The 141445-nt window shown below is 53.0% G+C and overlaps 1 protein-coding gene across 1 annotated transcript; it reads left to right on the top strand.

The window, feature by feature from the left end:
* The first annotated feature begins 37608 nt into the window (after positions 1–37608).
* On the top strand, positions 37609–113446 carry HS3ST6 (heparan sulfate-glucosamine 3-sulfotransferase 6). Its single transcript, XM_019494535.2, has 2 exons — positions 37609–38198; positions 111993–113446. The coding sequence occupies exons 1-2, from the start codon at positions 37750–37752 to the stop codon at positions 112609–112611; spliced, it is 1068 nt and encodes a 355-aa protein (XP_019350080.2). The 5' UTR covers positions 37609–37749; the 3' UTR covers positions 112612–113446.
* Positions 113447–141445: the final 27999 nt, after the last annotated feature.

Below are 141445 nucleotides of genomic sequence, written 5' to 3'. Positions count from 1 at the left end.
GCCTGGCTCAGTTTAAAAGGGGGAGAGCGCAGCCTTCAGGCTCTTTTCCTTTCCATGGTTGCATTATCATGACGGGGGCTCTTTAAAGGGCTGTTGCAGGGTGGAGTGTAGGGGCTAGTGAGAAGGGTCCTACATTATTATTATTATTATAGGGCGCAGGAGGCAAGAGCAGGCCTGGCTGCAGGCATTGAGACTGGGCTCATGCCACTGGGGCTGGAGGTAGCAGCGCTGGTGCAAGTCCAGGCTCCGCAAGCATTTCCCAGGCTGCAGGGGAGTTTGCTTTCGCACCTCCCTGCTCTCTCCGCAGAGGTTTGGCCGAGGCCGGAGCTAGTGCATTCCCTAAGCTGCCGGCAGGAGAAGCAAGGTAGTATGAGCTGGGGAGTCTGCAAGTCGCTGACAGCCAGGGCCATTTCTTAGGGCTGCCAGACCAACTGCATCTGTCCCGTTTCTCATGGGTGCCCGAGCTGCTCCTGAAACCCATTGCTTTCACACCTATTGAGACCTGGGCTGAAGCAACATGAGCAGCTCAGGAGACTGGTTCCTAAGGGTGCCCTAAACCCCCAGCTCGACTAACAGTGGGATGTGATACCAAATTGAGAGGTATGAACCCCTTGGAGGCAAAGGGGGTCAAGGAACACACCTGAGAGCTGTGGGATGATACCAGGAAGGAAGAATAACACCGACCATCAAGATCCAGCCCCTAAGGCAGCGGTTGGGATCCATTTGGGGGTGCTGCGGGGTGATGTTAGCACAGTTGAGGTTACAAACATGATTCACAAGATAAACCCAGGGGCGTCCAACGAGAATGCAAAGCTGTGGTTGTTTTGAGTTCTTTGCAAGAGAGAGCTGCTCCATAATTTTTCTGTAAGTGAAAAAAGTGACACCTAAGATCTCGGGGATCTCTTTTGTAGCTGTGTTGGTCTGAGGAAAAAGAGATGCACAAAGCTCATGGGTCAGAGGCGATATCTTTTATTAGACCAACTAAATAGTAGCAAAAAAACCATCCTTTCTTTGCAAACCTTTCATCAGGCTGAAGAGAATTGAAAGATTGTAAAAGTCCTTTTACTTCCATAACTAAGATCTGGCATTTTCCAAGGGGCAGCTGGAGTCTATTCAGGGATGCTTTGAGTTTAAAAAGGTTGAGACCCGCTGCTCTATGGTCAGGATGGGCAAGAGGGGGGAGCTGCAGCGTTCGGGATGCCTGCAATGAGACCGGACACACCGTTACGGACTATGCTGCACTAGGCTTGCTGGGATCCTGCAGGACCTCCGATCTCTCCACTTGTCCTTGATTTTCTTATTGGGAAAATCTCCCTGGTGCCCTCTCTCTCAAGTCGAGCATCTCAGATCTAGAAGGCAGCGTAAAAGCTCTACCATGCAGATCAGGGCAGGTCCTTTGTATTGTTTTTCCTTCACAATGCCTGTCCCCACCCCTCCCTGGATCCCTTCTAAGTGTCAAGCCCTGCACGGCGTCCTCATTTTACACATTTTATTGTGTGTTTAAAGAAATGAACAATAGACGTCACATAAATGCTAATAAATGTCAGGGTGAAATATCCTCCAATAGGGCGGTAGCTGTCGGGCGCAGCCCCAGTCGGGGCTGTAAAGCATGGAGAATATTGCCCAATAACTCTCTGACACTGCACGCTGGAAATGCACTCGGAAAGCCTTAATAAAGCCATGAGGCTGTGGGAGCTCCACTTCGTCTGAAGAGCTATAATTCCCAAGAAGTTTTGGCAAGAAAACCTGACTATGAAAAGTAACTTCTCCCTGGCGTGCAGAGGGAACGGGTCCCAAACCCTTTGGGCTGCAGTGGGGTTGGGGTTTTTTTTTGGGAGGGGTGGTATTTTTTGACCCGGAATAAAAGTTTGCAATATAGTGGTTTACAGTTGCAAGCATGCAGGGGCCACTGATTCAGGGCAGGTCAGTGGCCAGGAGGTGACTACACTGGCTTGCTGCCTCCTAGACAGAGGGCCGTGGGTGACCGGTGGTCTGTGGACCATTGCTGGTGGTCTGTGATGATCTTACTAGTCTCATAATAGTTCTTCATCATCTCTACAGCTGCTAATCATCTTCAGGGAAGCTAAGGCTCCTGAGACCGAAGAGTGACGTTAGGGAAACAATGGAAGTGGTTGCAGTAGTGGCCACAGGAGGCAGGTCCATCCGGCCATGACTCGGAGCTGGGGTGTTTCGGTCGTGAGCCCACGAGATGGCAACCGGATCGATTCCCATAGCACACTACTTTTAGCCTGCAGGCTCTGCGCCAAACCCTGCCTGCCCCAGATGCCGCGCTGGGTCTCATGCCTGATACAGTCCCAGGAGAGTTGTCTCAGTAGAGAGGCTGACTCAAATTCCTGTCTGCACTCCAGCGTTGTCTACATAGCTGCTTTCACAGTCCTTTCATCTGCTCCCTAAGCACCGCCGGGTGACACTTCATGCAGGGAGAGACCGGTGACCAGACGATGTACACCCTGCTCGCATACCCTGTCATCCTCAGGTCCTATGTCTTGCTTGGAAACTCTTCCCTGGAGGCCATGTCATTACTCGCTTCGCTTCCCCCTATGTAACTTGCTGCCCTGAGTGACCAGGGGCTGCCGCTTTCTCTCCTTCTCAAGCTCCCTTCGCTCTCAGCAGTTGCTGGCTGCGGTACAGCACGGCCAGCCGCATCGTGTCTCTTGTAGCAGCATCCCTCATCCCTGCCAAGGAGGACCTCCCGCAAGGGTCGACTGAGCCCTTTTGCTACATAGCTGTGCGGTGATCGTATTAGAAGGAAAATGTTATTGCCTTGCCTTGGAGGTTTGTGAGATTGTTTGGAGATAAAACGACTAGTTTCTTGTTTTTGGGGCGTGTGTTTGTGTATGGATTTCCTAATAGGGGCAACAACTATTTTGATTATATTAGTGCATATTGCCAGATGTAGATGAATGCATGGGAAACCAGTCAAAAATCTATCATTCACAGACACGCGCCGGAAGGCAAGGCAGAGCCTGCCTCTGGTTACAAACACTCGTGTGAATGAGTCACCCCAAAATATGCAACCTCTGCCTTTCATTTCTCCACCCAAGACTGGGACAGGATAATCAGACCTATCAAGACAGTGGTTTGGATATGTCAGCTGGAGATCAAATTTGCCCTACTGGTAATGTTAGAGCCGAGGCACCACATAAAGTCTTTTTGGTTGGGTTTGCATGTGCTTCTGCTGTCCTTTTGCACCGGAGAGAGTCTCCCTACCTGGAAACAGAGTTGAGGTTTCTCGGTTGTACAATGCAGAGGGTTTAAAGGGATTTCTCATTGTACTTTCCACATCAAAAAAGACCCTGCGAGGCCAAAGCCATGTGCTAGTTGAAGCCCATGCAGCCTCCATCTGCTCTCCAGGCACGGCTAAAACATACCAGCATTGCCCACCCCACGGACGAGAGCCTCCTGTTTGCTCTGTCCGGAGGCAGCTGGGCTGGAAGCGGTCTCCCACTAGGACTGTTTGTGGCTCGCTGGAGCCACGCGACAGTCTGCCTGTACATCTGGCTCCCAAATTGGATCTGAAAGCCTAGTGCAAGGAGAGACATACCGCTTCGGGGCTGGCATCCCGAGTGCCATGCCCCTGCACAAAGACATGACTTTGCTTGCAAGAGGAGCAGGTTCTGTGAACCCCAGCAAATGCTCATTCTCCAGCATCCATTTGCTTGCTTTGGACCCTTGGGCTTGAGAGATCCTCCCAGCACAGTCTGACTTGCATCTTCTTTCCCCAGAGAAGAGACCCACAGGAAATGCAAGCTCCATCCTTTGGGGTGCACATATGTAATGCTCAGCACTGTATGGCTCGGTACGTTCAGGCCTTATATGAGACGTGCTTGAGAATCACATCACAACCTGGGCATTTCCAAACAGCCTTTTTTCGATGCTGTGTTTCTCTCATGCTGGTCTGGGCTGGAGCTGAGCTGCTCCTGGCTCTTGAGGGAGCTCAGAGGGTTTATAACAGCTAATTCTTGATTTCTTATAGCAACATCTTCCCAGCTTTCCAACGGATCCAAACCCCTGAAAAGCCAAATGTCTACAAGCTGCAAAGAAGTCTGTAAAATTAGCAGCTAATTAACAGTAAACAGGGCCTGCAATGGGAAGCGTTGCACGTGGGTGCTAAGCATGAGGGAATCAGTTGGCAAACCCACATCCTGCCATGTTTGCTTTTGGCCAAAAAGCTGCTGTTTGGTACAAGTAAAATCAGGGCAAAACACATCAAAGTAGTCCTTGGGAGAGGTGTGTGGTGGGAGTATTGTGATTAACAGCCGCCATCAAACACGGACACAGCCTCAGGGCGCCCATTCTTCCTCATATACTTGGGGAAACTGAGGCGCAGAGAGGGGAAGGACATTGCCCATAGGGATGGAGCCCAGCCCTGATGAAGCTCGCCTTGTGCTGGAGCTGTGCTGTCCTCCCTGGTCCTTCCCCGTCCACCAGACACCAGGTTTACCCTCCGTTGTGCTCGTGGACATCATGTCGCTACCCGGCACTGATGGGCAACGTGGTTTGTGGGTGTAGGCCAAAGCCACTTGTGAAATGCGCTCACACTGAGTGTGCACGGAGGCAGATCCATGCATCCAAGTGGCACCATCGTCCTGACCAACGTCCGGCAGCTCTAATGCGCCGCGCTGGTGTCTTTACACGGGCTCCATCGGCGCAGCCTCGGCCCCTCGCACCGCCGCCACTTGTGAAGCCGGCCAGACCCAAGCTATTTGTTGGTTAATTTGTTTGGTTCCTCTCTGTCCTAGGGCCTGTCATTGTCCTGTTTTGTGTGGGCTTTTGAGCCAGCAAAGTGAAATTTGGAAGTGGAACAAGGGGATCTGAACCAAGGATGCAAGGCATTTGCCTCAGAATCCAAAGCATTTCGAGTGAAAGCCCCAAATAAATTAAGGGCAGATGGATCACAGAGAAACCCACATTCCTGTCTTTTCTGTTTCTTTTTGCCTTGGGTCTATCCCTGCAATGCAGCCTCTTTGCAGGCTGCTCTTCCTGCCCACTGCAGGCTGTGAAGGCACCATCAGGAGGATCTCTCCCCTCGGGGTAGGGGCCTATTGTGAAGCCTCATGCACCAATAACCAGCATCAGACATCCACGCTGCACAGTCAAACAATTCGGCCCGCCGGTGCCGCTGCGGCTGGCTGCGCCCTCTGCGCTCGGGGAGGTTTGCATCTCTTCTGGCCTGGGAAGTGCACACCTGGGAGCTGCAAAGGGAGATCCCATTGCTCGTGTCCGGGCAGAGCGTACGATAGCGGCTCCCAAGCCAGGGGCTGCAGCACTGTTCGGGGTCCTGGCACTTAAGAGTGAGGTTGTGGGCCCCAGAGACATTCAATTAGCACCAACGGGCTTGGCTTGAAAGTGGGGTCGCTGGGGGTTGCAAGCCAGCCTGAGACCTGGATATAGGGTCATGGCTAAGAGAGCTGGGGATGTCTGGGGTACGGTGTGTTGTCAGCCCATCCACCTCCTCCCCCTCTGGGCTACCCTCACCTGATACCTCTTTACCTCTGGAGACTCCCCCCCTCCCCACCCCGCTCCAGGACCTAATGGCCTTTAAGCTTGTTTCCAGCAGTATCTGCAACAGGCTCCTCGGCCCCTTCTTTGGTCCCCGTGGTTAGAAGGGATGGCGATGGAGTCCGGGATCTGCAGTGCAGCTCGAGCCATTTCCAAGGATGTACAAAGTCCTGCTCCTCTGAGCATTAGCCTCTCGTGGGCTAAGATCAAGTGTAAGGAGCATCTGAAGTCCCAGACTAAAGAGTCTGGGATGGAGGATGCTTGCCTGTAGTATCTGGGGGCATCCGAACCCGAAGGCCTCTGGGCTTGGGCCCGCAAGTAGCATGCCTGCCAATGGATTTGGGAGCATCTGAAGTCCCCGGGTGATAGGTCTGGGATGGAGGATGCTCGCTGGTTGTAGCTTCACACCGGGGCTTTGAAATGATTGAGTTCCTGCCTGCTCAATCGATACGGTTTTTGGAACGATCGAGTTCTGCTCAATCAAGATGATTTGGAACGGATTTGGCTAATTTGACAGTCCCACCTTGTCCTGCTGGCTATTTCCCCCGACACTCCTCTGTCACAGGAGCCACCTTCGTCCAGTGCGGAGACTGCAGCTGTATCAGCCCCGGCTGCGGCTCCTTAAAGAGCTCCCAGCCCCCTGCACCGCTCCCTGACCCGCGTTGCACTCTCTGCCGTGGGGTCCGTCCCGGTGCACAGCGCTGCCGGGAAGCCCGGGCTTCCCTCTGCACTGCCAGGAGCCCTCCCCGCGAGATGGCATTGACAATCTCTGTGTGCATCACAGCAATAATACTTCGCTGTGGAGCAGGACTCAGGAAACCCCGAGTTCCCCACCTGCAGCAGGGCAGGGATTTTCCAACAAAGCCTTAGTGACCTTCATAGTAGCAATCATGCAGCAGGAAACATATGACAGGAATTAAACAGCCCCCTGTCCCTGAATTAATAATGAGAGTAGATGCCTGGAAATGTGGGAGCTAAATTGTAAATTGAAGCAGCCCTGTAAATCTGAATTGCATTAATAATCGGAGGAAGCCTTGCTCACCCAGTCACGGCCCTGACGGCATTTATCTGAGGGTGGTTTGGTGCAGGTGGTGGCGTGGCTCTGTCCTGTAAATAGGAATAACCCAGGTGAGAAGTGGGACCTGGCTGGGAGGGAAAGATCTACAAAGGAAAGGAACACTTTCAACACGTCGTTACAGCTTTTGAACGGACCTAACAATTAGCAAGCTCCTCTGTTGTAATTTATGGCTAGACGATGACCAGTGGACCTTGGGCATTTGACGCTGGGATGTGTGAGCGGGCACTGCTCCCCGACCACACTGGAGCTATGCTAGGGTTGCTATGATTTGCTGTGAAGGCCATTTACACTATGGGACTGCAAACAAAAAGACCGGGATTGGACACACACTTGGAGGAAAAGGGCATCAGCAGCTATTGAGACAGGGACTTTGGGATATAACCTCTGAATCAGAGCTTCCTAGACCTTAATGGCATGTCTACACATGCATTCATGCAATTTAGTTAATGTGCATTCAATCTAGTACAGTACCTCCATTGTGAAGTATTAGGAAAATGCTCCTTAGCTTGTCTTAATGCATGTGCACTAAAGAGCAGGGTTTTTAAGCGATGCTTTAATGTGCATTAAACTAGTCTAATGTGCATTAAACCACACTGGAGGCTGCCAGTGAGAGAGGAACAGTGAAAAAACCCTGGCCAGACCCAGTCCGTTCTCCCATTCGGCATCCAGTGTCTGCCACTATGTAGTACTGGGCGAGATGGACCTATCGTCAGATCCAGTAAAGGGCAATTCTTACGCTCTTGACTGGTAGAGAGACGCCCAGTCCAGCTAGCTTGGGTACCGCGTTGGCGGCGTGGAGCTCAGAGGGCAAGACGTGCCCACGAGGCAGGTTCGCAATTAGGGTCTCGTGACTCTGGATGAGATGATCACTGATCCAGACTCTAACAGGAGCCTGTTCACACTGGCATATCGCTCGGGGTCTCTTCCGCCGGCATGTCTGTCCTCCCACACCTGCGTGCTGACTTCAGCACCTCACATATTTCTGATGCAAGGGCTGTTTGCTCGCCACTGTTTGTTTTGCAGCGAGCTCTTTGTTGCTGGATCTCGCCACGGATAAACACCAGGAATAATTGTTCCTTTGGGTGAAATCAGTCAGCAGAAAGAACGGTTGGGCTGTTAAAAAAGGCAAAATGCAAACAGCCCCCGATCCGATCTCCCTCTGCTTTGTTCAGTGCCAGTTTCAAGCAAACCCTTTCAAGTCACAAATTATTACAGGAAGAAAAAAGCCAAAACAACAATGGGTTTCTCTCCCCCCGCAAAAAAAAAGAGGCATTTCAAGACGAGCCAGGAAATGCTGTTTTTCTCTGAAGGTGCTACGGATAATTGATGTTGTGTAGGGCTAATTGTATTACGGTGTGTTTGAGACATTTCCATATGCTGCATGATGCTAAATGACATCCAGATGAAGTGAACCTTCGCTCCGACGCAGAAAGGGGGAAGGGTGCGGATTAGCAGGGACGAGAGACGTGGATACGTATACGGCGCGCCAGATGCAAACAATAAGGCCAACGGATCTTGATTTCATCTGTCAAGTAATTGGACTGGAAGTCTGTGCATGCTAATGATCCCACATCAAGTGGTTTGGCGTTCAGATGTGACCCGTTTCATTGTGCGGAGAGAGGGGCTCTGAAACCTGCGGTGGTCATGACGAATATCCCCCAGATGTTATCCCACGGGGCAGGAGAGCCCCGCGTGCCTGGTATTAATAACTCTTCAGAGAGCTGAGGTTAGGAATGACCAAGAGGCATTCACATGCACCCTGTTACGGTCTGGTTTCCAGAGGGCCGGTGCCCGGCTTGTACGGTTACAGCTCGCCCCCGACATGTTGACCGGGGAGGGAGAGCTGCACGGCAGTGTGGCCTTCTGCTCCGCGCTGGCGCGGGATCTGGGAGGCCTGCGGGAGTTGTTTCTTGGCGCTTGCAATTGGAAAGAGCTGCTTTGGGGCACGCGGGAGCCCCCCTACTCCTCCCTCCCTGCACTGGCTTCCCCAGATGCAGAATCAGCCCTTTGGAAGTGGAGGGCTGCCAGGAAAGGTCGGCTGGAAGGGGGATGGCCTTGAAGTTCAGGGGTTTCCCCGGGACCTAGGAGACACAGCTCAGCCGCCGAGTTCATGGGTGGCTCTGCTCCACATCTGTAAAATGGGGACAAAAATTCCTGCCTTTTGTTGTCTTGTTTCTTTAGACCAGGAGGGGTGGGAACTCCCTCTGCCTGTCCCTACGGCAAGGAGACCCGGGCCTGGACGGGATCCCCGCGAGCTACCGAAGAGACTGCCCGCAGGCGCTGGGAGAGCAGCTCCTTTTCCTTGCTGGAGGAGAGCAGGACGGCATCGTGCCAGCGACCATCCTGATTGCTTTTTGGATTTGATTTCACGGCTCTGGAATGCCTCTGAGCTGGCTGGAGAGCAAAGTGTCAGATAATCTCCTGTAATCCTGTTTGCTTGTCCCCGAGCCACCAGGCCCGTTATCAGAACTAGGCAGAAGGGGTCCTCCTAATCCCTCGTTTCCACCGAAGCGGGTTGCTAGCCCAGGGAAAGCAAGGCATGGGCTTTGCCCTCGCTGCTTTGCAATGTAGACGGTGAGAGCTGGACTAGCTAGTGAACAGGGTCAAGTTCAGCCCTGCTGTAGGCAGGTGCTGAGGGTGGCCCTGGCTTCCTCCAGAATGGGAGAGGAAAGAGGAATGCATGATCTGAACAGAGGGGAAAACCGTGCTTCCCACGCTGGTGCTTGACTTGAAACAGGGGGACGGACAGGTGGAGATGAGAGGGACTATTGTAGGGAGCAGGTCCCGAGAGAGCACTGCGGCAGCCTGTCCACTGATGCACGCAGGACTGTGCTGCCCGCGGCCGGGCGACCGGAGGGAGGGGCTGCAAGTTTGGCCCTGGCAGCAAAGGAATAAACTGCATGCTCCAGAGATGCAATTAAAAACAAGCAAGATGGCAGATGCCCTCCTGCTGCTCTGCTTTCTGCTCCCTGCCTGATCTCCTGCTCTGCTGCCTGTCCCCTCCCTGATCTGCTGGGAAGCAGCCGGCCATGCAGCCATTCAAGGTGCTCAGAGAAGCCACCTGAGCTCGTATCCACCAAGGTGACCAGGGCAGGTCCCGCCTTGACCAGCTTCTGTTCCCAGTTTAAAAATGATCGCCCCGATGCTCAAATTTCATAGATTTCATAGATGTTAGGGCTGGAAGGGACCCCGGAGGATCATCGAGTCCAGCCCCCTGCCCCAGGGGCAGCAAGTCAGCAGGGATCACAGGATCCCAGCAAGATAAGCATCCAAATGTGTCTTGAAGGCGTTCAATGTAGGTGCTTGAACCACCTCCGGCGGCAGGCTATTCCAAACCTTGGGGGCTCGGACAGTAAAGAAATTCTTTCTTACGTCCAGCCTGAAACGGTCATGGAAGGAGTTTGTGACCATTCGACCTCGTCATCCTTTGGGGCGCTCTGGTGAACAAATGTTCCCCCAGATACTGGTGGTCACCCCTGATAAACTTGTAGGTGGCCACCAGATCACCCCTGAGCCTGCGCGTTTCCAGGCTAAAGAGCCCCAGGGCTCTCAGCCTGTCATCGTAGGGTCTGCTTCCCTGACCTCTGATCATGCGCGTGGCTCTTCTCTGCACTCTCTCAAGCTTCTCCACATCCTTTTTGAATTGTGGAGCCCAAAACTGGACGCAGTACTCCAGCTGCCTCCTCACCAAGGCCGAGTACAGGGGGAGAATGACGTCCCGGGATTTGCTTGAGAAGCATCTCTGGATGCAAGCCAGTGTTTTTCTCACTTTGCTAGCCGCAGCATTGCATTGCCGGCTCATGTTCATCTTGTGGTCAATCCTGACTCCCAAGTCTCCTCCGTAGTGCTAGCCAGCGTAGCACTGCCGAGCCTATAAGCATGCATAAGTGGGTTTTTCCTCCCAAGGTGGAGAACCTTGCATTTTTTGGTGTTGAACACCATCAGGTTCCCATCTGCCCTTTTCCTGAGCCTGTCAAGATCTGCCTGGATCGCCCTCCTGTCCTCGGGTGTGGATGCAAAACCCGTACGTAGAGTCTAGCCCCAGGCCTGGCTCCTTTCCTGGGACCTTAGCATGTCAGACTTGTTACCCTGCCCAGAAAGTGAATCGGCTGATGAGTGAGACCCATGAGAGGAGGCATAAATCATCGATGTCAGTCTCTTGCCAGTACACCAAGGCAGGTTTTCCTCTGCCGAGTGTCTCTGCCTCAGGGGGTGCAGACCCGAGAGGTTTCTCCGGGACATTTTAGCACATCCCTCCGGTGGGTGTGGGTGCAACATTCAGGATTGTTTCTGAGTGCTGCATGTCTCAGCCCACGCTGAGCATGTTTCCTCCGGGAACTCAGCACACAAAGCCCCTTCCCTTTGGGGGCTTCTGGAGCGCGCAGCCCAGAGTCCAGCTCATCAGATGTGCCTGGCGCTGAACTCCTTGCCTTGGCTTTCATGGATTTCCAAAGCATGGCTACCTGGCAGCTCCCTTGGTTGTCCCATGAGGAGCTTTCCTCATTTTGATCCCCTGGCATCTAGGAAAAGGCATGGACTTGGAGAGAAAGGACCCTTTCCCAGCACTCACTGCCTTCCCCACACCCAGCCTGCTCCGTGCTGGATCGGGCCTGCGGGATAATCCCCGAATCGCCGATCTTTCTGTTGCAGATTTAAATGCACGAAGCCAACCCTGCGTGCCTGAAGCCACAATTTTGGGTGTCAACAAAGAAGTAGAAACTAGGAAACTATGAAGTAGTCACAGGGCCTGAGGACTAGTTTTGCCAAACCTCGTTAACAGTCAGGCTTGCAAAGCCAGAGCGTGGGGGTTGTTTGACATTTGGATCCATTTCATCAGAAGCCTCCAAGTTTGGGCAAGGAGACGGATGAGGGGAAAGGTTTGGGTTCTGCCTCCTAGCATTCAGCACTCGAGGATGAGATCCCTAAGGGATGTCCTCTGCTTCGTTGCATCTGGGAAACGGTGCCATTGAAAGGTACAGTTCCCCACATTGTGTCCTGGCTTTGTAATGGGCAAACAGGGTTAGCCTTCACTCTACAAACCTCCGCTCTGTGGCGGGTGGGACCTGACATCCCAGACTTCAGAGAGCTTTGCAGGGAAGTTTTTTTTCCATCTTGGACCCACCTCTGAAACATGGGGGGGGAGCTCTTTCTTCCAGCAAAGCTTGAGAAGAGCAGCATGTTAACCTGGGTTCATGGGAATGGAGCGAGAGCACGTGGTACCTATCTGCAGCTATGTCCAGAATAAGAACCAGATGCCCACCGACACCTTCACCTCTAAGGGGCTCGGGTCTCCAAATAAGCCAGCAGAGCAGGGAGGCGACCATGTGTGATGCATAACTGGGCTGGGGGGTGCCACGACGTACAACACGACTGCTATTGAAGGCAGTGCAGACGAGTGAATGCAGTCCCCGAGCACCTGCAGTGTATCGGTGAGAAAGGATTGCAGCCCGAGGGCGACGGGAACTCGAATGCACCCTGCACCCTCTTTTATCTGGAAGCGCTCCAAGCTTTCCTCTTGATTAGTTCAGTGTGTGCATCACACACGATGAGAGATTAGCAACATCCTTCCCCTGTTTTCTCAGATAGGCGCGATAACATCTCCGTGGGACGAGGGCAAGGGGCTTGTTTCTGCACAGCGCTGAGCGCATGAAGCAATCGTGCCATAACCCAAAGGGAGGAGAAAATGCAAGACCTTGCAAGTCTCTTCCCTCTGTTTTCCCTTCTCATCCTGTAGGAAAATAGGATTGGAAGAGGCTGCTCGAGCCATTGCGAGGGACTGGACTCTGTTGGCGATAATTTGTCCCAATGTGTCCGGACGGGCGTTTGCTCCAGCCCCTCTCACGTGCCACAGTCATGAAGCACCTGGTGGAAAAGGCTTAGGGAGAGACCAGGAGGGACACGGGCACAGCGAGCGTGGGGCTGGGGAAATAAAGTCAGATCAGATGTTCCCCTTGGGAGCAGGTCCCACCCCGTGCCACAGAGGATGAAAAAAAACCCCACTAAGGGAAAAATCCCTTCCTGCCCCCTGAATCTGGTGGTTGTGTGAACAAGATCCAAGGTTTCTCAGCGCTGTTGAGGAGCATTGCAAGCCGGTCTCCGACCGCTACCCACTGCCACTGTCTGCCAGGGAGACGGGAGATCAGACACAGTCAAGGGAGGAAAAAGTTCTTCCTGGATTTGGCGAGTGATTAGCAGAGCCTCGAAGCCTGGGAGCACCAGACAGCTCCAACCTGCATGCTTGTCACCTTTCCTTTTAACCCCAAATAGGAGCACCAAGCACTTGGAGCCACCCATCACACATCCCACTTGAAATCCTAGAAAATTGGGGTTGGCAGGGAGCTCAGGAGGTCACATCTAGTGCAACCCCCTGCTCCAAGCAGGACCAGCCCCAACTGCATCATCCCAGCCACGGCTTTGTCTAGGCAGGTCTTCAACACCTCCAAGGATGGAGACTCCTCCACCTCTCTGGGTAACCCGTTCCAGTGTTTCACCACCCTCCTCATGAGAGAGTTTTTCCTAATATCCAACCTCAACTTCCCTGGCTGCAACTTGAGCCCATTGCTCCTTGTTCTTCCTGCCCATCCTCTCCTACTATCCCTTTTGGAAACACCCTGAGCTCCATCTTTATCTGTCTTGCCTGCCCTTGGGGCAGAGATTGTGTTGCATTATGAGCTTGCACAGTGCCTAATACCCCAGCGAGGGTGCTGAGTTGGCCCCTTGCTTGCACTTGTCAGCCTGGCATCCCACCCTAAGGCTTGGGCTGGGATTCATTTATTCTGGGAGTTGAAGTTTTCCAAACTAGGAAAGGATTTCACATGTTTCTGGGCGGCCCTTGGCTGCAGGTGAAGAGTGTTACAGGTCGCGGATCTCCATTTACAACACAACGAGTTATAGTCGGCTGGCCAGCCATGGCATTAAACCTCCTGGGAGAACTTAACTTTGTCCTTGCAAGGTGACGGGTTTGCCTCTGGGCACGTGGGACGTTCACTCAGGTGTGGATCTAAAGGCAGCACTGGGACCCAAGGACAACACCGTCACCGGCAATGAGGGGCACAGAGCGGCTGGATGTTTTCTTAGTGAAACTAGCCCAGAACTGAGGTGGCCCCAAACAACCCATAAATTCTGTTGGTTTTGAGCTGTTCAGTTCTTCAATCAAAAGTCAAATTGTCTGGGGGAAAGATACCTTGGGTGCATTTACACGTGCAATTAATTCGAAGTAATAAACTCCGGAGCAGTTTGCTCCAGAGTAAACTACTCCCACGTGCAGCTTCTACACGTGTGCCTAGGATAGCAGCAATCTGAGCTGGGGTGGAGCAGTTTACACCAAGCCAGGGGGTGGGGTTCAGTCCCGGGCTCTGGGTGGGGGTGGAAGGCAGCAGAGGGCACAACGGTGATGAAAGTGCAGACTGTGTGGCGAGGCAGGAGTCCGGCCCCTGGCTGGCCAGGCACAATTTATGTCCATATTCAGTGACTACACATGCAGATAATCACATTTAATTACCCCGCCATAAGATAGTACTATCCCTGACAGTATTACTTATGATGGCATTAATCAGTTTACTATGGCCTAATAGCGTTGCATGTGCAGACAGTGATGCTTTACTCTGCAGCTAATTAGTCTACTTTGCAGTTAAGCTCATGTATAGACAGACACAGCCCTTGTGTATTAAGAAATCACCTAGCTAGGAGACCTATTATCCATTGAAAAATGGCTTGACAGAGGGTTTTGGAGCTGCCCTGGTACAAACACGACTTGGGAGAGAGTCCGTGCGGCAAAGAGGACAGACTAGCTCTGCAGGGTGCACGGGAGGTAGGAGGGAAAGCAAAGAGACAAAGCAGTGAAGGGGTTTGCCTAAATGCACATGCAAAACCAGGCGGAGGGTTTACATCTCTTCCCATGCCCGTTCAGACCCTGAGCCCTGAACCACTGGGGCCTGCCGGAGTGAACTCCTACTTCATTTTGTTCTGAATAAATGATATCTTATGGGTCATGAGAACATGCCTCAGTGTAGCTAGCTGCATAAAAGCACCTGTTAAATAACCTAGACATCTAGGCACTTCCACTCGAAACAACACGCGTTCAAACACGAGCATTTGCTGATTAAATAAGAGTGGGAATTATAGCCCAAAATATCTCCTTGCTGCATGCAGCACCACATTTCCCCAAGTCATGCAGAAGGGCCTGATGAAAACCTCGTTTCCTTCCCTCTCTGCCCTAGTCCAGACCGCTGTTGCCATCCAGTTTTATTGATCGCCCGTAGCTCAGGGCACTGCAATCTCGTCAGGCTAATTCTGGCGGACGTGTGACGGGTTCAGCATGGATTTCAACAGCTGTAATTGAAGAGTTCACATGAAGTATTTGACGACTTCTGGGGAATGAGGGCATTATCTAATTACATTCATTACCTGATTCATTTTATGTTCATTAGCTGCTCTTAATGGCATAACTTTTTGCTACCTTGGGCTTCTCTATAGAACGGAGATTGAAACAGATGGGCAGAAAGGGATGGCGGGTAGGACCTACCCCCTCACTGCGGTTTAAAGCACTTTGCCCTGTGGCTTTCCTAATTATCTAAGCCCCTCCCGCATGTCGTCCTCACAATATCTCCCCGAGGCAGCTCAGCCTTATGGTTCCCATTTTATATGCAGAGATCTCCTCAAAGTCTCCTGGGCAGATACAGGAACAGCACTTAGATCAGCCAACTATTCATTTGGGGCATTTGTACATGCCCCCAAATTGGCCTTTAAAGCAGCTCAGTGCCTTCCTCAGAAGAGCAGGCTCATCCTCATGACAGCCTTCCTCTTTGACCGCTCAAATTTCTCATCGCTTGGGCTTTGTGCCTGTTTGCATCGTCCAGGGGCTGCCCAGATGTGTGTTCACCTCTCGGATCTGGCTCGAAGCAGACCCATAAGCAGATCAGAAAGAATTGCCAGACCCAAGCACAGTGGATCGGCTTTGAACCAAGTCCTGGAGATATCCAGGTGCTGCAGCCTCTCCTGGCTTGTCCCATAGACATGGGAAGTGGCAATGATGATCAGAGACCAACCGGTCTAGTTTTACTGCTCATCATTGTAGACTTCTCCTGCAGCATCTCATGTGGACCATGTTGCTCCTTGTTGGCCCTGAGCTATCCACCTTCTGCATCAACATTTGGCACCCACCCCCTTTCATATCCATGGTTGGGCACTAGTCATATAAAACAAAAGAGGGTTAAACCGACGCTCTGCAAAGAGTTAGTTATAAGAAAGGGGGGGATTCCTGGCATTTCTAGTTCCTGGAACGAATGATTTTTGTGTGATGTGTGTGCATGTCCCAGGCTCGGGGTCTGCGGTACATAGTTTTGTTCCCTATTAACTGCATATTTTGTTCCCTTTCAACCAACGAGGGATGGCATGACGCGATGTATGCAATGCATTCCCGCAGCAGGAGCGGGAAAAATAAAAGGCTGATCTTGCTCCTACGGGAGCAACCGGCAAAAATTGCCATTGGCTTCATCACATGCAGGACCCTGCCCTGACTTGCGATGCAATGGTGGTAGCCATCCCTAGTTTGGGAAGCGGTGTGTCTCGGGTCCCTGGAGCAAGAGGATACAATTCTGGAAGGATGCTGTGCGACGAGGGGGAATGAACCCTGGATTTCACCCCGCGGCTTGTATCGCCCCGTGAGGGCCAGCTGGAGCCTTTCTATGACAGCTTCACGTGCATTGAGTCCTTGCCAAGGGAACAAGGGGAACGGCACGTGGATGGACCGAGGCTTTGGTATGGGTGGGCCAAACGGCGCTGCTGCTGTGGTAGTGCATGTCTCATGCTCTCCAGGCAGGGCCAAAAACGATGGTTTCTGGGCGAGGCGGGATGCTGGGTCCTCGGGACACAGGCCAGCTTCTCCTTTACATGGAAGGAAGCTCTTTCTGCCTTCCAGCGTTTGGCTTGGCAGGCTTCGTCAGCGAACTGTGCTTACGATGATCCGATGAATGGAAAGACTGGAGCTGAAATCTGGGTTTTTCAAGGCAAGCGCTGGCAGCTGGGAAAGACACATCCATCAGGGAGCCGCGTCCTGTGGCGCGCGGGGGGCGAGGGAGCCCGCCAGCGCTAATGTTTAATCTTGCGGTGATTTTTTTTCTTTCCTCGACACCACATTTCTGCGCTCGCGAAGGCCAAACCAAGCAATAACTAGCTGACATTTGGGGAGGCTGCCTCCTCGCTGCCAGCCGGGAAGTCTTTGAACTAGCCTCTTTTTTCCTCCGTATTCGCTAAAGACATCTTGAACTCTCTTGATTTCCAAGGGCAGGCTGGGAGCCAGGTTTTGTGTGCTGCGACCCTGCCCCGTTCCCTCCCTTTCCTCCTGCCCAGGGAAAATTTGCCTGGGTTAGCTCCAGACAAAAATGAAGCCTTCTTCTGCAAGGAATTACGAGTAGCTGTTTGGCTGCTTAGCAGGCTGTGAGTGCAGCAAGCCAAGCCCCAGGACTCTTGTTAATTTGCTAAATGGAGGAAACTTATAAAGTTCTCCGCCCGACTCCCGCTGCCCCGACCGGAGCAGGCTGCAAAGGGCAGGACGTCGGCTGGCGTCAATCAGCGCAACGCCCGTTTGCCCCGGTTGTGGGGTTGTCTCCTGTGGGCGATGCAGCAGCAGAGATCCAACTCGACTGGCTGAGAACAGGACTTTGCACCGATTTATTGGTAGACCTCCGAGGCTTTAGGACATGCATATTCACCCTACCGGCCTTGGAGACAAGTGTCCGCTGCATCGTACGCACGGGGCGACTGAGGCAGAGAAAAACCGGTGATTTGCCTGCGTTCACGGAGTAACCTAGTGGCAAGGAGGCTGGCTGAGAAGTGTCGAGATGTTTATAAACCCTCCTCGAAAGCTCTGGGTGTTGGCTGCAGCCAAGGATGGGATCTTGACTGGGTTGCACCAATGCTCCTGCTGGACTTAAAGCTGGAAGTTCCTGGCTAGAGGGTCCTGCCCCTCTGCTCTGGCCCAGACCAATGCCAGATTTGGGGTCAGGAAGGGATTTCCCCCCACCCCCGTCTTGTAGTGGGGAGCACGGCCTCTCCCTGGGATCCCTCGAGCGTAGATTAACAACCTTTTATCGAAGCAGGACGTCGCTGCCGTGGTCTTCCTGTGCTCCCTCTGGGAGGTTCAGGTGTTACAGCTTGTGTTGACGGTAGTTTTACAAAGAATTTAGGTTGTGGGTTTGTTCAGGATGGTTCGAGCAGGCCTGATTCTGCCTCAGGCAGGGGTTGGACTGGATGTGACCTCTGGAGGGCCCTTCCAGCCCCGCGGCTCTGCGGAGAGGCAGCAAGCATCTCTGGGGCGGCCGCCCACCCACCCCATTTCATGGAGATCCAGTCGAGACGCGGACCTTTGAAAGCCAGTTGCTTGGTGGAGGTTTTGTACGATGCATGCAAACTGCTCTGCAAGTCGAGCGTGTTTGCATCGGTCACCGTTTGCACGTGTCCCTGGTCAGAGGCGGTGGAGGCTGTGACTAAATGGCCTTGGGCTCCCAGCACACTTTACCGACCTTTGCTGATGGACCAACGGCACCCGGCGCTGAAATGCTGCTGCCCCTGGGGTGAAAAGCAGGGGGCATTACGAGCTCTGCTCTGCAGCACGGGGCAGGAGGCGAAGGGGAGCAGACTGCAGCCTCTGCAAGGATCCGTGTCCAAATCCAGGAGGAAAAGGGAGTTAGCAATGGCTTTTGAGCGTCGATTTTTGGCAAAGGAAGACTTTGGCTGAGAGGGTGAACAAGAGGCAGTGGGAGCCTTCCCGGGCATGTCTCTATCCTCTTAAGGGCAGTGATGTCTTCTCAGCCTCCGGTCCAGCTCCTGCCTCTCTCTTCATCCGCAGCAATGGGAGATGCTTCCCCATGACACATTTGCCCCTGGGGCATCATCCGGGCTTTAACTACTCCAAGCAGCAGAGGCTCCCCCTTCTCTTAGGAGAGCTGCTCAAACCCAACTAGCAGGTTTTTCTAGCAAGCCCACCCGACCTTCCCCTTCCACAGCTGGATCCTGTTCCTCTTAGTTGTGCCCTTCTTGCCCTGGAGTCTGCTGGTTCGGGACCTCCCAGGCTTGTGTTTGCAGGTGACGGGTGATGCATATTGCTGCGGTGGCCCCGTGGCCTTTGACTCCTGCTTGGCACCCGCAAGCTCACCTCTCTCCTTGCCAGGAGCTCCTCAAGGAGCCTCTTTCTAGCAAAGCTGGTAATGCCAGCGGCAGCTGCCTCTGTGCTGGCTACAGAGGGGAGCTGGCGTCGGGGATTCGGTGTAGGGCTGCTCCAAGCAGCTGGGACTAGAAGCCAGACGGTTCTCTCTTGCTTCCAGTCGTACTTCTTGGGCCGCATCCTCGTTTGGGGCATCATAATCCAACTTCTTGATTGATGTCGGCCAACTGAGCATCTCACCCACTAGCAGCCACGGGCTGCTTTCACGTGTGGGGCCTCATTCAGACACTGGCTGTGCCTGCTCCTCCTCCCCTTCCCACCCATTTTACACCCCTGCCATGAATAGCACGACTGCTGATTTCCATCCTGGTTAGATAGGGCAGAATGCAGCCCCTTTTCTTTTTATTATTATTACTTTCTTCCGTCTCGAAGTTTATTGCCTTTGTCATAATGATTAACCAAAGTGGTAAAATGAGAGTAAAGTTAGTAACCTACACCCTAAAGCCTTCCAGGCTGCACTTGATTTATTTGCAGCCCCTAGCCATGAAGTATTAGTTAAAGTAATGTGCTGTCGTGCCGTGTGTTTCAGAGAGCCATTATTTGCAGGTACACAAATGCCTGAGCAATATATATAGGGTGTGCGTTTCAGTCATCTCCTGAACCTGGACTTCACCGCTGCAACAACACGTTATGGTGATGATGATGATGATTATTCTGCCTGGGTTTCCAGTCCCAGGGGCTTTCCCTTCTCAGCAGGCTGTATCCTCAGTTGTAAGCCAGCCTCTCCTGTAGTCAGAGACTACCGGAGTTCGGTTTACGCCAGCTGAAAACCCGATCTGGTGTCATCACGTCTACTTTGATTCCTCTTGGAGACCCGCGGTCCCGCGAGGCCTCGGTTGCTCATTTTTGATGTTTCTCGGGCAGCTTTTCCTGCGGATTCCTTTAATGTGACATCATGTCTGCAAGCAGACAGACCCCGCGGTGACGGGTGGCAATCCGGGACTCGGAGAGAAAGAAGCAACAAGAGGGACAACAAGACACATCTTGCCCCAAGCATCTGTTTTCTCCCTACTATTTGCAGAGAGCCAGGAGATGGAGCAGACATCACCAGCCGTGGCAGAAATGCTCTTTCATGTCTGCCTCTGTTTGAATCAACGCAGGCCCTTCCTTCAGTCACGTTCCTGCTTTGAAGGCACGATGGCCTTTGGGCGTCAGAGCTCCTTCGCTGGGGGAGCCAGGGCTGACTTTTGTTCCTCATCCCCATCTCTGTTCAGGCCAGACACGATGTGGCATCCAGACACCACCCAACACTCAAGGGTTGGAAATACAGACTTGGATGTCAGGTCTTCTTTATGGATCTGCTTTTAATCTGTATTGGCTCACTCACCACCCCTCCTCTGATGAGTGCTAATGCATTGGCCCTTGGACTCACTAGAGGAAGAGGAATTTAAGGCTTTCTCTACCTTGCTACGAATCCCACTGACCGTTTGAGTCCAGGCCCAATGCAGAGCTTTGGTCTATGGATGGGGAAGCGGACAGAAGTTCGATGTCTGTGGCCGTGCTCCCTCGGGGAGGACAGAAGTATCCAGGGCTCAGCAGAAGACAGCAGCTTGGTTTCATGAAGGACTTGGAGACATCCGACTTTATTGCAGACTGGAGCCAAACCTGAACATGGCAAAGTCTGCAGTACAGGAAGCATCGGGATTTGGGGTTTAGGTTCCAAAAACTCATATCAGTTTGGATGTTTTTTTAAGGCACATGATGTAACACAAGATTAAGAAGGAGCTGATGCAGTAGCACAAGATTGATGCACAAGATTAAGAAGGAGCTGATGATTTCCAAGAAAAGCTGGGAAGCTGGTGGGAGCAGTGTCCAAGCTGGGCTTTAACATCCTTGGCACTTGCTCCTGTACCTCTTTTCTTGCCCAGCATGACGTGCTGAGGGACCTGACCTGATGTCCCAAAGCCTTTCAGTGCCAGCATGGGGTTGCCATTGCTTCTCCAGCCAGCTTGAGCAGTGAATACCCACTGACCACAGTGCTCTGCATCTGAGATCAATAGGGACTGATTAGTTCAGTCCCTGGAGAGGGTGCTCATTCCTCACGTGTGGAGGTGCTCAGCTCTGGGGCCCTGGCTTGAGCTTGTCTCCGGGTGTCCTATAGAATCAAACAATCACAGACAATGAGGGGTTGAAGGGAGCTCAGGAGGTCACAGCTAGTCCAACCCCTGCTCCAAGCAGACTCCATCATCCCAGCCAACGCTTGGTCTACTGGGGCTTAAACACCTCCAAGGATGGAGAGTCCACCACCTCTCTGGGCAGCCTGGTGCAGTGTTTTACTGCTCTCCTAATATCCAACCTAAACCTCCTTTGCTGCAACCTGAGCCCGTTGCTCCTTGTCCTGCCATCTGCCCCCAGTGATACCAGCCCAGCTCCATCCTCTTTGCAGCCCCCCTGCAGGGAGGTGAAGGCTGCTGTTCAATCCCCCCTCGGTCTTCTCTTCTCCTGACTAAATCAGCCCAGTTCCCTCAGCCTCTCCTCACCAGTCCTGTCCCCCAGCCCCCAAACCATTTTCATTGCCCTCTCCAATTTGTCCACATCCTTTCTGCAGTGGGGGCCCACAGCTGGATGCAGGACTCCAGATGTGGCCTCCCCAGTGCTGAATAGAGGGGAACAATCACTGCCCTGGATCTGCCGGCAACGCTCCTGCCCAAGCAGCCCAGGATGCCGGTAGCCCTCTTGGCACCAAGGGCACACTGCTGGCTCCTATTCAACTTCTTGCCCCCTGCCCTCCCAAGTCCTTTTCTGCAGAGCTGCTGCCCAGGGAGTCACCCCCAGCCTGTCCCGGTGCAGGGGTTCTTCCATCTTGAGCGTAGGACTTTGCACTCGCCCTTGTTGAACCTCCCGGGGGTTTCACACCCTGGGAAATGCAAAGAAATGAACTACACGCTCAACAGTCACCCGGAGCTGAACTGATATCCCCCGCTGTGTCCAACTCCAAGCTTCATGCTGATGTTTTAGGCCTGAAAATAAATACGGGATGGGTGAAGCCCTGGCTAGGATGAATATAGATAACCACAGATTAAATATTGATGGGCTGTTATGAGCCTTTATTGGGATGCGTCCAAGCACATTAGAGATACATCTATTTGGCATGTAATTAACTCGAAATGAGATCAGCAATGAACGTGTAATTATGGTCCCACTGAGTTATTATGCTTGCAAAAGGGAAGCAAGACGTTGACGGGATCTCTCTGGCCGGTCAATCAACTACAAATTGGCTCAACCTGCATGTCAGATATGCAGTGGTAACGACCGGTGATTGCGGGAGCTCGAAGCTGATGGAAAGGAAAGGGACGGCGCTCAGGCTTCCCCTACGCCCTCAGTGACCTAGAACCGGGCTCCGTCCCCTCCTCTCTTGGTTTTTGCAAGTGAGATAACACGGTGGCTCAGGCGTGTGCAGGCCTAGTCATCATTGGGTCTTTGCACGCTTCTGTCTGCTCCCACGTGCCACGGCTCATCCAGCCAGGCCCTCGCTCACCCGCCCGCGGGGGCAGCTTTCCAGATGCATCAGCTCCAAGCCCCATCCCAGGCTCCATCTGCCATCAAGCCAGCTCCTGCTCTGTTAGCTTTGTGGCCCAGCCATATTTCACTCAGCAAGACCGTCTGGCTGCGCGTCATCCGACTGGCAGCTGCGGGAAAGAGCCTTTCTCTGCTGGAAACCAGCTTGCATCGGATCGGCGGGCAGCGCAGCTCTGCCCCCCGACTCTTGGTCTTGTCTCCTTAGGGTCTGATGCCTGGGAATAACTCTGTGACCGGCAGCTGGCTAGAAGCGGGGATAGCATGTCACTATTTGGGTAGCATTTCACAACATGGCTGGAAAGGATGGAGTGGAAGAAAACTGTGGGGAGAGGCGTGAGTGAAGTCATAACGGGCTTGCACAGACACACACGCACGTGCATACACATGATGAGGACAGGAACGCTGGCCTGGACGGGCTCTCCTGGTGCAGCCCCCTGCTAGGCAATCAGGACTCATAGTAGAGATGATATCTTTTATTAGACCAACACGATTTTTGCAAAAAAAATTCTTTAATTGCAAGCTTTCGGGCACAAACACCCTTTGTCAGGCATTGGAGAAAAGATTGTAAAAGGTCTCCTGGGTAGAAATGAAAGTTCGTGTTGGTCTAATCAAAGATATCATCTCTACTACGAGTCCTGATTGCCTTTTCCACTAGACCAATACGGCTCCCCGCATTCCTAAACCAATTAAAGTCGGTCTTAAATGAGCCAGGGTTTTTTGTCCCTGCTCCAACCCTTGGCTTCTCTGCAGGTTGGAGCCCTCCACCTCCATCTATTTCTGGCTGGCTTATGCCCACTCATTCTTGTGCCACCATCATCCTTCCTCTGAAAGAGCCCTTCTCCTTCTTAGGGGCTGGAAACCCAGCAGCTCTGCCCGCATGCAGCAGGAGCACGTGCTTTGGAGCTGTTCCTTTGCACAGTCGAGGCCTCTCTAATACAGAGAGTTTGCCTGCGCCGGCAGCACTTAAATAAGAAGCAGAAGCGCAGGGAAGGAAGGCGGTGTGTGCACGCCACGCGGCCTGGAGACAGACACGGCGGGGCTGTTGGGAGCAGACAGCAGTGCTCGCCACGGCTCAGACAGGTCACTGCATAGGGAATGAGAGTCTGCAGGGCCTGGGAGCTATTAGAGGAGGGTTTTGCAGCCCCGGGATGAAGAATTTCTTTGGTTTGAGTCACCTCTCCCTCTTCCACTCCTCTTTGGCCTTCATTTATCAGCTGGTTTCTCTCTAAAACCACCCAGGGAAAGGCAGTGTCTCTGTTCGGGAGCACATCGAAGGCTGAAACCTCTGCACCCTCCATAGTTGCATCCTATCTGCTTTGTGGGCTGCCTGCTCTGAACCTTGCTGTGACTCTGTGAGCTGGTCTTCACAAGCCAAGAGTAACCGAGTACCAGCACGGGGACACGGACAGAGCAGGACCCCAATAAGCCCCTTCTTGAAAGCCTAACAATAGGCCATAAACCAGCTTCTGATCTCAGGCACTCAACACAAATCCAGATTAACTCTGGGTAGATTAACACCAGAGTGAAGGAAAGCAAGCTCCAGCCTGATACCTCCCAGTGAGGGACCACCCGGCCCCCTGGACACCTCTATTTTGACTCAACATGAATTTGGAAGTCTCTTTTCGCTGGCGTTGCTAAAAGTTATTAAACTTTTGCTTCCCCCCACTGGAAATAAAGACACTGGGGCTCTGCGGGGAGTCATTTGCACTGCAGGCAGAGACCCGCATCCCTTGCCGGAGAGTGCTGAAATGAGAAAAGCCTCATTTGAGTGCTTGAGATCAAGGGGGGCAGTCGCCTCCAAGGAGGGCCCCATCGCTGACGGCTGCAAGAACGTGCCTGGGAAGGCTGATGCTGGTGTCTGCGACACCCTTGTAAAAGGGAGCAATTGGAGCTGGCAGCTCAAGCGGCACCCGGCCTGCACAATAGCTGCAAAGGCACAGTGTGTGGAAAGCTGGCGCAAGGAAGCCCGTGTTATCAGGTGACAAGAGATCTCTGCAAGCCCCTCCGGAGAAGCCCATTGCACTGTGGACCTGGCTCCGGGGCCTCCCGGGAGCCGAGACCCAGCGCTGCGTTGACTTGCAGTATCTCATGCAACCACGAGATGTCTCGCTCACCCTAGACAGGTTGCGGTCCCGGGATGCGAGAGACAAAGTTGGAATTCAAGCCATGTGGAAGTTGGCTTGTGCTTGTAGCTGCTGCTTTTTTTTTTTTTAAACATAAAAGCTTCCCATTAAAGACAAATTCCTAGTCCATCTATCTGGACAATGATGCATGGTGGCTTCCAGCATGCTAGCAAGGGTATAAGAGCAAAAATGAATCGAGCCGCATACCCTGCGCTACTTATATCCTGCCGTCAACACGTACAGCAAATTCCACACTTACTTAAATTTCTGAGGTCTTCGCCTTATAAATATTTCAGTTCCTTCTATAACGGGATTGTCGCGAGCTCAGTGGTATCACTATAGTTACAGGCAGTTTTCTATCTCCGAGTCTTATAAAAACCATAGACAGGGAACAAAAAATCTAGTACTGGTGATGCTGGCTTTATTCCAGGTTGGGAAATTACATTCCTCCTGTTTAAGAGTCTCCCTGTAGTTTCCGAAAGATAATGTACAACTTCACTTCCCGTTCTGGAGGGTTGAAATGATTGCCACGTAGGCCAGTGGTGAGTGAAAGAGCCCGTGGAGAACAGCTTTGTGAAGGTCCGATCCCCGGGTGGATTAGATGATCTCTTGGGATCCCTTCCAGCCTTGCTTGTCTATGAAGATTTCTGTACAATTCAAATCCAGCTCTTGTACACCGAGCCCAACCAAACCCTCCGAGCCGATGGCCTTTGGGAATGGCAGAGGGTCAATCTGGGTCTGAAGGTGGCAGCTCAAGCCTCGATCCTGAATAACAATCACAGTCCCAGGCTGAGGATACCAAGCCCCAGAAAGCATTTCCCCTCTGAGCCCACTTAGTCCATATCCCAGACCGTGCTCCCTGGAGCAGGTGGGCAAAGACCCCAGGAACAAGGTGGGCAGCAGCTCGATTCTCACTTACTGGATGGCCACTTTTCTCCATCAGGCTGGAAATTTCCACCCGTCCCAAAAGGGTCCAGGGCAGCCAACATTTCCCTAATGAGAGAGAGAGACCCTTCATCTTCCCTGCTCCGGCCTCATAAAGATGCCCATGCTCATATAGATCAAAGGAAGAAAGTTCCTCCCCATAAACCAGCTCAGAGAAACAGCTCAAGTTTCCTGATGATATATTCTCTTCTCCCTCCCTGCCCATAAAAATGCCTCTTTTGCTCTGACTCCCGCAGGAAGCATCATTCAATCCAGGCTCTTCCACTGAGGACATCCTGGCTGGTCCTGTCCAGGGGGTTGCAAACCCGTTATCACGAGCGTCTCTTCCTTTTACAGGTTTGCAACACCTCTTGGGGGGTTAGGTCCCCAGGTTTGCTCTTGCCCTGAAGGGGCTTGTGTTAGGTTTACTTTGGAAAACTTCTATCAGCTCCCTTATCCCTTGTTTGGGGGAGGCCCAGGAGAGTGAAAACCACAGAGGAGGGAGTCCATCGTAGAGGCCAGCGCCAGCAAACACGGCTGAATGCTGAACGATGAGAAAAGGAGATGCTTCCCACCCCCCCGGCAGTGGGCAAGCCAATGTGGCCATGCCAGGCGCCAGGCCCGGCAGCCTCGCCGTGCAACAGGCTGCAGCAGGAGAAGGGGAGGGGACGATGGCGTGCGAGCAGTTCTGGTCTCTGCTCACTGGGGAGTAGCAAGCTGCTCTCTTTCTTTGCTAAACAGTGCTGTGCTCCTTTCCTGTCCCGCACCGGGCTTAGAAACCTCTCCTTAATTTAATCTAATGAGAGAACAGTGAGCCTGGCTTTTTCCAGCCATTTGTCACCGGGATGCCTCAGTTTATCCAGCAGTGAAATGGCTATAATGCTGCTGGCCTCCCCCACAGAGGGGCTGGGAAGCTTTAGGGGGTCTAACGGCTTCCTCCAGCTAGAGATGCTGGCCTTCAACTACCGAGATACCTGCTGCCGCTTCCACCGAGGGGGCTTCTCTGCCGTGGCGCAGCTCTTGCTCTCCGTCTCCCGGGATGCTCAGAGGCCGCCCTTCTTTTTTCCCAGCAGGCCTGTTCTTAGCCACATGCTCCCAGGTACATGACTCTAACTACCTCCCCCAGGGAAGGAATTGAGTTGAAACTGGGACCCAGCGCCCTCCGAGTGGCAGCTATCACCCCGTGACTCCAGGCCGTGTGCAGCCCTGTGCCCATTAAGAGAAAGGTCCTGGGTGGGAGGAACGGTCCGTCTCCAGCCAGGACTTTTGTCCCCTTGGATTCAGGACAGGCTTTCAAACAAGGGTCAAAGACCTCAAAGTAACAGCAAAGCACGGGGCGGGATGAACGGCGTTTGCCTTTCATCCGTCAAGTGTAGGGAACGCGGGGGCTCCTGATCCGTGTTTCCTCTGCACGCTCCCAGCCCATCCATCATCCGCACAACAAGTTTAACTACTTCGGCTGCAGGGCACGGAGGAAGCTGTGTGTTCCCCGTTCAGGACTGAGCCGAAGCCCGGAGAGATGGAGGCTCCGGCTCTGCAATGCAACCGGCCGGCCGGGACTTCAGATGTTTGCCCCACAGCCACGAAGGGCCAGGTGCTCCTTTGGCTTCGGCTCCTGTAACTCCAGCGAAGCCGGGGCGGGCTGCAGCAGCCAAAGGTCCAGCCCAATTTGTAAGAGATTTGCACCCAGAGCCGGCGTTTCCTGGCTGAATAATTCATTAACAAAGAAACAGGACCCGCTTTTCCTCTTCTGTCCCCTGGCGTCAGTCTGGAGTGACTTTATTGAATTATAAACCAGCGTGAGGCCAGGTGAAGGCCAGCGCTCAGCAGTTTATTTTTCCTGATTCAGAGCCAATCCCCGTGGTTCCCAGGCCCTCCACGAAAGGCGCGGGATAAAATATGTGTAGGGGGGTTTCACACCATGTTCCCTTCAGCTCCACACCCGGGCTGATCACCCGACCTACCTGACAGCCTTTTCCCCACCCCGATAGGATGGGTAAAGGCTTTGCAGAGGAGCACAATAGGGGGGACAGGTCTCTTGGGATGAAATACTGCACTTGGTAAAACGGAGTTATGGACGCCCTCACGAGAAGCCAGCGTCTGTCTGAAACCCTGTAAGTGATGGATGGCCGGATCCTGGGAGCAGGAGGAAATGGCAGTAAATTCACAAGCCGGGTTTTGCGCCAGCTAGCCGGCTCTGCTCTCTGCACGGCTGCGGCAATGCCAGGCAACGTGTGCAGAGCCCTTCCTGGGGTACCCACGGGGTTGGTCCTGTCCAGGGCTTCCCATGCCTGGATGTGCTAATGCACCGTGGTCCTGACCCGCTGTCCCCCAGGCTCTGCCTCTTCTGCAAACGGGACTTGGGGGTCTAGTCCTGGGCCCTGTGCAGATGCAGGATCCGCTGCTCGCCCCCTCCCAGGGAGATGCTTGGAGACTTCCAGTGTGGGAGACCACCTCGTCCCGGGGCACCCTGCCCCCTCATCCCGCTGCTCTGCCAGCCAGGAAGTTTCTCCTGAGATCTGTTATAAATCTCAGCGTAAACCCCGTGCCCTGCACGCTGCAGCAAAGGGAACGATGTTATCAGCCTTCTTTATTGCAGTTGAGTGCAGCTGTCACAGCCCCCCTTCATCTCCTCCTCTCCAAACTAACCGCACCGAGCTCCGCCAGCCTTGCCTCCCCTTGCTCCCAGTTCCTCCCTCACTCGCCTCTCCCAGTTCTCTTCCTCCTCCTCAACATGCGGCGCCCGGACTGGGCACAGCGCTCCAGTGGAGGCCTCCCTGTGCTGAGCAGAGCCCCGGGGCGCTTGGACACGTGACAACATCACAATGTACACGTGACAAAAATGTCCCTGTGTGTGGCTCAATGGCATCACACATTACACGTACCCAAGTTTTGGGGGGTTTTAAATGAGTTTGCATTGTTGCAAACTAAACTATGTCCCAATGTAGTTTAGTTTGCATCGTTGCAATTTGCAGTGGTGCAGCCATTAGTCCGCTCACCCTCCAGCTGTGGGAGAGGTGGGCAGGCTCGGCGGAAAAAAGGATCGGGTCCCTCGTCACTTCTGCCTTCAGCAGGCGCCTGCAGCTGCCAGGACAATGATATATATGCAGTGACAGAAGAATAAAACCCACTGTTTCAATTAAAAATGTACTGTTAGGGGGCACAGCATGCAACCTGAAGAATGAACCCCCCAGCCCATGTACAAGTGCCCATGGTGTGCAAACCCATGCATGGTGCATCATGTGGGGTCCACGACAGGTGGAAGCTGAGGCTTTGTGCATGCTCAACATGGTCAGAAATCCCCGCTGGGCTCAGTGTCTTTGCCCCTGGGTGTAAGAGAAGCAGAGCGTGGGTGGAAACCGGGCTTGTCTGGGGAGACACGGGTAAGGCTGCCCCTTAGCTGTCCCACTGCACTGCTCCCTGCCCGTCCCCTCTCGCCTTGCACTGACACAGCTCTCCCCAAAGGCCCCGGGCTCTCATTCACCACCTTCATCAGCTTCTCTGTGATCCAAATCCTTGCAAACCTTCAGTTTTGTTCCCTGCAATCAGATGCCAGTAGGTCCCTAGCCCAGGCAGGAGCGGGCAAGGCATTCTGGGCCTGCCCAGCCAAAGCCCCTCTGGTTTCTTAAGTGATGGCATGAGCTTGGCAAACAGTGGCACGCGGCCCTGGCTCAGCTGGGCACCATGTGCAAGCTTTCCCCGAGGCCGCTGGGCTCTGCCGAGGTCTGTCTATCCAGAGCTGAGTGCTCCCTGCTGCTCTGGTCCAAGTGACTCGCACACGGCGTGGCCAGGGCACTGCACCCTTGCCCTGCACAACGTCTGCTGGTTGGAGCCCCTGGACCCAACCCAACTAGGTACGCAAGTGGACACATCAGGATTTGAACCCAGGGCTTCCTGCATCCCCTGGGCCCTCCTTTGGGTCCTTTCTGTTTCTGGCAGAGGACATTTTAACCCTTGTCCTGCTGCGGGGGCGATGCAACCCAGAAAGAAAGGACACATTCAAACTGCCCAGCTGGTCCCTCGGAAACGTGGTCGCAGGATCTCATGGCTGTTGATGGGACGCACAGGGATCCGTCAATGGACGGTGGCCGAAACCAGCCGCCGGCTGAGTGACTGTGGCAAGGGACCTGTCAACACCGCCATGAAACTCACTGAGCCCTTCATTCCCCAAACCGCGGTGTTATCAGGGCAGTCGATGAAAATGTGTTAACAGAAGGGCAGGACGTGAAGAGCCCCGGCGATGAGACCGGCCGCGAGGCTTGAGCTCAGGGGCAGAAATGCAGTCAGAGCTTGCAAATGTTTTGGGGCCACGAGCTTTTTCTCAGCACGAAGGGCAGATTCAGCATGGAAACAGCTCCTGAATGTGGTGCAGCTTCGTGGGTTTGCTCACTCAGACAAAAAGATTCAAAAAGAGGCCAATGCCCTTGGGTTTGCTCTATCTTCTGCCGGTATTGCCTCATGAGCCGGTCTTCTGGGTGATCAGTTCCTGCCAAAGCACTATGGGATATACCCGCCAAGATTTGTTGTATGGCCTGGGTTACTTTTTCAACCTTTTCCACCCAAACCTACAGGTCTCGCACAACGGCTGTGACATCAGCTCTTGCAAAGCCTGATGCAGAAACCCCAGGAGTCAGCCGCTCCGGAGCAGGCAGGGTCCTGGGACCTCGGCACCGGTTTTCGGCTAGAAAATCTTTGATGGAAAAGAGCCGATAATTGAATAAGACGCTCTACATCCACTTCATTGATTAGCCGGAGGCCCTGGAGTGTGTCTCTTTTATAGACGCTGTCAATGCTTAGCACATATTTTACTGCTCGCCTAATTGGATTGTTTTAAAAGCTGTTTGCCAATCAGCAGCAGAAAGCCGAGGCCTTTGATGGCGGGGAGCTGGATCCCAGGGGGCAGCGTCCCCTCCTTCTGCTCGGTGTAAAAAGTGGTGACATTTTTAGCAGGGCTGAGGACACCGATTGCTCATGTGCACCACTTCAGCAAAGCCCTCCTTGCCCAGGCCTGCCTTGGGGAGGCCGGATGCTGCACAGGAGATTAGATTGCTAGCCCTTCTCCGCCGGAGACACGGGCCTCAGGGTTGGGTCACAAGTAAAGCAGTTTGAAGCCAGTGTCTTGGTGCCCTAGGTATTCACACTGCACGGATTCAGACTCTATTTGGCAACTGGGTTCAGTGCAGGACCTTGCTTTCAATCTCTCCCACCCCGGGGGTGTGATCCAGGGGCTTCTGGGATGGGGCATGCACGGATGGGTGCAATGCAGGCCGAGGCACTGGTGCTGACCCCCAGAGATGTGCTGCCTGGGGCTGACGCCTGGATGGGTCCAGTGGAAGCCGCTTGTTCCTGGCGTGCGTTTCCAGCAGCTGAGTGTGCTCGGCTGCAGAGCACAGTTCAGATGTAAATGCATCCTTCGCTCTACTCTGCACCATTGCAGTGATATAAAGTCAGCTGGGGTGACAGCGGCAATGGGGCTGTGCCCGGGATTTCCCCTGGACTGGCTTCCTACTGGTCTCACGTTCCCATTGATATTGTGCAGCCAGATGCCCGGTAAATGCACAAGCAGGTGCTCGGCTATATGGGCAGGATCCCTCCCTGCGCAGACACCGCAACAGGAGGCTGCAGATCCCTACCCGGCATTTAAAGAGTGAATGTCTCCATCCTCGTGTTCAGCGTGCAGTTGTTCAAGCGCTCCCCGTGACAGCTGTGCGGCGCTGTCCCCATCCTTATCCCAGAGCGTCGTGAGGTCTCGTCTCCCTGGAACGCACCAAAAAGCTTCTGTGGACGTTTTCGTGCCTCCTACTCTCATTAGTTCACTAGAGGGCACCATCCCCCCCTTTCTCCAGCCAGGGGAGAGCATCAGCATCCTGGAGGGCCCTGCCGCTGCATCTCGGTGCTGGCTGTTACTGCCATGATGTGTCGGGGGGGCTGTGGAGATGGCCAAGCCCTGATGAAAATTTCCCCCTTTGCTGTTACCTGCAAAAAGCATGGGGAGCTTCCAACACGCAGGCAGGACAGGAACCCTGCCCCGGATGGCACGCATGCACACATGGGAAGTTTGGAGATACCCGGCAATTAGTTATAAGCTCTCTTCTTAATCCTGCATGTTAACGATTCCCAGCTCTGGGGACGAGCAGCCCAGCTGTAGTTACCGGGCTGGCTTCAAGCCCTGGCCTAAAGGAGCGACAGTCTTAATGCAATCTTCCATGCAGCCTCTGAAGCCTCTGCCTTCATGCTCGCCCCAGGGAACCGTTTGGCCCAGCAGGTCTCACATTGTCCACTTCCACCCTGATCAAAGCTTGGGGTCTGCAGATGGGAAGAGTTAAGCCAGTGCAAAGCGGTGTTGTGTCCTGCGATCCACATGCTCTGCCTTGCTGGGCTGGTATTTCAGTGCTGCGCCTTCAGCCTCCTCTTCTCCGCACCCCTGCCACTCTGCCCACAACAGCAGCACCTGGAAATCACCTGGACTATTCTCCTGCGATGCCCTGACTTGTGCACCCCCACATGCCTGGTACCGGTTTTGGGTGCTTTGAGGGGTCGGTGCATCTGCTTCAAACCCTGCGGGCTTCTCCATCACGCTGCTGCTCCTCGTCTGCCTGTTGGTTCCCTGCGTTTGTCTGGCGCTCCTGAGCACGTACAATCCTGACTCACATAGAAAATGCCCTCAACCCTTCCCTGAGGCTAGGGGAAGGGGCTGGACTCACAGCACGGTGCAGAAGTGCATCGTGTGGTTAGTTTTGCTCTCTCCAAATTCCCAGGCTATGAATCTTCTCCTTGTAATACCCTCTATCTTGAAGAGGACTCAGAAGACCTAATTATAAAAAGAGATAATTACATTAATAGGTTAATTAACAGAATGATGATTTTAGCTTTAAAAAAAAAAAAAAAAGGCCTTAGCACAACATTGGAAATAACTTTTTTAACCATCAGCCATTTGGAGACAGGCGGAGGGAGGACGTGGTGCGCTGCAATCGCAGGCTGGGATGTTCCAGAGGGGTCGATGTGGAGGCCTCGGTCCAGTATCGAAGGCCGCGATGGAAGGGACCCAGCTCCTCCGAGATGGATGGTTTCATTTGCAAAAGTGCATAATTTAGTACGTTAGTCCAGGGCCCCTTTTTATTACTGTTCTGGTGGTGATGAAATATTCCTGAGATGAAGAGAAATGAGAAAGCAAAGAGATACTGTGGATTCAAGGTCAGGACTTCTCCCTTTGGGTGCACCGAATACATGCTCCAAAGCAACCCTGGGTGGAGGCCAGCTTTATGCTGACATGTACATGGTGACATTTTCCCCAGTCCCTAAGGGCATTAGGAGCCTAAGCCCATTCCCAAGGGGAAAGGGACAGAGCAGAATTTTAAAGGGGTTTTAACAAATCTATTAAAGGAGCTTCAGAAGTGGAAGCTTCTTGTGTGAGGCTGTCTTCTCCACACGGCTCTTTGCTATCGGAGGCTGCGAGAACTGCTCATGCCCTGGGCCACGCTAAGGGAAACGCTCCGGGAGACTGTAGCAAAGCCACTTATGAGCTTCCCAAGTGTCACTGAGCCATGCACCCCTGCCATTTTGCACCTCTCAGCAACAGGGAGGAGGCACCTTGGCTTTTCTTCCAAAACCCCAAACTCCTGCCATGCGCTCGAAGAGAATCTCCACGAGCCCGTAGCTTTATGGAGCCTATGACACACGCAGCCCGGCATTTCTAAGTGCATCCACTTGAGGGCAGTGGACTGGAAAGTGGTCACTTGGGGCACTTGCACACATGACTCCTAGTCACTGTGCTGTCCTTGGCGTCTATGGGGTTGTTCTCACCGGGGAGTCACGAAAAGAAATCTCTGGCTGGCTGCCGTGCATCCGTGCTGGTTGAACTGGCTTGCAAAGCCGTAGAGAAGGGCAGGTGTGGGTGTGCACGCCTGTTGTGAGCCTGCTCTTCCAGTCTCAGCGTGGATGAAGCAGCCTCCCTCAACAGGTGAGGAGTTCCCACGGAGGTATAACCAGCGCTAGCACAAGACACCTTAAACCAGCGACCTTTTCTGCCTTGGCAAGACTTGACAGGCCTCCCACCCCACTGCACAGCTCTAGGGCCTGATCTAGCCTGGTGCTCAGTGCTAGATGCGCCTATAATTACAGGGAAGTGCCGACCCTGCTATAATTAAGGGTGGGGGGGAGGTCCTCCCTGTTTCAAGCTGTTTGTTCTACGTCCCATAAAATCTCCATGCTTGCTTGGATTGCCCTGAACAGAAATAATAATAAAATACACATCTCGTAGTAAAACAGCATTGAATTTTCCATTAGAAACCAGTAAACATTTTTAGTTCTCTCTGCGGCAAAATGGTTCGAGTCTGTATTTTTTTTTTTAAGAGATCCAACTTGTAAATTGCTGCTTTTTAACTTGTTTTGCAAAGCTCTAGGGGGAGAGCATAAACCTTTGATTGTTTTCCCCATGCTGTCGATGTGGATATAATGTATTTATATTTTTACATTAGGAGCCGGTGCAGTGGAATTAGCATCGCCTGTTTTGAGTGTTGATTGTTAATTGCCTGGCATTTGGTGATCATCACAATCATTATTGTTTATTTACAGCACATTTCCCCCTCCCTTTGATTAAAAACTCAGCGGTAAAAATGCAGCCTTTTTTGCAAATCCCATTGCGTGATGTAAGTGATTTAAAACAATAATTAGAGTTCCATAAATCAAGAAGAGGAATCAGATGTGAAAACATATTTAGTTAATCTACTGTAGGCTGTAAAACATTTTTTACCTTCCAGTAGGAGTTGTGTTCGGTTCCTGTTTGATCTCCACTTGAATTTCTGTTTGGGAAAACAAAAAAGCAAGACAGAGAGCGACTCGTCCGTTTGCTCTCTTTTGTCGCAGTGGGGGTCCTGTTGGCGGGGAGCTTGGGAGACTTTTGCAAAATAGGCATGGTGCTTTTTGCTGCAACCTCCCACCTCCTTGGTATTTAGCACAGGTCGTTCGATAACACCCACCCACTTGTGAAGGCGGACACGGCCTTTTCAGGTGATGCACAGGTACGTGTTGTAATCGCACACCTTGGTTGCATCGGGGGGAACGGAAGCAGAGTTTTCAGTGCCCAAAGCACAGACTGCTGCCATTGGGGTGTAAAGCATCTTCCTCCTCTGGGTGCTTTGATTTCAGTGCTGCTCTGTGGATGGCACCTGCTAAGCATTTGGCCTGCACTCACTCCATCAGCAAGCAGAAGGCTCTCGTATTCACTGGGGCCCAGGCATCAACAGACAGAGGATGCTACGCACCAAGTCATTGCACCGAACAGCGTTCTCCGTTGAGCAAGGCAATAGGGGTGCTTAGGCCCCGCAGAAGACACTGCATTCAGCCTCTTTGCAAGAAGGACCTCAAACCCGCTGGGCTCCATGCTGGCTGCAACCTTCATTCAGCACGGTGTGCTGCCAGAAAAATACAGATGGAAACTGGGCCAGATGTTGCCTGTGCACCCTCGCACAGGCCTTCAGGGAGAGCTTGGACTGCCTTCAATGGAGACTCTCCCGCACAGATCAAGAGCAGGGTGTAGGCCCAACGCTCTCACCAGCAGATCACTTCTAGTTTCAAAGAAGCATCTTAGTTTAATAGTAATTAAGTATAATGCAGCGTCTCAGGCATCCGGCGGGCTTGTGTTATTGCTATAATGACAGCGCGGCAGGCTGTAATGCATGGCACGGTTATAGGGGGTTTGGGGTGTTTTGCATTTGCTCTGTGTAGTTCAGGGGCAGGCAATTATTTCGAGCAGAGGGCTGCTTACTGAGTTTTGGCACGCCATTGAGGGCCGCATGACAGGCAGCCAGGGGCAGATAAATATGAATTTTCTAAATTTTTTATGGGCCCCACAGGCTGGATAGAAGGGCCTGGCAGGCCGCATTTTGCCCACCCCTAGTGTCGTTGCATGGGAAGATTTGCTGGGGGTATTGGGGGATTCCTCCTGCATGCCCTCGCAGCCCCATGCTCCTAGAACGAACATCTATTTATGCATTATTAGGTGAGCTCGTTGACAACCATTCCCATGGGAGGGCAGGAGGGGCAAGTCCTGTCTACGGCAGGGCTCTGCCCACAACCTGGGCAGAGCTTTAACATCCCTGTGGAAATTTTCCATGCAAGGTTTCTGCCCCCAGGCGGACGGTTTTGGGGGATACGCCTGGTTCAGGCTGGAGCTCCTCACTAGTGTCAGTGCCTCGTTGCCCAATGAAAGCGTTCAAGTGGGGGCTGGAAATGGCACCCGCCCTGGTTCCCTCTGCCAGTGCCCCTGGACTGGAGCATGGTGCGAGCCCTGTGCGCAGGCAGGTGCAGCTCTGCGGACGTCCCCTCTCCCCCAGCCCGGGCTCTGTCTGCAGGGAGCAGGCCCAGACAAGGTGGGGGGGTCTGGCACCAGGCAGGGAACAGCCCCAGAGAGGGGCTGGGGCAGGCTGGGGTCGACACCGTGCAGGACACACACTGCTGCCCTGCCCATGCTGGGCTAACACGTGTTCAAACCCTGCCCACACTCGGCTAACACGTGCTTGAACCCTGCCCTGTGTTGGGCTAAGATGTATTCAAACCCTGCTGGTGCTGGGCCAACATGTGTTTGAACCCTGCCTGTGCTGGGTGTTCAAACCCTGCCTGCACTGAGCTAACGCCTGTTCAAAACCCACCTGCGCTGGGCCCACATGTGTTCAAACCCTGCCCACGCTGGGCTAACACCTGCTCGAACCCCTCCTACACTGGGCCAACACATGTTCGAACCCTGCCCACACTGGGCTAATGTGTTCGACCCCTGCCCTGTGCTGGGCTAACACTTAGATTTCATAGACATTTGGGCTGAAAAGGACCGCACGAAATCATTGAGCCCAGCCCCCTGCCAGATGCAGGCAGTCTGCTGCGGTCAAATGATCCCAGCAAGATGTGCATCCAAACTTGTTTGAACCCTGCCCTGTGCTGGGCCAACACATGTTTGAACCCTGCCCCCTGCCAACGTGTTCAAACCCTGCCCTGTGCTGGGCTAACACGTTTGAACCCTGCCCTGCGCTGTGCTAACACGTGTCTGAACCCTGCCCTGCGCTGGGCTAACACGTGTCTGAACCCTGCCCTGTGCTGGGCTAACACGTTTGAACCCTGCCCTGTGCTAACACGTGTCTGAACCCTGCCCTGCGCTGGGCTAACACGTTTGAACCCTGCCCTGTGCTAACACGTGTCTGAACCCTGCCCTGCGCTGGGCTAACACGTTTGAACCCTGCCCTGTGCTAACACGTTTGAACCCTGCCCTGTGCTAACATGTGTCTGAACCCTGCCCTGCCCTGTGCTAACACGTTTGAACCCTGCCCTGCGCTGGGCTAACACGTTTGAACCCTGCCCTGTGCTAACACGTGTCTGAACCCTGCCCTGCGCTAACACGTTTGAACCCTGCCCTGTGCTAACACGTGTCTGAACCCTGCCCTGCGCTAACACGTTTGAACCCTGCCCTGTGCTAACACGTGTCTGAACCCTGCCCTGCGCTGGGCTAACACGTTTGAACCCTGCCCTGTGCTAACACGTGTCTGAACCCTGCCCTGCCCTGTGCTAACACGTTTGAACCCTGCCCTGTGCTAACACGTGTCTGAACCCTGCCCTGCGCTGGGCTAACACGTTTGAACCCTGCCCTGTGCTAACACGTGTCTGAACCCTGCCCTGCGCTGGGCTAACACGTTTGAACCCTGCCCTGTGCTAACACGTGTCTGAACCCTGCCCTGCCCTGTGCTAACACGTTTGAACCCTGCCCTGTGCTAACACGTGTCTGAACCCTGCCCTGCCCTGTGCTAACACGTGTCTGAACCCTGCCCTGCCCTGTGCTAACACATTTGAACCCTGCCCTGCGCTGGGCTAACACGTTTGAACCCTGCCCTGCGCTGGGCTAACACGTTTGAACCCTGCCCTGTGCTAACACGTGTCTGAACCCTGCCCTGCGCTGGGCTAACACGTTTGAACCCTGCCCTGTGCTAACACGTTTGAACCCTGCCCTGCCCTGTGCTAACACGTGTCTGAACCCTGCCCTGCGCTGGGCTAACATGTTTGAACCCTGCCCTGCGCTGGGCTAAGGCGTGTGTGAAGCTTGCCCGTGCCGTGCCGACACGTGTGGGCTGCCCGCCTGCCCCGGGTGCGCAAAGCCCGCCCCCAGCGCGCGGGGCCAACACGTGCTGGGGCCGGGCGTCCACACTTGGCCGGGCCGGGCCGGGCCGGGCCGGGGCTCCCCGGCGCGCTCCGCCCCCGCCGCCGCCCCCGCCCCCGCCGGCGGCCGGGCTGGAGGCAGGCAGGCCGGGGCCGGGGCCGGGGCCGGAGCATGTGCGCTCGAGCTGCCCGGCTCCTGGCCGCGCCGGGGCCGGCGCCCCATGGGATGTAGCCGGCCGAGCCCCAGCCCCGGCGCCGGGCTCCGGGCGCACCTGGGCGGGCTGCTGCGGGCGCAGCCCCGCGCCTCGCTGCTGCTCACCATGCTGGCGCTCTGCACCTACTTCTTCTACTGCCTCACCGGGGCGTGCGAGCCGCTGCAGCCCGGGCTGCTGCCCCCGCCGCGCCGCGACCCGCCGCCCGAGCCCCAGCCCCAGCCGCAGCCCCGCGGCCCCGGCGACGGCGACGACGACGAGGACGAGGCGGCCGCCAGCCTCTCGGTGCTCGCCGGCCCCGGCACCAAGCGCTTCCCGCAAGCCATCATCATCGGCGTGAAGAAGGGCGGCACGCGGGCGCTGCTGGAGTTCCTGCGGGTGCACCCCGACGTGCGCGCCCTGGGCGCCGAGCCCCACTTCTTCGACCGCTGCTACGAAAAGGGGCTGCCCTGGTACAGGTGCGTGCGGGCGTCCCGTGGAGGTCCCTGGGCAGAGAGACACGCTTGTACCCCCTCCTTTCTCTCGCGGAGGGCCCTTAGACAGGGGGATACGCGCTGCCACAGGTAGAAGGGGATACAAAGTTATATCTTGCAGAGGTGCTTTATACAAGGGGATATCAATGTAGGCTGGAAGGCAGGCGTTTGTATCCCCTCCTTTATCTCGCGGAGGTCTCTTACACAAGGGGATATGCGCTTGCCACATGCATGCAGAGGTGCCTTATAGAAGGGGATACAAAGTTATATCTTGCAGACGTGCTTTATAGAAGGGGATATCAAGGTGCATAAGGACCTCTGGAAGGCAGGCGTTTGTATCCCCTCCTTTCTCTTACACAGGTCCTTATAGAAGGGGATACAAAGTTATATCCGAGAGAGGTCCTTTGTAAGTTTGTATCTCCTCTTCTAAGAAGATACAAGTTTGTATCCACTTCTCTATCTGGCAGAGGTTCTTGCATAGGTTTGTATCTCCCTGCTATAAGGACCTCTGTAAGATAAGTTTGTATCCCCTTCTATATCTTACAGAAGACCTTAAGTTTGTATCCCCTTCTATAAGGTCTTCTGTAAGATATAGAAGGGGATACAAACTTATCTTACAGAGATCTTTATAGATAGGGGATACAAACTTATTAGGACCTCTGTAAGGGCTAGGTTTGTATCCCCTTCTATCTTACAGAGATCCTTATAAGTTTGTGTCCCTTTCTATAAGGTCCTCTGTAAGATCTAGAACGGGATACAAATTTATATCCTATGGAGGTCCTTAAAGAAGAGGATACAAAGTGCCCGTGTCCTTATAGAAGAGCATCCAGCATCTGTCCCCCGCCTTTCCAAGCCATTCACCTCCTTGGGTCTCTGGAGGCGGCTTGCTCCCAGCACAGCTGGGCTGCCCCGTGTGCACCGGGCACTTCTCTGTGTCATCGCGGGGTTTAAAGCATGCAGCACGTCAGCCCCTCGGGCTGCTTTCCAGAGGTGCCGTGCTCTTCCCCAGCCAAACTACAGCACTGAAGGGGCCGGCTTGCTGTGTGGAAAAGCTGCCGGCTGTAAGACAAGAGACTGTGTGTGTCTTCCTGTGCGTTCAGAATGAGCTCAGGATGTGCCAGGTGCCCTCACAATCTGCAAAGTTTAGTTATCAATCCAATATATCTATATCTATATCCTAGATGGATGGATGGATATAGATATCTACCTATATATAGATATCATTTTGAGATATATATTCTCAACACTGAACTTTTTAAACCGAAGCGCAGGGAAGCTGACCAGGTTCCAGGACCAGCCAGCAGTTAAAAATGACCTTTCTGGCTTGCTAGCAGTTGTGCTGGTTTTCTCTGCAAAAAAAAGATAGAGGAAGATGGTTTATCTGTGCAGAGCCCATCTTTGTGTGGGAAAGCTGATGACTTCTTGTTTCTGGAAGATACATGTTGTTTCAGGGATTTGGAGACAAGGGATCAATAAGTAAATGAGTGTCCTTTAAATAATGAAATGAAATGAAATAGCAGGGACGGATGTGCAAGGGCCTGTGTGACGAGTTTGGTCGGTCGAGTGGGCCCCACCGGGAGGGAAGCCCGGGGTCTGTTGTACTCGGAGGCGCTGATCAACAGCTGCTTGCTGCTGCTCGGAAATATGGAAGTGCCCTGGAGTAACCGAGCCCCCGCCCCGTCCCGAGTCCCCGTGTCCCACCTCTGCGGCCCCTGCTCTGTCCTGAAGACAGGTGCCGCAGTCGGAGGCTGGTGAATCTCACTTGCAACCCTGACATCACCTGGGACTTGTCGTTTGAACCCTTAATGTTTTACCCTTGAGGATCCCGTCATGTCTGTCCACTTCCTTTGGGGTAGTTTAAAAAGAGTGGGGGGACCCAAGCCATTTGCTCTGCAGGACACGACTAACTCCGTCTGCTAGCTGCGTTGCTGCTTTGCAGGGGGTTGAAGATACAGGGTGGAGGAAGGGGAAGGCAAACCCATGCGGGATAAAACTGTAGCGTTTGAATTCCTCGATACGTTCCGGTCGGCCCATTGTGTCAAAGGGCAAACCCGTATTGATTCAAGGGGCTTGTTTGGTTTCAATGGGATTGAACTCTTCAGGCGATAAAACAGTCGGGAGAGCAGCTACCATGCATGTGTTGTCTATTAAACTTTCATATCTTGGCCAGCTGAAAGTGTCAGGGCCATATTTATCCGTGGTCCCCTTCTGCTGAAGTCTGTGGAAGAAGCTACTCTGTTATTTTGGAGAGAGCCAAAAAATGTGCAGATTTATAAAGCGGCGTGCTGTTCTATTTAAACATCTGAAAGTAATAAAAGGAGTAGCTCTGTCCTCCTGTCTGCCCGTCTCCCTAGCTATCATTTTCTCTTAGACAGAACCGAGACTTCTTGTTTTTGAGCTTCCTTGAATTTGGGCTCGCGTTTCTCTGCATTTGGGGGCTGGTTTGATTTAGCAGTTCTCACTGAGGCACAAACCCTTGCAAAATCCATGCTTTTAATGGCACGTGTAACTTCAGTCGTCATTTTAGCCTCAGACTTGCAGCTCTGCAATGCCACATCTGGATTGTAAAGCTGTTGGTTTAGGGCACCTTCAAATACTGTAAGTAGCACCATTATTTTTATGCTGGGAGTAATATTGCCGGGATTTATTAGTTCATTTCCAAGTTCCATATGTACCGGTGAGGCTGTCGAAATGCTAACAAGAAAGAAATTGTCTCAGTTTTTGGTGGTGGTCGTTGAAAACTGGTCGACTGACCTAACCGGCCAGAATAAGATTTCTATGACAATATAAGCATGCAATTAAAACCACAGTTCAGGAGCAGTTAACGTCTACACTGCGCAGCGCAGCTCACAACTTTGCAGTGCCGTAGTGATGGGGGCGGGGGGGATATTAAATGCCGGTCTCAGTGCTGCATTCGTTCTGGATTTGGAGGAGTATCGGCGTTGACGCAGAGCTGGGATATTTTTAACGTGGGGCTGGATTTGCGGATCCCTCTTCCAGAGAGGCTAGCTGGATTGCAGAGAGGAAGGCAGCTTTGCGTGAAGACGTTCCCTTCTTTTTTTAACCAGAGGGAATATTCTCGGTGTTGGCTGCTGCACCTCGAGTGTCGAGCAAAAAAAGAAGCAGAATGCTTTTCCTTAGCTGCTTCTGTTGCTCTTTACCCAGGCTCTTTTGTTCTTACGAAATCCTGGTTCATAAGAAACGGTGTTGTGTTTTAGGCACCACCAGACCAGCAAAGCGTCTCAGGCTGGGGGTGGGGGGGGTGTTTGCAGGGGAAAAAATAAAGTTAGAGGAAAGTTTTAGCTCTCTTATGCCTAACTCAAAGCAGCCCTGACATTTTTTGCATATTTGAACCAGCCAAGAAACCAGAATTACTCCAGCGTTTTAATGCCAAGGTATTGGGCCCTGGGGCACCTGTAGAGTTGTTGCTTGTCTTAAGCAAATTAAAAATAAAATAGTAATTGCTTGAGAAAAACTGTCGCACCGAATTCCTAGTTTGTAGGTGGAGTGCTGGCTGCTGTGGATCTGGAGCATTTGGCTGAGCTGTGCAGTAGCTTTTATCCTATTCCACATTTCAGGATTAGTTTAGGCCATCGATTACAAGCATTTGTTCCAAGCAGAGTCTTTTACTGTGGATTTAAAATCAACTGATCCGCTTTGCCTTTTCTGGAAGGAAGCTCTTTCTTAATGACGAGAGCACCTGCTGCAAAACCTCCCGAGGATGTGACGTGCACTTCTTCAGGTCGCTATAGGTGCAGCTCGTGATATGAAATTAAGCACTTTTCTTTTCTAGATGGTAGCATGCCCAACCTAATGGACAATCCAAGCATGAAGTGAGCTTTTTTCCTGAAGCAAAATAACACTTTTTTTCCACACGTAACATGGGGAAACTAAACCGAAATGGAAATCAAAAGGTATTCTGTCTGTAGCTAGTTTGGCCGTGGAGGTATTAATGCAGTGTCTCTGGGAAGATGGGGGTGAGCTCTTTTAGAAACGCACACGAGGTGGTCTCTGCCTCTAGCGCGGTTGTTTCTCGGCTTTAAGGTAAGAAAGGGGAAAAAGTGTCCCTAGCCCATCAAGTGACGCGATAGCTTTGCAAGTCATCACGGTTAGCATCTCGACAAATATTGCTGCTGTAAAGACAGAGGGCCAGCCCTGGCTTCGTTTTCTGGAAGAATTCAATTGACTTATGGCCCAGATCATCAAAGGGCCGTAAACTCATCCGGCTCGAGTTGCACCAAAGCAAAAGCACTGATTTGCTCCAGTTAAATACCTGGCCCAGTGAAGTCGCTCTGGATTTGCGATGTAAATGAAATGGGAGCGAGAGCCACAGGTTGTACATAAAGGGACTAAAAGGAATAACGTCAGGCTAGGGGAGTTCCCGACGACTCTCGCATGGAAAGTTTCTGGTTCCCACAGGCTGAAGTCGCTGCACGCTGGCTCGATCATTGTGAGGATTTTATGGGGAAAAAGCAACTACTTAAAAAAGACTTTGCATTTGGTGTCTTGATACTGTTGGTAGCAGGGCTGAAATTGTCCTCTGGGATAGTTGCATCCGCCTTTGCCCTCGCCCTAGCAGGCCCGGAGTTGCAGATAGCACCAGGTCCCCACGTCATCGGATGCTGGTGCGCTTCGTGACGTGTACAAGTGCCCCACGGTCCTGATGTCGTTGGGGGGGGAACGACACAGTGAAATTTAGTAAAATCAAGGCACATTCAGTGGGTTTCTCGCGCTGGGTAGCAGAGACGATTTGTAAATCCCAGATACCATCTCCACTGATGCAGCGAGACGTTTCCTCGTGCCCATCTGTTGTAAACCTGCAAAATACAACGGCTCAGTCCAGCCAGTTCAAACTCAGCTGAGTTCCTGGAAGCCTGCTTTCCTTTGCCTCTTGTTTTTTTTTTGGTGATCCTTCCCTTCTGCACCCCCCTCTCCCCTCCCCCCCCGTTATCACAATATCTAACGAAACGAAGTTTTATAGCTGTTGGCTAAGTGCAGCGCTGGGCCCAGACACTAACTGGCTGCATCTTTGTTGTATCTCGCAAGCGCTGAGAGAACACCTGCTCGGCGATTCATCTCTGCACTCTGCGAAATCTCAGGCTGTGGACACTGGCCCATGTCGGACTTCAAAGGAACTTTTTTTAATAATGCAATATTTTCTTGAAGTGCTTTGGCATACATAACAAAGCTATACAGTGATGACGGCAACCGAACAGCTGGCAGGCAATGAACACCAGCGCTTGGTCTGTGTGCCATGCCTGAGTAAGGATGTGTTAGACGTATAGTAGTTGCAACTCCACGTTGCTTTGAGTGTGTTTTATATTCTATCCCGGTTAGCTGGCCTCTTCTGAGACCCAGCGCCCACACATTTGCTGACCAAAAGAGAAGCAAGTTTTTATGGTTGATTTTCAGCACAAGCGCTCGTGTGCTTGTGTGTGCATGCGTGTGCGCCCATGCACTTGGATACCCATTTAGGCACGTGTGTCTGTATGAATGTGCAGCTGCACTTAACAGAACGACCTGTCTGCTTTTATACCTTCTATCTCCCTGCTGTGGTCCCGAGAGAGATCTGAAACTTGGGCTAGACTTTCACATCTGTGAGCCTTGCTGTCCTTAATTCTTTAAGCCTGGTGGGGAAGATGCACAAAAAGACGCTGCAGTTCCAGTGCTGCTCTTTTGGCTTTAGCAGCAAGTGTTATTAACAGTTGAAAAGTCGAGTTAAGTAGATGCCTCAAGGGCTGTTTTGTGTGTGTGTGTGTGTATACAGGCAGAGCAAGACATCCCATAGCATGATCGGTTAAATAAAATCAGACATGTTAGCTTCCTTATGATCAGCCAGATGCATTTTGGCATGACACTCGCGTCCTTTCTCAAGGAAAGCTTTTCATCGAAGCATTTAAGCAATATATAGGTGGGGAGAGAGCAAGAAATCTCCCAGAATAAACATGGACTCAGATGACAAAACATGGAAGGAGCCTGGCTTTAAGACGTGATCTTTATTCATTGCCATCGGCTAATCTGCTTCCCTAATGGACCGACTTCCAAATGCTTGAAGTTTGAGTGCGCTTCTTCAATGAAGTCCAAGAAATTCTGCTCTGGAGCACACGTGGTGTGTGTTCAGTTTTGTCTCCCCCCTCTTTAATTCTTGGTTAAAAAAATAGCATCTATTGACATCGGCTCCAAACCGCCTGTTGCCACTTAAGAGAGGCATATCATGCCAAAAATACAAAATGCAAACAAAAACAGAGCAAAGCCAGCCAGTTTCGACCTCCATTAAGAAATGCAAGGCTTTGCACATCCGACTGCCCGGTACGGAAGCTACGCTGTGTAGTATTTCAACTCTCTCGAGCCTGAAATGCAGCTTTTTAGTGGCTGAAAATAGTAAAGTTCTGCCCCCCACGCCTCCAAAAAACACAACCTTGTTTTGTCCACCCATTTAACTGTGAATCAGTTAAATGCACATATAAAAATACATGTGCATACGTGCTGGTGTACGTCACGCCCATGTTTTGCTGCTTCTTAATATTTAGTGCTGACTGGAGCCTTGTCTGGGTGCAGTACATGCAAATTTTGGCATTCTGCAATCTGCTTTCATGTGGGATTAAAAATAGCTTTTACTGCTCCGATGAAGAAGCGACGTTTGAACGCATTTCAAACGATCGCAGGGCAGATATTATTCAGGGTGACCGAGGCGGATCCGGCTGGAGCTATTTAGGGAATTTTTGTGACCACAATGTGATCGGCACAGGGACAAAGCACATGATTCAGATCTCCCGAGCACCAATTTCACACTTGCCTCCTGCCTCTGACTTGAATGTGCTTGCTCCTGGTTTTATCCCTGATCCCAAACCTGTTGAAGTTAATGACAGTCTTCTCACTGATTTAAATGGGCTTTGGAGAGGACTCTTGCCGGGTGCGACTGTGAGCAAAACAACGCCCAGTTATTTCTTCCCTGCCTTCCACATTGCACATTTGTTACAGCTGCGTGCGAGCGCTCGCTATGACTTCCCTGAAAAAAAAGAAAAGTTGCGAGGTTTAGCGTGCAGCAAGTCATGATCTTTGTAGCCAGCTGAGCACGACTCTTTAAAAGCACATTTGGGTTTTATATCTGTGCAGCGGAGTGGAAGGTGGGGAAGTGGTCTGGGTTTATAGATGATTTAGACCGATCGCCAGCATCGCACGCTCCAAAATCATGTGCCGCACCCTTAGAAAGCGTAACTGGGTTGGGGTTTTGTTTTGTTTTTTAACATCATATCATTGAAATGCTTTGCCTTGGGACTTTTGAGCCCTTTTAAAGTTTAAATTTTCAGGTTGATGTCTGCAACCATGATGGTTAGAACTTTTTTTTTGTAACTAGAAGTTTAGGTTTTTGTGTACACGCGACCTTAGGGGCTGGACACTAAGGAGAACTCCAAATATTCGGGAAGTCTAAGCAAGCAACAAAAGTTGCAATTCTGCTTTTAGTTAGTTATTGAATCCTGTTGAATACTGGTCTTTGCTAAATAAGTGAGACTGCCCCGGTAGTATGGCACGAGAATGGTTGGCCTTTTTTTCCCTCCACGTTTGTAAATGTTTGCATCGTTTCCACAAAACAGCTCTGATTTCTCCGTTCGGCAATGAAACCAGCTTCACTGTTAATAAATGTACTTAGAAGTGACATGTCTGTGGGGCTGATAAATATTTGGTTATTAGAATGGAAAGAAATGTTAATTCTAATGTATTCTTCATGCTTTCTATTATGCACTTACTTTCTAGAAAGTAGCCCATTTCACTTCTGTTTCTAGCCTCTTTCATTTCTGGATTTTCATGAATTATCATAAGGCTTCAGGTTTTGAATTGCAAACGCTTGTCTTATTTATAACCTGTCTTCATTACCATAGAAAGACTCTCAGGAGCATTGGTGTTGAGCTTTGCAAAAGCTTCACACTGTAAAATAATGAATTCTGGCTCATTCATAATTGACCCTTTAAGAAAACGGAGGAGGAAACAAACCTCCTGTCCATACTAACGTCAATCCTAAACTAGGGCTATTGAAGAGCTGTACTGGAAGAAGCGTTGAGGCTGATTGTCCGGCGCTCTGCCTCCCTGCGGCTGTCGTGCCGTTTTAGTGCGAGGTTGGAGTTCGCCAAAGTTTTGGGAATCCCGGCTTGTTTCATTGCAATCAGGATTGATGCTAAGAGGGATTGGCAAAGTGCTCTTTTTGCAGGGATAACTTTTAATTGATACAGGCAGCGGCTGATCCTGCCTCCTGCACTGGGCAATGCGAGGTGCTCGCGCCCGTTCTGAAAGGCGCCGATTCCTTTCTTTGAAGCAACACTATTCTTGAAAATACAATGTGTGTGTGTGTATATGTTTTTGTGTGTGTGTGTAGACGCACACACTTGTACACATGTATACATACACACGTGTGTGTATATAGAAGTATATAGCGTGTCTATATGTATATGTTTTTCTGCACAGGGTTTGCAAGAAAACGTTGACAGGAAAGTGGAAAAAGCTAATGGATTTAGGTGCCGCCTAAGTGCAAATACAATCTGTTCCTTAAGACTGTTCAGATGGGGTTTTTTTGTTTTTTTTTTTTAAATAATAATTACAGTGACTGTACGAAGGAAGTGGGTTGTGCAGAGGAAATTGTGGAGGGAAGCACAAAAGTTAATTGGAGAACATGCTTAAAAGCTTATTACTGACCTTTTAAAAAACTTTTCACTGTATTGAGCTGGGGTGGGGATTGAAAACTTGGCTAATGAAAGGCCTGGTTTAATACCAGGATTTAGCTGTAAATGGCTTTTCAAAGCGCTGTTGGAATCCGTCTGTTTGCGGAGCGCGGCAGCGCTGCATTGGCTCCTTCTTTCCCTTTTCTTCTGCAAAATGGTGGTCTGCCCCAGAGCAGGAGCGGAGCAGGAGAGCTGCCTCCGACAGCAACCTCTTGGCAGAGTCCGAGGGAGGTGGTTGGCCGCGGTAGCTGGAAGTCGGGCAGCCTGCACCTTCTAGACCAACTCAATCAGAGATGTGCAAGCTTTTGGGAGCGAGCGCATGCTTTGCCAGATGCTAGTCAGAGTCAGAGGGTTAACTTCAGCCCAGCACGCCTCCCCCTGCCTCTCTGCTCCGGAGGGGAAGGCAGTAAAACAACAGTTTGGCAACACCAAGGGGAGAAGGGGGTTTGGGTTTCATTCCCAGGGACATCAGTCCAGGGGGTTTCTTCTTTCCATGTCTGCGGCAACGAACTTTACTTTGGCCCTGTCGGTGCAGAGGGCTTGAGCCCCGCTCCCGCAGAGCCCTTCAGCCTGCTTTATGGCTCTGCAGAGTTTAAGCCCCGACGGCACCATCATTCGTCCAGTCTCACCTCCTGTGTATCGCGGGTTGTTACGTTTCGCCCCAACCCCTCTCTGAAGCCCGGTGACTTGGGTTAAGCTCCTGAAGCTAAGGGACCAGACTGCACGGTGCCGGCAGAGCCCACGAGAGCCCGCAGCTCTACCGCGACTTCAGGGGCAGGTGGGAACTCCTACGGTCCTTGCCAGGCCGTCCTGGAGGAAAATTGCTTTTTGGGCCCCTGATTCAGCCTGAGCATGGGAAGAAGGCCCGCCGGCCAGGCAGACTGTCCCTTCAAGCCGGGTGTCAGATCTTTGCTCATGCCCATCCTCGGATATTTCAGAAGAAAAGGGGCTGCGGGCATGTTTAGCACTGAGCCCTTGTGCCAAGTCAGGACCTCGCCGACTCATTTTGGGACTAATCCGGTGCTTTTTGAAGCCAGGGCATCTGCAGATTTGTTGGCAAATCCAGACTGCGGCTCTGACAATGGGACGTGTCATTTGCTGTCTCATACTCCCTGTTTTGTCGGGCGCAGGAAGGAAGCCACCAAGGGTCAGGTGCCCTGGCACGCTGCTGACGCAGCCACGCAGCCCGGTCCGAGTCGTTTGTTCTCGAACGTTGTAACCCAAGACCCGGGGTGTGCGGCCTGTGACCGTTTGCACCACGCGCTGCCTTTCTCCGAGCATTTGGACCAGCCAAGCTTTCGGTGTGCAAACCTTCCTGGAAAGCGCTGGTGAATGGGTTGCATCACAGCCTTGTAATGGAAATACCTTGTCAGGTCTGATTAAATATGCACGGGACTAATTCCTACCTAGAACCAGCGCACCAAGTGCTGGGAAAAGCTCTCCACGGGGAAAGCTCTCCACGGGGGCACGACGCAAGGAGGGCGGCCTTTGAACCCACCGCAGATCTGAGGGGTTAGACAAGGGTTCGTGTGCGTCAAAACTAACTGTGAATTTTAACACGGGAAAATTGATTACAAGCAGGAGAGAATTACATTAATATAGTTGCTTGTCACTGGGGTCTTATTAGTAATCTCCACTCATTAGTCTGCAGAGAATAAGGATGTGACCTTGTTAAGTGTCCTTGCTGATGGAAGTACTGACCATTCTGCTATTGATTTACTGCTTAGGTCCTAAATACCCAGTGTGCGTGTGTGTGTTCGTGCCCCTTTGTGCGCTTACACACGCTTGCATGCATGCAGCAGGTCTCTTTGCAGCTATAATGAAGAATTAGCAATCTCTTAACCTGTCGCCGTTTGCTTTCACTTGGCGGCGCAGCTGGCGAACTAGCAGATGTTTTGGACGTGCAACATATTGTGCAGAAAAGGAGCCTCTGGTGATTGATAGGAAGGCACAAGAGATGTGACATACGTGGGCCCTGGAGGGTGGGTTGCATTTCCTTCTCCTCCCTGCCCCCGTCAGGCATGCGACCGCCCCGTGGAGGTGGTGCTGGGTGCAAGGCGGAGCAGGCAGGATGCAGGGAACCCATCCAGGACCTGCTGCACTCGCTGCCAAGCTAAACACCAGTCATAGGGAGGGCTGATCCGCTGGCTGTTCCCACCACGAGCTCGGAGCCTTGTGGATTTTGGCAGCATGGTCTGGTCCGTCGAATGGGGACCGGGTCAGCCTCGGGGTGAGAGTAACACAAAGCATCTCTCAGGGAAAACCCTCCCTGCTTGTGAGCAGGGATGAAGAGCAGCAGAAAGAAAAAGTCAAAGTGACTTGACCGAGGTCACGCTCAGTCAGTGGCAGGGCTGGGATGGAGAAGCCAGGAGCCTGGCTTCCCAAGCTCTGTTTCAACAAGTCAGCAATGGCTTTGCAATGCACTGACTACATTTCTCTCATCCCCGACGGTCTGGAGAAGCCAAGCGCTCCTCGCCCTGTAAGCCTGAGGTCTGTCGTCCGCCTGCCCCGAAATCCAGGTGCGTTTCCAAGCGTCGGCCCCACCTGCGGGTCCCCGACAGCTTCCTCCGCCGGATGTTTTTGGCACCCGCGTGCAACGTGGTCACGGTTCGTCTGCCCCCGCGCCTTCGAGCCGCGCGGTAATGCCGAGTGACAAGTTGCCTTTGTCAACGCTCTGACGGAGGAAATGTCAATAGGGGTGGATGTGAACGAAATCCCCAATTACCGGGCAGGGGCGGCTGCGGAGGGAGACGAGGAGGGCTCGATAAGTGGCATTGATCCGGCGCTCGCCGAGGAGCTGGCCAGCGTGTCAGCGACCGGCCCCTCATTACTTACGCTTGTCAATAGAGGCTTGAGGTTTGGGATGGAGCCGTTGGCAGCCTAGTCAGTCCCTTGCCAATAAAATGCTGGCGTTGATGCGGCCCGCTCTGCGCTGGTGGTGCGATGAGGTCTCGGGGGTGATGGATGGCAAGGCCAACCTCGCCGGCATCCTCTCGCCAGTTCCTGTCCCCGGAGTGACGTCTCGGCGGGGCGCGCGCCATGGCTGCGTTTGAGGAGACGGTTGTCTTCTGCGGGAGGCGGCTTCCTCCGGCCGCTTTTATGTTTGGGAGTCGTGTCCTGAAGCCACTTGAACGAGGGGAAAAGATCAGGGGCTGCCGCCAAGGGAGAAGCTTTTCCCTGGGGTGGGATTTGGACGCTCTTCCCCGGGGACGCGAGGAGCTGAGATGAGCATCGGTGCTTGCGAGAGCGTCTGCTCGGCTCTTCAGCCCCGGTCTGTTTAATGGACTAGGCCACGTTTCGCTTCCCGTTGCGGTGAATAATCCCCGTGGACTGGCACGAGAGGAAGGGCTGAGTTCAACACCTCGTGTTTCTCTAGCCGGCCCGGCTTGTTTTCTAGGCTTTGCAGTCGTTTCGTTCGAGCTTTGATGGGCTGGCTAATCCAACTGCTTGTTAACTGGATGTGTTGTGCAAACACTGCGTGGTACCCTCCCGACATAACAGGGCTCCACGCCGCCCGGCGTTTATCTCCGTGTGTTTGCATGTGCAAATACCCCTATTGGCTTTCCCTCGGCTTGACAGAAGATCAGTCGTGTCGGCTGGGAGATGGGCTTTGTTATAGGCACGCACCGTGCTCCGCGCTGGCTGCGGTGCCGCGGCCGTAGGATGCTCTTGACACTGTGGCGATCTCCTCGGTACGGGTTTGGGGGGCAATGCGGTGTCTCATTGACCGCCCCCCCTCACCAAAATGGGGTTCACCTGCTGCTTTGCAGACACAGTCAACCATATAGGACCCTTTTCTCTAGAGCGTGCACCTCTTCCTCTGGCTAACAGGGGCCGGGTGCAATTCTGCCCTGGGTGTTGCGTGCAGTTTGGGGTCTGTCCACTCCAGTATCTGATCTGCTTGCACAAGTCGAGGGGCCTGGACTGCTTCCAACCCCTTGCTCAGAAACTTCGGCTTTGTGCTGGGCTCTGCTCAGGTCACTCGGTTCGTGGTTAAACCAGAACTGAGTGGTGCTCAGCCTTTTGGCCCTACGGGCTGGCTGAGTGATGCAGGGCCAGTCTGCAGGATGAATCATGCAGCTTCCCGTGGCGGTAGATCTGCACTAATGGGTCTTTGTCTGGGCAGAGGTGGCCTTAGGGTTGTTGGGGCCCCGGGCAAGAGAGTCATTGGGGGCCTCTTCGGGACTGAATTTCGATGACCGATGAGCAAGTCGGGCATTTTCGATTTCACTTCCACTTTGCCCTACCCGTGAAACTGCAATGAGAGTATCTTAATACAACATTGGTTATAAAAATAAAAATTAATGACACTGAATATTTGTATTAAGTGTGGGGCCCCTGGCGGTCGCCCCGTTTGCACTCCCCTAAGGATGCTACTGGCCCGGGCATGCTCCCCTCTCGATTTTTGCTTCGCTTTGAACCAGCTCATTGCAGAGCCCTTCAAGCCTCTTTGATTTTGACTCTGTTTACAGCCTCGCATTCCCTGCGCCCCGGTCTGAGCTTCTGTTTGCTGACTCCTTACTTCTCGGTTTCTAACTGACTGGGGTTTTTTTAACTTGTTAAAATTTGCAGTTGCAGCAAGGGAAGTTCAAGTGGCAACAAGGGAAGTTGAGGTTGGATATTAGGAAAAACTCTCACTAAGGAGGAACGGGCTCCCCAGAGAGGTGGTGGACTCTCCATCCTTTGGAGGTGTTGAAGACCCAGGTAGACAAAGCCCTGGCTGGGATGATGCAGTTGGGGCTGGTCCTGCTTGGAGCAGGGGGTTGCGCTAGATGTGACCTCCTGAGATCCCTCCCACCCTGAACTTTCTCTCATTTTGTGAAAATCAAGCCGGTGCCACCATGGCTCGTCCCCATGTCCCGCTTCTGCTGATCCGCACTCGGTTGAAATCCATGGGGCCGTTGGCACCTGTGGTCTTTTATAGGAGCAGGATGTTGGCTGCTGCGGTTCCCCTGCGTGCCCCGTGGCAGGTTCGGGGGTGATGTCAACCCTTGCACAACACCAGACAGTAGTTTTACTAAGCGCTTAAATTTGTATAGGGTGGCTTATATAGTGCTCCTGCCTCTCGAGGTCTCTTCCAGCCTGATTTCTCTATAATGTTGTAACGACTGATTTGCCCTGGTTGACGAACCGGCTTATCGCCTTCGAAGCGGTTGGCTTCTGCTCCTGGCAGATGCAGCGAAGCCCCTTGATCTCGGTGGAGTCGTTCTGGGGTTTACACCCGGACGACTGAAACCCAACCCTGGCGAAGGGGCCGCCGTATCGGCCGCAACGATCAAAAGCAATATTATCAGCACTCAGCTGGCCAAGCGCAGAAGAGAAGCAGCTGCTGGAAGGTATTTCAAACCGCAGCGAGTCCCACTGGGTCGACGTAATCGGTCTGGACAGAGTCTGGGATCTTGGCAGACGGGCTAATTTCCTAGAGCACCAATTGAAGAGGAATCGGTGTTCCCATGCAGTCAGCTCGGTCGGCATCCGTGGAAGTGCTCGGGCTCCGCCGGGCTGGCTTGCGAGGCAGGAACAAGGCCTGTATTGTACAAACCCCGAGTCCTTCCAGTTTCGCTGGGCCCTGGGCCTTGCTCGGCAGCTTTATTCAGACCGCTCAGTGGAGTTAGGATCTCACCCAGGAGTCGGGGGCATGGGAGCCTTTGCTTGGGGTGAATCCCTGAATGTGCGAGTAAGAGTGATTCGAGACCATGTAGAGCATAAAAAGCCCCTGAAGGATGCGGTCTCTTCTGGTGCTGTGTTACATGGAGATGGATGAGGCTCCAGCTTACCCTTCAGAAAGGATAGGGATTGATGGACTGCTGATGGCAGCCTCACGGGCACTGGTATGACGGGAGCGTACCACGACCCGACTACTATTGGTCTGTCTCTGGTCGCTGAGATCGCACAGTGGGTTATTCACTAGAGAGCAAAGCCAATGCACCCTGCAACGTTTCTGCTCAAGGGAAGCGGGGGGTTGCATTCATTGACAAAAAGGAGAAGAAGGAAAAAAAAAAGAGAAGTAACTAAATCCTCTCTGAAAATGTGTCTTGGAAAGAATTTGGGTTGTAAAACCCCGTAGAGTTCAGCTGTGGTGCTTTAAGCAACAGATACCGCTCTTCATGTCGCAGGCAGGCATCAATATTTAAAGCATAATCTGGGAGCTACGCCGTGATGTGAACCCTTGTGATTTTTCTTACGAGTCACTGGATAGCTGGTGGCTTTCTTAAAGCTGCGAGGTCTCGGAGTCGCGTGATTGTGCCAGGATCTTGGCTCTCGATCGGCTCTAAAGGACATCGAGATTCGGAAACCAGAAGGAAAATCAAGACTGCCAAATTTCTGTGTGTGCGTGTGTGTGGTTTTGTGTTTTTTTTTTCATGTGTTTTAAGACCATCCCTTGATGTTTGAGGTCTCACCCAGGATTTGGTTGGCAGTCCTCAAAATGCTCCAAGAAAGTGGAAGGTGACCATTTATTCCCTCAAATCCCTAATTTTGGCCAAGTTTGGAAACAGCCTTGGGTGACCATGCAAACAGCACGTGGCAGGACAGGAGGGGACCGGGCAGCTTGGAGGCATAGCATCGCGTAGCTCTGGCTTGGAAGCAGCGCGTTTGCTGCGACAGAGCTCACCTCTCTATCGGTGAAAGAAGAGAGCCCGCGCCTGGCAGCTCCACGGGCTGGGGGAGCAGCGCTGGCTTCTTCCCCTGTTGTTCACCGAGCAGTGAAGAGAAAGTAAAGGATAAATCCCCATTTACTTTGTCTCTCACAGCACAAGCACGAAGGCTCATAACATGAAATGAAACCCATTGGTAGGAAGTTTCAGACTAAGAAAAGGGAAGGGTTTTTTGCACAACTTGCAATTCAAGCGTGGAACGTGTTGCCACCGGCTCGTGGCTCTCGCTCCATGCCTCGCGGTGATGCTGGGGTGACCTTCCTTTTTCCCAGGATAGCCCCTGCTTTTTTGCCTTATGTATTTGGTTGCTCCTCTGTGCTTTGCACCAACTTTTGCAGGGGGAGGGACATCAGGCAGCTGAGCGCAGCAAGGTAGAGGCATAAGGAGACCCAGTTATGGCTTTCGCACAGCTCCGGCTGGTTGGGGTGGATCTCCCAAGATCTGACGGCTACGGAAAGAGGGGACTTGTTCCTCCATGGGGAGACGGCCGAACAGCGCTGGGACCACGTGGAAGAAATGCTTCGTGTTTCCCAGCCCATGGGTGGGTTTCTCTTGTACTGGGAGTCACTGGGCGCTCTCTTGGGAGCCCTCCAGCAAGTCCTGCTCAGGCTTCGTGTTTTTTCCTCCACTAGCGGGAACGTGAGAACAATTGAAAGCACAAGTGAAAACATTTGCCACTTCAAAATGGGTCTCAGGATGGGAGCCAGGACTCTGGCATCCTGCTGCTCCCTTCTTCTCCTTTTCCTGCATTTCTGTGCCGCTAGTTACTTTCCATCTTGAATTCCCGGCTGCAATCGGAGTACTGTAAACACGTTCCCAGACCAACCTTCCTTAACCTTCCTGTATCAGTTACTTGTCTTTCCTGCGCTGTGGTACCCCACCTAAAGCACCCTTGTGCAATGCCGGGGGATCATTTTTTCCCATGAAATACGGCGGCGGCGGCAACTGGCTGTACTGAGAGCGCTCGGCAGCGCTGACAGCTTTGTACAGTGGCAGGGAACGTGGGCCCGGCTAAGCCGGTTTAAATACACAAATGGGCAATTATCTGGTCACATGAGAAGTGTCTGATGATTTATGCTGCCGTTAAGGGGCCGTGGTAAGAGTAGGAAAGATTTGTAACATCTGCGTATAAAATCCGGCTCTGACCCTAACAACCAGGGTACCGACCTATTAAATATCCAAGCAGGCATTCAAGCGTGCAGATGGCTTTGACAGAGATCCCCGCACATCTGGTAACACTTGCCCTGATACTTAAGCCTGTGGACAATACATAATTAAATGGGATACACACCCAGCCCTGTGGCAGAGCCGCCCGCGGAAACGGAGATCGCCGTCCGTCTTTGAAGGGAAACCCGTGGAGAGAGCTGCTGGAGCTGGAATGAGCTGTCCGGTCTCTCGGCGGTGGGGTGTCCAGCTGGGAATCTGGATCGAACCCTTCGCTTTGGGTTGGGCAGGAAGAGAAATTGGTATTGCAGAGCAGCTGTGATCCCCAGGCGTGGCAGGCCAAGGACTCCCAACCAGGAACCTGCTGTAGTGAGAGGTGCTGAGTTACCTGCAGCTTCCTAGGAGCCGGGGCAGACCGTCTCCATCTCTCCCCAGATGCCTTTGCATTGTGCGCTTGGCTGTGCTTGTGTCCATGCTGGATTGCATCTCAGCGCTGCTCATCCCAGCAGCCCAGGAGGCCTGCAGAGAATCGACAGGTTACTGGTGGTTGGTGATTAGGAGATGTCTGCCACCTCAAGTCACGGGAGCCTTGTGACTTGGAAGCAAAAGTTTCCTACGTGCCTCATGTAAAGCTGAGCCTGTCACCTCTGCAGTCCTCGATCCCGGCGCTGGGATCCTGACTCCCTGCCGAGAGCAAAACGTTCATCTCCGGAGAAATCGCGGCAAGATTGGGGAAGGGGCCGACGAGAGGCTCTTTGTGCTTGAAGTTGAGCACAGGTGGTGTTGGAGTTGATGGTGCTGCTGGCTCCAAAATCTCCATATGATCCACCGTGTGCTATTGGGGAGGGCCCGGTCTTGTTCGGATGCACGGGTGCAGTGACTGCAATGAAGAGAAATTCTTTGAAATCCTAGAGAAATGGGGCTGGAAGGGACCTCCAGAGTCCCCTGCCCGAAGCAGGACCATCCCGCACCAACGCACGACGTCCTTCTTGTTGGCCTTGATCCTTCGTTCCCTACCGACTTGAATAAGACGTCTCAGCCCATGGACATCCACACTCTTCCCCTGGCTGATTTACCCCACTGGGAGATGTGGCCTGGACGGTTCCTGCCTTACAAATGCCACCTTCTCAGCTCGCCAGGACGGCCTGATTTTCCCCGTAAATGCTCCTTTCTCTCTTTGCAGGCACGTGACAAAAATGCCTGTCGGCCTGGTGTACATTTTGGAGTCTGCAGCAAAGCTTTACCAGCTTTGAGAGGGGCACATTGCTAAGCATGAGAATAGGAAGGGTGGGCTCGTTTTTGGAGAACAGAGGGAAAGCCGGAGGAGGTGGGGGTCCAATCCACACGCCAGAGCAATGCAGGCCAGACGGCTCGAAATGCAGGGAAGAGGTTGAACAGTTTGTAAGAGCCTCTCTCCGTGGAGCAAGATCTGTTCCTCGGGGGTTGGCCTCCGCTCCTGTGTTGTTAGCATCCGTCTTCTGGCTACTCCTAGACGGGGCTTTGGCCAGCTAGCTGGCCCGTGAAACGCAGCCTTCCCCTAGGAAACAGGGGTTGATGCTGACAAGAATGGCACCTGCATCCGAAGATGCCCGATGGATGCTGCCTTTCTGTATGTCCTGCATTAACAGGACCTGGAGGGGGAAGACCTGATGTGGAGTTTGATCCAAGGAGAAGCGGCACGAGACTGGGATGCAGCTGCCCTAGGCCAGATAGGCTGCTTACATGGCAGGCACCAGAGATCCCGTCCTGCTTGCTGGGTACCACTCCCCTCCTAGAGACGGTCGTGTTATGCTGGGGTACGTGCCCCGTGAAGGGCGTTGGGTCCATGGCAAAGACCCTCCTGGAGACTCTGGAGACCCTTGCAGCCGCTGCAGCCGGTCCGGCTGCACTGTTTGAAGCCCGAGATGTTATGAAATATGATTTAGTGCTCGTGCCAAGTGGCTGACGGGCAGGTTTGGGTCTGCATCTCACAACTCCATGGTATTATCCCTCGGACAGGCACAGCATGGGCACCTGCCGTGCCAGCTCCCCCATGCTGTCCGCTGCCAAAGGGCCTCAGTTCTGACCTGAAAGGAACGCTTATAAGGGCGAGGGGAGAGTTTTGGCTTCCATGCCAGTGCATTCAGCCCTTGGCCCAACCACTGAGACTGTCCATGGAGGTGGCTATTGTAATCTGGATGGCTGTCCACTGCATAATGGGGTGGAAGTCACCACCTCCTTTCACAGCCGCCTAGAGCGAGCAGTGTTTTTCCTTCCCCTTTTATCAGTCTGCTGTGGGGATTGCATATCCAAGGCCCCAGCAATTTTAATTTTCCGTGCAGCATATATGAATGTATTTCTATAACCCAATATTCCATCTTAGCTACGGAAAGGGACGGCTGTTTGGAGAACGGGATCCAAACCACAGCGAGACGCTCGCGAGTGCCAACTACGGTGGAATTCATTCTTACAAAGCACAAAGGAGAGCATGGGATGGTGGGAGCCTGCGGCAGCCGAGCGCCTCCGGATGCGATCTCGTCAGCTGTTGTGAGGGAAGTGGCTTTTGGGGTGGTCTGTGGGGTGGAGATGACTCTGGGCACTACCCTGTCCTCTGAACCGTCACCTGTTTTTTGCAACGGACCTTTCTGTAAGTTGTTAGAAGAAGCCTCTATATATACTTACACTATATAGCTTCTTCTTGGAAACTTCAAGAGGAAATATATATAAATTTTTCTGTCCCCTCTTGAAGTTTCCAATAAGATCCGGAAATGCCAGTCTATCAGGGAAAAGGCTGATCTTGCAGTATCTCCAGCCAGGCCTGGAAGAGATGTTCAACGTCTTGGGTTAAATGATATTCTTACTAGATTCCCAGTGCACCGTTACCAGTCGGGACCTTTGGGTAGGTCAGACAAGGGTCTGATGGTTTCTCTAAGCTCAGTCTGAACTCTGGCCCTCCCAAAGCCCCCGTCACCCAACCTCCAAGCCAAACCCAGGTTGGTGAAGGAAGCAGGGGGTGATTTTGAGCTCACTTTCTTGACTTGGGAAGGCACTTGTGCACGAATCAAGGGCTGTTTGAAGCCAGTGGGGCTCAAGGGGCACCGTGCGCTTGTGTCTGCTCTGAAAAGAGGCATCAAACTGATGGCAGTTTCCTTAACCTGAGTCGGCTTTTCTCGGGCGGTGAATTAACACAGAAATGCCAGCGCGCAGCACAGCAGGGCTCACAATCTCACTCCCAGCTGTTTTGGAAAGTGTCCAGTTTTCATTGAGACAAGATTCGATCCTGACTCTTTTTTTTTTTTTAATGCAAAAAAACTCATCATCCAAATACAGTTTTCAAGGTGAGCTCTAGTTTGGAAACAGAGCTGCGGGCACTGAGGGAGAGAGCCCTAAATTTTGAGCAGATTAAAAAATAAATAAATAAAATTGTGGTAAAATCACAAATATCATCCCGAGCTCCTGAGTGCACTGCTGGTTAGTCTTAGAAATAAAAAATGATTATTTCATGCAAGTGTGGGTAAAGTGTCTGCTGTCCCATCCAGGCCGGGGTCTCTTTGGGGTGATGACCTTTTACCTCCCAGGGCCTGATCCTCCCAAAGATATGGCTAGGCCAAGGTCTTGCAGGACATGCTGTGCAAGAAGAGCCACCACTTCCCATCGCAAAGTGGGTGGCACCGCGGGGCTTAATGAAGCGTTCTCTGTTTACAAGGTTATTAAAAGCCATAAAATCCTAGAAAAACAGGGTAGGAAGGGACTTTGAGAGGTCACCTAGTCTCTCCTCCTGCTCGAGTCTGCGCGTGGCGTTGTTCAGGGTGAGGGGTGTGATGCACACTTACACACCCACGGGTTTCTCATGCTCCATTATGCTGGAAGTCCCAAACGTGGGCAAAGCTCAACGCAGACTTCAGATGCTGAAGACCTCATTTTCTTTCCTCACACTACATAAAGCACAGGGGGGAAAAAAAGATCAGTGCATAAATCTGTCCCAGAGGCTGTGAACTGGCAAATAAGAAAAATAAATTTAAGCTAATTCTTTTAATCCAAGCACAGCTTCATTCAACATTTTCCAATGCCAAGGGACTTGGGGAGCTGGAGATACTGTCAGTGTTTTTTAGTAACAGGTATAAACTGCAGCGCGTTCAAAAACTTCAGAAGCTGTTTCTGATTAATATCTTATTTTCTTTTGACAGTTTTTTCCCCCCCCTTCCTTCTTTTCCGAAAAGGGAGGGGGAAAGCTTTTTTGTAACCTATCTGGGCGGGAGACGAGGAAAAATTTGTTTTAAAATATGCAGGGAATTGAAAGAAAATCTTGAGTGAATAGTAAATTTAACTGACCTTAAAATATGCTATTGCCATAAGGGATTGCAAAGTAATACTTCAAATGGATTTTTGATGAAGCTTTTAAGGCTGTGGGGAATGCAATATTTTATCCAAATATTTTCTGCCTTATATTTTTTACAATAAGTAAAAAATAAAATCCAGCAATGCTGGGACAAGGGGTTTATTTATTTATTTATTTATTTGAGTTACCAGCAAAGACGGGGGGAGAAGTTTATCTTAAGGCGCGTTTCCCCCCGTCCCCTAACCCTAACTCTAACCCTAGCCTGCCCCTCCCCCCCGGCCTGACTTTGGGATTTGGGTTTGGGTGAAACGTCATCCTAACGGGCACTCAGCTGGGTGACGTGGGCGGGTTGTGTCCTGGCATCTTTGGGCAGACCCCAGCTAGCATGGCCCGGCATGGACGGGCGCTTGCACACGTCGCTGGACCTGCTCCTTGGTGGGTCTGAGCCTTCAGCTGGCCCGTCTGGGGGATGCTCTCCCCGGAGGGGACCGGCTTCACGACACAGCTCTCGGTGATGGTCCCAGGCTAGCAAGCCCTTTGCCTGCGGGATCTGGAGTCCAGGAGGGGAGGCCTGTCCATGCCCACCCCCGTCCAGCACTGAAACAGGGAGACCAGAGCCCCCCTGTTTTCTTCCCGCCTGTGCCACTGTAGCTGTATGACCTCAGGCCTGTCACTTGCCCTCTCCATGCCTCAGTTTCCCCATTGCCTCCCCTCAAAGTAATGGTGGAAATGCCCCACAGGAGGGGAGCAATGGTGCTGTTGGCTGTCGTGGTCCAGAGCTGCACTGGGCGCTCTCGGAGCTTGTTCGGGCATCGCAGCCTCCCAACGCCTGCTGCCTTCCTCCGGCTGGAGGGGCCGGATCCAGCGGAGAGCAGACAGACGCGTCTAGCTGCTGGAGACGGGGAGTTTTGTGGGTTTCCCTGGCGGGGGGGCCAGGCGTGCGGCTTTCATTCAGTCCGGCTCACAGCCCACTCCCTTCCCCACCATTGTGCCCTCCCAACCCAAAGCAGATGTGCTCTCACGTCCCTGCTGGACCGGTCCCCAGCCTCGGGAGCGAAATGCTGAGGCTCTGCCATGACAAACAGCCGGCTGGAGCTGGGCTCGGCGCACACCATGAACCGTGGCCGCGCTCCCGTCTTCCGAACACCAGGAAGTTTTCGCGGTGTGTGAATGTCCCCAGCCGCTGCAGCATCGGACTTGTGGGTGCCAGGTCCCAACCGGGAACTGTTAAGAATAGGAGCTTTCTCTTTTCTTGGCCTCTGCCTCTCCCCGCCCGCCCCTGGGCACGTGCCAGGGATGCGAGTGCTGTGCGTCTTTCCTCCAGGCCCATGCAGCTTGCACTGAAATCATTTCCTGATGCTGCGCTTCCAGCTAGGCCCAGTGGAAACACTGTCATTTCTCAACTCCTGGCGCGGGAGCCCTTGGCTAGATCCACTTCCCTTGCCTGGCCTCGGAGCAGGCCGCCCTGGCGCGAGCTGGCGTGTGGGGCCCGCCTTGGCTGGGATGCAGCCGTTCTGGGAAGGCGCTCGGTGGAGCCGAGTAACACCCAGGACTCGCCGCCACGGCCAGGAGGGGAGAACGGACGGCCTGCTAATCCGGGCAGAGGGACCGAGGAGTCTTCTCTGCTCCGTGCCTCAGTTTCCCCATGTGTCAGTTGGGGGTAGCAACCCTGACTTCTATTGTAATGTACTTTGAGCTCACCGGGGTGGCACAGGGAAGTGCTGTTTCAGCTACGCTGGGTGCTGCACGAACAAGGGGTAGTCCCTCTCTGGCTCATGGCACCTCCTGGGGCTGGGTGATGCCCACAAGGCCTCCATACCGGCATGGTGGATATAAAGGAATAGCCTGGAAAGCTGAGAGATGGGCAGGAATCCACGGTGCAAAAGCAGAGGCCAGGCCTGGTCCCCTTCTGGGCTTAGCTTCGCCAGGACCTCAGCGTTCGGGCAAGCCTGGGAGGGATGTCTGTGCCTCGGGAGCATTTGGCAAGCTATCCTCCTACCGCTGCCTTCTAGGAGTTTGCTGTGACGAACCTTTGCCGGAGAGACCGCCCCAGAGGTTAAAAGCCATTTAAAATGCAATTTGCTACACTGCGCGATGCGCGCAGGAGAGGCCCGAGAGTTCCTGTCATGGTTTCTGCAAGCGCTGATGAGAATCGGCCCGGGGATTAATTTGGCATATGCTCTCAATTTCCTCGTTCGGCAGTTTGGTGGCCGTCCAGGGCTGCGCTGCCTTCGCGAACGTAAAAAGCCCTGTTCCCGCTACCTGCGGGATGGCCTCGTTGTAAGCGTGCGGGGCGGCAGGCTTGCCACAGATCTGCTCCCCCAGTGCCGGCCGGGTGTCTATAGCTGATGGATGAACCCGGTCTGCAAGCAAGAGGGCAAGGCCAGGCCTGTAGCTGCCTCACACACCACAGTTGCCTGGCTGTGACCCCATCTGCTCCAAAAAGCCCAGGCCAGCCCTGTCTGGCCCCAAGGAGAATCCCTTTTGGCTATTGGCCATAGAGAGCCTATGACACACAGATGGCTCCATTCAGGAGGAGTGATAGCGCACATATGCACGCAGCCTCTTTGCTGTATTTTAGTGTATTCTTTCTCTCTGTTGCCTCCTTCTTCCCATTTCACAGGTGGCCTCACCTCAGCTTCCCTTGGAGGCCTTGAAGCCAAAGCAACGCAGGCAAGCACAGGTACCTCTGCCTGGCTGAACGGTGCTCCTTGCCCCGGCGGTGGGTGTCCGAGCTGGGTCATAGCAGTGTCCTGGACCGGGCCGTGCTTTGCTAGCTCCACGCTCCTCCCAGGCTGGAGCAGCCAGTGCCCGGCTCCAGTCGGCTTGTGGCCACGGAGGTCAAAGCTGTCCTGCACTTGCTAGCAGGGTGAGGGGGGTGGAGGGAGTATAGAGATCAACCAGATCCTTTCAGCACACTTGGCTATTTAAATACCCGTCCCCAGAGCTCCCCTGGAAAAGGAAACGGGCTTGCAGTAGGAGAGACTTCCTCACTTGTGCGTTGGGGCAGGGAGAAACTCCCCCGGGGAAGGCTGCGGGTGCTTGTACTGTGCTGCTCTCCGTGAGCCCGACCTGCTGTCTCGTGGCGCTGAGCTCCCGACGCTCCCAGGCTCGGCCCGCATTGCCCGTTAACCGAAGGTGCATAGCTCGCCCAGCACTAACGCTCTCCAAATGCCTGGGGGGGTTGGTTTTATCAGAGAGGGAGAGAACTGGAATCACCCTCCCTGGGGCCTTTCTTCCATCCTCTCTCAGGAGCTTCGCTGGGCCGTAATAACTCGTCCCCGAGGCACTGACTTCTGGAGAAGCAGCGTTTAGTTTGCCGTCGCTTCGGGAAGCAGCTACACTTTTTTTTCCAAGACGCGGGGTAAAAGCTGCACGGGGCACTCTTAGATTAGCCTGACCTGACTTCCTCTGCACCGGGGGGTTACAGCTTTTTATCCCAGCTTCTCGAGGGCTGCAATTCGAGTGGCACCAGGAGCCCTGGAAAGAGGACTGTTTCTTCCCCTCCGCATCTCCCAGGGCCGTCCCGGCGTGCGGCCTCGTCCTCAGCTGCGTGCATCAGTGCAGCCCCGTTGCCCTTGGAGCGCGGCCAGTAGACGCCAGCTGTGAACGTGGCCCCACGTACAGACGGGCACAGCCGTGATGCTCGGCACGGCCAGGGTTGGGAAGGCGTGCGGCGTAGAAGCGTTGGCTTCGCTCCGTCCCTCCCATCTCCCTCCCGTGCCGCAGGGAACCTGTCTGCCAACCTTTCCACCTGTGCGGCCAGAGATGCCCTTTGCTTTCTGCTGCGGCAGCAGGTCGGTCTGCGGTCTCGCTCTGTGCGAGCCACATCTGCTGGGCAGCCGGCGGCAGGCTGGCACGCTCGCCGCTCGCCGGTGGGATTGGAAGGTAGTGCCCGTCGCCGCATCTGCCAGTGACAACTTGGATACTTCCACTTGCCCAGCTCTGCACAGCCGGGGCCGCGTGTAATTACCTTCCCGGCAGCCTGGGGGAATAGCGGCTGCCAGACGGGGTGCACCGGGCTTGATGGAGACGTGAGCTGATCTGCGCTGACAGGCCTGGTTCTGGGCTGGCCGTCGGAGGATGCAGCCTGTCTCTGCCCGGGCTGGCTGTATTGCATGGGCCCGTTTTGCTCCCTTCGGGATGAGATGCGCCCTCCTTCTCCTCCTTCTCTATCTGCGGGCTTGCAGGAGACCGTCAAGACCCAGTTGAGTTCCTCGGAGCGCAGCGGACCTGCAGGAGGCTCACGTGAGGCAGGCAGAGGGGACTTGCTTGCTCTCCATTAACACAGTGATTCATCTCCAGCCAAGTCCATCTGTGGCTGTTCAAGCCTTTCCACTGAGATCCTAGCTAAGGGCGCCGGTGCCTGTTGTATTTCGGCATCAGTAAAGATGCTCCTTATTAGATTTTGCACCTTGACAGCAAGCTCACAGTCCCGTGGTGCTCGCCGTCCCACCCCTTCAAATGCTCCGGGGGTAGGTAACCCATCAATTCAAACGGCCGCTGGAGGTAATCCCAGCCAAGGCTTTTTACAACCCTCCGAGGATGGAGAGTCCCCCGCCTCTCTGGGGAGCCTGCTCAGTGCTTTCCTGCCCTCGGTCTGAAGCTGACGGATGGAAAGGTTTAGTGTCTCTAAGGGCAGTTGCACAAGGGATCTGGTACCTCCTTTTAATCCTTGTTTTATTTTTTAAAAAGCAAGATTTTTTTTAATTAAGGGAGGCTTTTCTCTCAAACACCCAGGGGAAGCTGTGGAAGCTCCCTCCTTGCTGGCAGTTGTCCTGCGTTGTACCCAGGCCGACCTGGGCCAGGGATTTCCTGTTAAAAAGGAAAGCGAATGTGGTGTGAACTCCGAATTTCTGTCCTTCAGCATCGGTCGTGGGCCGAGGTGTGCCAGCCCGCTTGGACGGCCCTGTGAGAGCATCTGTTATTTGGGAGCAGTCTGCGCCGTCTCGGATGCAGCCCGGTGGTTTACAGCCAAACTCTCAGCCAACTTGAATGGTTATTCGCTGAGCGACCCTTTGCTCGAGTCCGATGTCCCTGCAAGCAGGGATGTGGCAGGAGCCAGTGGGTGGCTGGCCAGCCAGGACGGCCTTTGGTTTGGCTAATTTTATGCGTCTGACGTAGAAAACTCTCATGCGTGCCGCTCCCGACGTGACGTACGGCTGGTTTCTGGGGCTGCTTCTGCACTGATTGCAGCGGCTGGGTATTGGGGGAAAGCAGTCCAAGCCCTGATGTGCTCTTCATATCCAAGACTGTGGTCTCTCAAGTGCTTTTCCATCTCGGCGACCATTCATTAAGCTTGTTCTTGGGGAAACCATCAACCACCGCATGTGTGAGCCAGGAGGGAGGATCGATTTTCCACCCCCCTCCCGTGAGAGCAAAATGCTCACGGCGCGTTTCCCGGGGCTGACCATGTGCTCACGTGGGGGTTCAAGCCACTTGGGCCCTGTCTCCCCACCTCTGCTCTGCACCGTGAAAGCCAGGTACTTTCAGAAGGGCTGTTTCTGGCTCTTTTTTTCAGTGGGTTGTTGCTAATCACATTCCTGCTCGATGTCTTCAGGGTGCAGTAAAGGTGCTGTGGTTTTAAGGAAGGTATTTCCCAGTACAGGCCAGAAAGGACCAGTCCTGGGGCTTTGGATGGGGTCTGACCCGTCGTGCCCACCCTTGGTGCGCCCTCGTTCCACCTTCCAGCTGCGGCTTTGCTGCTCTCCTCCAGGTCCTCTCCAGCCCCAAGCTGTTCCTTTGCCACTGCTCGGAGGCTGCCAGCTGCGCCGAGCGACCCCTGCAAAGCCGGCACCGGCTCTGCGGCTCCTTCTTTCTGCTCCAACGAGCTGCCACGTCCGTGAGGGCGAGGATGGAGCGGCTGGACCACCTGCAGCTGTCAGGGAGCAACCTTTGTGTGACGCCTTTTGCATTGCCCTGGCACGGAGCAGATGACACCGTTGCTGCGAGGAACATAAATGCATCCATTTAACTCCCGGCCTCAGCTGTCAGGGACTTCTTGGGCATCCTGGTTCAGATCGAGGGCCCTGCTTTCACTCCCTTTGCCAGCGGACAGCGACCTGGTGTTGGAGCCGAGCGATCTGCCAGCTTCATTTGTTGCTGGGGGGGAATGAATAGAAGTGCTTTGTGTGACGCTGTCTGGGTTTGGAGAGCGTCTTGGGGCCCAGGACGGGACCGCTGTCGTCTCTGTGAGCTGCACACTGAGGACTTGTCCTTAATGTGTGTCTGGGGGGGTCTTGCCCCCAACACGTCCCACCGCCCAGCGCTCTTCCAAAGCAGCCACGTCTCCCTGCTGTGTGACCCACGGGGGCTCGAGCCAGGAGTGGCACCTGCTTGTGGCTCAGCTGGTGGATGAATAGATCGATCCCTCTGTCTGTCCAGCTCCATCCATCCATCATTTATCTATTCATCCATCATCCACCTAGCCATCCGTCTGCCACGGCTATAGTACACAAGTGCCCGGTGGAGGATGCTAGCTCAATAAGACCATAGCAGTACAGGGTACTGCTTTCCAAATGGGGCCTGGGGGCTTCGTTCTTCTGCTCCTCGCACGGGTACGCCAACTTGCCCGTAGGTGCCTACTTGCACACGCTCGCGCTGCCGCGGCATTGTGCCGGCACCTTGTGAACTCGTGCTGGGATCTCTGTTCAGGTCGGGCCACTGTGTGCCTTGGGCAAAACCTGCCAAGGTTTCCTGCTGGGCTCCCCAGATGTGCTGGTTCGGCACCACCTTGAATGGCCTCGCCATGCTGGTCCACTTCATTGAGGGGTGATTCCCCCCAGCTTTGTGAGTCCAGGTTTTACCTCTTTCCCACATTTGCACCCCATCCTGGGTCCTCTCTGGATGCTCCCAGGCACATGCAGGCCCTCGCTCCTGCCCCGTCGTGTTGCCCGCTCTGCCCGGCCGTCACTGGGGCGGTTACAGCCATGAGCCCACGCTGCCTTGGCCAGCCAGGACCTGCCCCTGGCAGCCCCGTGGCACATCCGTGCTCACAGCCCATACCTTGTGCTCGTGGGTGGTTGCTGCTGGGCGAGATCCTGTTCATTCACCATCCGGAGAGGCAGAGTCCTAAGGCTTTCTGGCAGCGTGGGAATGCACTGAGTCAGCCCCGTGGGCTGCCCACCTGCTCCCTGCCCTCTCCGGGATGGTTTCCAGATGAACCTGTGATTGCAGGAGCAGCACGGAGCAGCACACGAGGCTTGAGCTGAAACCCGGAGCTCCCCAGGGCCTGTGAAATGACCCAAGGGAGTATGGATGGGGGATATCCTCTGAATAAGGCAGTGCACAGTGTCTGGAGTCGCGCTTCACGCAGCGTACGCCCTCATTGCGGTGCCTCCTCTGGCGGGGGCCCGGCCGAGCCGCCACTGTTTTCTTTCTTGGCCCCGCTGCTTGCCTGGCTCTCTCCGTGTTTCTCCTGGCACCCTGCTCTCGCGCCTGAAACCCAACACAGGGACCAGACCACAGACAAGCGTCCACATCACCAGCTGCCGTCGACTCCGTGCTGTCTGCCAGCCTCCGCTCGCAGCGGCCTGACACATGGAAACGTTTTGCTGCTGCTGATAAATTTAGGAGAGAAAACGACAAGGTTCTTGGAAGGGCTGGCGGGAGGTGGGGGGAAAAAGGGGTACCCGTTCAGCTCTGGGCAGCGAGGATGAGGAGCGCGCGGTTGGACTCTCCAGAGATGGTGGAGAAGCCCCCGTGTTCGGCAGAACAGCTCCTCCATCCCTCAACACCACGGGCGCTCGGGGCCAGATCCGGTTCCCCTTGGCAACTGTCCGAAGGCGAGCCTGCCTGGACCGCTCTGACCTGCCGGCATCGGGCTGCTGTCCCCGTAGCCTGGAGAGAGGCCTCCGTCAGCCGCAGGGAGGAGGAGAAGGATGCACCCACCTCTGCCAGCAAAGTGGCGCGGCATGGCTTTAGGGCACCTGGGTCTGCTTAGGTGCCGAATAGGAACAGGATCTGCCCCCACAAGTGTCTAAGTCTCTTGGGCACTTGTGAAAGTTTTGGCCTCTGGTCTTCCCTGGCGGGGAGTTGTCTCGTGATGCTGGAGCGGGGGGGGGTCTGTGGTCCCTGCTGGGATCCGAGTCTCTCATTGCAACGAGACGAGCGCTTTTTCTGACTGCATCACTGTCCTCTCCTGCACGGCGGCTGCTTTCTCTTCCAGAGGCGGTTGCCTTTCAGCGGGGGGGTGCAGCACAGTCACCTGTTTTTGGTGCTTTTTTGCATCAGTCAGCGCTAATCCCAAGCACTCGCAGGGTGGGGCTCCCACTTGAAAGGTTAAATGAGTCTTGAGGGCAGACACCCGCTTCCTCCCTGCTCCTCCTTGGTGGTCCTGGGAATACCAACCGCTGAAGGACCGGCTCGCTAATAAAAGCAGAAGGGCCTGCCCTCGTTAGACGGTGACAGTGATTAACAGGCTGTGCAGGGGTTGTCATAGAAGGGCCCAAATTCAACTCCAAGGCAATTGCATTGGCTCCAGGGAAGTTGCACTGAAGATCTGGTACACGGTGCTTGTGGAGGGGAGCGGATGGGGGAAATGTCCGGTGAAAACTCAGCGTGTGTTGCCCTGCTGCGGACTCTGCGGGGCTGAGCTCGCATGCTGCCCGTCTCCCTGCTTCGGAGGTGCAGAAATTGCCAGTCCCCGCAGCCCCCGGGACAGTCTGGGTAGGAAAGGACTCTGCAAGCATTAAAAGAGGGAGAAGGAAATAAAATCATAGAAAGTGAAGGTGGGAAGGGACCTTGGGAGGTCACATCTAGTCCACCCCCCTGCTCCAAGCAGGACCAGCCCCAACTGCATCATCCCAGCCAGGGCTTTGTCTACCCCGGTCTTCAACACCTCCAAGGATGGAGATGCCCACCTCTCTGGGGAGCCTGTCTCAGTGCTTCACTAACCTAGTGAGAAAGTTTCCTCTAATATCCAACCTCCACTTCCCTTGCTGCAGCTTGAGCCCATTGCTCCTTGTCCTGCCATCTGCTCCCACTGAGACCAGCCCAGCTCCATCCTCTGTGCAGCCCCCCTGCAGGGAGGTGAAGGCTGCTATTCAATCCCCTCGGTCTTCTCGTCTGCAGACTAAATCGGTCCAGTTCCCTCAACCTCTCCTCACCAGTCCTGTCCCCCAGCCCCACGACCATTTGTGTTCCCTCCGCTCGACCAGAAGGGTTTTGCTTGGGTGAGGTCACAGCTGGCATCCATTTGCCTTCCTTTCTTAAGTACCCCCTGAAGGGGCTGTATGGGGGTCCTCGGAGAAGTGCCCGGACGTCCTTTTGTTTGAGATGGTGCACGCCTGCCAAACCTGCTTTCTGAACCCACGGATCTGCAGGTGTTTCCCATGGCGGCAGCCGCGGGGAAAATGCAGATCCAGGTCTCAGTTTCTTCCTTCCAGGTGGGGGAAGACCTTCCCCGCACCAGAGCCCTACTGCAGTCAGGCCGGACACTTCTGTCTCCAAACCAGCAGTGAGATAGCTAAATAGTCCAGTGATTTGAGTAACTCGCCTGAGCAGCAGTTTCCCCCCAGGCGAGCAAAGGATTTGCTAACTCGGTTTCACCTGAAGCTCGAAGCTCTTTTGGGAAGGTGCCATATGGACGTTTTATTTGTACAGCCCCTAGCCCAGGGCCGCGGGGTACGGTTCTCACCCACCACGTAGCTAATAATCATCCTAATAAGAGGAACAGAGTGACCGTTGTAAAGGTGGAAGGGCTCTTCCATCGTGGCTTTCCACAAGGAGCAGGTCGGCTTGTATCCTAAGTCGATTTTCCCTGCAAAAAGCACCGAGTTGGCCCAGACAGGGAAACAACCCAAAATGCCCAGGGACAGTTAATCCGCGGTGCAGGAGGAGGGTGGAAGCCGCCCTCTTGCCACTGGCTCTGGAGAAGCTTCGTTTGACGGAGGAGGGAAAGCAAACCTATTTCCTGCTGCCGGAGCGTAAAAGTTGATGACTGGGAACGGCACAAATTCAATTAAATGCGGAGGATCTTTGCTGCATCGGTGGAAAATGCTGCGTGCCGTCGACTCGTCATCCTTGGCAGGGCTGAAGGAAGAGGAGCTTTCTCCTCCCGCCGGCGCACGGCGCTCGAACCTCGCCGGTGCTGCTAGCGCTCGGCTTCCGAAGGCCGTCGAGAATATAGATGATATAACGCCTGGTCGGCTGGGAGCTTTGCATTTCCACTTGGCTGAAGCTGGCCTTCTCCGAAGCCCTTAGCCCGGGACACTGGCAGTTCAGCTTTCTCCCTGTTCCCGGCGGAGGGGATTTTTGTTTTCTGTTGGGCTTGGGGTAGAGGATTATTGCTGGCTTAGGAGAGCTGCTCCCCGGGGAGCGGCCGGAAACCCTGCTCCCTTCCCCTGCGGGGTTTGCTTCTCTCCATCACCTCCTCCCAAGGTGCTCCGTCCAGGCATCGTTTCGGGAGGTGAAGTGCTCTCCTGCTGGAAGGACCCAGGGTGCGAGCTGCTTCGATGGAGAGGCAGGAGGAATGGTTGTGTAGCAAAGGAAATGCTCCTTATCCCTTTAGTCCTGACCATGCTGGGGAGTGGATCAGGGTTGGAGACCACGTGCAGCGGCAGGATCTCCTTTCCCCACCCTCTAGTCCACATGAGGAGAGGCAATCGGAGGCATTGGCCTTGCATCCGAATAGAAACCGGTAGCATAAGCGTGTTGGAGGGAAGTGCTGCCATTTACCTGGTGTTGCGTGTGCGCCAGGACCCCTCTGCTGAAGGGCTGTCCACTTGCAAGGCCCTCAGAAATGGGTCCGGCCGATCTTTGCTGACCTCCGGTAGGATGCAACAGGAGGCAGAGGTTTTGTGCAGCTCCTGGTCTGATTGCAACAGGGGCTGGCATCGGGGTGCACTGCCTTTGCATGGGGGGTTTGCTTCCCTTCACTGTGGGCATCGCATGCTGCCCTGTTGCCCCAGCTCAGCCTGCAGGGTGGATCAGAGGTGGAGATTATCCTGGGTGGAAAGAGCCATGTCCCCTTCCCCTTGTCCCCTCCCCAGCCCTCATTTCCAGAGACCAGACAGATGGATTGTGGTGGCTGCTCGAGGTTGAAATCCCAGCTGACCACCCGTGATGCCAAGGTTGTGGGGACAGGTCACCACCAGCTCTAATGTGACACCGAGACGCAACATCAGGGCTCGGGAGCCTTGGATATCCTCGGGTGCCCGGGCAGGCTGTTTTTATTCACTGGGCTGGGCTGGAGGCAGGTGCCTGGCCTCTTTTTTTTTTTCCCCCTTATTCTTTTTCTCAGACCAGGGTCAGTGGCTCGTGGGAGCGTCCAGCTCCCGTTTCCTATTGCAACCAGCTGCCCAAGGCCAAGGCGAGCGCCGGGAAGTCTTTGGGAATGACTCCTGACGGGCCAGGGAACAGGTGCCCCGGCGCCAGGCAGAGCTGGGTGGTCCTCGCGGTGATGGCCCGGCTTTCTTCTCCTGACATGGCAAGTCCAAGGTGGCTGCTGAGAAATGCTGGAAGACCTGATTCCAATAATTATGGCAGCTCACATTTCTGCAGAGCTCAGGGGAATACGCTCGGACGCGCTCTTTTTGTGCTCTCCAGTCCTTAAAGGACAGAAGTGGCTCACCTGCCACTGAATTGCAGCCACCTCTGGGGTGGGATGTGGCAGGACTTTAAAGGGCTGCTGTCAGATGGAGTCAGCTTCTGCAGTAATGCGGTCCTGTGTAAGAGAAAAGGTGCCGTGAGTTTAGATTTAGGATTTTAGTGAATGGGTTTGTTGGGTTTTTTGTTTTTTTTTTTTAAACCGATATTTAAACTATACCTGCTCTGTAGCCATGTCAGATTGGTGTCAAGTGGGATGGGACCGCAAGAGAACTCGAGTTCATCCACTGAGCTGAGTGAAGGGCAAAGACGGTAAATAATGAATGAAAAGAAAACGATGGAGAAGGAGGTTTTCACAATTGCCTCAACGACATTGGAGCAAAATCCCCATGTTGTTTAAAAAATGCTGAGATGAATGTCTTCGAGGATGTATGTTGGTCTGAGATGAAAAGAAAAGCAAAAATCTCAAAGTTTTGGTCTAAAATGATACCTTTTATTCGACCAGCCGAGAAACCGCCAAAGAAAAGGCGTTGTGACACTCCCCGCTTTCCCCTCAACCCCAAGATGTTTTTTTGTTCAAACGCAACCCCCCCGACCAGTTTGCAACCCGGCACTTGCAAGCAGAAAAACCGCTCAGAAAAATTCCCAGCAGGTCTATTTAGGACGGGATGTGAAGACTTCTGCCCGGGGCTGCGTGCGTGCGCCTGTCTGGGAGAGATCTCACCAACCACTTCCAAGTCACCGAGAGACGCTAATTTACTGGAAAACTGTCTTCTCAAAAATGTTAATAGAGCCCATTAAAAAAAAAATCACCACCCGGTGCCTCGAGCTTTGGAAAGGGATCGGCTGATAGAGGCTTTGGGAGCCGCTTGCAGCGGATGAGTCAGACTTAGTCAGGGCGGCCGCGGCCAGAACGGTTGCAGATGCAGAACACGCCCCGGGTCTTGAAAGGCTCTTGAAGAGCTCCAAGCCAGTTCCCTTCTGCGCGCCGAAATTGGGGCAGCGGCTCAATGCAAACAGCCCCTTACGGCGCCATCCCTGATGCCAGAGCCGTGGGTGGATGCCAGCGGGGTCTGGCTGCAAGCTGACGGGGCTGGGGTGGAGATGGATGTCCTCGAAAGCGCCGAATGCATGCATGGGCCCATCCAGACCCTCCCCATCATGAGGAGGCTGCGTTGAAGCTGAGCAGGGCAGATGCTGTGCTGTTAGGCACCTTGTATGAGAGCCCACGCAAGGAGCCACATAAAACCCCCGGTTATGGAGGCAGCCGAAGGGGCTTTCCGAGCCCCCAAACGCCCCTTGGCCCGTGCTTGCAGCTCCACGCTGGCTCTTGGTCTTTTCTGACCTCCTTTTGCTCAGCAACTCGCCATTTATTTTTGGTGACTCCTTGCTCCAGAGCTGCCGACGGACGGGAAAGCTCGGGGGAGCAGGCACGGACCACTCCCAGAACTGCTTTGCTCTCAGCCTGCGGGGAGGGTTTTGTTTTTTTTTATAGTAAAAAAGAGTGAAATTTGTTCCCCGTCTTCCCCGGGGCAGTAGAACAAATTGGACGCAGCTGGAAAGTCTCCCGTTTGGGGGCGGAAAATGTGACGCTGTTTCCCTTTCCAAAATAACTTGTCCTTTGTGACGAGCCGCCCATAAGAAGCAATCAGTTTTTGTAGCTGGTGAAGGAGTCTGGCTTTGCAGCCCCCCAGGCGATGGAGGGCCTTGGAGCATGCGTGCCGAGGCGTGTGCATGGCTCTGCCGTGACAGCAGGAACTTGGGCGTGGGAATCGACCTTCTCAGAGCCCTCGTCTACACGTGATGCTGTGACACATTTAATACTCGCACACCACGCAGTAACTGGCATTACTGCACAGTAGCATCCCTGCACGGCTTCCTGCTCACGCTGACTGCGCGGTAGCATCGCATCATGGTTTGTGCCCCACGATGCTACCGCGCAGTATTAACGAGCTACTGTCCAGTGCTAATGAGCAGTGTCTCGTGTAGAAACAGCCAGCGTGTGTTGTGTGACCGGTGAGGCAGGGGCAGAGAAAGCTAGACCAGAGTGAAGGTGCCAAGAGGACCAAGACCGGCGTGTATGTATAATTATTATAAGTTACCATATCTCCTCATGTATATTATGCTCCAGAATATAATCCACGCCTTTATTTTTCCTCATTCTGCCTTTCAAGATCAAGATCCTTCCTTGTAGTAAGGACCTGAGCAGCAGCAGCGAGGGCAGAGCCTGCTCGCTCTTCTCCTTGTGGACTCTCCATCCTTGGAGGTGTTTAAGCCCCGGTAGACGAAGCCTTGGCTGGGATGATGTAGCTGAGGCTGGTCCTGCTTGGAGCAGGGGTTGGACTAGATGTGACCCCCTGAGCTCCCTTCAACCCTCATTGTCTATGATTGCTCTGAGCACCTGCAGATTTTACTTCTGGTTTTCACCCAGAGTGGCAAAACTTTTTTCTTACTGTATTTCTTGCACGCAACACGCACTTCGATTTTTCCAGCAGCTGGTTTTTGTATATGAAAAAATATGGTAACCGAAGAGGCTCAAGTTGGCATTTTGCACGGGATGCCTCGAGTCCTGCGAGGGGGACCTGGGGTCTAGACAGGTTGAGACCCACTGTGTTAGGTAGTTCAATGCACTTTGCTGATTCACACACTCCCCTAAGAGCAAGTTTTTCCCCAGGGGACTTGGTGACTTCTATTAAAGCCCGGTCACTTTGGGGCTGCCCCAGGTTTTTATTCTCTAAGCCTGGGTTTCTCTGATGGAGACACGAGACTTCCTGAGTCTGGAACATGTGTTGCTTATTTGCTGGGAAGTGTGCACACACCCGCCCCTGCAGACATGCCACCGATTTTTTTTTCAAGGTGGTGCAGCAAAAAAGGGAGATTAGGATTCAAAACCCTGGGCCAGGTGCTCGCACGCTCTCAGAGCGAACATCTGTCGTCTTGTAACTTCTCCGGCAATCGAAGCTTTTGTGCTGCACGGTTGTTTAAGGAATTTTAAACAGGGGCAGATCGGCCGTCAACTCACCTGGGAGCCATTCTCCAAGTCAGCTGGGAGCGGCTTGCTCGTTCACAGCCGCCGGCCTGCTCCGGCAGAGATGGCCTGGGCCTGGATCAGTACACCTCTCAGGGAGGGAGGGATGGAGGCAGACGGGCTGCGTGCCCATGCACGTGCAGCACGAACGTGCCTACATCAGCTGGGAGGCCGGGAAGGACCCCAGGCAGGTCGTGGTCTCGTTGCCCGAGGACAGATCAGGCCTGTAGCTGCAGGGAGGGAAGCGCTGGGGATGCTGACCCGTCTGCCCTGGCTGGGTTCACTCCTGCTTCCCCAGCCCCTGCAGGGTGATGCCCGGGGCAGAGCTGGGGGCACGACTGATTCCTCTTTGCAATGTGCCTGTGTGTGCGTGTGCACCCTAACGCAGAGGGGAAGAGCAGCCTAAATTTGGAGCCACGGTCCAGCTGCATGGGGACGTCGCTCTTTGTAATAAAGGCCGTGGGGAAGACTACAAGAGCGCGTCCTGCCCTGCTGCAGAGCCTGGCCAGGTCCCTTGCGGGGGGCAGTCCTACCGCCCTGTGTCCCTCTGACCTCTGTGGATTGAGGGGACGCCCTGTATTGCCAGGGTTTGCACCCAGAGGACTGTCTCTGCAGTATATTTTCCTGGCAGCTCCTCCTCACTGTGCCCGGTTGAACGAAGGGCTGAGCTTCCCTTCTGTGGCGCTCCCATAGCATGGCTTCGCCAAAGCCAGAGCTCTTACGTTGGTGCCCATGTGCACAGCCAGCGGGAAGTAGCAATGCCCCAGGGGTCTGTGCAGGGTGGGGTGAATGGTGCTCATCTGCTCCCCCATTAAAGTCCTCAGCCCTTTGGGATGAGCTCCCTGGGCTTGAAGCACCGAACAAGGTCCCACCTGACACGGGTAAATCAAGAGCATTTTCCCCTGGCGAGCGACTGGGGACAGATTCTGCTCTCCTGGGTGCTCTGCCTCTATTGGGGCATTCAGGATTGCACCCAGGGACAAGGAGTTTGGGGCTGACCGCAAGCCGGCGGCTCAACTTGCCCCCAGGGAGAGAGTCCCACCCCCCTGCCCTGGGGTCTGCAGGCTTGTGCAGCCTGGCAGCGATGGAGAGGCCGAGAGAGTTATCGGACCACAACCCGCCTTGCCCTTCATTTGGGTTGTTCCTTCCCCTCGTCCCATTGACTCCCAAGCCAGGATAGCTGTGGAGCGGTTTGAATTAATGATGCAGCAGCAGCCGCCCAGCGCTGCACACAGCTCCCAGGGGGAAGAGCGGGCACGAGCGGTGCCAACTCCGGGCTGGACACCAGCCTGGCAGGGATGATTTAGGCCAAGCTTGGCTCTTGCAGTGGTGCCATGCTGGGGGGCACCAGCTACCCCGGCTCCCAGAGCCCTGAGATTTAGGCTCCCACGAATGTTTAAGGCAAGGGGAGAGAGGAGGGTGTTTGCTATCCAGTCTCTGCAGCAAGCATGCGTTGTTCCAGCTCTCCTTTACCTGTGCACTGCCACAACGGGCATGGGATAAGGCAAAGGCATGGGACAGCCAGAGCACAGCAATGGGGCGCAGTCAGTGCAGGACCTGCTCATTTCTTTTCTCCCCTTAAATCGGGTACAGTCGAGTGTGGAGGGGTGCATTTGATCTCCTGAATCCGTGGGATCTTCGCACCTTTCTGAATCTCACTTCTTCCCCCGCCCCACCGCGGCCCAGTGTGGATTGTTTTCGGTGATCGGGCAGAGACGCAGCAAGGCAACCCGTGCAGCTGTGCACAGGGATCGCTAATAGCCTTGCTGTTCTCCCGTGTTTAAAACCCCCTGGCGTACGGACATATGGGTCTTTTGTGTCATCGGGTCTTCAGTCGGCGCCCGTGGGCTGAGCGGCTCATCTGGGAATGCAAGCTGGGCGCTGTTTACACATTGGGAGAAGTTCCCAAACCACTTGGGCTGATGGAGACAGCTGGGACTATCACAACTTGTTCAGGAAATGAAAGCAGGGAGTGGTGGCGGGGGAAGTCACTCTCTAAATAGTACATTTCCATCTGTGTTTGGAAGGGGGGAAAGCACTCCCAGCAGCTCTGTCTGCAGCGCTGCACCAGACCACATCCGTCCTGCTCCGGGAAGGAGACGGCGTTCCCACAGATCCGGTGAGCGCAGCCCCTACAAATGGGCTTGGGGGGAAGCCACAGAGAGGACAGGCTTGTTTTCCTGGTTAGCAAAGCAGGAAGCCCTTGAGCGCGCCCAGGAAAGCCTGCGGCAAAGGGGGGATGAGACCCTGGAGCTGGAGCGTGCAAGACCATCAGTGCCAAGGGACGGGGGCAGAAGAGCACTTGCCCCGTGGTTGTCTCCCCATCGATGCTGTTTCCAGCGCAGCGGCTTTCTAACATGCGTCACAGTTTGGACCGCTCGGTCCTTAGGAAGGTGGAGGTGCTTGGGGTCCCTGGCTGTGACCTGTGGGATTGATGCGTCACCCAGCCGGGACGTAAATGAAACGAGACAAAGATGTGGGCTGTGCGCCACGGACCATGTTTGTATGAGGCTCCCTGTAGCCCCTATCACCGCTGCCCCAGCCCCGTGCAAACCCTGCAGCTCACAAGCACCGTGCAAGCCTATGACTGGCACCAGGAGCTGTGCAAGGTGCACGGCAAAGGAGGAGCAGGAGGAAGGAAGGGAGAATTCACACTTGTCTTCCTGAGCGAGACCGTCCCTGGCTGCCTCTGAATTGACAGATGCTTCGATTTGATTAGCAGATGCTGCCAAAGCTCCCGGATGAGTCCCCAGGGCTATGAATAATTTCACTTTGTTTGTATTTATTTGATCTCGGTCGCTGTTTGATCCGCAGCCCCCACGAACCTCGGCCTCTGCAGCCGCACCTTGGAGCCGGGAAGCACCGGGCTGAAAACGCCGGAGGGGCTATTTTCTGCAGTCCCCACCGGGGCTGTTTGCACCTGCATTGCATTTACACCAGTGCAGAATTGTCCAGAGGCAAGAAAAAGGAACAGCCCTGACAGCTTAAACTGAGACCTGAAGTTTAAATTTGGGGCATAAAGTACCTTCCTGGCCTCGTTGCCCCTTCATGGCCTCTTGTTTTTTGCAAAGGGCTGATGAGCAACCCGGGAAGGCCCTGCTCTTGGCAGGCGCCCAGAGCTGCCACTGGAAGTCACCACGTTCTGGGCTGTGTTAACACTGCTTCAGAAATGGCAGCGAGATCAGATGTTCCCCAGAGCGAGCAGCCGATCCACGTAACGGCAGCCAGGAGGCCACGTGCCTGCAGGCAGGAGTGAGGTGTAAAACTCAGCACCTGGCTGCAATGCAGCCTGTGCTATCCCTGGCTCTGGCTCCCCCCACACGCTCCCTTCTGCAGTGTACCTCCGGCCTGTTCTGCCCTTCTCGTGCTGAGCTCCCCACGTCCCCCAGCGCCCCTTTGATCTGCTTTACAGACCTCCTCCCTGAGCTTCCCCTCATCAGAGACATGAGTAAATGTGGCCTCCTGCTCTCGGGTATTTCTAGCGGGCACAGGGCAGGTGAAGAGCTTAACCCCCATCAGCTTCCTGGGCTCTGAACTGGACCCAGAGAGGGGAGCATGGAGTCCCCATGTCCTTTATTTCTACCCTCTTTGGCGATGACGAGTTTCCTTGTGTCCCAAAGAGCTGCAGCCATGACTCATGGCGCACCGTGGACTGCACCCAGCTGTTGGCCACCCTCCAGCGCAGGAGGAGTGAGGGCCAAGAACAGCCACATCCGAGCCCGGACCGTGTTCAAAGGGTCCCCCACACTGCGATGATCCCCTCGCACATAAAATGGAAGCAGCTGTCGGAGCTCCCTGTTATCTGTGGAGCACCGTGGTCGGGAACATCTGACTTGGGTTTCTTACTCCAGGAAATCTGGGCAGGCAAACTCCAGAGACAGGCAAACTGTTGCGGGGCAGACGAGCTGCCAGAGCTGGCTGATGGATGGGGGGTTTTGGTGGGTGATTGGGACCTTGATTATCTTATGGGTTAAACCACATGCACAGAGAAGCCCCTTCTCTGGCAGCAATTAAAGAAGTCTGGATTTCAGCTCTGATTCAGAAGGGCTGGGAGTAAAAAAAGAAAATGAGAAACACGACACAACTAATCAACACGTCCAGTCAGCACCCGGGTGTGTGGGAGAGCAACGAGGATGGCTCATGAGAAGTGAAGCATGGGCAGGCCTGAAGTTGCAAAGCTGCCTCGGTCTCTGACGCAACGGCTGTATTGTCACGGAGCAAAACCGTACTCTGCTCTCATCGGGACGACATGACCGGGCCTCCGGGAAGGCAGAAGGATGGAGAGCATGACTGATGGTGCCACGCTGTATTGTGATGGGCATCTTTCCTGCCTTCTGTGGGAGCGGGACCAGGCTGTAAGTCAGCAAAGAGCTGGGGTCCCAGCTCAGCGCTGGAGCTGCTTCTTCCCTGGAAGAAGCAAAAGTTCTGGTTTCCTGCCCAATTTGGAGCATCCTTTGCAAAGTGCCTTGAGAATGCAGGTGCTAGATGCCCCAGCCTTGCAGCCGGTACTGCACTGTTGCACTCATAGGCCTAGCAAAAATGCCGTTGCATTTTACCCGGGTCAGGACTAGATCTGAGCCATTAGAGTTCAGCTATTGCAGCCCCCGTGGTGAGTCAAACGACCCCTGCGCATCCAGTCTGCATGGCAGTTGGAGGCTTATGAGCAAGAGAGATATCACAGAAATAGAAGATGAAAAGCCGTTCTGAACTTGCGACTCGGTCGCTCCTGTCTGAGATGGTCTGGCCCCGCACGTTGAGTAGGATGGACTCTTCGAAGCAGGCTAGAATATATTTTGAGGGATGTGGGATTCACGGTATGTGGGGATCGAGGTGGGGAGCGCAGCCCCTAGCATATTGCTGAGTTGTCGATTTGTGTGGGAAGAGTTGCTATTTCAGTGGTCTCGGCGCTGCTGTGGCCAGCCAGGCGCTGAGCTGAAGTGGGAGCATTTCCCATTTGGGTTGTGCGCCTCTAGATATGTCCCCTCTTCGGACAGGGGCAGGACTGGAACCTAAACATCGCTCGGGGCACGAGAAGGAGTTTGACCGGAGAAGATCACAGCTGGGCGACTTGGAGAACGGAAAAAGAAAATAGATCGAAGATACTTTATCCGCTTTTCTGCCATTTCAGTGTAGAATTAAAAAGCAAATCCTGGCAACTCCTCGTCTTTCTTAACAAACAGGAATAATTTTGCAAGTCCTCTTCCAGTTCTCAAGTACTTTGCAAGAACATAACTTTCCCATAGTACCTTTCACCCTAAGGAGCCTTAAAACGAGATGCTGACTTGCCCTGTATGTCTTCTACACGTGTGCATGCATGCATGCACCTACATCCCTCTTGCATCCGTGACAAACGGCACCTTGGATAATACCAAATGAAATGCTTTTAAACTTCACGTTTTCATGTCACTCGTTGCTAAGGCTGCTTCCTTCTCATGTTTCTCTGCGCAAGGGAAACGAAACCAAGACGCGGTCAGCTTTGCTCTCTGGATCTCGTACTCTACCGCAATACTGCAGGTGGGTGTTCGCATGCAACCAAAACACTTTCCTTTTTTTTTTTGAGCCCTGGAGTTTAAAAGAAAAATTATACAGGCCTATCTTCTGATCTTGGGAGGGTCGGATTTTGGCAGGTGGTTTTGAGTCTGAACTCCCTCGGTTTGAAGATAGCCCCGTCCCTGCACTCTGCGGGGAGTATTCAAACCGGGAACACTGATGCATGTGAAATATGGCTGGCTGTTAAAAAATATATAAGCCCTCATTAATTTTGTTGTGCCTGCTCTCACGCCTGGGACTGTATCCCGCTCGCCTGCTTCACTTTGGTGTCTTCTTGCAGTAACGGACCTGGTTGCGCTCTCTTTCCCACACTTGTCTTGCTGCAATTGCAATAATTCAAAGCCCTAAATCCAGCAGCCCCATAGAGGTCCAAAAGCAAATTTCCTTTATTTATTGGAGTGGCCGAGAATCCGAGTTACCAGAGGTATAAAATTGGTCACCGGCACCTTCACACCATTTGCAGAGGGGCATAATTTGTGTTTTATCGCTTGTAGACAGCACGGCAGGTATCTTCAGGGGCCATAAAACACGAGATGTCTGGGGAGGAAGGATATGTTTAAAAGGCTGATCCCTCTGGAAGGGGTAATAATCTCCGGGATTACTAGTTTGGTAGCTGCAGGTGAATTGTCTACCCTGGAAAAAGATTATTAGCAGCTGCTGAAGGCAGCACATTTTTCCTTTCCACATTACAAAAGAAAAGGAGACTTGGACTGTGTTTTTGTGGTTTATCTGTGGGACGGTCACTCTGAACCCAGCAGTGAAACCATCGAATCAGTTGTTTTTCCTGTGGATTATTACTAGCCAAAAGCTTGGAGACCCCCCTGCTTTTCAGAGCTAGGGTTTGGCAATGCTAGTAGGTTTGTACTTACCTTGAAGTGCAGGTGTTTGTCCCACGTGAGCCACTCTGAGCCTTTCTGGATAGGGCAGGACATAAGTCTTAATAATAATAATAATAATTAACATTTTACAGTCTCCTGTTCAAGGAGGAGCCTGCAGATGGCGGGGGCATAAAATTCAAGCAGCCCAGGTGCGTCCGCAGGATTAGGAGCATCGGGGCCAGGCCTGCCACGTGTCAGACACCTTGGGCCAGGATAGAGGTTGCACTTGGCAACTCAGTAATGTGTTACAACCCGTACCATGATGCACATGCCCAGGGTTAAATCTCGTTTAGGGGCCCAATCGTCATGTGATAACCGAAGCTCGATGGATGTAGTCTGGCTGAACCAGACGTAGCTGAAGCAGTTCTGCGACTGGTTGTGTATCGTCTATCGCGCAAACTTATGATGGACCTAAACTCCCCTTGGCTTCGTCAGTGAGGCACCAAGTCCTTGCTTCCCCGTCGGGTCTATGGCGCAAGTCGCCGCACGCAAAGTCCACAGGCGCCGAGGTTCATGAGACATCTTTCTGCTGGACTTGACGTTCAGCACATCCCCAGAAAACCCTTGGGCTTTGCATGCGTCGGGAGGAATGTTTAAAGGGGCGCCATCAGTTGAAAAATCAGATTTTTTTAAAACAAAGTCTCAGCCTGCGCTGCTGGCAACTAGGGAGAGGATTTGGTGGGTTTTTTTGTTTTTAATTCTATTTTCCTCATTTGCTTTTCTTTCCCCGCTTCCAGCCTGGTGCTCTGCTTGGCTGGTGGACGCGGACTGCTCGGCCCCGTGTTCGTTCCTCGCCAGCCTTGCTTTCGGCTTGTCGAGGTGCTGCCGCTGCGTTGCGGCTGGTGAGCCCGTGCAGCGGGGACAGATCCTGTCTAGACAGACTGCTCCCACCCTTGGAGAAGGAGTTATGTTTCATTTGAAAAAATTTCATTCCCTTCCCCTCCCTATACATCCCAGAGTCCCAGCCTGCCACGAACCTCCCTTCCCTGGAAAGTACCCAGATCCTCACCCTCGGAGAACAGTCTTTCGTCTGGCTGTAGCGAGGGACTGGAAGAGCCGAGTCTCCTTCAGGCCCAGACCACCCCCTTTCTTCAGACAAAAACCACGAGCGGGGGAAAAAGATCTCTGCCAAAGATGCTCTTGGAGAGATCATGCACCCCCTGCCCCGCATCGCCCTTTGCAAAGAGCATGGGGGTTGGCTTGATGAGCAGTGGAAACCCTGGGGAAGGGCCAAAAGGAAATCCAGGTCTCGTGACCGAAATCCTGAGCTGTTCCAGGGAGAGGAGATGAAGTTCCTCTCCAAGGCCCTTAATTGTGCACTGAGAGAAGAGGGGTGTGCGTGTGTGTGCCTGAAGGGTGTTTGTACCCGAAAGCTTGCAAAGAACAACTTTTCCAGCTATTTAGTTGCTGTCATAAAAGGCATCACGTTTGCCCAAAGAACTGTGTGAGCATGCGCGTGTATGTGCATGTGTGTGTGCATGTGCATGTGCGTGCGAGCGTGTGTGACGGGGAGGTGGTTGTCATTCCTATTTCCCTTTTAAGGGAGGGAGGCCGGGGCAGCTAACCCCTTTAATTGTGTGCGCTGAAGGCTGACAGTGTTGAGGATCAGTCTTTAAAAGAGGTACTGAACCTTTAATTCCTGAATAAATCATCTCCAGTCTGTTGCCCCTTCATCTGCAAGCTGTTTGAGCGCTGTACATATTCAGTGATGGAAAGGGTCATTTGAAGATCAGAGCCCTCGATTGACCTGGGTCACAGGCAAGACACCTGTCACAAACTCTCCCCGCCGCCCCCGCGCCCGGTGGCAGCGAGGACTTGTGAATCAGGGGCGCCGGGGGGAGGATATCAATAAACGGATTTCTAATTGCTGCTTTGCAGACACGTTTCGGAGGGTTTATGCCCCTTTCTGCCTCCCCACCCCCCTCTTACGAGCATCGTTCTTTTGCCGTGCGAGATTGGATATTGCCCTTGGTGCGACAACTGAAAGGGGGAAGAAGCTGGGAGCAGAGCTAGGTGGCTCGTCCGAGAGCCACGTCTGTTAATATTTCACGTGATCAAGGACTAGCTGTTAAAGCTTTGCTGTACAATTGCTAGGAAAGCACATTGTACTTGTACTGGTGCATGGGGGTGGTGCCTTATAGTAAGGGCCGTTTCTCCTGTCTTGTTCCAGCACTGACCGTCTCCAGACGGTCCTTTTACAGCGCACCCAAGCCAACTGGTGGCCTCTCCCCTCCGGTCAGCAGAGGGTTAATATTGGATGCTGCAATGAGGCCCCTCGTTACTGCGCTCCCGTTAACTCCAAGATACGCTCCTGTCCTCGGACCCCTCTTGTTCCCAGCCTAGCAAAACGCTTAAATCTGTTTTCAGGGTTACACATGTGCTTCCGTGCAACGTTTTGGCCCAAAGGGGAAGGACGTATTGCGGAAATGTTTGGATTTCATTTTCTTGAAAAAAATGCAAATGTTCTCTGTCCAAAAATAGAACTTTGCGGCTTTTCGGTTTGTTGGTTTTTCACATAACACCTTTTTTTTTTCTTCCCCCTTTTCTTTCTTTCCCCTTCTGTGCTCTGATCGGTAGCAAAATGGGGGAAAAAGGGTAATAGGAAGGAAGACGCGTTACCCTGCCACCCCCAGATCTTCAGTTTTGCTTGCTGTTAAAACTAAAAAATTGAGGGAAAAGGGAAATTTGCATTTTTGAAAGCCACTGTTTAATGCTAAAAAGGCTCCACCTGAAAAAGTAGCGTGGCCAGCTCTGCTTAGATGTTAAGGTTTTATTGGTTACGCTCCCTGGCTAAATTTAAAAGGTAAATTCAGAGGTTCCTGCCTGTCATTAATGTGTATTCACAATATTCACGTGTCTAAGGTGCCCGTCACCTTGGCATCTAGGCACCGAGGTACCCGAAAGAAGCGGTTTCCATGATGCCTTGGGATGAGTGATCTCCACGCTCCTTTTCTCCTATAACTCTTGCCCCTCTGTATGTGGAGGGAGAGTCAATGCTGATGTTTTGTGTCGCACCAGTTGTATCCAGCATATGGGATCCAGCTGCTATTTCATTCCTGCAACCCTACGAATGTCTTAAATTAACCCAGCTCAAAGCTGCTCTCGAGCAGTGGGGTCGGCTAGGTAAGTGGTGTTTGTCTCGGCGCACAGAACGGCATTACGGGGGCTCCCGTGTGGCAACGCTTGCAAAGTGTGCTCCCCTTGGAGGCAATGGAGGAATTACGAGCACAGCATGTGCATAAATTGCAGCTGTACAAGAGCTGGAAGATCCAGACCAGATCAATCTTCAGTTCCCGTAATGTTCATACACTAATTACCAACAAATATTGACCCACCATTTCATACCTGAGTGGGTGCTGGAGGTAACCCGCATTAGCATGGATTTTTGGGGGCTGCTGGCTGTTCTCTTGGGCATTGATGATATATCTTGCAACGCATCCTGTGTGTTAGAGAGCGCCGTGTGATGTGATGGATCGCTAGGTTAAGACCAGCGCTAAGCTGTGGATCAGACATCTCTGCCAGCAGAGATTCAGGTTGCTCGTCTCGAGGTAGCTGCCTCGTTGCTGGTCTGTGGCGTCACGGATCTGGACACTTGCCCGTGGTTGAAGAGCAAAGAGTAACTTCTCCATGCTCCCATTCCACTCCTCACCCCTCTAACCTCTGATTTTGAGGGCCATCCTGGACTTTTCCAGGAGAAAGGAAGACCCCGGGACCCAGTCGCTTGGCGTAAAGCAAACTCCTGGCAACCCTTGGGATGGGGAGCTGGAGTCTCGTTATTTCCGCCCCCTTTCCCAGCGCGCACAAAATCATCTGCTCCAAATAAAAATGCATCTAAAGCTGGCAGAAGCAGCAGGACCTTGTTGAATTTACCTTGGCCAAACTCAGGGGAAAACCAAAGACGCTGGCGTCGCTTGCTCAATGAGCTTTTATTTGGTTGCTTGAATGTTTTCCACCAAAGTCGTATTTGCGGATGGCCGGCCAGCGAGCCCAGGCTTGGGAGATGTCGCCTGTTGTTAAGAGCTATTGAGTGGCACAATCTCTGGCTGGCTGAGGGAGCCCAGCATCAGGCAGGACTGGAGCTCTCTTGCAGAAATACCAGCTTTGCCGGGAAACGGCTCCTCCATTTCCCATCCCACGAGCTACCTGATTTCATTAAACAGCCCAGAGGAAATAGCTCAGGCCTGAAGCTGGGAAAGGTTTCAGGGCTCTGCGTACTGAAGAGGCCCATAACTCCAGCTGGGATCCGGGAGGAGCTGAGGCTCGAGACAACAGGCAGCATGGGATGAAAAGTGCATTATTTTCAGTAGCTAGCCAGGGATGCCTCCTTATGTGCAAAAGGGTGGGTGAGACCCAGTCCAGCTTCTAGCAAACTTCGGTGTCCCCATCAGCAACCCATGTAATATGGGCAAAAACTGACACCTCTAGTGGTGACATCAACCCAGCCAAGGACGTTTGAACTGGTGACAAACTGGCTCAGTTAGGCATCTGGCTGCCCCGTTGCAGATGTTTCCAGATGTGGACTGAGATGTGCAGCAGGTAGGGGGGGAAGCTGGTCCCTGACTTTTTGCGTACTTGTGCCTGTTGTGTGGATAAAGTGAGGACTGTGGGCTCTCGGCCGAATGCTAAACCCAGCTGCTTTCCAAAGAGACGAATCTGCCTTTTTGCTGTCTGTGATACCCGGCTCTACATAATCATATGCCATTATGTGCATTCAACAGTAACCCTTTGGCCTTAACGACTCTATGGAAATGAATGTGACTGCTGGGCCTGGAAAGAAAACACCTTAATCCTTCCCAGAGGAGAGAGATGCTACTACAACTGACTGTCCCCGTGCTCTCCGGAGGCCAGCCACTGAACCCGGCCAGGCCCCGGGGAGCACAGGCTGCCTCGTCTTCCCCAGCCAGGATTCAAAAGCATCACTTGAGGGCCTGGCAAGCAAGCCTGTGGCACTCGGGGTCTGAGGAGAAATCAATCGGCCGTATTGGATTTTGCAAGGCATTTGGATCAAAAGGAAAAAATCATGCATTAGACACTTGAAAACCTTCAGGGCCTTGAACTGCCCATAATTACACAGTCCAGGTCATAGAAATTAGCATGGTCTCCATGTAAATCAGATGCCGGGTACCAGGGAGGTGGTGGATTATAGTTCAGAGCCGATGAGGATCAACCCCGTGGAGGGGAGGGGGTGACCCCTTCAGGTCTCCCCTTTGGCAGCTGGGTTTTAGGGCTCACAGTCTGGGGTGGGCTCGGTCTCTTCTACATTAGGAGTCTCAAGGAGCAGAGGGGGGGATACCTCTAACTCGATCCTTTTGGACCTGATCCTGTGCTTCCCCTGGGGCTAGCTCTTCAAATGCTCCCGGGACTTCAGTGCTGTTGGAAACAGGGAACAGATGGGCCAGGGTAGATGCAGGTGGGGTGGCAACAGGCAAATCCGGGTGTGCCAGTGCACACCCATCGTGGCCAACGTGCGTAGACCCCCATTGCTCTCAGCCCTGTGACCCCCAAGTGACAGGTATGTCTGTGCATTAAATGCATGGTCTGTGCCCTGCCAAGCTGGTCCCCTTCCTCTTCCCCTCCAAGGCTGCCAGGCAGCACATTGCCCTTGTCCTGGTCCCAGGTGGGACCCGAGACGAGACCTGCAAACCATTAGCGACCCAAACTAAGGCAGCCAGGGGAGCACGCTCGTTCTGTTGTCTTGCTTGGTCTCCTGCCGCGGCTTTAGCCCCGACTGCCATGTGTTTCAGATGGCACCAACTAACTCTTCTTAAAATCCAACATAGCAGTGGCCGTGTTAGATTTTAGCTGTGCTCAGCTGTGGTTTCAGCTACTGGCCTGGTTCTTATCTAGGTGACCAGCTGGGTATCAAGTCACTTAGCAAAAGAAAACTGTTCCATGTGGAAATGCCCAAACTGGCTCTGGATCAAATGGACACGGATGTCTCCAGGCCCTCCAGCTCCTGAAGGGAAAGAGATAGTAAAGTGATGCCTGGCCTGAACTCTCCTAAGGGTCACAGCTATTACCAGCTTCCAGGTCGTGGCCTGTGACCCCAGTGGGGTCAGTGACTCGCATGTGCTGCAGGGTGAAGCCGGCTGTTTTCAAGACGAAAAGTGAGCAAGGGAAACGGGGCGAGTGGCTTGATGGTGCCAAGGATCATTCCTCCCACTCCACCCACCCCTACGGACATATTGCACCCCTGTCCTGGGCAGGAAACCCCCCCGGCAGGATCAGGGACTACCATCTTCATGACCCACCGCCAATCTGTGGGTGCTTGGGTGCAGCGTGGATGCTGGTGCATCGTGCACACCACACGTGCCAGCCTGCCTGGCTTCAGACAGGGCACTTCAAGGGCAAAAGCCTCCTGCCCCAGTCAGGACCAAGCCCATGCTCAAAGCTGATGGATCTGGCGGTAAACGGGGCCGCGTTACGGCCGGCGCCACGGTGCCCAACACGTTCCTCCAAGCAGCAAGTGGAGCCAGGGGAGATGGCTTCCACCCCCCGCCCAAACCTCGAACCCCGGGGGTGTTTCTTCTTGTATCAAAACTGTAATTAGGTGCAAAGGGCGAGGGACGGGTGGGGGGGAAGAGCATTAATAAATTATCCTCCTTGTTGTTAATTGACGTGTCTCAAAGTCAGCGGATTGTTGCGCGGAGGGGTTGGCTTTCATACCAGGGGCATCATCGCCTCGTTATTGCCTCCATTAGCATATTCAGGTTTCCCTTCTTAAAGCCAATTAGCTCATGACCAGGCCTGATTGGGAACCCACGGCCTCATTTGCACGTTCTGAGTCACCGAAAGCATCCCAAATAATGGAGGGGAGGACTCCTACGGAAAGCGCCCAGAGGGTCCGCCGGCTGCCTTTGTCAGGCCCTTGAAGGGAAACGCTGGGCTCCGCAAAGGGCTGGGGGAAGGGGGAGAAGATTAAAGTAATTAGAAGCAAAAAGGTTTCCTGTTGCCAAAAGGAACTTGGCCTAATTTGCTCCTGGGCAGCTTGCTGGAGAGCGGAGGCGCTGGGGAAGGGAAGGGAGGGATTCGCCCGCCGCCGTGATGTGCGTCCTCGAGCGGAGGCTGGAGGTTGGGAAGAGGGGTCCCAGCCGTGGCCAGACCGCTGAGCAACGCAGGTCATCGCTGGTGACCTACCGCATCCTCAACCATGAGGCCCGGAGCAGACCGCTTGGGTCCAGTCCGTGAAACCCCGTTGCATCCACCACGGGCCTGGACCCCGCTCCTTCTCCTCCGCGGGGACGCTGCCGTTCCTTAAAACATACCTAACTCGGTTGCCATTTAACAACTTCATAGCGGCCCTTTCCGCTGCCACAAAGGCTGCCTTGTCTCCGCTTTGCGGGCGATAAGCCTGTTATTGTGATTCATATGCAGATCCGGGTGGTACTGTATGTCTGGCGGGAGAGGACCGAGCTGTACCAACCCTTGTCCCCCTTTCTGGTTCCAAACTGTTTTACATTTGCACAAAAAAGGGTCTGTCCCCCCTTAAGCTCCATTGCAGGGGCAGGCTGTCACGCTGCCTTTGAAAGAGGAGCTCCCGGCCTCGCTGCGTCCGGACTCAATTCACAGCGTAACCCCTGCCACTATAGGGGCCGGCTGTGTGAATTGAGGAGGGAGGGGACGGGCCGCCAAGGAGAAGGGAAGTTAATCTGCGTTGTCCCCGCAGCGGGTTTTGTCCCCGATGCGATCCCATCGCCTTCCATCTTCCTGGCTTGAAAGAGCCACTTTCTTCAGCACTGGAGAAACCTCTCAACCATGTCGCACCCCAGCACAAATCCCTCTGCCTGTCACTTGCTTTTAATAATAATAATAGGAGGGGGTTTTCTCTCTCTCTCTTTTTTTTTTTTCTTTCTCTCTTTTTTTTTTTGCTAATAATTTAGTGCCGGGCTAACGAGGCCAGGCCCCTCTGCCAGCACTCGCTACGGGCCGGTAATAGAGTCCCGTCTGCTGGCTGCATCTGCTTAGTTCTCCATCAAATGGACATTTCCCATCGTTTCGCTCCCCCTTTGCTGTTGGGAAGGGGAGCTTTGTGGGGATTTTAATGTCGGGAGGAGGAGCCCGACGGGGGCTGCGTTAGAAATGCAAAGAAATAAGCAGTGCCCTTGAGGGAGAGGCTTGCTGGCAGGTGGAGCTGCAGGGCAGGGTTGGATTTTGCGGGGTAGTGCCCACCAAGTGCTTGTTTGTACGTGGTTCGGCCCTTGCCCGGGGTGCTGGGAGCTGTACGTGCACCCAGAGGCAGCCCCAAAGCCCTTTGGTCCACAATAGCCCCCTCCCCTTAGCAGCAGAGGGATGCTGCGAGGTGCTACGGTAGCAGCAGGTGCAGGGTTCAGCTCTGGAGATGGGGGGCTTCATCTCCAGGGAGAAGCAAATTGCACCGAACCGGCCACGTTGAACTTGAAGCGAAACTCCCTGGAAGTCCTTGGGGTTTGGCGGCTTGCAGAGGTGCCGCGTACCTGGAGCACCCGCTGGCGGCAGGCGAAGTGCGTGGGCATCTGCTCAGGGCGTCTGAACCTCCAGCACGTCGTACATGGCGTTTGCCCAATGCGTCAGGACACGGGAGGGGTCGTCCCACTTGGGCCCATTAGAATTTCATAGGATGTCCGCTGAATTTTTCATGCCTGTCCTCCGAGAGAGACGCTGCCATTAGTCCTGAAACTCCAGCCGCTTCGCTCCCCTCGGACGGCGCCTGGGAAATTAGGGATATATTTTATGCAGCGCTCCACTCCATAATTCTTTTCAAGGTGAGCAGCCGCAGGCCAAGAGGAAGGCGTCTTCCTTATGAAGTCCATATAATACGGATATTGGTGCTGTCCATTTCTGAAGCATCTTCCATCCAGGACTGCCATGGGCTAGATTTACACAGGTGTTCAGATACCTGGAGACGCAGGCGTCTGCACAGTGGGATGCACAGAAGCAGAAAAGCAGGATGCTTTCCCATCTGCCATTGAAGTCACCTGCTTTCGGCACTTCTGGAAATCCCACCAGACCCCTCTACGCTGTTGGGAGCCTAAATACCTTGGCAAATCTGTTCTCCAGTCCTCAGGAGGGGAGCAACATTAAGCAGACCCCAACTCAACTCACTGCCTCTGTGTTCAGCACCCTGTTCCTCAGTTTTGCCAGCTTTAAAATGGGCACTTACTTGCCTCTTTGGAGGGTCTGGAAGGGGTCTTTTGTTCTAGGACACCAGTCTTGCCCCTTATCCTCAGCAGACCCACACCTGAGTTTGAAGTTGTCTCACTCTTAGCTACCACTCGTTGACTTGGGGCGTTAGGAAAGATTTTAGTACCAGCGGACCCCGACGTGCCCATGCCTATAGAGCGATCATTGCAAGAGGCCGTATCTGGCACCTCGCTTCTGGTGAAAAACAAGAGCAAAGTGGGAGAGGGAGGGCAGAGGTCCCAAGGTGATCGGCAGAGGAAGCTGCATGGATAATTTTACTTCCGCCCCCGGGGGAGGAGTGATTTTTCGGGAGCAGGGGCTCCAGCGTTAGCAGGCTACATTTTCCATGGTCCCTCCTGGACATACCCCGGGTGGTCCCTGCATGGCTGAACGCTGCTGAGGGGTGTGCAGGGGACGGAGGTCCCCGGGGGGCCTTTGGAGCTGTGTCCACCCCTGCCAGATGAGGAAACACAGAGACCTGGGGCTGTGTGCGGCGCCAGATGCTGCGCTCAGGGTAGCGTTTCTGAAGGAGACGAGTGGCCTCGTGGTCTCCGAGGCTGTGGGAGCAGGGAGGCGTTTCTGCTCCACCTGGCACTGCGAACTCTGGCCTGGACCCTTTGCAAGGAGGATTTCAGGAGGAGCAAATGCGACTGCCCTGATTAGCAAGGCGAGGTATTAGGAGGGAGCTCCATGCCGCATGGCTAGGCAGTAATTAGCAGGGAAGGAAGGAGAGGGACGTGATGACTGTTTGCAAATATTAGAAGGGCGCGAATACTGAGGAGGGAGAGGAATTATGAGCATAATGGAGAAGGGCTTAACTGGAGAAAATTAATTAAGGGGCCACTTAGGCAGAATATTATGTAAAACTTCCTGGCGCCGCGGCCTGCTAATCTCCCCGGGGAAGCGGTGAGTGTCCTGGCTTGGCACGGTTCAAACAAGCTGAGATGCAAAACTCCCATTGCCCAATGAGCTGCATGCTTCATCCATACCCTCTCCCTAGGCTCTTCCCATGCAGAGGGGTCTTCCTCCTTCCCCTGCAAAGTGCAGGCCAGAGTTGGAGCTGCCTCCCATTTGGGGGTGAACGTGTTCGCCGTTGGCCAGGCAGCGCTGCGTGCCCTGGCACTGTCGCGTACCGCGGGGTTTGATGCAGAAGGGTACGAGCCTCACCGCAGCTCGCGGACCCATGCCTTGAACTCGGTGGCAACTGGCTAGCAGTGGATGCCTGGTTACTTGGACAGCAGCATCGGAGGCGGCTAGGTGTGAAGCTGGCTTCATCGCACCTGTGTGTGCCATCGGGCACCAAAGCCGCGCTGGCCTGATGGGACATTAGACTTAGAGGGGGCTTTGAGCAGGTGGGATGGCTGCTGCCTTCCGGATGCTGCTTTTGGGAAAGAAATCAGCACAATAGAGAGGGGCAGCTCGAATGCACGGGGCCTGGGAAATGAGCAGGAAGAACTGGCCCATGACTGGTGAGGAGAGGCTGGGGGAAGTGGGCTGATTGAGTCTGCAGAAGAGAAGACCGAGGGGGGATTGAATAGCAGCCTTCACCTCCCTGCAGGGGGCTGCACAGAGGATGGAGCTGGGCTGGTCTCAGTGGGGGCAGATGACAGGACAAGGAGCAATGGGCTTAAGCTGCAGCAAGGGAAGTTGAGGTTGGATATTAGGAAAAACTCTCACAAGGACAGTGGTGAAGCACTGGAGCAGGTTACCCAGAGAGGTGGTGCAGTCTCCATCCTTGGAGGTTTTCAAATCCCCGCTTTGGCTGGGATGATGTAGTCGGGGCCGGTCCTGCTTTGAGCAGGGAGGTGCGCTCGATGTGACCTCCTGAGCTCCCTTCAACCCCAATTTTCTATGCTCTTGAGCTAGACCGGGCAGCAGCTGCAGTGCATTTCAGGCTTGGGGAGTTAAATATTTTGGGATAATGCTGAGTTGTCGAACCTGATGCCATTCCCAGGAAAGGGCAGGCTTCAGCAGAGATGCCGACATACGGGGAACAAGTTGCAGAATCGTCGACATCCAGCATTTGCAGAATGAAACCTTCTGCCCCCATGTTTTTCTCTGCCATTTAAGCTAATGGTAGGTAAGGGAAAAAAAATCAAATAAATGCAAGTCACAGATGATCCAGACGGTTTTGGTGAATCCAAGCTGAAGTGTGGGGTTTTTTTTCAAACTTTCAAGCTGTGAAAACATTACAAGCTTTTTAATTTCTCTTTAAATGAGAACAGGAAACCTTTATGAGAGCCACAGGTTTGTGAGTTCAGTTACAAGCTGGAAAGTGAGTTTGCAGAAGGATCTGTGGCACGATTCGGTTCAAGGGCTGGAAGCGGGGCCGGCGCCTGCGGGTTCAGGGAGAACGAGCCAGCCCTTTTTGCCTAAGGAAGCCCAGAGCCCCTTCTTGCTGTGGGGCAGGAGCAGGGCAGTCTGCAGGGAGATGGGGAGGAAAGGCAAGAGGAAGACCTAGCGCCTGCCCAGCCGTGCCAAGCGCCTTGAGCCATGGTTTGGCATCGTGCTGGATGGAGATCGGCAAACCCCTCAAGCACCCATCTCCTATTCAGCATCTGCATGCCAGTGGGACCAAGGAGCTTAGCCAGGGTTCGGCCCCCATGGGCGACGCCGGGCTCTGTACGAACTCGGAGCAGTTAGGTCTGTGCTCCAAAGAACTCCGCATCTGGCCCGACCTATGTAGTTGGGTTGGACGTAGGGACCCAGGCCTTCAGCTGCCATAAATCTGTGCAGCTCCTGTGATTTTAACGGAGCAGTAACGATTGCCATTACATGCAGGTCTGGCTCTGGGGGCCGGATCCTGCCGTGCCCGGTGGGGCTGCACAGACAACGAGCCTCCCGCGTCCTGCGGCTGGAAGAGCGAAGGGATGGATGGAGCGTGTCCTTTGGCCGCTCATTAGCACCCTGGGCAGGTAGGGCTCTTTGCGAGGGGGAGGGAGGAGGGCTGTCCATCCGTGTTTACTCTCTCTAATTGGGCCGGCTCCCAGAAAGCCATTAGACGTCATTACCATCAGCAACATGCATTCTCGCCGTAATGAGGCCGGGTGATGTGAAATCAATCCTGCCTCGTAATGAAGCTGGACCTCTGGCCTCGCTGCAGCTATTTCATGACTTTTTTTAAAGGAATACGTGGTGCCCCCTCCCCGGCTTTAGATTTGAAGCTGGCAGCCTCTGAAGGCAAGTCCATCACAAAGGCTCATCCAGACAAAGAGGGACGGCTCGTTCTGTGTAAAACGTCCCTCAAACGGGCTGGGCGGAGCTGCGGGGAAGCGCTGACCCCCGGGGACAGGGGCAGGGCAGGTGTCTTCTCTAGGTCCCTTCTCAGCTGCATCGTCAGATCTTTGTCTCGTGCCCATCACCGCGGCCTCTGCCGTGCCATCACCATGGTCTTCGAGCCACGCGCAGAGCTTGTAACATGATGGACAGTCCACTAGAAGGAAAAAGTAAGAGGTCGCTAGATAAAGGGTGGATGCCCGGTAGCCACAGAAGGATGACAGCCTCAGATCATCTGCTTGGGATGCAGCCAGAGGCAGGGAGTTGCGACTGCCCTGCCTTTCCTAACTGGGGGGAGTGGTACCCAGCCAAACGGATGGGAGCTCCTAGGGCGGAAGGTGTAGGAGCATTGCCACGAAGGGTGCAAACAGCTGCCCTTTGCTTTTCTGTGGGGCGTTTCATGCCTGCGTGTGAAAGTGTTGTGCAAATGCAGCATCTTCTAGGGTGCAAGTGAGTCGCCCCAGAGCCTCATTCGGCAGCTTAGGACTGGGAAAGAGCCAGCCGTGAGACCGTAAAGGGAGCGGTGCTAGCACCCAAGGCAGTTGCAGTCGTGCGGCGTGCTGACTTCTTTCGGCCTTGCAGGGACACCGTTCATCCTGCTTCCTTGGGTCCTACCAGGTGGGAAACTTTTGTTCTTGACTTATTTAGAGGGCTGAGTTTGCCGTCCAACAGCTCCGGTCTCAGCTTCTGTCCAGAAGTTTTCCCTCCCCTGCAACACGATCGTCCCGGCTCCTGGAAATCATGAGCCAATTAATCCTCGGGGTGATCTCTGCCCAGGTTTTGGTCACCTCCTGGCCTCGACTCTTAATGTCTATTTAATGCAGCCAGGCCTGTGTTTGTATCAGTGTTGAACTTATTACCCTTTGCCACCTCCACAGACGAGGCCATTAATCTCACCAGGCATCCTGGAAGCGCTTTCCCTTTGAATAAAATATGACGCGCACCCTCCAAAATGACCAGCAAGGTGAACTTTTCGCCAGCTTTCAGAAGCGCGTCCCGACCGATTAGTAATTAGAGAATGTCACGGATGCGAGCTCGTTAGCTCAACTGCTCAGCCCCGATCGCTGAAACCCTGGGTCGTGTTTGGTTTTGCATGCAGAGAGGACAAAACGGTGCGGGAGCAATTGGGCAGCCTCAGGGTAAACGAGCCTGTTGAGAATGGGTGAGAAGGGCTGGGGAGATAGGAGAGCACGTCTGTGGAGGATTAAATTAATCCTTTTTAACATTTTGGGTGCTGGGGTTTCCTTGCATGCGGATCAGCTAGGTGAATTTAGGAGCATTTCCTCTCTCTCTGTCTCCATAGACCCTAACTGTGCTTGGATGTGGAGTTGTGGCTGGCGCAGGAGAGGGGGATACACCCACTTGGGTGTAACATTGATTTTGTGGTGACAGCCGGGTAGCCAGCCCTGAGTGCTGATCAATGGGGGAGCTTGGATGTCTGGGCCATCATCTTCGTATGGCTTTCCTGGAGCCGAGGCTCGCTGTGTAGACAGGAAGGTGCTGTGAGAGCAGGTTGCACTCCAGGGATGCGGCTTCATGCCTAGCAGAGAGGTACGCCTCGCTAAGTCGCCCCTCCAAGAACTTGCACAGCAGCCCAGATGCAGGGAGCAACCGCGATCATGCAATGTATGCCAGTGCCGCTGGTACGCGGGCTTGCCGGGCATGGAGGAAGCAAAGCGGGTGCAGTCGCCAGCCTCTCGAAGCTGCATCCTGGCTCGGAAGATGAGATCCCGACTTGCCATTTCCCGTGCCGTTGCTTTGGTAGGGGCAGAAGTGGTGAATCCGGCTGCTGCGGTTCCAGGTCCGGTGTCACGGGAAAACCTATGAGCATCCTAGAGAGATGAAGGCAGGCTGGGTCACAGAGAAAGGCAAACCTTATGGACTGGGGCACATAAGCAGTTCCTGGGCATCTGCATGGACCTTAAAAAGGGACGGTGATATTTTCTGAGAGGGAGACTCGGTTTCAACAGCTGAATGCATTGAACATCCCTCCCCACTAGGAAATCCCAGCTCTGAGACCTGTCAAACGCCTCTCACTTTAATATATATTAAGGATGGAAATTTATCAGCTTAATAGAGAGGTAGAGAGGTGCTTTATTCCTCCTCCCAGACATCATCTCTCCTCTTTAAATAGCAATTCTTTCCCGGGCGCCTGGAGAGTCCCATCCCTTGACTCCCCGGCCTCGTACCTGTAGGCGATGCTTAGCATTCCAGAGACAGTCTCTTAAGGTCAATACGAATTAACTGTAAATTTAATTAAAGTTTCGAAGGCTTTTTGCTAAAGTGGAGGGGGAGAGAAGCCTGGCCTTTTCTTTGCCAGTTGAATCTAGATCTGGAGGGAGACTGAGGTTATCAATAATTAACTGAGGTAATTTAGGGGAAAGTATTAGAGAGTTAATGAAAATGTGGAATAGTGTAATTATCTCGCAAGGAGCTGGGAATTGGTGCGATCGAGCAGCAGGGGGAAGGGGGCGCGCTGGTTAGTCTGGTTGAACCTGAGAGAGGTTTGCACCTATGTGTCTGCTCACTTGTGTTGTGAAGCCTGGCTCTCCCGTCACACCCGTGTGAATCGGTGCGAGTGCCCCCGTTTGCAGAGGATTGCCCAGCTCAGCTGGTGCAGTTCTGCACGTGCATCCCTCTGGTCACACCAGTGACTGGGAAGCGGTGGGCGGACCGGCCAGTGGCTGTGGTGCACGGCAGGCCTCGATTCCCCCGAGCTCTGGGCTGGAGGAGCGGTCACCCCGTGGCTGGTAACAGGCCGGGCAGAGGGGCTCACTACAGCCCTGCCTTGCCGGGTGCAGGTCCACCTGGACGAGCTCCCTCCCTCCGACGTGCTCCCAGCCGGGACAACCACGGAAGTGGTCCAAACGGGACTGCTGAATGGTCGCGCCGGCTGTCTGCAATGGCAGGGCCCCAGGCACGTATCCTGTCTGTGCTGCCCTACAAGGTGTGGTGTGGTCTGGGTCGTCCTCTGCAAAGCATGTGTGCAATGCTAAATCAAAATCCTGCATTCCCCTCGGCTGGAGCTTTCTGCATGCTCTTTGCTACCGGTTCCAGCTCGGAGCGGGGAAGGGAGGTCCTTTCTATCCACTTCGCTGGGCTTTGGACCCCATCCACGTGCGGATAGCAGAACCGTTGATGTTTCTCCTTGCTGCAAGGAAGCACCAGCCGCTCGAAGCCCTGAGCATTTGTTCGGCAGGGTGAAGTGGGTGATCTTGAAAAGGCTTACGTGGAAATTTTGAGGCTTCGCTGTCTGTAAACCTTCCTGACCACCCACATGCAGGTGTCAGTAAATCCTGGCTTGATTAGCAGTCTTCAGTCTTGCGCGGCTGCACCTGAGGACGTGTCTTTGCGGACGGGGGATAGTTTTATTTACACTTCACCTGCCGCAAACTGAGATTTTTCCCAATTCCAGGTGGTCGAAGCCCTCCATCTGTTTGTGTAGCCGACCCTCCAGAAATCACCACTAATGAAAAGACTTTACTCGCCGCCCCCGTGTCTTGCACACTTGTATGGATTTCCTATCATGCTTATTTTTGCATGCCATAGCCGTCCTCCTTAAAAGAAGTCTGAACTATTACATCTTCTGGAAGTGGAACTGAACCTTACAATCCCCGATCTCGGGTCAAATAAATGCTATTTTGTGTCGTGCTGCAGAACGGCTTTGGAAAGGCAGCGCTTGGTTTAACGTGAGCTCCTGCAAGGTCTCGACTGACATCATCAGAAACTTTTTCCATTTGATAATAAACGTTTTATTGCATGTTAAGCAGTGTGACTGATTTAGCTCTTAAGCCCATGTTTGCTGAGTGATATTTTTATGTTGGTTAGCAGCACCTGGAAAGCATCATTTTCCTGTACAAAAATATCAATGACAGCCCAGCTAAGCATTGGAGAACAGCATAAATTCTTCAACAAGTCGGTGCACAGCAGCTATATAAAAGCTTGGCAAGGCTTATGACAGATTTCTGAATGTAATTAGTTAAACATCTATCGCCTGCTTGTCTTTTGGGGCGAAAATAGCAGCAGGTGGAAGGTGTGCAAATCGGCTCTTTTAATAGATGTGCCGTACTCTTAGCTTGCTCCGCTGTTTGGCCGTCTCCTGAAAACTCAGGTCATCGTGCAGTCGACAGAATCTGGAGTTTAGAGGGCAGGCGAGCACGGTGCTATTAGTGTGTATGAAATGCCAGGTCCTGTTCTGAGTCGAGCCATTGGAGTATCCCCTCCGGGAGCTGGGTTGGGCCCTTGATGGTTGGTAGAAGGACCGGTGCAGCCCACCGTGTTCCCCGTGCAGCCGGCCGGGGTCAACGAGGGTGGAATCGGTCTTGTTGCTTTTGCCTGACCCGCTCTCCGTGTAATAATGGAGCATTGCTCAGGCTCCGAGGATGAAACTTGTCCCTCTCCAGAAGCCAGTGGAGGTCGGCATGTAACTCGGTGGGACGTGTGCGTGTTGCAGGTCTTGCTGTATCTTCAGAGGCTGCAAATGTCCCAGCTCCAGTGAGGGAAGCTTAGCTCTTCACTTAACATGACAGCTCCTTCTGCCTTTGGCCCTGGCGGATCCTGCCTCTGTTGAGCCCCAGCTCAAGTCTGGGATCGTGCCCGGTATGCAAAGGCCAGTAAAGATACCAGGGGTGAAAGTATAAAGAAGATTTATTGCTAGCAATAAAAGGTGCAAGTGGAATAATTTCACATAGCAAGCACACAGATCTCTAATTCTAAGCATCTTTTATACAGGGGTTTTGGACCTTCATAAGCATCCTTGTTTGCTAATTGGTTATAAAGGAGTGACGCAAGGAGTTCTTTACTGAGCATGTCTCTGTACCTGTGTTTTAGCCGTGTATCTCATTAACATACATATATGTTTCATTAGCATACTTTTTCCCCACCTAGGGGCGTGATTTTTAGTATTTTAATGAGCTCTTTGTCCCAGTACTCTGATTCTGCTTTTGTTTTCAAGCCTCCTTTATCTAAGACTGTCTCCTCCTTATCACTGCAGATGGACATTCGTCGCGTTCCCTTTTGCTTGGTCTCTGCATAGTAATTTCTAGGTCACTCCTTACACCTCCACCCCTGGAGCGACGGCCAAGAGAGAAGTGTGCCCCATTGAGTCGGCAGGACCAGTGCAACTCTGAGCTCCCCGGCGTGGACGGAGAGTATGTCTGCTCACCTGCCCTGGCAGGACATGGCCCCCGCTTTTGGGAGCTCGGCTTTGTGCGTGGCATGAGCAGGGATTAGGGATGTGTCTGCACGGCAACCTCACCGTGCCTTCAAACGCTCTGTGCTGCATCCTGGCTTGCAAGCGGTGTTGCCACGTTGGCTTGGCACGGCGGGCAGGCTAATTGGCACAGCTTGAGTGACGGGACCAGGTAGCCTGCCCGCCCATGCTAATTTGCCTGCACGCAACCTGGCATAACCATGGCTACTCCACCTGTGGTGCAGAAGCAGCCTGCGTGGAGCAGCGTGGCAAGCTTGCCAGGCAAACCTGCCACGTGGGATGCCCGAGGAGAACAAGGGGACCCCGGGAGAGCAACACGAGTGATGTGACGTGTCGCCAACAGAGAGGCCTAAACTCGTGGCTGATGCGACTCGGCTATGTCAGTGCATGCCTGTGCGCCAGGGCCTGGGCATGGAGGAAGCCACGAGAAGGACGAGTCTCAAGGAGGCCCCTTGATCCTTTGCTGCAGTTTGCGGGGAGCTGGGGGTGCAGGGGGGGCTCGTCTCCCGGCTGGCTCGGGCGCGCTGCTCCTAGCAGCCCCGAACTTCGGCTCAGGGGCGTCATTGTTTCCAAAGGCGGCCAGTTCCCTCGGTCACGTGCAGCCCATTCACGACACCGGCTTGCACCCTGTTGGCTGCACTTGGCTTTAAACAGCAGGAAAGGATATGCCTGTGTAACCCGGACCCTTTCCCCGCACAGAGGCGGCTTTGATAGATGGTAAACAGAGCTGGAGGCATCGACTCGCTGTAATCTCCTTCGGCCGCTCATGCATAGCTGAAAAGTGGCACCTGAGGCTCAGATCGGAGATACATTTGAAGTGCTCCTTTTTCGGGGCAGTGGTGTTGGCAGAGGCCCGATGCCTTTCTTCACCGCTGTGCACAGGCACCCGTTCGCTGCCACGGCCCCGGGTTTAAAGTCCGATATCCCCCACCCCTGGAAGGGCACGACCGCAGGGTTAGCATGGGGAGAAAGGGGACTGGAAAGCTTTAAGTAGCAACCTAATCTCCTTGCTTGTAGCTCCTGGGCTGCAGGCCCGCACGGGAACTCGGGCTCTGAAAGCACCGCCCTCGTGCCAAACTGGAACGGGAGCTGGGAGCCGCTAATGCCAGCTGTGCTCCCAGCCCACGGGAAGGGCTGCCTTCCTCCAGTCACTCCGGATCAGCTGGGAATGCGCCGAAGCCAGCCCTGCCGGAGCCGCCACCACCACTCTCGCCTCCCAGTCTGTGGGCGAGTGCGAGAGGCGCTTGTGAATGCTTTTAATAAAATGTTCTTTCCCAAGTTTAAAAAAACAAACCCAAATCCCAGCCCCTTGATCCTTTTCCCATGACGTACGAGGCTTTGCAGCCCATTCTAGCTGCAAGGGTGCCCCTTCGGTGGTCACCCCCGGACCGCAGGTGTGGCCAGGCCGAGTGTGCTCTCGCCGGTTGTTTCTGTCTGGTACCGGGTGGGGAGCCGGTCTGAACAGAGAGAGCTCGGTACAGAGGAGCCTTTGGCTGCAGCGTTGGCCCAGAAAGCAAGCTCCGTTCATCCCTTCTGCTCTGCTGGGCACCTGGCTCTTCAGCCCTCGATTCATAGAGAGGCAGGGCTGGGAGGGACCCGCAGACGGCAGTCTGGGCACGGGCAGTTACCTGCTGACGGGCTAACTTTGCACCTGCTCTATTTGTTCCCAAGACTTGGTCGGGGAACTGCAGAGCCTTTAGCCACCTCCTTTGCGTGTTCAAAAACGCAACACAGAAGATGCATTAGTCGTGGTTCCTTAAGCGCTGTTGTCCTCATTAAAAAGAGGAAGCCAATCGGGCAGCAGCGAAGTACCGTGCGACTGGAAGTGACTCGTCGCGCAGGACAGCTAGGAAGCAGCCGAAGCGGGGAGCTTGCAGACAGCCCTGTGCTCCGAAATGCGCTGGCAGCAAAAGCGCGGCGGGACCACTCGTGAACAGCAAATATCTCTGCAGCAGTCTGCATGGGGAGACAGCCTGTGCACCAAGCCGTGCTATCGTTTTTTCTGTAATACTTGCTTTTCTCTTGACTTTCTAGCCAACTGCAATTGGTATTCAAGCAGCCTTTCTTCCCCCCCAAGAGACCTCTTGGAGTCGCAATAATCCACGTGCTTTGGCAATCACAGGGGTAGAAGAGCAATTCCAAGGAGAGCTGTTAGTGAATGCAGCAGGATGCCCCAGAGTGAGGGATTGTTTTTTTTAAATATTGCATTTGGCTCTGAGTCTGGAAGGTACACACTTATTTCTCTCCTGATTTATGATTCATTAAAAGTGGGCCCAGAAGGGAGCAGTCGCTCCTCGTGGCAACTCTCAGAGCCAAGGTGTCTGTGTATAGGTGTATGTGCATGTGTATACGTGTATAGCATAGAAAATTTCAGGCTGGAAGGGAGCTCAGGAGGTCACATCTAGTCCAACCCCCTGCTCCAAGCAGGACCAGCCCCAACTACATCATCCCTTTCCTAGCTGGGTCTTAAAAATCTCCAAGACTGGAGGTCGCACACCCTCTCTGGGTAGCTTGTTCCTGTGCTTTGCTACCCTCCTAGCAAGAGAGGTTTTCCTAATATTTAACTTAACCAAAAAGGAGCTTTAAAATCAGCTTCAGTGCTCTGTGTGTCGCCGTGCATGGGGTGGGTGCGTGCAAAACCAGCCTGCAGTCCCGGGATGGGAGTTCATTAGAGCAGTCTCTATTCTTGCTCGAGTACTGCAGCGCTGCCCTTCAGAGGTTGCACAGTCCAGTGGTTAGATCAAAGTCTTAAGCCCCAAAGGATATCAGTTCAAACTGAGCCACTGAACTGCTCCGGGCTCTCCAGCGAGTCACTTGATTTCCTCGTGGTCGGGTCAGCTGAGCTCCTCTCCGCGGGCGCAGGGCTCCTTGGTGCAATCCCTCCGTGCGAGGGGCTCAGGCAGCTCTCTGCGCGGATGAGGAACAGGAACGGGGTGGGCAGCGTGGATCCGCTGCAGGTAAACCAGGAGGATGCCGCGTGCCGGGGAGTGACCCTCTTGCTGCCCACGCGGTGCTTCTAGTACATGTTTTCTGGGGAGAAGTCGAGGCACTTTCCAAGCGTGAATGAGCACAGCTCTGCCCGCCGCTGCAAGGAGGAGAAATTCCTGTTTCCGAAGCAGAAGCGTTAAGCGATTCGCCCATGAGGCCTGGAGTCCTGGCTGCAGTCCCCCCGGCTCTACCCTAATGCCGCAGAAACTTTCCCCAGTGGAAAGGTGCAGCCTGCTCCGGTGACACACAGCAGGGAGCTATCGCTGATGCCTTAGCTGGGAAATGGGCACTTATTGCTTTGAGTTTATAAAGCCCATGCCTCCCTCTGTGCAAACCGTTTTATTCCAGGGAAATCGAGTCCTTTCCCCCAGCTATCAGCATCCGTAGTAAATCCTCCTGGCCCACCCCACCCATTCACCTAACTTCTGCCCCTGGCTTTAACCCCCACACAGCCCCCGCTGTAGCCTGGCCCCTCCATGCAAGAAGGGCAACACCGTGGGGTCTTGCAGAGGAAAAGGGATGGCCTCTATTAGCAGCAGTGCATCTAGCAGGTAGTGCAAGTATTGGAGACTGGTGCTCAGGGAGCTGCTTTGCTACTGGGTGCTGTTGCATTGGGTTCGCTAGATTTAACAGACCCCAAAGGTCCAAGGAGTTCATGCAACCCCAATACCATGCGGCGCTAAACATGATTGAGGGTTTCAGACGTGGTGAACTTGGGCTGCCGGGTCCCACGGCGATCACTGTGCTTTACAGTCCTCATACAGGAAAATCTCTCGCTAGGAGGGTAGCAAAGCACTGGAACAAGCTACCCAGAGAGGCTGTGGGACCTCCGCTCTTGGAGATGACTATTAATGACAAAAGAAAAGCAGTTGAAGCGTTTGAAAGGTAAAGCATTAAGTCAAGCTCTCGTGCTGGGCATACCGCCTATTTCCTTTCCCGTTGGGTGAAGAGGATCGTCTGGAGGAAGAGGCCTGCTGCCCGGTGGTCTTTCAGATGATAGCAGAGATGGTAATAACTCTTCTTCTAGCTATTGGAGATGGACTGGTGCTGCTGTTTTTTGGAAAGGGCTCTCACTTCCCTGAAGATAACAGATGAGCTGACCTGCAAGGGGAGAGGAAAGACCAAGGGGAGGGAAAATGTGACGTGCGCTGCCTGCATTGACTCTCCCTGGCTGCCAGAGCAGAGCCAGCCCCGCGCCACGGCCCATCACCCAGCCGCGAGACCCCACCAGCCTCGGGCTCTCGACGGCATTGCTTGTTGCTGCCCTTCCAGCTCCAGGCTCCCTGCAGCATTGCAGAGGATGCAGTCCTGGTCCCTAAAGCCAGATGCAAAAGAGGAGAAAAGCTCAGGGGAGGAAGGAAGAGGCTGCTTGGGAGCGAGTGTAGCAGCAGAAATTCAGGGCTCACATGCCAGGTGCGAAGCAGGACTTAGCTGAAGCCATGGTGGTGTCACCTGAGCCCCCTCTGCCCCAGGCTGGCCAGGCCAGGTTTGGGCAGCGGGATGATGAACGCCCAGGGATGTCGCCATGCGGTCTAGCACCCCAGGTATCGGTACGGCTCCACAATGGCGATGCTTGCTTCTTTCCACCTGCTTAGCCTCCAATTTCACCTGGTTTCATATACCCAAAAAGGGATGCCGGCTGGAGTATCCAATTCTCTCACTTCTCTACCAAGTGGCATGTTGGCCCGTTGATTCCCTGCCCTCTTACCGGCCATGATCCCAATGCAGGCCTTGATTGGGGTCAGCCAGGTTGCTTGGACTCGTGCAGTTTTTCTTTCTCTGACTTCCATTAACACCTGTCTGTGTTACGTCGCACTTCTTTCCTCTCTTAACAGTTAAAGCATTGGCTCCTGCACCAGTGCATGCAACCAGGTCGGCTACTCTGTGCCTTAGTTGTATAAAATTGTGCTTTCCTCTTGTATTAAAATGCCTTGAACTGCAGTGCTGAAAAGTGCTATAGAAAAGTAAGGCAATACATGTGTGTGTGAGCGCACGCATGGGTTTTAATTCAGCAGCACGTAGTTGCAGTGCTTTGGTCCTTAGCAAATCCCGGGAAGTCCAACATCCATTCCCTGCGGTCTTTTCTGATTGCAGCACACACCTGTGTGTTGTTGTGGAGCTGCTTGTGAAGGCTGCCGTTGCACTGAGTTAGCAAAGAAAACCTGGGTCGCTGATGCTGGAAGAGAGCTATAAAGTGCCACAGGGATCTTGCAAAAAGAAAAATGAGGTAGTGCTGGAGTGATGGCGTAGCTGTGATGGTCCAGGAGCTATGCAAGAGGCAACCGTGCAGTTGGTCCGGTAAATATATTGCTCAAAAAAAATCTTTGCAGGAAAATGAAGTTCGGTTTGGGGATACATTGATCTGTTGGTCTGCTGGGATGCCAGGCGGTCTGATGGCTGCTGTATTTCTTGGCTGACGCCAGTAGCTGAACCAGAGACTTCCAGAGCTTGATACGACTGAAGGGACCTGGCTGTGTAGCCAGGGCAGACTGAGCCCTAGTAAACTGCAGGGCAAGTCGAGTCCTTTGATTGTGAGCGGGGAACATATGAGTCCACGCCTGCCAAGTGTTGCATGCATCCCCTTCGCGGTCCTAGATAGCATAAGGGCTGTGGGATTGAGCCAGCTAGTAGCAGCAGCAGCAGCTTTGGTTCCAGGGTAACTTTATTAAATGCATCTCCCAAGACCAAAGCACCGTGCACGCTGCCTATAGCAAATGTAGCGTGTTGGACCGTGGTCAGGCTCCTGCCCTGGACCTATTTGTGTCCTGCTGTGCAAGGCCGAACTCGCGCCTTGCAACCGCTCTCAGGCTTCTTCTGTGATCCCTGCTTCCGCTGCCTGGCTTGGGCCCAGCAGAGCCGCAACTTGAAGGGTTGGCAGGAATGTGCTTTGCTGCCAGCACCAGCGCGTACAGCGGAGGCTAATGTGAAAGACATCCAGGTTGAGTCATTTGTCAGAGCAAAAGCAACTCCATTCCCAATGGAAATTTCCTGCGGGCTGGATGTGCAAAGGAAGCAGGAGGATGTTTGATTTCCAGCTAGGGGAATGCTAAAGGAATCGCATGCAACAGCCTGGCATGGGCTAGAGCCACTTAAATGTCTGCAATCAAAGCTGTTCCTGTGCTTCACTACCCGCCTAGTGAGAGGTTTTCCCCAATATCCAACTTCTTTAACTTCTCTTCCTGCAGCGTGAGCCCATTGCTCCTTGTCCTGCCATCTGCCCCCACTGAGAACGGCCCAGCTCCATCCTCTTTGCAGCCCCCTTGCAGGTATTTCTAGGGTCTGAACCAAGGCTGGACAGTCAATAGGGGTCTTTCCTTTCAAGGTAGTGGCATGAACCAGAAGACAGGGCCCTGGGCTGGAAGTGAGCAACCTGGGATCACCACTGGCTCGCGGTGTAACCCTGGACAAGTCGCTTCTCCTCCCTGGGCTCGTTTCCTGCCCGATTGCTGGGCTTTTCTCTGTAGCCTGGAGGCTCTTTGGGAACCATGCCACAATGCAGCCCAGCTCCTGGACAGGCTCTGAAGGGGTAACCTAATATCAGCCCAATTTGGCCTCTTTTTTTCTGTTCATCCCCCATCAGAGCCTGAGTTTATGGGTCCATTTCTTATCTGTAGTTGTTTGTAGAACAGGCAGTAATTGTTCTGAGAGAGAAGTTGGGCAGAGCGGTGTTTTGCAAACAATTCAGATTGATTTCCATCTGGTATTTAATATTTGCTCTCCTCAATTGAAGATGCACAATAGATTGGCTCAGTCGCATGACACGCCGACTTTTCCTTGATTTGCAGCGTTTCTCAATCGGGGTAGTCCTTTCAGCGGTGTTACAGGGGATCCTTTTACGAGCGTTCACTATTATCCCCATCAAGCGCACCGACACCTACATATAATTCTCAAGATAAACCCAGCGGTTTCCAATAGCAATGCATAGCGTCAAAAGCTCTGACCTGGTTGGGTCTTTCTGAGTTCATTGCAACAGAAAAACTGCAATGCACTAGATTGCAAAAACTTGCATCTAGTGTTTCTCCGCAGTCAAGAAACAAGTGAAAGCTAAGAGCTGGCATTTTGCAAGGGGAGCCTTAAGTCTAACCAGGTTGAGAACGGCTGCTTTATTGAATGCACCGGAGCACAGGGAATCGCAGCAAGAGGCCAGCGTGAGTTCTCCACTCACTTATGGTGTAATATTGAAGAGAGAAACTCCTATTGACTGTCCAGTCTTGGCTCAGACCCTAGAAATACCCGCAGGGGGGCTGCAAAGAGGATGGAGCTGGGCTGGTCTCAGTGGGGGCAGATGCCAGAACAAGGAGCAATGGGCTCAAGCTGCAGCAAGGGAAGTTGAGGTTGGATATTAGGGAAAACTTTCTCACTAGGACGGTGGTGAAGCACTGGAACAGGATACCCAGAGAGGTGGTGAAATCTCCATCCTTGGAGGTGTTGAAGACCCAGTTAGACAAAGCCTTGGCTGGGATGATGTAGGTGGGGTTGGTCCTGCTCGGAGCAGGGGGGTGCACTAGATGTGACCTCCTGAGCTCGCCTCCAATTTTCTATGATCCTATGAAATAGTTACTCTGCAGTAAGTGAGAGGGGAATTGCAGGATGAGCTGTGTCCCCACTAACACCTCCAGAGAAGGAGGCAATAAATGATCATCTTCCCATGCCAAGTTGTGTAGAGCAGCAAGGAGGAGCCCCCGGGAACTTCGCTCTCCGCTGGCCCGTCTGTCCAGGGAGCGTCTGGCTAATTGTAACCAGGCAGGATGCTCGTCTCTCCCATGTTCGGCGAGCAGAGTTGATACAGTGACATGCCCTGGTAATTTCTCCGGTAATTAATGCCTCATTATAAATGAATGAGGGAGTTAATCACTGCGTAACCAGAGTGCGGTCCGCATGGAGGTTTCCCACCTTGTTTTATATTCTCCAAGAAACCTTGTGTTGTCCGTGTTCAGACTGGAAAAGGCTCGTCACCGGGATGCGGAGGGAGAACCGCCGGGGCCCTCCGTGGGAACAGGGTTGGCCTTCAGGTGAACATTAGAAAGAGCATTCGACCCATAAGTCCGAAAAAGGACCCTAGCATGAAGGTTTTGCCCGTAGAGCAGCATTGGGGTGTCCGAAAGTCGGAGGGCCCAGACTTCCTTTTGTTTAAGGGCAGGAGAACGGCTGGTTCTGCTTTTACTTTTCCTGAGCTGAGAGCAGTGCAAAAAGGCGACGAAAGGGCTAAACATTGAAATGTAAATTAGATATTTAATGCCTGAGTTTTAGTTGGACCTCTCCCAAGCCTTCTGCGTTGCTGGCCCAGGAGCGCAGAGCTACCTCGTTCGGGGAGGCAATCCGGGAGTTCCTCTAAACAGGTGGGGTTGCGAGCGCGCCCCGTTGCAGCCACAGTTTCGTGCCCACGTTGATCTGAGGATGCAAAATTGCACCGGCGTGCTTGGAAATCCGGACGCTAGCGTTGGTTGTGCTTAGGAAATATGTGAGATTTTATATCTGATGGCCTCCTTTTTTGATCACCAAAAAAATCCAGGACGTATTAGCACGGAAGCTGAAAAGCTGGAGCAGGTTTGTCTTGTAGCATTTGCATTACAGTCGAGCTTTCATTGAAATGCTTGCACAACATCATCATGGGCGCGCTGCATAGTGTGCGCGTGTGTGCGCATGCACACACGCGTCTCTTCTGTCGCTGTACCTACGCACCTGGTGCATGGATCTGCGGTACTCAACTCGCATCATTGGATTGGAGGCACAGCAATAAAATGTAAGAGGAAAGAGTTTGCAGAGGACATGGTCACCACCCTGCATAAACAGCGAGCACAAGTAATGATGGGGAAGGAGGAGGAGGACTGCAGACAGCTAAGAGCAGTATTTCAAGCATGTATGAAATGGCTCACGTTCCCACTTCAGTGGCTTGGATGAACTCTTTGCCTGGCAGAGCCACAGGCAGAGTGGTCGGAGTTGGGTTTCTCCGAAACACTGTGTTCCCGTTGTCCAGCCTTCCCCCACCCCCAATATAGCTTTTCTCATTTATTTGGTTGCCCATTTGTAATCTTTCCCTCTCTTTTCTTAAGAGGCAAAGACACTTTCAAGGGTGAGCTGCTGGCACCGTGCCTCTGTCGGGGTCTCTCTCGGCGAAGGGTGCCTTTTGGGGATATAAGTTGCTTATGCCCCATAGAAATGGACTGATGGCTCCCCCTTACTTCCGCAGTATTTCATCAGGTACTTATAATATCCCCTTCCCCTTCAAGATGCACTTAATTTGGGCAGTGGGTGACACAAAAGTCACGACTTCTAGTAACACAAACTGCCTCCCTGCCCCCGATGGCGGTAAAGCCAACCGAAAATCCCAATCCTAATATTTCCACTCCTAGGGAAATTCTGCTGTTTCAACAGTTGTACGGAGCGGGAAGCTCTGCCCAAAACGCAGCAGCCCTGGGTGCTTTAATTCAAAGTCAGAGCCTCTTTTTTTGGTGATCAAAAAAGGAGGCCATCAGATGTAAAATCTGACATATTTCATAAGCACAACCAATGCTAACGCCCAGATTTCCCAACACGCCGGTGCAATTTTGCATTTGCAGATCTGATATCACAGAAATGATAGCTTAGTAGCTAAAGCATGTGTTTAGGCCACGGGAGACTTGGTTTCAGTTCCTTCCTCAGCTTGCATGGGATTTTCAACCCATCTCTCCCACCTCCAGGAAGATGGGAAAAGCCCCAAGCAATGGGCTTTTTTGGGGTGAGGATGTTCTCCACTCCCCCTGTTGAAGCTGGGCCACTGTGCAGGAAAGAGGTCGAGATCCTTTGGAGCGGAGAGAGGGCGTGCGAGGAAGCAGGACTGTAGTCCAGCGATGAAGAAGAGTCCTGGGCTCCGGTCTTTGCTTCGGGGAATGTTTCTCTGCACGAGCCAGTGGCTGTTGAATGTCAAATACATGCCATCGGCAGCAAATGGACCGTGGATAAAATGCCCAATACATCAGAGAAAATGCAGCGAATTTTGGCAGATCTGAACCTTACCGTGGCGGTTGAGTCCAGGGGCCGAAGAGCGAGAGGTTTAGATGTTTCCTCTTGCAGCTTTGCCGCTCTTCTCCCATCTTGTGCTGCAAGCACCTGCCTGCCTCGTCCGTCGTGCCGAGTTATGGGGTGGCGTTACAGTACGAACAGTACAGTCTGCTTGGGATCATGCCCGGCAATGCCGATCTAACCCAGGTTTGGGCTTCGTTCCTCTGGGGCCAAAGGTGAATGTGTCCTCTCCCTCAGCCACCTAAGAGAGAGCAAGCCTCATGGCTATGCTGAGCTGTAGCTCGGAGTACCTTGGAAATTTGGACTGGGTAAATATATAACACAAGATTTAAGGTGGCGGGGTGGGGTAAGTGGTCAGGGGCGGGTTATTTTGCAGCACATCACGGCTAAATCTGGGGAGGAGACAAGTGAAGCTCACCATGTAGTGCTTCCATGGTGGCTTGCAAGACTTGTCCCAGGTGTCACGTCTGGGCGCACCCAGCCAGCCTTGGGTTTCTTTTATTACCAAGAGAGTTGCAATTTCTTTTATTATCGAGAGAGCTGCCCCTTTTGAGCCCTTGGGGTGGTGAGAGATCTGGTGGCGTGCGAAGAGGCTGGAATCGGTGTGGATCCAGATCGGCATGGCCCGGGTAGGAAACCAGGGTGGCACGTAAGAAACCCCCATCAGCGGATGCTTCCCGGAGAGGGGAAGACGCTGTCGTGGGGTAACTTGCTTCCAGTGCAAGGTTACGCCTGCTCTCATCAGCTCGTATGATCCTGCCTAGCTCTTCCATAGCAGTTTCCCTCGGAGGTGTCGGAGCGATTTACAGAGAAAGTCAGGCTCCTGATGCATGTCTTGGAGAGCAGTTTTGGCAGAGGAAGGGGATGGGACTTTTCCGGGTCTCCCAGCAAATTCGAGGCAGGCCCTGAGTCCGGGTTCCCTCTGGTCGAGGCTCTGAAGCCTGCTTGGCATCTCAGTCCTTGTCACCGTGTCTCTGCCCAAAAATCTTGGCCCCTCTGCCACCCAAAATGACACGCTGCCCTCGGGATGGAAACAGGACTGCATTTCCAAGCAGGTGTAGACTGGAACAAGTCCTGTTCTTGTCCCATTTGGCCCACATTGCTCGTCCTCAGAGATGAGGGTGAATATTTAAAAAAATGTCTGGGATTTTAGATTATCACAGAAATATCGCGGCATTTTTGCAGGACAAGTTTAAAGAAATGCTGGAGATTCGAGGCGTTTCCTGCCTTGGCACGTTACGTGATTTTCCTGGAGGAAGCCTTGTACAGGGGGTGGATAATGAAGGAGTTAGCAAAGGAATGTGCCTGATTACATAGTACATTTTATTTGCATTTTTGCTCACACCTTGCGTGCGTGAAATGGGGACCTTGATGGGTTGTAATAGGAGGCGTCAACTGAACTGCTGGCAACGACCACGATATCCCAGGCCGGCCTCTCGCAGCCATTGATTAAACAGTAACGTTGCCGTGATTTTGCCATCCGTCACTATGATGGGAGCTCCAATCATGAAAGTGCAAGACTGAATAAAGCCTTTACAATTACAACCTGGAGCTCGCTAAAGGAAGAATAAAAAACCATCGAACACCCCATAAATATTTATTGGCACCGCAATAACACATTAATAAGAGAAGTTTGCTTTTGTGTTAAAGACTTGAGACTGGATTTGTTAGAGGGGTGTTGGGGGCAGAGGGGGAGGCAGGCTCCATGGGCATGAGATGAACCGAAAAATGAGTGCTGTTGTGGCGCGTGAGATTTTGCACAACTTCCCCGGCAAACTGAATTGGCTTGGGCTTGCCATGGCTGGTACGCAAGGGCACCAAGCTGAGTTTGAGCGCCCAGAAAAGGGCAGCCCCTCTCCCTTCACACCAGGAACGGGATTTGTTCAGGAGGCAGCAGGACAAGGGGAGCCGGACTGAGCTCAACCTAACAGCCCAGCCCCAGTCCAGACCTGTTTTGGGATCTCCCCAGGACCCGCTGAACTATAAGAGGCGATGGTTTCCATCCAAGAATTCATTGCAAGAATTGTTTCTTGCATAACCTATTTTACTCTGCAGTTTCTTTAAGTCCTAGCTTCTCATCTGTCTTTTAAAAAGCGCAGGTGACTTTGAAATCTTGCCTTGTCGGGGAGTGTTACAAGCCCGCAGTCCCCTACGGCTGCTATAGGTTCAGTGACTTTTTTTTTTTTTCAAGCCAGAAACCCCTGTTATGATCTTCTCACCTGATCTCTTGAATAATGCCAGGTCAGGAACCTCATGCACAATTTCTGGCTGAGCTATAACATCCCTTCTAGGAAGTCATCTGGTCCTGACTTAGAGACTGTGAGCGATGGAAACTCCAGCATGTCTATGGGCAATCATCACAGCACAGCAGCCTCCCGTGCTGCCCAGGTCACCTTCCCCAGGGCAGGGCTTGGCTTCAAAGGCACAAGAGCTTTTCATTCGAGCTAATGGAGAAGCAGCCTGGAGCTGGGCTGTTCACAGTAGGGGCAGGACAAGGAGCAATGGGCTCAAGTTGCAGCAAGGAAAGTTGAGGTTGGATATTAGGAAAACCTCTCTCACGAGGAGGGTGGTGAAGGGTCGGACCAGGTCACCCAGAGAGGTGGGGGAGTCTCCATCCTTGGAGGTTTTTAAGATCTGGCTAGATGGCTGGGATGATGCAGCTGGGGCTGGTCCTGCTTGGAGCAGGGGGATGGACTGGATGCAAGCTCCTGAGCTCCCTTCCAGCCCCAATTTTCTATGAATCTATGCTAACCCCGTTGGTGTATGGTGCAAAGCTGGACGGTTCTCATTCACCAGCACAGGATGGTCACGCGCACACTTGCTCACTAGCACGTGTGAATATGAGGGCTTGTAGCATCCTTCTTCCTTCCAGTAGTGAAGTCTTGGAAGGGCCAAAGTCACTTGGGGCTGGGTTTATCCATGAAGGGACCTGGAAAGTGAGCGAGGCCAGCTGTTCCCGGCCTCGCAGGAAACGAAGTACTGACCAGCGTGGAAAGGGACCCCGTTCCCCAGGGCTCGTCAGCTAGTAACCGGCCGCCCTCCGAACAAACCGGTATTTTGAGGCTTGGTGAAAGGAGAGAACAGGAGGCCCTTCTTGTGGTCTGAGGTTGCATTATAGCCAGGACTCGTGGAAGGCACAGCGGTGTTAAATGCTTTTTGATCGCTCTTCCCGGAGAGCGATATCATAGCCAGAGATTAGAAAGTGGTGTTAAATCTTAGCCTCGGATTCACACATCTCCCCTTTCCAGACAAACGTGGGGCTGGGTGTACTCTAATCTCTGTAGGAAGCTTTGTGCGCGCAGCTCCCATGGGTATTCGTGTCAGGGATGTGGCGAAAATCCAGCAGGGCTTTTTATGTGATCGAAAGCATGGGGATTTCCAAGGTTTAAACGTAGGTGCTGTGGAGGGGGCCGACTGACGGCTCTGGAAGTGGAGGCACGCACCGTGTTATCCCTGCCCGGGTTTGCCGGTGTTGACCCCCAGGCCTGGCTGGCAGCAAGGGGCTTGCTCCCCATGCCATATCCGCCCTTCCTTGGCTTATCTGCTGAGGATGCCCATGAAAATGCCAATGAATAGCAACAGCAATGATGGCTTGAGTGACGTAGACCTTCAGACCATCTGAATTTGGGGCCCAGTAGCCCTCCAGCAGCTGTGTCCTGGTGAATGGATGTTATATTTGGGGATCCAACTAGTTCATTAGGAGAAGTTCCCATCTCTCCATCCTGTGCTGCCCACCACGGGGCGAGTGACTCTGGGTTTACACTCGGGACCTTGCCCTGCGTGCTCGATTCATGAGCTGCCCCACAACACAACGGCTGTACCCGACGCCGAAGGCTAAATCCAGTTCTTGCACTAATTGATATCCTAAGCAGCCTCCTGCATGGGACGGTACTGATCACGTGTCCTTTCCTTCTTATCAGTATTACAGTGGCATCCAGGGTCTAATGTCAATGAAACGTAGAATTACAGTAGACCCGAGTGCCCCGGCATGGGATCAGCACTTTGCTATGCTGGGATTTCTCGAGCTGATGTAGCAAGGTCGCGGGCCCAGACAACTTGCAGCCAAGGCAGATGAACCCCTCGGAGAAGTGAGGGATGGGTTGGTGTTGGGGGGGTGGATAAATAGGCAATGAAAGTCAACCTAAGCTTGGCAGATAAGAGGAGGTTGCAGCTCTTGCCAACACCTGGGGAAGGGGCTCTGGGGCTGGCACCTTAGTGCCCGTAGCCATAGACGTTGAAGTGGACAGAGCCGCTCATGTCTTTACCTTTGTCCTTCTGCTTCCGCAGGAACCTGATGCCGAGGACGCTGGAGGGGCAGATCACTATGGAGAAAACCCCGAGTTACTTTGTGACCAAGGAGGCCCCGAAACGCATTTACAACATGTCTCGGGACACCAAGCTGATCGTGGTGGTGCGCAACCCGGTCACCAGGGCCATCTCGGACTACACGCAGACCCTCTCCAAAAACCCCACCATCCCCAGCTTCCAGGCCCTGGCCTTCAAAAACATCAGCACGGGACTCATCGACACCACCTGGAGCGCGGTGCGGATTGGCATCTACGCCAAGCACCTGGACAGCTGGCTGCAGTACTTCCCCCTTTCCAAATTCCTCTTCGTCAGCGGGGAGAGACTCGTCAGCGACCCGGCCGGAGAGATGGGCCGGGTCCAAGACTTCCTGGGTCTCAAGAGAGTCGTGACGGACAAGCATTTCTATTTCAACGAGACCAAGGGCTTCCCCTGCCTGAAGAAACCAGAGGGCAGCAGCCGGCCTCGCTGCTTGGGGAAGTCCAAAGGACGCCCTCATCCCAAAATCGACGGGCAAGTGGTCCAGCGCCTGCAGGAGTTTTACAGGCCTTTCAACATGAAGTTCTATCAAATGACGGGGCAGGACTTTGGGTGGGACTGAGCCCTTCCCAGGCTGGTCGCGGTATAAACCACGGTGGGGTGGAGTAGACTTAGTCCACTTAGCAGCTTTGCAAGGGCCACGGCACATCCCGTGCACCGCCGCGAGGGATGCTACGGCAGGGCATCCCAGGCGAGCCTTCAGAAGACTTTTCCCCTTGTTCTAATTTATATGGGACGTCTCCCTGGAGAGACGCGTACGCTTACTGAGTAGAGAGAAATATTTAAGAAATAATAATAATAATAATAATTAAAAAACAGCAAAACCCAGGTGCCCCCTCCCGCCCATCAAATTAAATATTCTTCCATACAAACCTTGCTAAGCTATATTAACCGGGGACAGTTTTCAGAAGGTGAGTGTGAGTGCGTGTGTGCGCGTGTGTGTGCATGTGTGTAGCGACCAGGGCACTAAGATTCACAATAAACTTCGGAAATGGAGCAGCCTCCTGGTAATTCTGGCCTCCTTTTGGGTCGAGTTGGAGGAGAGCTGTCATCTTCCCAGGCGGCCGGCCGAACCCTTCAGCTAGGCAGGGAGAGCGCCCCGGGGCCCCGGGCTGCTGGCTAGTTGTTGGATGCCTTTCTGTTCATCAAAGGGACACTGCAGAGAACTGCTGTACGGCAATGCAGGCTTGTGGACTTCCACAGGGCATGGCCAGCTCGCACCATCGGAGGATTAGCCCCTGTATACCAGGGGCGGGGGGGCGGGAAAGGTGATTTAGGATCAAAATAACACAGCAGGAGACTGTGCCTGCTCCTGTTATAGTCAGTGGGGTTTTTGCCAGTGACTTTCTTGGGACCACTCTCATGCTCGGATTATTAAAAAATTTATTTATCTATTACTTTGGATGCTGTTTTGTTGTTTCTTCTGTGGACTTCACAGAGTTGGGGGGTTTTGATTTTTTTTGTTCTGTTTTGTGAGTCTCGTCCACTTTCTGGTTTTTGTGCTGAGACCCCAAACTTGGCGGTGGTAAGTTCCCCCCATTATGACTGTGGCTGTGTGACTGTGGAGGTGGCTATGTGTCCTCTGCACCCCACGGCTGTCTTTCCTTGATGGGGTTTGTTTAAAAAAAAAAAGGAACAGCCCGTCATCTGTTTGCTCAAATTCTGTAAAAGCCCCGTGAAATGAGACGATCCGAACGTCCTTGGAAGCAGTTGGGCGGTTGGAAAGTGTTGCTGGGTCTGCTCCGACAGGATGTAGCACACCTGCAAAAATGACAGAAATCGTTTGCAGATGATTATGGGTATTTAAGGCTCGATTCTGCGCTGCCGTAGTCAGTGGGAGGTCTGCTTGTGATTCAGCGAAGGCAAAATAGTGCCTGGATGTGCGCTGGGTGAAATTGGGCCCCATTCAAGTCAATGGAAGTTTCTCGGAGTTTACTCCTAGTTCTCTTCTGTTTAAAAATATATGCATTAAAAGATAGAATTTTGTATTATTTTGGCAAAGTTGGGGAGGGGGAAGGAAAAATAATTTCCTTGCTTATTAGGCAAAAGACTTAAAAAGTGTTTGCTTAGCTTTAAGCATTTGCTTAGGTTTAAGCAGGTACTTCGCTCGCATTGTGGTCCCTGAGATGCAAACACCCGCATAAAAAACTTGGTTGAATCAGAGCCTTAAATAACCAAAGCAAAACCTCCTTTGCAGAGAGTGAGACCGCTCGCACGCTTAAAACAGATGCAGAATTTAGTCTGGTGCAGGAGGGAGACCCTGGGCCCCAGAGATCTTATGGATTCAGAAGATCTTTTTTGCTGGTTTCCGCGGTCCCGTGTTTCCAGTTTGCTCTGCATCCCGCATGGTGATCTCCGTTGAGGCGGGTTTCCGTTCAGGGAACTGGCCACTCCACGACAGAGCTGTTCCAACCGTGCATCCAAAACCAGGAATGCTTTTTTTTTCCCTTAATAGATTTAAAACGGAGGAAAAGAATTCCTCACTAATAATAATGATGATGATGATGATGACAAACGATGAATAGCAGTAGTTCTGAATATCGTGTATTGCACGCTTGCTGAAATGTGCCTTGTAACTCGGAGCAAGATCATTCAAAGTCTTTTGGAAGAAAGACCCAACGCCCAGAGATGACTTTGCATGGGATGTATAGGAAAAATTATCACCGAACCTTTAGCCCGACGTAGATTTTCAGATCTGCAGCCACAAAGGGCCATCGTGGGAGGCTGGTGAAAGTTTCCCTATAATTAAAGAGGGGGGAAAACATTTCATTAACCTTTTTTATATCTTACTAGTGACTTGCATGCATCTCTTTAATGAGCTAATTACATGTTCTGGAGGCCCCCAGGCCCTACGCTGTTTGGAGCTGTGCTCCAGATCCATTTTCTTCCATCACAGCATGTTTTTAGGTTTGATGGGCTGGACCGGCACGGGATGGACTGGCCATTTCTCACCCAGCAGCAAAGCATCCTTGTTTTCACTATTACAAGGCAAACTTCAGCACGGAGGCCACGGCATGGTTGTGTCCCTCGAGGAGCCGAGGGAACCTGTCCCACCCAGCGTATCGCAGCCATTCTCGGGATCAGTTTTGCAAGTGGTGTTTTCCCTTCGGCGCTCATCTTTTGGGCTTGCTGCACGTCCCCTCTGCCCCGCTTTGATTTGTTACGAGCAGCTGATCGGAGCCCCCTTTGTTCTTCATCCTCCGCAGCGCAGCATTTATTTGGTACGGCGGATGCTTAAAGCCGCTAAGCCCACGGCTAACGTTCAGCGCATTAGCCAGGCTCAGCCCATCAGCTAATCAGTTTACTGCCAAAGCGAATGGCACGCACAATGCCGCAAATCAATTTTATGTCAAAGTTAAACACAAGCGGCCCATCTATTCGTAGACGGGGCGGCCGAGGCAGCGTTTGCTGGGCTTTTCTGTACGCTTTAGAAACGGGCCCGGCTCTTAAGTCGCATCGCCCTTGTCTGGGGTTGGTTCCTATCGGCTTGTCAAGCCGTATGGTGCCTGGAGGAAGAAGTGCGGTGTTTAAAAACAGCATCGGTAAGAACATTGCAGGTAGGCCAGATAAGTCGGAGCCGGCACTGCAAGAGCCAGGCGGTCAGCTGGCCCCAACTAGAGCAAACCCCGGGATTTTAGGGGCGCTCCAACCATTTCATACCAGCTAGAGATCTGGTCTGAATAGCGCATCGGAAACAGGCTCCAGTTATAGCTCAACAGCATATTTGCCTGTTTCCGCCTCTGCAAAATAAACCAGGCTCCAGCTTCCTCCGGCTGGTTTGGTCCAGCTGTCTGCACCTCTGCTTCCCTCCCCTCTCTGCTCCTCGCGTCCTTTTTGAACCTCCCCTTGCTAAGCCCAGGGTCTTTCCCAGCCCGTGCCACGTACCCAGCACGGTGTGCTCCACACCTTGCAGGATCCGGCCCCCGTAAAGCGTGCAAATCCCAGCGAGGCGAGCAGCCCAAGGAAACGCAAGTGCCCTATCAGCTAACCCGCTGGGGGTTGGATGTCAAAGCCGTTGGAGCTTGTTGTCAGTTTTGCTGGCAGCTCCACATGATGGACTGCACTCTGCTTGTTTAGGTTTTGTTTCCAGCCATGACATTCGACCAAATTATTCTCCGCGAAGGGCTTTAAAGTTTCCCAAGTGCCTGTGAAAGCCTGGAAACGCTGATAGTGATCCTATTTCTCAGCTGAGTGGCTGCATTCAGCCGGAGCCGTATTGATATGCAAAACGTTAAGGGTCCCGGGTCTAAAGATGGTTTCTGTCTGCCCTGTGAAAGGGAGCCATACTTTTTTAAAGCCTGGGCCTTTCTAAAGCTGCACAATACCATATAGACTATGCCATTTAAAGCATCTGAAGCGACCCAAAATGTATTGAAAGCTTGCTTTGCAGACTCATTAAGACTACTCAATAGGTTTTGGCAAATACCATGCCAGGGCTGACCGCATGGATTAAGACTTTTGAAGTGTTACACAAACCCCCTGCTTAAACTAATTGCTGCCCCACAGCTCATGAGGTCAAGTATTTGTATTCATTGCATTTGAGAGGAGCCACTTGTGGGGCTGTCCAGGTGAAGTCCGCACTTCATTAGATCAGGACAATAAAGGGACCCCTCGGCGGGACACGGATAGGTAAGCAAGCTGGGACTCTCCTGGCTCGTTCAAAGGCGACCCCCGTCAATACAAACATAAACTAGCGGCCGCCGGGTTTTGAAATGGAAGGGTTTCGAATGAAATGGTGCATTTTAAGTCTCAGCCGCCAAACGGGGGGGGAGCAGCCTTGCCCATCGCTTCGTTACGGTCTTCGGCGGTCCTGCACCACCCGGTTCAGTTCAAAAGCAATGCACCTTGAATGACATGTGGTCAGTCCTGTCTGTGCACGGGTTCGGTTCAAGCGCCCTTCTGCATTGTCTTTACTTGTTGTCCCCCCCCGGGAAGTGACTTTGAGGCCGACGACTGGAAGTCTGCGGATATTGTTGCAGGTATATTGGGGAGGGATTGTCATCGCAAAGGTCGCCGAGATCCGGTCCCAAGCATAGAGCAAAGTTGCTGCCATCAATCTTCAGGTGTGTTTGCTGGGTAGCAAAAAACATCATTCTTGTACAGAACATTTTGGGATGCATCTTCCATATCATGCTCTTTACCGATCAAGATGAGTCGGGCATTAATAAATGGGTCTGGCTCGTCTTGAAGTATCTCTCTGCCTCTTTCGGTTTGGGCGATTGGTCTCGTCTGTAAGGAGAGGAAAGATGGCAAGAAACTCTCCAGCAGAATTGCTTCCCAGGCCTGCGCGCGCTCTGGCTCAAGGACCTAGACGGTAGATTCGGGAAGGGGCCACAAAGCAAAGGCCATACATTGTACTATCGTGACTGCTTGACGTTCAGTTTTACCCACCCCAGGACAGGGGTTTTCAATGCTTGGGTCATGGCTTGGTGTCAGGCCGTGGCGTAAAACCTTTGGGAACGCCTGTCCTAGGATATACAGGCAACACCTGCTTCCCGCTGTTTCGCTTAGTGCTATAATGCTGGTTTTACATCGATACCTGATTCCACTTAGCGCTCAGCTAGTTTCGTTATAATGCTCGCAGGCAAGTCCGAAGAGCGATTTGGGTGGCTTTAGAAAGTGCAAAGTGAAAGTAAAAGTTGGTTTTGCTTAACGCTCGGTTTTGCTAAACGCTCGGTTTTTCGGGAACCGATTAAGAGCGCTAAGCAGGGGTTGCCTGTAGCTTGTAGCCGTGTTGGTCTAAAAAGCAAAGGCAGACAAAACTCTTGGTTTAGAGGTGATATCTTTGATTAGACCACCTAAACAGTAGCAAAAAAGATGTCTTTCTTTGCAAGCTTTTAAGTCCAAACACCCTTTGTCAGGCAGAGGAGAGTTCAAAGACTCTGAAAGCTTACAAAAAAAGAATTTTTTTTACTATTATTTGGTTGGCCTAATAAAAGATACCGCCTCTAAACCAAGCTCCTTATCTCCTAGAGTTTACCATTGTTGCATGCTCAGCAATGCCGCAGCACTCACTTAAACTGCTCCAAAGGCGACCTTCTCCTACACTAAAGCATTGTGGCTGGCATGACAAATCCAACATGCTTCAAACATCCTTCAGTCTGTATTGATAGCGTTTCAAGTGATGCTCAGTCATTAGCCTTTGATAACCTTTAAATCTGGGCGGTTGGTGGGTGTCTAGGGGGGGGAGCTCCAAACTATTCACAGCTATTTGCCATCAGTGGACAGTTAATGATCACGGGTGAAAACCGGGATACAAAGTCCATGTTGGGCTGGCAGAATAAAATCCATTGACAGCACAGAGTTGGCTTTTGTGCTGCTTTGTTACCCAATTACAAGTGGGTTCCTTTCAGTGACAGAATGGGGATCCCATCGTTTGTTAATTTAACACGTGTTCCCCGTGTATATCCGAAGGAGAAAATGGCCTTTGTCGTCACTTTTCAAACGGCCCTAATTAAAGAAGCAAACTTAGAAAAATTAGCGGCTGGATTTTCTAAAGGCTTCAGTTTGCTTTTCCATGTAGGCACAACATTGCCTAGCGCCCACCGCTCTTTATGGGAGCTGCAAAGAGCTGGGGGAAAGAAAACCCAGGCTCTTCCTTTTACGTGCCCAAGGCGGAGTGGAAACCTGGCTGCACGTGCATGCTGAGCCTCTATATGAACATCTCATCTCGCAACGCCTGGTTTTTTCCACAGGTCAATTTAACATCCTTTTAATCATTTCTGTTCATTTAACTATAAGCGGGACATCGCATACGGTCGGTGAAGCTGCGGGGAGTTTTGCCCGAGTAGGAATAGCAGGTGCTGGTGTAGAAATACCACGCAGCCTGATATGAACACTTGTTTCAGCATGGTCGTTGTCCACTGGCTTGCTCACTTTATATTATGCAATTTATTGCCCAGTTATTTCTTGATTTTTCTTTTCCTCTTGTTCCCTGGGTCAAAGATACGTCTATGTTTGTACATAGAGATGTCCAGACTAGAAATCCATCTGGAAATCCTTGCGGGGGTTTCTCAACACCTGTTATACTCTCGCGGTGTCTCCAGTGGGATGAAAAGCTGAGTGCCGATGTGTCAGACCTGCTCATGAAAAAAAAAACTGCTCTATTTTTCCTTACAAGATCTCTGAAAATAAAGCTATAAAGAATATGAAGCGGGACTGTATTGTTTTCCCTGTTTATATGTGCTATTCTGGGCCCAAATAGACTTTCTGGTTTCTTTCCAGCGTTTTTCCTCTTCGGTCCCCATCTTGAATTTCGAGAAAGCCAGAAGTTTGCGAGTTCTTTGTAAATCCACGTTTATCCCCAGGAAGTCAATTTATGAAGGAATGCCCTTGCAAAAGATGAGAGCGTGCCTGATGCACCATTTCTTCCATCATGCTAATGACAGCTGCTAGGGCAAGACGTTTCCAAATTAGCAGGCAAAGGAAGTTTTGGGTAATGCGTGTGGGCTGCTGCCGTCTCGGACGAGATGCACCGAAGGTCCGCGCTACCCAAATGTAAGGATTGTGCGTCCGGGATGCAGGAATTGTGCTAAGGGGGCTCTTAACTAGGCACGATCCCAGCCCGTTTTCTTCCCTTAAACCTGGGCTTAATTGATCCTGGCGCCCTGCATCCTAAACGCACCAGCCCTGGCTCGCAGACGGCCACGGGGAAGATGATAATATCTTGCAGGTTTCTTGCTGCCAACAAATTGTGGCCAAGTGGCTGGCTCTATGGAGGAATGCAACCAGGCATTTTTTTTTTCTTCTAGTTGGATCCATCTGAGTAAATTAGTGGAAATAGGTTCAATAACAGGGAATGGTTTCCCTTCATCTCCCAGCATTTGGAGAAATGCTTCTTGCCAGGAACAGTCCGTTTGCAAATGGGGAATTGGACGAGCGAGCGGCAACGATCGCATTCCCCACATCTGTCCCCTTCGCGCCTCCCCGGCGTTTTCTACAGGGATTCGGAGTATTTAAACATTTTTGGTAAAGTGTCAGTTATGTTCACACTTTCTGGCAGGGTCACCAAGCGATCATGTGACCTTGTCACTCACCGATCCCCGATTGCATCTCCCTGGCTTTCTTGTCATGTGCCCTTGTCAAGCGTTTGGACAGAGGGCAGCGCTCGCTGTCAGCCGAGATTAACTCGCCGGGAGAAAGTTACACATTGATAAAAATGCTTAGCATACACCGCCGATCACAGCCGGTATCTGGGGCTCTGCTCGGTGACATTTCCATGAATCCATTAGGCCAGCGCGCTGCAGTCTGCCGAGGAAGGTGTCCCGATTCAGGAGCTGACGGAGGTTTTTTGGGGGTGCCTTCTTGCAAGCAAGGCCCCTTTGCAATGGAGATGTCTTGAGAGGGTCGAGGGTTTTGTGCGTGCCGGATTCCCCTTGCTGGCACATCGCAATGGCTCGAGCATGCCTGACTTGGGGTCTGCGCGGCCGGGGGACCGCTGAGCCATGGGGAGAGATGACCAGTCCAGAGCACTTAGGGATAATTAAACTTTGGTTTCAATACAAATACAAAAGCAGCTCCTTGCAAATTTTGGCAGCCCACAGCTGAGGGCAGTGCCAGCGTCGCACCTTGTTGTGCCCCGTAACCCATTTTAATTGAACCGTGTCCCACCTGGGTGCTGCCACATCGCAGCCTCCACGCTCCCCAAGCATAAAGCAATGCTAGTACTTAGAGCACCGGTTCGAAAACCCCACTTTCCCTCCATGACAAATGTCATTTGATTATTATTATTATTCTTTTTAGAAATGAACTATTTTATTTTATATGTGTTTAATTAAAAAAAAATAGCTGGAAATTTTTATTTCCATTCTGGTGCTGAAAATCTTTTTTTTTTTTTTTAATTTTGGACTTTATTTTTCCCCTCTTCTTCCCCACACTAAATATAATGGAGGAAATGGTGTTTTGGTTTTCTTTTTACTTTTCCACTTTTACCTTTTCCAAACTCCTTCAACTTTGCAATGGTTATAGAGTTTCCATTGCATTTCAGGCCAAAGAAATATGTGAATATAAAGGCAAAAAACCCAAACAAACCCAAAACAAAACCACACACACACACACAAAAAAACCCAAAGAAAAAAGCTAAAAAACCAAAAAGCTGAAATCTATAGCATTTCCCCAAATATCCCCTTGTGAATGCCAAAGTCAGCCGAATGTCAGTGTGGAGAGAACCAAAATCTCACTTTGAAATGCCCAATAGTTTAATTTTAAACAACTTTTAAAAGTGTCGTCTTTGTCTCACCGAGAAAAAAATCATTTCCAAGGAAAAACCATCATTGGAAATACATTTTTTTTGCTCCGCAATTCTAACCCCCGTGCCTGTCTTCATCAGTGCATCTCGGGCCTGTTCACAGCAGTTGCCATCCCTCTGTCACGGCGGAGGTGTGGGGCTGGGGAGGGGGCACGGGTGAGTTAAGAGAGTGGCTCAAGGTTATGCCGGGAGTGAGTGGCAGAGCTCCGCTCCCTCTGCAGGTCCGAGTGGCCTGACCCTGAGGCAGGGACCATAATTCACCCCCCAGTTTCCATCCCAGGTTGTTGGGAGGTATGAGAGAGACCTATGAAAAGCCATTGCACCAAAGGGGGGGAAAATGGACTTTGCTATTACAAACACCCCAGCTCCAGCCTTGAGGAAGCCTCACCCGTGTGCCCAGACCCGGCTCCAATGAGACTTGAACCCCGCGCAAGGAGCTGTGCCTCTGATCCGTCTCATCGGGACTCCTCATCACTTCCCAGCATGCTTTGTGGTCAGCGGTCCTTTACATTTGGGAAAGTCAAGCAGCTGCTGCCTTAAGATGACCATGCTGCACCTAACAGCTGCCTCTGCTGGTTCCTCTTCCGTTTCCCACGGGCTTCCCCTTTCTCCTGGGCGGCTGGAGTCCCTTCCCAGGCGCGGTAGGACACTTGTTAGCCAAAGGACGGGCTGAGCGTGCAGTGTTGATGAGAGCTAATAATGGGAAAGCTAACGGGACTGCTTTCTGGCCCTGCTTTTTTATGCTGCATATGATTTCAGTGAGAGTCGGCGTGTTCCCGCAGGCTGAGAGTCCTAGCGATGCTGGGGAAGCCGCAGGGCGAGGGCTGGACGGTGCGATCGGTGCCAACCCCCGCGCTGCATCGGGCAGTGCTCGTGGAAGGGCTGCTGGGTGTGAGAAAGGAGCAGGGATCTCTAGCTGCATGCACGTTGCTACAGGAGGATTTGGGCTGGGTCAGGGTCGCATCTTCCAGGGAGAGGGGTGTCCTCTAAAGCAGAGCACCAAACACGGTGTGAATCGCCAGAGCTGGTCCAGGCAGCAGCGCTGCTTGCTCCCGGGTGTGGGGCTCAGCTGTGTGCACCACGTGCAATGGCAAACCCGCTTCAGCTGGCCTGTTGAAGCAAATGCAGACTTTTGTCTGCTCCGTATATTGCTTTTTATTTTCGGTTTTTGAGTAAAGGCCCTGCAAGAGTGGCTTCTGAGCTGTTGTTGGTTGTAGCCATGTTGGCCTAAGGACCAGGCCCGATGAAGGGCATTTGTGCCCAACAGCTTGCAAAAACCCTTTTTTCCCAACTATTTAGTTGCGCTAATAAAAGATATCACATTTACCCAAAGAAACTTGCCTGGTTTCTGAGATGTATTTCAAGATGACATGCAGAAAACCTTGAGAGGCCAGGACTTTTATGGGGTGGGGGGGTCTTTTATTGCACTAACTGCAGAGTTGGGAGAAAGTTAGAAAAACTTTTTTGGGCATAAATTCACCTTCAATAATGAGTCCAGATCTGCTGCCTTTAGCAGGTGCCTCCTGGGGTGTAGACACCTATGGGTGGGTCTGCTCGAGTCCTCAAAAATCAGTCAACGTTGACGACAGGTGGATCCTTCTCTTCGCTGTGTTTTGTAACGTGGTCTTAAGGCTAAGATGATGGTGCGTTGCACAAGCAGACACATTGATGTAACAGTAGGATTATACTCCGGTGCCTGATGGGTACGCCAGGATCTGGCCTTGATTGCACCAAATAAGCCTGATGTGCAGGGCCTGTGGCAGAAGGGGATTTGTGCGTAAAAGTGGTGAATGGTTTGCTGTTCGCGGGCACGTGGCAGCCCACTGGGTTCTCGTGAAAAGAAACGCTAGTGGATCTCCCAACTTTCACACACGATCGTTTACACCAGTGGTTGTCCTCGCTCCGCTTTTGCTATGCATTGTCCTCCCGTTAAACGCTTCAGTCCTGCAAGCTGGGTATAGAAATAATACCATGCAGCTTAAGTGAGCGGTCCTGGGTGGGCGGTGAATGGTTGGTGCCCAACGGAGAGAGGAAGGAAAGGCGTCCAGGACTCAGGAGAGTTGTGGGTTCAATTCTCCGCTCTCTTGTCACTTAATTTCTCTGCATCTCCTTTCCCAGGCTTTCATGGGGACACTAGCATTTTCATTCTCCCAGCATGTATCTGTCTTGTCTAAAGTGAGGACAAACTCTCAAGGCCAGGAGCTGTCACGTACCATGTGCATGTCCAGCACTTTGCACGACGGGTTTCTGATCATGTCTGGGGACTTCAGATGTGGTGTAAAACAAGAAGCTAAGTGGATGGGTTCTCAGGTGTTGGCTGGGTGGCAGCATCTTACTTGACTTGCCTGGAGGAATAGGTTCAGGTAGCCCGGCTTACCACGAGGAGCAACTGGCTCTATCCACACTGCTACTGAAATACATAAGCCTCTGCTTGCTCAGTAAGCTGATACTCATCCCAGTCCAGGGTTTTAGGGCCTGCCCCTCTATTTCTAGGCTGCTAAACCAGTTGCAAACACTTTGTGAAGAGAAGAAAGGACTAATCTGGCTATGGGTCATAGGATCATAGAAAATCAGGGTGGAAGGGAGCTCAGGAGGTGACATCTAGTCCAACCCCTGCTTGAAGCAGGACCAGCCCCAACTACATCATCCCAGCCAAGGCTTTGTTTAGCTGGGTCTTAAACACCTCCAAGATGAGGACTTCACAACCTCCCTAGATAACCCGTTCCAGTGCTTCACCCCTCTCCTAGTGAGAGAGTTTTTCTTCATATCCAACCTCAACTTCCCTTGCTGCAGTGTGAGCCCATTGCTCCTTGTCCTGCCATCTGCCCCCACTGAGACCAGCCCAGCTCCATCCTCTTTGCAGCCCCACTGCAGGGAGGTGAAGGCTGCTATTCAATCCCCCTCGGTATTCTCTTCTCCAGACTCAATCAGCCCAGTTCCCTTGGCCACCTCCTCACCAGTCCTGTCCCCCAGTCCCACAACCATTTCCATTGCCCTCCATTGGACTCTCTCCAATGTGTCCACATCCTTTCTGTAGAGGGGGACCCACAGCTGGACACCGGACTCCAGATGTGGCCTCCCCAGTGCTGAATAGAGGGGAAGAATCACTGCCCTTGATCTGCCGGCAACGCTCCTCCCAATGCAGCCCAGGATGCCCTTAGCGTCCTTTGAACAAGGGCACACTGTTGGCTTGTATTCAGCTTATTGTCCCCTGTCACCCCCCGGTCCTTTCCTGCAGAGCTGCTGCCCAGACGATCAGCCCCAGCTGTCCTGGTGCAGGGGATCACTCCCTCCTAAGTGCAGGACTTTGCACTTGTCCTCGTTGAACCCCATGAGATTTCTTTTGGCGCAGTGTTCCCAACCAGTCGTTTCCATCCATTTCAGCTGCATTTGCCTTGCAATGCGAGGGCTAATTTCATTCTCGGTACAACCTGGTTCCTTTCCAGGATGAACCTGGCATTTTGCTGACCCCCCATCCACTTGCAGTGAACCCTTTCCCTGGGTGAAACAAAATGGAGAATAAAAGCAGGAGGTCAGCTGCAAATCTCTTTCATTGTCCTCAAGGTCCTCCTCCAAGAAGGACAATGCAGGCAGGCCATTTCTCATCCAAAGGCAGAATGATTACTCTCCTCACACTATTTATTTAGCGTATGGCGGTTTCGGCATTTTATTGCAGCCATCTTAAGGCCATGTCAGGACCAGCATGAAGGTAATGTTGTAAATGGGCACGGGTCAACAATGTGGGACATGGTTTGAACTTGTCTACAAGGGCATTTGTCATCACTGCGAAGGCCCCACTGGTCTGGGTTTGAGGCACTGTGACCCTGGCCAGTTCGAAAACGGTTGAGAAGTGCCCAATAATGGGGTGGCCAGTGAAATCCTGGTTGACTGACTGTTGGGTCAGAGGTGACATGGAGATTGATGAGTGCTTGTATTGACCAGTCTTCATGAGTAAGGAAGGAAAAGCCAGGGGATTTTGAAAGGGTTGAGACCATCTTGGGTGGGTAGAAGATGTCCCGGTGCACTGACAGCGTCGGGTTATTGCAGTCTGGCGAGTAACTAACTCTCACTGTCCAAGGATGCAAGATCAGAGCTAAAGAGCGTTCCTGTCCCGGGGAAGAAAGGCATTTTGCTTGAGGCTTTTTCTTTCTTTCTTTCCCCTGACATCTCCTGCAAAGCATTCGTGGCATTTTAACATGGCTCTGGAGCAGCGCTCAAGCTCGCCAAGTTCAGCGTTTTCTGTTCTGCTTTAAATCTCAGCGTAATCCCGATACATCGAATAAATTCGTGCCATATTCTCCAACTGACAAGAAAATGCCCACGCCGAGGGAGAGAGCGCCGTAATTGTATCCACATGCCAATGGGCTGCTTCCAAGTCGTGTAAAGTGACGTCTGGTTTGCACATGTGGGCATAAACACTCGCAGGTGGAGCAAGCTGATGTCAGTATGTAAATGAGAGGAGGAAACGGAGAAACCCTCACTATTTGTTAATTATTAAATCCGGCTGCTTTGGTTCGCTACCTGCCGAATTAGAGCACAGGGTCATCGGGCACTCAAGGCAAGCGCCACGAATAACGATGTCTTTGGCTCACGTCGCTCATTTTGCAGGTTGCCGGCTGTCGGCGAGTAGAGTGCATTTGCATTGTGAAATTAGTTGACTAATAATTGCAGTTGAATCGCTCTTGCTGGCGTGCAGACAGCGGACCAGTCTGCCATGCGTGTCGGTTATTAGACCCATGAGCCGTGTAGGGCTGAGTTGACCAGACCCCTTCGCCGCAGGCATGTTGCTGTCTCAAGCTGGGCTTAGCGTTAGAATCTGCTTTCCAGTAACGTGCAAAAATTCCTGGTCCTCCAGCCTTCTCCTGCCGCCCTTGAAAAGTCCCTGTTCTTGCAAACGTTTTCCCAGAAAGCTCAGTGGTGAATGCATTAATGGAAAGTGCATGCAAAAGACAGGCAAATGCAATGCAAGCAAGCTCTTTGAAAACAACCCCATAGAAACATTCCTGGAAGCCAAGGCTGCCACTAAATGCTGGTTGCATCTGCACAAAGGTAAAAAGGAGACCCCAAAGGCAGGCACCAGACCAAGCAGGCAAGAACTCACCAGCCTGTTGTCAGCGGGTTCATAAATCGGTGGGCAATGAGTGCTTATCACCTGGTTTTCTTTGGATTAAAAAAATCCCAAATTTTCTGATTTAGAAAATGACCCCAAATCCACATTTTCCATGATTAAAATGAAACGCCGCTATACAGATATTGTATATATAATAACTAGATAGATATCCAGATAGCTAGAGATATATAGATATACATAGCTATATCTATATAGCTGTAGATAGAGATGGTTACTTTTTTAAATGAGAAAATTTGGGGGTTTTTTAATCGGAGAAAACCAGGATCCCTGCTTATCGTCAAGCCTCCACCCAGGTGGTCTGTGAAGCAACTTGATAGATGGAGAGGGAGTAAAGAGCACCATCTAGGCATGCTGGGAGCCAACAGCAAAGCTATAGTGGCTTCTTCACTCTTGCTACCACTAAAGTCCATAGCAAACTCTGTCCTTACCTTTTACGCTACGTGTCAGGGTGTTTTTAAGCCTTTCTCAGGGGTTCGGGTGTTGGCTGCAACCAAAGCTGAGGGTTTTGACGGGGCTGTGCCAGTCGGTGATTCTGCTGGGACTTAAAGCTGGATGCTCCTGCCTGAGCGTCTTGCCCCACGGGTCAAGGTCAGACCAACAGCATATTTGGGCTCACAAGGGAATTTCACCCCATAGACTGGTACGGACTGGGAGGAGGTGGGGGTTGCCTTCCTCTGTAGTGGAGGGCACAGCCCTCTCCTTGGGATCTCTCGAGCATATATTAACAACCATTTATAGACGCAGGATGTTGGCTGTTGCGGTCCCCTGGCTTGACCTGTGGCAGGTGGTATGATGTCCCGTGTTGTGTCAGGGTTGACAATAGTTTTACTAAGAGTTTAGACGATGGATTTGTAGAGGATGGTTTGGAAAGGGCTAATGCTGCCTTGGGCAGGGCTTGGACTGGATGGCCCCTGCGGGGGCTTTCCAGCCCCGCTTCTCTGGGATCCTATGAGACGAAGCATCTCACCCATGCGTACAACTTGGGAACAAGAAGGCGTGAAGCCCGTCTGTGGCTTTCAGGCCTGTAGCGACATGCATGTCCTGGAGGGGCTGAGCCCCTCTCACCCAGCCTTAGCACCGCTGCTTTTTGTTGGCCGCCCTTTCAGCCAGCGACGGAGCACAGTCTAGTTCTTGCTGCACCTCGAGGAGGAAAGGGCATAAAATCATAGAAAATGATGGTTGGAGGGGACCTCAGGTCACATCTAATCCACCCCCTGCTCCAAGCAGGACCAGCCCCAACTGCATCATCCCAGCCAAGGCTTTGTCTATCTAGGATGTCTGCCAAGTTTTAAAAACCTCCAAGGATGGAGAGTCCACCACCTCTCTGGGTCACCTGTTCCAGTGCTTCACCATCCTCCTCATGAGAAAGTTTTTCCTAATATCCAACCTCAACTTCCCTTTCTGCAGCTTGAGCCCATTGCTCCCTGTCCTGTCATCTGCCCCCACTGAGACCAGCCCAGCTCCAATGTACTGGGATAGAGCACATTGCACTGAGCTAACAAGAGGTTGCCTGGAGATACTACTGAGATGAAAAGGGGCCTGCTTAATAATGACGTTAACATGTTCTTTGCGTGACACGATCAAATTAACGGTGACATCGAGGGGTCTGACTTTTGCCTCTAGACCCCGAGCAAGTTCATCATCACAAGGAGCGAGCAGGAGGAAGGACCCTTGATCAAACAATAGGGACAACGCTTCGGTGTCAGCAGCCCTGGGCTTTTAAAAATGCTCCAGCCACTCCTGCTGAAATCTCACGGCCCCCAAGCAAGATGCCCCTCTGCGCCCCCACCCCCCGACACATCCATCTCGTTAAGGGCCCTTCGGAAGAGCACGTCCTCAGCAAACATATGGTAATTGCAGCCAGATCTAAGGATAACGTGGCCAAGAGGGGAGGATGAATATTAAAAAGGATGGGAGCAAGACCAGGACCGGAGGGGACCTCGCAGAACAATAAGGGATGACCTGGGTCAGAGAAGCAGCCACCCAGTATAGCTCAATCCAGGCTGCCCTGGCAGCGGGGAGACCCTGGCAGCCAAGGGGAAGGTGAGGCGCTGGAGCATCTATTTGCTTCCCACTGGCCTCAGAGCATGCAGGCAAGCAATGCTTTTCCTTAGAGCCACAGAGGCAGCTCATCCGGGGTGTACAGTGATGGAGCCGCAATGAAGCAAGGCTAGTTAAGACCTCACTAAATGTTCCCCCTCTCTTAACCTGATGCATGTCTTCCAGTGGGGCATAGGTGGGATGCCGTAGTGTAGACAGGGCTCAGGACTCCTTGGTGCTGTGCTGTCCAATACTCCCTGCTGCGTGTGCCCTCAGACCATTGACCTCCATCCCGTCTCCTCCAACGGCGAGGAGCTCGCGTGTCCTCTGCTGGGCATCCCCAGGTCCCGGCTTCTCCCTGAAACCTGGGCAAGCCAGGACGAATTGCTGTGAAGACAGGGGAATCCCACGAGCCAGAAGAGCAGGGGGAATCTGGCCCCTGGGACATGGTGCAGGAGCTGCAGAAGAGACCGAACCGCAGGTGAGAGAGGGTCCTGCAGCTGTCCTGGACCTCCGTCCCTCTGGTCACGTAGTACGAATAGGAGGGACCGGACCGTCTGATTGTGACTGCCCTGGGTTAACGTTATCGGGGACTTGCTGATGGGTTCGGCTGGCTGTTGATTCATCTAAACCCACCTTTTCCCACGATGAGAGCTGTTTCCATGGCACTCGGTTTGATGGGAAGGTGTCTCAGGCCCAGGGGACAATTTTCTGGTTAAAATGAGAAGTAAAAAAGGCTCTTGAATAAGCTCCCAGCTACAGCGCTTGCCTGGCATGGTGTGACACTAGGCTGAGGCTCTGCTTTGCTTGATACAAACCCAGGACCTGAACCTTGCTCCTCAAATGCCCGCTGGGCGTCCTGAGCAGCTCTCGCTGCCTCTTTTGCTGAGACTTTCATCCATCGAGAGAGCAGCTGGCTCTTCAAGGAGAGCCGCGGTGCGAGAGACTGAGGTTCGAGCTCAAGTCTGAAGCAGACAAGGCAGGAGCCTAAACCCGGGTCTTCCACGTCCCAAGCAAGCACCTTGCTCCCTGGGCCCACCGATAACTTCCAGAGCTCCTGATTGCATCCCAGTGCAAGGCGAGCACACATCTGCGGGGTGGGAAAGGTGTTTACCTCGCAGGCTAATGGGAGGCAGATGGACGGATGCTAGTGTGGCCGGGAAGCATCGGAGCCGTTCACAGGCTGGCAACAACCCCAGTGCTGCTGCAAGCAAGACGTGGTACAGCTCCAGGTGGGATAGGCAGTGGATGCAATTCCCATGGGCTTATCGACCTGCAGAGATTTTCCTGGTTGAGTGTGCAGACTCGATCTCCTGCTGCAGAAGTGGTCGCAGCCCCCTCTTTTCCCCGCTGAGATGATCATGCGGACAAAGCAAGACCAAGAAATGCCACGTCCCAGGCCTGTGACCCAGCCGAGTACATCTGTGCAGACAAAGTGAAGTGGGATAGCAGGGCTCTTGCACACCTCACCATGCAGCGATCCGCTCTCCCACCACCTGGGAGGGGGGACGGTGAAGAAGGCCAGAGCTGACAACGAAACCTGATCTGTGGCAGGGTGGGAAAGGCGATGAAAAGGGATCTTCATGGTAAGCACAGACGGCAAGATAGCCATCAGTACCAGAGCCCTCGAAATAATCCAGGTATCTCCGTGTAAAAGAGACCTGTCTCATCAAGGGGGCGATTAGGGGGCTCTGCCTAATAACGGGGCAGAATCCTCTGGTGTTTCTTTCCCTCTGTTCAGCGGGACAATAAAGAGGGCAGTTTCCATCGAGGGAGCCTTGCCTTTCATAGGCACCAATTTCACCCACGAACAAAAGGCAAGAGAGGGAAGGGGGAACTGAAGGCCTTTTCTTTTGCCAGCTGCTGAATAGTTGGGGTTTTGTGTCGACACTTTACAACTTCCTTGATAAGGGGCTCGCAATTGGGAGAAGCAAAACTAGTCGGGGTCTTCTTTCCTGGTGCCTGTAATTCTAGAAGTGCTGGCATGGCCGGAGCTGAAAGGATTCAGATCCATTATCTGTCTTCATTTCACAAAGGCAGCATAAAGGAGTGGGGGAAAAAAGAGCAAGCTCATTGCAGGCTGCAGGCTTTATCCTGCACTCCTCAACATGATGACGATGACACCTAGTCCTTCACAGCAGCAGGCACTGTACGGAGAAGATCAGGACTATTACTCCCATTTTACAGGTGGGGAAACTGAGGCACAGGGCAGGAGAAGCATTTTTGCCCCACTGAGGTCAGTGGCAGGGCTGGGAGAATATGGACCTTGATGCTATCCAGGGCACAGGAAAGAGCAGAGCCTCCCCTTAGATCTGGTTATTTTGGGAGGTGTCCTCTCAGATCTCCGCTGTTCAGTGACGTCCGGTGGGGCCTGATCTGATCTCTCCTCCCGGGATGGAGGCCCTGGAGGAGAGATGAACCATGTACAGACCTTGAGTGTCTCCATCAGAAACTCGTGGTTGTGATTCACCTGGGCAAAGCAGAAGTTATTTCAAGGAAACCAATGGAGTCACTCCAGTTTCAGACCCAGAAAGGGCTTCATGTAGACGGTAGCAACTGGATCTTTATTAAGTGCACACCTTGCAGCCTCAGAGCTGTTGCTGTCTGCCCAGGCACATGGAGCTTCCTACCATTCCTGCTCCAGTTTGCTGGTAGTCTCCCACGAGTTGACGTGGATGTTGCATTTTTTTTCAAGTTGGCCTCGAGGACAAAGTGCTTTCTCTGCCCTTCTCTTGAGCGCACACCTGGACTGGCGTGGGAGACTAAAACTTGCTTTGGGAGTCTGGAGTCAGGCATCTGGATGACATGGCTGGCCCTGCAAAGTTGATGTCGGATGAGCATTGCCTCAACGCTTGGGGTGTTTGCTTGCGGGAGGACACTAATGTTGGTGCGTCTGTCTTCCTCCTGGGTACGAAGGATCTCCTGCAGGCAGCATTGATTGTACTTCTCCAGCACCTTGTGGTGTCTCCACGTTGTCCACGTCTCAGCTTATGGGGATCACAACTGCTGGATAAACACTTGCACACACCAAGCCCTTCCACTAAATGAAGGCAAGAGCCATAAATTTTGGTTTGATTGGAAACAGCAACAAGTCGCACGGCAAAACGCACCAATTTGTATCGGCAATAGAAAGACTGACGCCTTGATTGCATGCTTTACATGGGGGAGACAACCTCAGCCCTCCTCACGGCGGGCTACCTCTTTTTAATGCAACACACTCGGGCATGAAAGCTGCTCCCTCCACACTGGAGGAGTGTGTAAGAGCCCATGTGAGACACACACGCTCACCAGCAGCATAAATGAGGGAGGGGTCCCAGCGAGCTGCAGATGTGCCGGGAGCCAGGGCCTGTGATCAGGGGGTTACACACGTGTGTGTGGATTTTACAGCATGTTACACAATTGCAGCTGTCTGTGCAGAGAGCAGGGGCAGGGTTTTCTCACGCGTGTGGGCTTGGCTGCCATTGAAGTCAGCAGAAGCTCCATCCCTGCCCTCGGCGGGAGCAGGATGACAACAGAGCGGTTTCAACACTCCTGCTGCCAAGATTGCTGCGGGTTCCCGAATCCCCTGGAGCAAAGTCTGCATTCTTTGGGAAAGCAAAGAGAAGCGGCGCTTGAAGACCTCCCAGGCCAGCGGGCCACTTTCTGGGGTGAAGAACGGGTTTGCAGCTAGGGTGACTCTGGTTCTTCAGCAAAGTCCCTCTGGATTCACTCGGGGTCCAGCTCTGCCCCAAGGGGCTCCATCACCAGAGCTCCCCGCTTCCCAGAGCAATGAAACGAGGCCCCTGCGGCCTGGCGCCTGAGTGTCTGGGTTAGGAGGAGGAAAAGGGCTGCCTTAGCAACATCTAGAGCCTCGTGTCTTTAGCTCATCAGCTTCTCCACAGTGGAAGAGTGCATGCTAGTCCCTTCCCAACGGCTGCTCACGGGTGTGCAAACTGCAGCCCACAGCACAGAAAAACAAGGCCAACGGGGCCGTGGAGTCTGACCTGCCACCTTATCCCAACCGGGCAAGGTCCGGGCTGGTGCAGGACCATGTGAAAGATGCTTGGAGGGCCAAGGATGTGTTTGCTGGACCCAGCTCTGCCACAGACTCGGTGTGCAACCTTGGACAAGTCACTCAATCTCCCTGGGCCTCATTTGGGAAGTGGGAAGGATAAACTTTCCTTCCTCCTAGACTGTCAGTGTTCAGCTTGCAGACTCCTCAGGGCAAGCCCTCTCTCTGGCTTTGCCCGTATACAGCGCCTGGTGCACACAAGCACCCAAAGGATACCGCACTTGCAAGTTAAGAGGGAGCGAATCTGCTTCACCCTTTTTAGTCGGGAAGGGAAGTGCCCACGTGACGGCAGAGGCTCATCCTTGCTCACAAACCTCCCCCGGGGACCTGCTCCTCCACATGTCGAGGACAGATGCTGGGGAGAGAGAGCGGTAGGAAGGAAAGCTGGCCTGGGGAGGGGGGGTTCCCCGGTAAGGATGGGAGAGGGGTTTTGCACAGAAGAGTCAGCCTTTAATTAAAGGTCTTTCAAGCGATTTTGCAGCTGGCTAGCATTGCTGGGCCATATTGGAATGGTTTAGCAGCAATGCTTTCCCCAAATTATTCTCTTCCTGTTTAGTCACGTGCCTCAGCCATGGGCTCCCCACCCACCACCCCCCAGGCCCAGTCTAGGAGAGCCGGGCTGGGACCCAGCACCCGTGCCCGGCGGATGGGCAGAGGGGAGCTGAGGTCTCGCTCTGCCCTGGGCAAGCAAAGCACCTGGGAAAACAGCTGAAGTCTGTGTTGTTTCTGGCCTTGGATCTACCGCCCCCGGATCCAGTCGCCCTTATGAAAATTAGGGGGTCTACTGTATGCAAACATGCACACTTTTTAATTGCCTTAATTAATCCCAGACATCGCAATGAGAGGACATTTGCCTGGGGTTGGTGCGGAGACCACATCCTTTCTCGGGAGCTGGCTCGGAGGCGGCGGGGAGGAGAAGGCAGGGTCCTGAGCCTAATGTTTTTGAACTCTTCTTTTGGGAGGGAGGTCCTTTTCCCCCACGGTGCAACCTGTGACCGAGTCTGGCAGCAACCCACGCCGTGAGCCAAGCAGTCCTGGGTGAGGTTTGCTGGGCTCATTAAATTCATTTGACCCTCTCCTCTTATTGAACCTGCCATGCAGAACGGGTCTGGGCCAGGGCACACGCTGGGAGAGGTTTGCTCTTGCACGGACAGTGTGTGCAGCGGGCATGTGCTGGCTCCCCCTGCACCTCCGGCAGTATCTACCTCTGTTTGCAACCTGGATTAATTTGCAGGTAGCCCAGTACTGTGTGCAGCCCGGTCCAAAGCTGCTGTGTGCAGTAGGAGGATGAAGGTTGAAAAGAGTCCATGCATGAAGGTTAAAGAGAGGGAGAGCAGAGGCAGCCTTTTCTTTCCTTCTGCATTGGTGGAAATGAGTGTGTTTGGAGGGAGAGTAATCGGAGGCTCTGAGCGCTGAGGGTCTTCAGGGACACTGCCGCATCTCTCCCGAGGAAGTGGGGGCTTGCTCTTGGGCTCTAAGCAAGGGCTGGAGGAGTCTTTCTGCCGCTGGCCTGAATCCCACCCTGGATGCATCTCCACAGCACAACGAAGGTGCCATCATAACCTAGGATTGCTGCACGAGCTTGATCTAGCCACGAAGATGCAGCAGGCGCCGTCGGCCACAGTATCGCTGTCCCAGGCACTGTGGGTATGAAGGCACACAAAATCCCATGTTGCTGCACCGGTGCTGCCATTGTCACTTGGGCAAGCGAGATGAAAGGGAGAGCAGGAACATTTGCTAAAAGAAAGTCATGTTCGTCCTCCCCAAGAGGAAAACACGAGTTTTGGGCAGTTGTGCAGAATTATGTAAAAAAATGCAGCCTGAGCCCATGTTCAAGGAGTGTGGCAGAGGGGCGAGAGTGGTCACAGGGTATTTTGGGGGAAGAAAATAAGAGTTGCAAGCTAAGGTGGGACAAAGACATACACCCTCTGTCCTGCGTCTTGCCCAGTGTGGCTCCTGCTATGAAAGTCCCCGGCCCCACAGGTGATCAGTCTCATGTGACCCCGCAATGAAAGCTTGTGCACTCACTCTTCTTCCAGATATAGATCTACTTTGCTCAGTCTATAAGGTGCAACTCTACCCTGCCTTGTTCAGATGATTAACATCACCCCCGTCATACAGGGATTCATAAATAGTCAATGTTCAGGATGAAACGTTGGCTGCAAGTGGCCGGCCCAGATGACTTGGCAAATGCTCCTGAAGAACACCCACGCTACAAGGGCTGCCCCAGACGGACTGAAACATGTCACCAGATCATTGTGTGTGATTCGCACCTCCAGTGCCAAATAGGATCATAGGAAAGTAGGGGTTGGAAGGGACCTCCCAAGGTCATCTCGCTCAAGGCAGGATCATCCCTGACTCAACCATCGTAGCCAAGTATCTGTCTAACCTGGCTTCGAACGTTTCCAAGCATGGAGGACTTCCTCCCTTGCACCGCATCAGACACCACATCAAACGAGAGCAATCGAGCCATCCTCCCACTGTGGAGTCTACATCCTGTGGGATTTCCCCTGGAATTAGGAGGCCCGGGATTTCATGACCGCGTGGATGACCCTACCGATGCGCGAGCAAACCTCTCCCTGCTCTGACACCTTCGCTTTCATGAACCCTTTGCATCTGGGCAGCTAACAAAGCATTGATTTGTTTGTAGCTCCTTAAGGGAGATTGTATTCCACATCAGCAGAGCAAGCCATTTCTCCGGTTTCAGAAGAGGGCTCAGTTAAGCGCATTTCGGATGTGCCTTGTAGCAGCTGTAAAAGTTTATTGCACAAGGGGCTCCCGGAAAATGATATGGCTTCCAATACGGGCTCAGAGCAGGTTCTTCAGCCTCATGTTTACATCTGGATAAAAAGGAGGTGGTTTCTTTATAATCGTTGCCAGGGGCTGCAAGAGAGGAAAAGCCTTCCTGCGATTACTAAGAGCTTGGTCCCAGGCAGCCGGGCTGGGGACCAGGACTCCACGCTGCAGCCCAGCTGTTTGGGACGGGCTGGGATTGCAAGGCCAGGTGCAGAGGCTGGAGACCAATCTTAATTAATGCCCTACCATAATGAGTGGAGCAGTGGCTGGGTCCCTCCCTCCATATATCAGCCAGGCACAGAGAGGAATACAACCTGGGAGCCCCTGGAGAGCAGTGCAAAATACTCTTCTGGCCACCCCTAGAAGCAAGGACAAAGCAGAGGAGAAAGGATGGTTTTGGATTCAACCTTGACCTCTTGCACAAGTGAGCTGCTCTGTATCCCGTTTTGTTCATCTCCCTTTGCAAATCTTTACAGACTCTTCCTCCCTTGCCTGGTTGCTTGCCGCGATTTGTACAAAACGGGTGGATTTGGCTTGTTTCAGCCATTTTGACGAATGCTCTTGTTTTTCATGGAAGGCCAGCTGTGATCTGAAACACGTTTGCCCTCCTGGATGTTTCAGTGGTCTGTGGATGAGCAGAGCCTCCAGGTTCAGAGTTCAGCACTTTTGAAGTTGGAGGTAAATGTCAGGATGGTTTCAGACAGAAAATGAGCTGTTTGGGTTTTTTTTTCTATTCCAAAAAATAAAGTATGGTTTGCAAGGGAGAGGGTGGGAAGGTCCTTTGGTGGGACTGCTGGCATGAGATGGACCAGCTGTGCCAGGAGCTCCAGTCCTGCGGCTTTACAGGAAAGTGTTGTGGAAATGGGACCTGCTACATCCACTCCCACCAGCAAAGGAGGTGGTGCTGTGGATATACTTGCCTGGTACGCGTGTGCGCTGTGAGGGTCAGCAGGTGGGTGTGGGGGGTCAAATGAATCAACGGACATCCTCACCCGAGTGTGTCTCGTGCGTGCTCCCCACTGCAGAGCGTGCAACACAGTGATGTGTGGAGCAGAGGTGCATCTCCTAATGTGGACATGACTGAGCGATGCTGAACCGGGAGTGAGGGCAGGGGTGAAAATCGATGGCAAGCGCTAAGCACCAGGAATAAAATATTGATGAGCTTGCTGCTTAAATGGCACCGAGACGCTGCTTGGAAACGTACACATTTATTAACGCCGCGCTGTTCGCCACATCCATTAAACACGTGCTTTCCTCACTGCAGGCATGAAGGATCTGCGAGCGATGCAAATGCTCCGGCAGGGAGAGTGGGTGCGGAGGGAAATCAAAACCGAATTATGATCTCATTAGCGGATGTTAATTCATTGGCAGCTTCAGCTCGATACTAAACAGTTGCATTGCTGGTGTCATTCCTCTCTCTTTCAAGGTGCAGACAAGCCGTTATTGTGTTAGCGCTGATGATGATGATGATTGCGCGTGTGACCTCACGTGGGAGTGCATGCCGCGTAAGCGTGCTCTATCTGTCTCGCTATCTCTCCGGTCTAGTTAAACATGAGCCAGGAAGAAGTTTGCATTCTTAAATGTCTCCGATTTAAAACTCCTCGCTTCCTGTTTTCTGCTTCCCATTTATTTTTTGGACTGTTTCAAGTTCTCGCAAGTTCCTTGTTCTTTTCATCAGATGTTCATTTATCCCCCTTCCTCCCTTCCCTTTCATTCCACTTCCATTGATATACCCTTGACATGAGACATGACATCTGTTTTCTCTGATGGTGTTGCTTTGAATGGTTCCATATATTTCACTGCCCCGTGTGCCTTTATGCTACACAGTAATGAGTTGGCTTTAGATCTTTGTCTTCACAGCCAGGTTTACATATGGAAATCCAGCCATATGTTAGAGGGAAGATGTCCTCCTCTTGTTATCTAGGCAGGGTCTTCCTAATCTTTTAAAGCTACGAAGAGCGACTCTAGCGAGTGCTTGATTGGTGTCCCCAATGGCCGTTGTATAATCATGTCTTAAAAGGCCGGGCATGGATTTTGAAGCCTTGTACCGCTGTTTGTCTGTAGCGTCTTTGGACTCCCAGCAAGTCTCTACGTAGCGGCGTTGCAACAGGCCTGCTCAATTAAGCACGGTCCCATCTGAGGGGTTTCTGCTCCACTTCTGCTAATGCCTGGTGGGGAAAAGGCTCTCTGATCGTCATTAGCGCTTCCTTGCAAGCCTATCACGGCGTGTTCTCCTCGGGGGGTGGGAAATGCGTCCCCCCCGTTATGCCCTTGGTGTACGTCTGTGATCTCAAGTCTTGTAAAGCCCGTCTCCACCAGGCCTTGATGCTGAGAGCTGAGGGGTCTGGCTAATCCTGTCCCCCTCCCTTGCACCCGCTGCTCTGGTCCCGTTTCCAGATGACTGGGGTCCGAACGGGCGCGAGCTCTCGTGGTTTGAAATTTGGGTGCAAGCGAGGAGTCCCTGTGGACGGCTAAGCTTTTAAGTTACCTGTTGCTCGAGAGACTGTGCGCTCGGTGCGAGCGTTGTAGAGGGACGAAGAAGCCAAACAGCATCTGGAGCAACACCGTGGCGTCCGCTTCTGGTCTCACGCTGGTGCCCGTATTGCGACTGACTCTTGTGCAGAGATGGGGGCTGGTGACAGGTTGGTCCTGTTTGCTGCAGCAGTCCTCCCTGCAAGTCGCAGACTATTTGGTCCTTGCTGCGTGTTGGAGAGGGGCTGGCGTACAAGTTTGTACACAGCTGCAGAAGGCCGGGTTGATGCCCGCAAGGCCCCTTCATGCCCCGTGCTCCCCCCCGCAGTATTGGGACCCAGAAAGCGTCAGGGGGAGGGCATGGCCCTTTAGCTGCTCTTTGGTCCCAAAGTGGATGCATGCATGCCTGCAGGGGCTGGCGAATCTGTGAGGCTCTGATGCAGGAAAGCCTGGGGAAGCGTCCAAGCACGTGTTTCTATGCTCGTCTCTTTAAACTGGAGGTTTATTAACTGCATTTGGTTGTCGCTGCATTTGGAAATAGGTGTCTGCCTCCCAGGGCGTGTTAGGGGTTGATGCCGTGCAGCTGCTTCTCCGTGCCACGGGGCTCTTTCCCAGCACCTGGCTTGGCAAGCTGAAATTGGTGGGGGGGTAGCTACCCGTCCTAGCTACCTGGAAGAGTTTTCTCACCCGCAGGGCCAAAATGACCCGGTGTAAAATCTGCTTCCCCCAGAGCCCACCGGCTGCGAGGCACCGTGGGAGGTGATATACCGTCCCTCCTTTGCCGGCAAGATTTATTAACGTAATGAAAGAGAGGAAAGTGCCCCATGTATCAACGTCGGGCTGGCCTGCAGTGAGGCCCTGTAAATAATGCAGGGAGTTAGTTTTAACAGAGCCGTGCTTAACAAGTGGGTTTGCGGCTCGGGCCTGACGAGCCGGACTGCTAATGAGCTGAGCTGCAATCAGTCCGGTGCTGTGAGCCTCCCCTTGCTTGCGTGATCTTTCCCCTCCTCGTTTCCCGCTCCCTGTCGGTGCCCCGGTTGAGGCTTGGTGCTTGTGCCCCGTCCTATGTGGTCCTGCACGCGGGGATAATTCATCTGAACACACATCCGAAGCCTTTCAGAAATGACTGGTGAGGAGGTGCGTCCTCGGGGGAATCAGGATGGCACTCGCGTGGCATGAAGTGTAGCACGGGGTGGTGGAAACTCGTCCCCAGGTGATTGATGGGTGTGAAAGAGCAGCCCTTTGATCGGGGGCACACCGGCAGGTGTCAGAGCCTCCACGGCAATTGCCGCTGTGTCCAGCATGGCCGGCAAACTGAGCGTACCGCTCCCGGCGGGGACTTGCAGTGAAGCCTGCATGCTGCTGTTTGCATGCTGGTTTTCTCTTGGGGGGTGAACGCCCTTGTTGGGGTAGGAGAATTGCTGCAGGTCTCTGTCCAACTCAGCCTGCCGGTTGCTTGGAGCTTGCAAACCTTCATCACTTTCCGCTTCTGGGAGTTCTTCACGGCTTCTCCGGACTCGGGAGATTTGCACCAGTGGAACTGATGGGGTGACAAGCGTGGACCCCCATGCTGCAGACTGTGCGGGGGGGTAAGTCTGTAGCGAAGGTTGCACCCCCGTCTTCACCGGTGCTGGAGGTTGCCCCTGAGTTGGCTCTATCTGCCTAGGCCTGCTGCAAAGGTGTGGAGACGGAGCAGTTTGGGACTCTTGCTACAGTGGCAGAGGCACAAATCTGAGCCTTGCTCCGGGCTCATGACACAAATCGCCTCCAGGCAGCTCGGCGGTGAATGTGTTGCTGGTTACACAGGCTGGAGAGTCCAAGTGGGCTGAACCAGATGTTGGCCACATCATTCCTATTAGCTACAGAAAGTGTTTCATCTTCATCTTCGGTGGATTTGGGTAGACCTTTGACCCTGATGTCATGGTATAGACAGGTCCTGAATCTTCCTATTAGGGAAGTTACAAGAAATTAGTTACAAGAAATAATGGCCACAAGCTAGCAGAGAGCAGATTTAGACTAGACATCAGGAAGAACTTCTTCACAGTTCGAGTGGCCAAGGTCTGGAACGGGCTCCCAAGGGAGGTGGTGCTCTCCCCTACCCTGGGGGTCTTCAAGAGGAGGTTAGATGAGTATCTAGCTGGAGTCATCTAGACCCAGCACTCTTTCCTGCTTATGCAGGGGGTCGGACTCGATGATCTATTGAGGTCCCTTCCGACCCGAACATCTATGAATCTATGAATGAATCTATGAAGTAATTGCCGCAAGATTATTGACGATGTATGGGCCTATGGGTGAATAATGAACATAACCAGAGTTAGATCTTCGGGTGTTATCGAAACGTTCGGGAACGTCAAGCTTCGGGGTTCAAATTAATGATTAGGGGCTGGGAGGAGATTATCCTGTATCTGTTCCGGCTAATGAGTTTCATGCGGTTTCCTTTGGAGCGTCTGCAGCTGACCCTTATCAAAGCTGGGATCCTGGGCTACATGAGCATCGGTTCGGATCCAGTTGGGCCATCCCCATGTTGCTCTCGTGATGTCCTCTCCCCTGAACCGACTCATTAGGAAGCAGCAGCTATTGCATTGTGTTGAGATTTCTTTTGCTCAAGCTTCCCCTCCCTGGTCCACCCCCCCCATGTCAAAACCCGGGCATATTGAGATGTATCCAATCCCCACATGCCTGCATCTTCCAAATGCTAATGTGTGAAACCCCCCAGATTCCTAAACCACCTCGTAAAGTTTGGGTGGCACGTTTTACTGAATGCTAATATTATTCGAGGGATGTTTAGAGCCTTTTAAACTCGGCTCTTTGATTTCTTCTCTTTGCAACCTTGGGCTTTTATCAATAATCATATAAAATGGGCTTTACAAGGTTATTTTAAGAAGCCAATGTTTTTACAGATTGGGTCAAACGTGCAGGCTCTTGCATGTGAAAGCAAGAGCGAGTGTGTGGTCGTGTTACGATGGACCCTAATATGACTGGAAGCCACAGTGAAGTAATTGTAATAATATTTTGCATTTGTTCTAGCTGCGTTGTAATTACGAGCGGTGCTAACAGACGGGGGATGTAAAGCTCCTTTCGAACGTTAACGTTCCTTTTGTAACGCGCGCCTATAAAAGATACATTAAACGTTGGCCCGTACCCATCGCCTCACTTAGCCCTGCTCCCATAACTCAAGCCCACAGCCCCTGGCAAGCAAGGCAACCCTCTATTTATAAACATCCACTGCATTAAACCTAGAAGAGACGCCGTCCTCATCGGCCCAGACCTGAGTCACAGATAAACTCCCCCGCCTGCAATAATATGACATCAGTCTCTGAGGTCCCCTGCTCTGCTCGCATAATAAGGAATCAAAAGCCAACCTCGCCAGCTGGGGAAAACATCCCATCAAAGGCTTCCTTCTTCTCCCGGTACCCGCACGGCACCGATGAGAGCTGCACATGTGCCTCGAGAGCAAGCCGAGACCCCAGCGCTTAAGCAAGGTCAGAAATAGGCCCAAACTCTCCAGTGGGGGTCCCAGGGGAGTCATTTTTTGAGGACCAGTTAGCCTACAATCAGTGGGACCCATGGGCACAAATAGCCCCTTTGGAAATGAGAGCCTATGGATATTTGCATATTTGGGTTGGTCTAATAAAAGATATCAAATTCACCCAAGGAAC

Source organism: Alligator mississippiensis, chromosome 13 (assembly GCF_030867095.1).
Source record: "Alligator mississippiensis isolate rAllMis1 chromosome 13, rAllMis1, whole genome shotgun sequence".
In the NCBI taxonomy this organism is placed as follows: domain Eukaryota; kingdom Metazoa; phylum Chordata; order Crocodylia; family Alligatoridae; genus Alligator; species Alligator mississippiensis.
The sequence above is the reverse complement of the archived record's forward strand: the minus strand, read 5'-3'. Positions and strand labels throughout refer to the sequence as shown.

Excerpts from the sequence above, each read along its gene's own strand:
- HS3ST6 (XM_019494535.2), top strand. The coding sequence starts at position 37,750 with ATGGGATGTAGCCGGCCGAGCCCCAGCCCCGGCGCCGGGCTCCGGGCG. Across the intron at positions 38,199-111,992 it reads AAGGGGCTGCCCTGGTACAG|GAACCTGATGCCGAGGACGC; the intron begins GTGCGTGCGGGC and ends CTGCTTCCGCAG.